The sequence below is a fragment of the Sciurus carolinensis genome, chromosome 11, assembly GCF_902686445.1.
Source record: "Sciurus carolinensis chromosome 11, mSciCar1.2, whole genome shotgun sequence".
Lineage (NCBI taxonomy): Eukaryota > Metazoa > Chordata > Mammalia > Rodentia > Sciuridae > Sciurus > Sciurus carolinensis.
The window spans coordinates 83230189-83374367 of record NC_062223.1 but is presented as its reverse complement, the minus strand read 5'-3'; the positions used below and the strand labels follow the sequence as shown (position 1 = coordinate 83374367).

Here is a 144179-nt window from a genome sequence, read left to right as displayed (position 1 = left end):
CCATTCCTTTTTTCTATCTGTCTATTTCTTTAAATGGAAGACTTCAAATGTTTACTGCATGCCTTTCTACGGTGTATGTAACTTGTTTTGGATTTTTACAAGGCTCACACTCAGAGTTTGCCTTCAGTCTCAGCGGAGACTTTGGATTTGGACTTTTGGGCAATCTTGGAACTGTTGAGACTCTGATGACTCTTGGAAATGGACTAAATGTATTTTGCATTGTGAAATGGTCATGAGTTTTTGAGGACCGGGGTGGAATATTGTGATTTAGATACGTGTCCCCAAAAGCTCATATGTAGGACAATGCAAGAAGGTTTGGAGGTGAAATTATTGGGTTATGAAACCCTTAACCCAATCAGTGTATTAACCCCCTGACAGGGACTAACTGAATGGTAACTGCAGGCTGGTAGGATGTGGCTGGAGGAGGTAGGTCCCTGAGAGTGTGCTTTTGGGGTAAATATTTAGTGATCTGAGCTTAGTCACTTTCTGCTTCCTCATGTGATGTCTTCCTCAAGTGTGTCTCCACCACACCTGATGATCTGCCTCACCTCAAACCCGGAGGAATGTAGCCAACTCTCTATAGGACCTTTGAAACCATGGGACCAAAACTAATTTTTTCCTTCTCTAAAACTGTTCTTGTCAGGTCTGGTCACAGCAGCAGAAAAAGCTAACACACACACACACACACACACACACACACACACACACACATACACAAATGTATATGTACCTTCCTTCTCTCATAAACTGAAAGAGTTTAGGATTAGCCGAAACAAGGGAATAAAAGCAAAAAAAACCTCTATGATGGAGGGTAAGAGTTAAGTGAATAAAAGTGTATACTACTTACTTTTAAAAGACAGTGAGAAAAGCACAGATTTTGGCAGTAAATACATTTGAATCTGGACACTGCAGTGTAGAGCTATAATAGCACCTACTTGGGATGCTGAGGCAGGTGAATCACAGGTTTGAGGCCAGCCTGGGAAAACTAGCAGTTTGTCTCAAAATTAAAAAAATAAAAAGTTCTGAGGATGTAGTTTAGTGGTAGAACACTTACCTACCATGGGCAAGGCCCTGGGTCCAGTCCTCAGCACAGCAAATAAACATGCATATCTGAGTCTTTCCCAGAGACACAAAACAACCTCCAGTGCAGGAGAGCTAAATTGTCTTTCCCTATTTTCAGATTTCCTAGGCTCCTATCTCTCTCTGGCTTGTATATCTGCCAGCTGTGTCCAAGTGATTTCTTCTGGAGAATGTGATGGGATTCTCAGCAGTATTTCAGTCCTATTGCTTGAGTATTTTGCTGTCAATTTCCTTTTATCTTTTTCCATGGCTTTGTTTCTATTTGTTTTGTTTTTGTTTTTGCTTTGCTTTTCATTTCTGGGATACTCCATTGAATCATTTTGTTATAAGTCTGCCACTTTTTCTTACACTAAAATTAGATGATTCTAAAAATATGGCAACCAATATATATCATGGAATAAAACACTTTTTTTTGTTTGTTTTCCTCATGAAATGGTCAAGAATGGTATTGTAGATATTTATGCATGGGCTAGATAATAGTTAAACTTAGACAATTTATACTTTAAAAATCTCATGCCTAGTGAGAACTAAGAACAATATTCTTTTAATGAATTATGAACAGGGCTATGACAGGGTTGGTGATGTTTAAAAAAGGAGTTAGGGAATGTCAGTTTCAATTTATAAGACAAAATGAATACCTCTAGGGACTATTGGGGCAAAGTTTAAACTCATAAAAGATGAGACAGAACTTTCTTTGGAATGACCATGTCTTCCCCATGTCAACAGAAAATAAGACCTTGGCATTAACTTGAGGAATATAGTCCAGATATCCGGGGATAGAAACTGGAATTAGTCAAGCTGGGTAGTAGGGATTCAGGGGATAATCTAGGAAAAGGAAATAGAAGAAAATTTACTGCATGTCAAGATCTTGGCAGGAGACAATATTAAAGAGGGGATATCTGAACAAACACCCAGAGGAAGAGAAGGAACCAAAATTCCCATAAAGTAAATCATAATAAATGCTTAAGAGAAAGAAAGGGCACAGTAAGAAACAGAGCAGCAAGGCTGATGAGTGAGTGAAGATGTTAAGAGGTATATTTGGAAATGTAATCATTTATGTTCATTCTTGTCTGCCTTAGAAGAAGTCTGAGTTTTAAATGATGAACAAAATTAAGTGATATGGCAGCTAGGCTGCTTCTGGGCTGCATCTGCTGATGAACTACAACTTATTTCCTGCCCCATGGCTTGATCAGTGGGTAGATGGGGGTGCATCTTTGCTTAGCAGGTATCACTGACAATAGCTTTAAATTAGTGACCTTAGGACAGTTTCTCAACCTTGAGTACACATTTGACTCACCTAATGGGGTTTCAAAACCAAATTTTCAAGTCTTACCCCAAACCAATTGAATCCTAATCCCTGGGATTGGGGCACAGGCATTTCAATTTTCAAATCTCTGCCCTCACCCCATTTAGACAAGGCTGGGAATCACTGTATTAAAAGTTGACCATTTTCACTAGGCTCTTATGGAGATTCCATTTAGTTAACTTGTGTGATATTTCTGAACTTCATTCTACTATCAAAACTGTTACAATACACATCATTCTAGTTCTCTATGGATTTTCTGCTCTTGTGCTAGACCAGGACCATCTACATAAAACATGATTAAGAAGCCCCACCTGGTGGATCCTCTATAGATCATGCTAGAAAGGCCCATTCTCTTAAAAAAGGGGAAAGAAATGATTTTCCACATTTTTACTACAAGGTGAAAAAGAAAGCAGAAACTCTTTTTCAAACAGAGTTAAGGAAATTTCCATCAATTTCATTGGATGTTTGAAAGTAAATGTCTGTGGAAATAAAATAGTAGCTTTCACCTGAAAAGAGACTGAGTCAGGATCACCAAGAATCAGGGCAATTATCAAGAGAGTTAATGCAAAATTCCTGAGAATTAGGTGTCATTCGGGTAATTGCATTTTTACTTACATTCAAACATCTTGTTCTTTTTCAAGAACTGAAGTGTGATTAAATGGCACTTTAATTGTAATTCAGAAACTTAAAATCACTTCATATAATCGTTTTTAAATCACCTTAAAATACCATTTGATGGCAAATTTGGTGATAACAATGCAACAAAAGGAAAAGTATATGCATGGGAAATGAAGGTAAAACCCTGAAATACCTTTCATTTATTTTTTATTACAAAGTTAGGGGAAAAATATTACTTAAAGAAGCCATAGAGTGTACATACAGATAAAGAACTCCTGCCGGAATTGACAGGGTAGTATATAGATCATTCTATAGAATTCATGTAAAGGTCACTAAACTAAAATTGCAGAAGGAGTCACACAGTAGCCAGAAATAGGACTATCACTCTTGTGAGGTTAAAGCATTAGAAATATTTTATAAACACTGTCCAATTTTCTCTTTCCTTCAGTAAGACAGGAAAGAGAATGACCGAGCTTTCCTTTGGGGACAGAGTAGAAACCATGGGGGAAATGGAAAGAACAGACAGGTAGCCCTGGGCTCTATTGGAACCTGAGATCCAAGGGGATGAAGACAGAAATTCTTCAATAAAGACTCAGGTTTCGGGAGAACCAACAATATGGCAGGCACCAGGGAGCAAAAGATGGATGAGACAAAGAATTAATCTAGTGGGGAATGGGTCTTACATGGTGGGCACGGTGAAGTGCAGGCAATGTGGAGTGCTGTGGTGGACACACTTAATCCAGGCGGTGGGAGGCTCCATGGAAAAGGAGCTCTGGTAGACCTGACAATCAAAGTATATCCAAAAGGGGACTGGGGCTGGGATTAGAGAGGCTTGTACCAAAGAGAAAAGAGTGCCTGTCTCAATGATGAGAGTGAGTCAGTGCGACTGAGGACTGAAAGGAGGTTAGAATACCTAGGATAGAGTCGAAAGAGGAAGCCAGGAAAGAAAACTGAAGAAACAAAATAGAGAAAATCCAAGCTATCTTGTTGAGGAGTTCACATTTAATCCTCAGGAAAGTGGGACCTAGTAAACAATTTTAAAGGAAGAAGTCAGGTAATCAGATTTTTATTTCAGAAAAAAATTATTCTGGCTTTGGTGTACAGAAAGGATTAGAAAGAGTGGGAAGTGAGCCAATCTTTAGAGGAGTCTTGAAGGGTGACAGTGGGGACTTGAATCTGAATGAAGAAAGAATAGATACGATGGATATTTTGGAGGTAGAATGGGTGATCTAATGACAAATTTGATATGAAAGCATAGAACTATGTCATAAATGACTCCAAATATCTGACAAGATCTACAAGAACAGATTGGTGATTGGATTTAGGAACTAAGATTAATTCCAGGATCCAACACTAATGAACTGAGTTTACAAAGAAATCTTCACAAGTTAGAAAATGTCTGAACTACAGAGTTCTTCCTTTGGCTAAGTTGTCTTCATCACTGAATTGTGTGAACTGTATGAAAAAATATATGTGAAAGAACTAATGGACTCTACAACACTCAATTATGCAAGGCACTACTTTTCGTAGGTGGTTGTATAGGGAGTGAGGGAGGATGTATCTCATTTGGATTGAACATCATTTAGGGAGCAGAAAATAAGGACTGAGTTTCCCATCCAAGAGGAAAGTACTAAAAACTGGCTCAGAGTTTGACTCTTGTTCTAGCAAGAACATGCCATAAATTTGAGAGAGCTGTAGCTTGGTTGCTTTGTGAGCAGAGGGATAATAATAATAATGTTTATATTGGTCCTAATAGGTATTGAGTTTTGAGCATCAAAATCAATTTTAGACAGCAATGACTAGTGAGACAGGGCATGCTCAGGAATAACTTACATGTCAGAGGAATCTAATCCTACAGACTAAACATTGTTTGTTTCTGCCAGGTATTAGATCCAAGAAAGACTGGACAATCAAATAAGTCAATTTATGGTCCCAGCAAAGGGAGATTGTGTAGAAAAGGCAAGGAATGAAATACTTCTGAAATGTGGTAATGATCATTAATGTGCCAGAGAAATCTAACAACTTTAGAATTGATTCTAGAAGCTTGTTAGCAAAATTATAATGTCAAGTTCAAACTTAATAAGAGGAAAGTATCCTATCACTTCTACCAGTGAAGAGTGGGTAAGAAACAAAGACCAGATTTCTGTCACAAATGTTTCAGGTGTTGATTTTGGAAGCTGCAAAGGTATATTTTCACTATTCAAAGTAAGTAGCTCTGTGTTTATAGAAAAAGCAATTTGGTGTCTCGGTTTGGCAAATGTGAAAAAGAAATGCAAGAATAAAAGGCATAGTACTGGGGAGGTATCCATTTTCCAAATGCAATCTACTTTTACATTCAAAGTTGTTTAGAACATTCACATGCAAAGTCAGATAATGTTTAAAGCTCCTTCTGAGCAGGCAGCCAAGTTAAGCAAGGGAAGGAAGAAACATTGTCTGACCTAAAGCAGCTCAGAATTCCTATGAGGAACAGTTACAATGAGAGAAATGACTAGGAAAAGGAGCCAAGAGCCACAGATTCCAAAGGTGACCACTTGCCTGCCTGAAGAAGTGGAAAAAAATGTCACTGAGATACTAAAGAGCAGGGTTGTGATGGATGTAAAGGTCACCAGAGGAAGACGTAAAAGAAAGGGTATCCCTGGTCCTTGTGAAGGTGGTGATGGTAGAAAAGATTGAGGAGTTTGATGTTTAGACAGAAAGGGTTTGAGGGCATATTGTAAAGGGCTGTTTATCCCTTGTTAAGGAGTTTCAGTTTTATACTACAGAGAATAAAGAATAAGGGTGTGGTAGTACCCGCCTGTGATCCCAGAGACCTGAGTGACTGAGACAGAGAGAAGGTAAATTCAAGGTCAGCCTTAGCAACTTTATGAGAACCTATCTCAAAAAAAAAATAAATAAATAAAATAAAGAGGCTGGGGATATAGCTCAGTGGTAAAACATCCCCGGGTTCAATTCCACAGTAATAATAATAAAAAAAAGTAAAAAGAAAAATAATAATTAGTGGGATAGGATAATATATTGACCAAGTTTTTGGTAAGATGCTAAGGTATTCAGAAGGTGTCATCACAGGGTAAAGAAAAATGGTAGTTGAGAAGGGATAGAAATTGTCAGAGAGCCACACTGAAAAAGGGTAAGGACAGAAATCCAGAAGCAGTGACACAGACTGAAGTCAGGGAAGAAGAGCTGTCATTTAAAAATATCTACTTGGCCCAGGATCACTCATGATCCATAACAATGGACTTGGCAATGTGATGGGAAGGCCAGAGTCACACCCTGCACTTGCACTGTACTGGGTTAGCTGGGGCTGGTGGTGGGTTTGGTACTCATTCAGGATTTCACACAGATTTTGGTGTCATTCCTATACTCACCCTTGACGTTTTTTTTGTCTGTGATGGTGTTAAAGAGGGAAATTTTGCATGTTAAAAACGAAGGGAATTATTTTATAAAAGAGTTGAACAATTCAGAACAACTAAAAGAAAGAGGCTTACAGACATAGACCAGCAGGAGTTTATAAATGAAAATTCATGGTAGACAAGCTGAGTTCCTTCCTTTGATAAATTCTCAAAATTAATGGATAGAAGGGAAAATGTGATATATTTAGGCATTAGCAAAACATCTGATACTATGTCTGATGATATTTTACTTGCAAATTTGTTTTAAATGAGCTTAGATGACAAGAAAATCAGTCAGATTAGAATTGAGGAAAGGCTTATAAACAAAAAGTAACAAATGCTAGGTCTGGTTTTATTTAACATTTTTATTAAAGATCTGGAATCGGGGAATAAATGGCATATTAATAGAAATGCCAAATGGCACTAAATTTATAGGATTACAAAGTGTGCAGATTGCAAACAGTGAAAAGAGGGAAAATTGACCCAGATATAATAAGGATTTAAATATGAGCAGAAGAGAAGATCAGAGTCAACTTTCAGTAAGCAGTCACAAAATCATTTAAAATGGAAGAATCGGCAAGGGCAGGAAAAGGAGTATCAGAAGAAATGAGGTCTAGTTCCAATTCAGATAATGCCTCTGTGGATGACCTTGGGCAAGTCACTCAACACCTCTGTGACACTTTTTTCCAAAGATTAGTGTTAAGAGATTGTACCAACATCTACAGTTCCTTGCATCCCTAAATTCTTTTTTCAGTTTCCCTCACCTCTTTTTCTCCTTTCTCACCTCATGCCAAGGGCTTGCTTAGTAAGTCTCCATGGCTTCTTTAACTGGGATCATTAACATTTTTAGGACAATGTAGTTTATCTCCATAGATCCATACGTACCCTGTCATACTTGATAACACAAGCTTGTGTAGCCACCCAAAGTCAGAAAGTGACTGACTTCCTGAAAGGCCAGCATTGGTCCATCACCCACTGATTTCACTGTGACAAACGCCATTAGGTGGGATGTGCAATATAAGTACCATGTACTATTCTAGAGGGACAGAGTAGATGCTACATAGTATCATCTCACACAAAGTGAAAATTTAGGGGTTGTTTATAATATCGCACTTTTTACAATTCACTGAACTGCTAATCATACAATAATGTGAATCAGGACGCCTTGATTTAAGTGAATTTTTGCTTGTTTTACTTACTTGTCTATGGCCGTTCATATATCTTGATCCACTGAAGTCTAAACCAATCCTGGGGGGAAAGACAACATAGTTAACATGATTCCCATTAGTATCAAAGGAAACACTGAGATATAGTAGTTAATGACATGACCATGGTTATAAAAATAGTTAGCATCAGAGTCTTAACTAATACTTTCACTTATCTGGTGGTATTTATATTCTATTGCAAAGAATACTCACACAATTTTATATAGTCATATTCCCAGGCCCTTGATAGCATGAAGGAGTACAAGAAGATAATTTATTCTAAGGATTGAGATGATAAGCAACTTGCAGATAAGTTACATGTAACATATTAAGGTTGGGAGTATTAAGAGAATACGTGACTTCTAATATTATATGAATATTAATGAAAAATTTCAGAGCAACTTCCATATGGACACAGAGTTTCTTCATGAAATGCAGAATAAATTATGAGATTCCATTAAAAAATACCATGTCCACATTTCTGCCTGACTTTCAAAATTCACTAACATACAGCTCCATTCTTATTCCATACAATTCTTTCCCCAAACATATATCCTCCATGCTACAGTCTGAGTGAACCAATATTTTTAAAATGCTATCAACTTGGAAGTTCATGAGACAGAGCATCAGGGACACTGTCAGAATCTTTGCTCTATCTCTAAAACTAAGGACAGTTCTAGGAAAAAAGTCACTTAAATATTTGTTGAATGAATAGATGTTTCTATGCTACCTCTCAAATGAAGTCTTCATTTTTGTTTTAATCATAGAATCTTTCTAGGATTTCAGTTAAAATTCAGACCAAATATTTCTTTGCATCCTGTAAATATGTCTTTGCCTTCAGCTTTCAATGTCACTGATTCATTTCTTTTATTTTTAATAACGACACTCCTCAGGGGCCTTTTGTGAATTATGTAAAATTAAAACAGTGACTGATACATAGTAGGTGGCTAATACATATTTATGTGTTCAAATAGTTTATTTTTCCAAAAACTACAGTGAATAATATATAATATTGTTGATGCAAAAAATGTGGTTCTAGAACAAAGGAGAATGTTCTTAACACTCATTATTCTACTCTCCTGTTATAAAAAGTCAGCATAAACAATTCTGAACTGCTATAGATTTTAAAGTTCATTGAAGATGATACATTAGTTTGAAGATGGCTATTAGACATTATTATTTTTTAAATCACATCCTTATCATATGCCTGAAGCCTTAAGAGGCAAAATGTTTGAAGAGTTGCATAATTTTGTTTTGAAGATACATCTCTTACTCAGTGTTTGCTTTACCCTCTGTGTTTGTCTTTCAACCATAGAGATCTCACAGTTCTATGCTGAGAGCTACATTTTTGCCTAGATGAGTGCTTAGAATGAGCTAGAATAGGTTTCTTTCTACTGCAAAAACCTCTACTGCTATGCTTCCCTGAGTTTTTAGAAATTTGTATTAGCACTACGTTTTTCCATTACTAGAATGACCACTGCTAACTTGGCATTAGTTTTTATAGAGGTCTCTCTTTGAAACCTTCAGTTGTAAGGTTTTCTCTCTGATTTTGGAAGCTTGAGAAAACTGCTGAGTGGATCTCACAATCTTGGACCCATTACTCTCTTCCATTAGTGGAACCTGGGACTCTTAGAACAAGACAGCAGAATTCAAAAGACTAAGAGAACAAACTGCAATACAATTCAGCGTTTGCTGGCCCTAGTGACAAAGGACAACTGATAATAATTTGATAATGAATAGAAAGCAACTAAAACCAGAGCAAGGACCAACTAACTAGGGGATGAAAAAGAGATAGGAAAATGATAGTAGTATACATATAGTTTTGAAATGATCACAAACAAAGGAAGAGATATATGCTTTGTTTTTGTCTTCAAAATATGGCTTTATTTTTGGGAATATTCTTTGGCACATATACAAACTTATTGTTTCTGAACTTGTCATTTCTTTTTCTTTTTTAAATTTTTAAAATTTTATTTCTACTAATTAGTTGTACATGAAAGTAGAATACATTTATACATTTTGATAGATCATACATAGAGTATAATCTCTCATTTTTCTGATTATACATATTCCAGGATCACATAGCTAATACAGTCATACAAGTACATGAGGTAATAAAGTCTGTTTCATTCTACTATCATTCCTTCCCCCATACCCTTTCCCCTCCCTTAATTTGCATTTCACTAATTGCTAGAGATGTTGAACTTTTTTTTATTAATTTGTTGATCGATTGTATATCTTCTGTGAAGTGTCTGTTCAGTTCCTTAGCTCATTTATTGATTGGATTATTTGTTTTTTTGGTTTAAGTTTTTTTGAGTTCTTTATAGAGATACATGGTCTTGATAAAATCATGAGTAGTCCATTTTGGTCCATTCTTACCTTATTCAGTAACACTTCCTCTTCTGCCCACATCTACCACCCATCCTTCACCTCCATAAGACTTATTATCTATGCCCCACAAAGTACCTGCCCCACCCATGTCTGCTCACTTTCTGAGTTAATTTTGACACATGACAGAATAAGAGATGGTTACAAAAGAATGAATGTAATTGAGAGTTAATAATCCTCCTTAGAACCTATTTTTTTTATTTGAATAATTGAGGTTTTCTTGTTTTTAAATAAATTAAACCCACCCTGGTGATAAACCCTTCCTGAGAGACTGCTGTTTCTAAACCTCAGAAGTGCTGAAGATAATCTTTAAGTCTTCATGTTTCTCTATTCATGGCAATAATGCAAGTTACTTGGTTTCATCATGCCTAAATTATAGTTTTCTTAGTATTTAACTTTTCACTGCCTTTTTAGCTCCTCGGATTGATTAACTTTTTGTTCATATGTGGATTTTTCTCTTTCAGCAAATGACTTCTGATAAGTGTCTCTTCTGTTCCTTTACCTATTTGAATCCCACCGTCATGCACATTCATAAGAATGGGGTCCTTATTAGAATAAGATATATTCCATGCTTGTATAATTATATTGAAATGAATTTTACTGTCATGTATAACTAAAAAGAACCAAAAAAAGAGAGAGAAAATGACTTCTAATGTTTGTCTCTGGCCATGTGATCTATTAATACTGCAAAATGGATCCTTGAGTTGTAATTCCATCTTAGTTAACACTTAGGAAGGAAGAGCTCAGAAAGCTCTCCACTTTGATTATGAAATCATATTTATTGTATCATTCTTATGGTGAACTTTTGTTTTCATCTTCTTTCTCTAATGATACATAAAAAGAAATTAAGGGTAATTTTTTAATAGGTAAGAGGGTATACAGTACATTAAGTTTTCTAGTCATTTACATATGATCTTATCCTAGTTATCCCTATTGTCAATACTTTAGTCCACTTACTATTTTTCATTCATTTAATTCTTCTACTCTGTTACATAACAGTATTAGATTTAATCAGTTTTGAAATGTCTAGAATGCAGCCAGAAAGCACAGAAGAAATACCAATTAATTGACTTTAGCTTTAGTATCTGCCAGAGGTATCATATGGGAAAATGCCCTTCCATTGCCCATCACCTTCAGAAAAGGTCTCTCATATCTATACTTAGATACGGTTCTGATTCTAATCAGCAGATTCTATTATAGGACTTTAAGTTAAAAAAAAAAAGTGGGAGAGAAAAGGAAAAAAAATGCTGATGAAGGCCATAAAAATAAATGAGGCTTCTTGCTTCTTGACATCTTTAGCACTTTCTGTGGCTTCTGAGTGAGCAGCAGTGGCAGACAATAGCTAAAAGATTGTGTGTAAGATAATGAGAAAAATAAATGCATCCTCAGATGCAGCCAACAGGAACTGCTGTTAACATTCATTATCCAGGGTCCTGAATGCTCCCAAGATGATGTTATTAATTTGCAGAATGAACTAAGAGGTGTGAAAGAAAGCTGATGTTTGCTTATAACTTTCTTGACCATCACTATGAATATTAACTAAGGGGGGGGTCAAATATATTATTACTTTGATACTGTATTTGTTTTTATGGAAGTGATGTCAGCAGGCAGTGTTGTGTCAGCATATAGCCTTATAACCATCGGAGAAAAGGGAATGAAAAATATGCAGGTGTATACTTGCATCCAGCTTTAGGCAGCAATTCTGGCCAATATTTAATATGCGATTTACAGGTCCTAGCACCCCTCTCCTTTTTCCAGTGTCCTAATTACATGAATATTCTTGTTTCAAGAGCCCAAGAAAAACATTTTGATTGTACTGATTCACCCACAGGATGGGCTATTTCAATCAAAGATTAAGACGAAAACAAAATCTAAAACAAAAAACAAAACACTTCTCACACCAGTTTCCCTAGGTTTTGACATAGCTTAAATCTGCAGTGACTACCCTTTTCATTTATCACCATACATCCTGCAACCCTTCAAAAAATAAGAACATATTTTCCTTCTTAAAACTTCTAACATAACATAATACAAAATAATTCATAGTTTAGACATCTCTAGCTATTCTTACTTTGCATTTTCTGAATAGTGTAAATCACATTTTAGACACCAGATATGGATACTGAAATCCTATCAGAAGGTAATTAAACCTGCTTATCTGGGAAATACATATTTCCTTTTGATTTAGGAAAACATTTCTCAAAGTGTACTGCTTTGGTAATATTGAGATAGTATATTTCTTTGCCACTCTCATTCCCTTCTGAGTATTCAGTAAAAGTTTTCAAAGATTCTATGATATGTGATATTCCAGTAAATGACATACAAAAGCAGAGAGAGAATTTGACTGTATTTTCAAGTCCACACATTAAAGAAATTTGAAAAAATATGAATGAGTGAAACTCATTCCACTAAATTTATATTTTTGAAACAATTATTTTCTTCATAAACATGTTATTTATGTAAGCACATACTTAGTTCATTACTGTATTTTAAGAATTTTTAAAATAATTATTTTTGCTGGATGTGGTAATCCCAACAACTTGGGAGACTGAGAGGATTTAAATTCAGCAACTTAGACCCCATCATAAAATTTTTAAAAACTTAGGAAAATAAATAGAAGACTGGGGATGTGACTCAGTTGTAAAGCACCCCTGAATTTAATCCCCAATACCAACAATAAATAAAAAAGATACATTTATATACATATATGTATATATAAATATACACATATACGTGTGTGTATACATGTATATACATAAACTAAAATACACATATGTATAACAAATATAACATATATGTGTTTTAGTTTATATGTTTTCTGTTATATAATATATATAATTATAATATATATAACATATATATAACATATATGTTATAATTCTATGAATTTTCAATTATATTATGGTAAATATCAATAAATTTAGCCAACTATAAACAAAAAGTCTTTGAAATCTTCAATAATTAAAAATTTGCAAAAGGATGCTGAGATGAGATCAAAATGGTTGAAAACCCTTGATTCAGATCCAAACAACAACAAAACTTGAGGCCATTCAACACTGAGGAAACATAGACCCTCAAACAGATTGTGGGATGAACATAGAAAAATGATGAATCATTTTATCATCCATACCAAATACCAAACTCTTCATTCTATTTTTAATTAAGTAGTTATCTTTTTATTTCTCATCAACAATTCCTTGATAGGTTACTTTTTGCTCAATCTTTGAATGTTCAGTCATTGTGTAAAAGTCATAGATTTATAATATAAGTTTCGACTCTGAGTGAACCTGCAATTTCAGTACAGACAATAATTTGTAATTTTTTTCATCCCACACTATGAGGAAGAGCAGAAAATCACAGTGCCTGGTTGATGAGGCAACCCAACCATCAGCTGAGCAACTGCACCTTCAGGTGTCTTAACTGGTTTCCTTTCCACATCATCCATTTGGAAGTCATAAAACATTTTGATTAAAAAACATCAGGTGAAATAAATCTTATCAGAAATTGATAGGATAATGAGTTTTAATATAACCAAATACTCTTTGCAAGGTAGTGATACAGAAGTTAAAATTGTAGCTTAGGAATCCATACACTTGTAAATTTTTACTTTATTTTGATGGACACATCAGCTAACAATTTGTGACAAAGAATTATCTGTATGCACACATTCTACCAACTATTGAAAACATGCATGTCTCTATTCTTTAACAGAATACCAATAATGCTTTCCCTCAGTAATTACTTATTGAACAGGATTTTAGCAATAGAGACTAAAAACAAAAATCCCAACAATTATTTGGTACTGTTTTTATGGGCTATTATAACAAACTGGAACTATGTAGAAGAGAAAATATTCCATCTTCTCCTACAGTTTTCTTCAGCACAGAAAAAGAGAAAAGAGAAAATGATTAATGCAATTGTTATTGAACACAAGATAGACAATTGAGTTTGTATTAGAATACCTTATTGAAGCTACACTGAAATCTAATTTTGAGACCTGGGACAAGTCCCTTGATATTTCTGAACTCAATTTGTATGTTGGTTTAATTATAATGAAAAGTTCCTGCCCTTCTTCTCTACCTACTTATGTATTGGCTACACGGTATAAGTGATTTATGTGAAGACTTCACACATATAAACACAATGTTGGTAGTGAGAAGAGCAATAATAGTGACATTCTAACAAATACAAGGTTATTTACCTTAGCATTTATCTAAGAAGGGTGAGAAGTGAGACCAAGTTCCAAAAACATTATTCCAATGGTGGAACTGGTACCTAGAAAAGGTACAAAGTGGGTTGAGCTGACATGAGGAGGTGGAAAAAGACCCTTCCAAGGTGCTTTCCAGGTTCTGTTTGCAAGTTAAATGGCACTCCTCCAATTACAAATACAGCATTATCTTTCTCAGTGAAAATGATTTGTGATCATCAAACAAAAGTAAACAATGTTCAACGTAATTGCTTACACTATTGGTTTCATTGACATAAATCAAGTAAATACATGACTGTGATCTCTGAGCAGAGTATACACAGAGTTATCCAGGAAAATTTATAAGAATGTAACTCAATATGGAAAAAAAGTATTTACTTTTAGGTGATCAGGATTGTATTGTCTGAAGAACTCACTAAAATTTCAAGGAGGGCTAGAATATAACACTTTATTCATCTTTTTTCTTTTATATCTATTTAAAAATACTTAATTTAAGTACAACCACTATGAAAATCAGCACCCTGAAAAGGATAGCAAAATAAGCCACATTCAGGTCAAAGTTTGTGTGTTTTCTCTCATATGGGGAAGTGAAAGTGGAAAAAGGAAAAGTACGGTGTTGGGGGCTGTTTCTTGAAAATCAAAAGGAGATTAGTAGAGGAGAGGAAAGGGACCAAGGGGAGGCAGGGAGAGAGAGAAAGGGGAAATAACTGAGGAATGATATTGACCAAATTATATTGTTATGTTGTGCACACTTAACAAATATGTAAAAACAAATATCACGGTTACGTACAACTGTAATGTACCAATAAAATAAGGAAGAAAAATCTGTTTAATTTATTGGCATGAGTGAAAAGTGCTTTTGAGGATTGCATGTTTTTTTTTTTTGTTTTTTTTTGTTTTTTTTTTTTTTTTTTTTTTTTTTTTTTTTTTTTTGCCTCCTCTCCTTCTTGAGTAGATAAATGATAAAAGTGTGGTTTATCTGCTTAAAGAAGAAGAGCAGATCCTAACTTCTGAAAGCATTTTTTGAATTTTTGTGTCATTCTAGGCACACTTTTCCCTTGATATCTTGATGGTAGTTTTTACATATATAACAGTAGAAAGAATGATCAGTCAGGAAAAAAAAAAAAAAAAGGACAGAAAAAGAAGGAAGGACGTCTCAGATATCAGTACAGGTCAAATTTTGTGGCATCAGAAACATAATCACATATGAAAACACTGGGTGGCTAATAATGGATTTATTTTGGTGGGGTACTAGGGACTGAACCCAGGGGCACTTGACCACTGAGCCACATCCCCAGCCCCGTTTTGTATTCTATTTAGAGACAGGATCTCACTGAGTTGCTTAGTGCCAAACTTTTGCTGAGACTGGCTTCAAGCCAGCAATCCTCCTGCCTCAACCTCCCTAGCTACTGGGATTACAGGTGTGTGCCATCGCACTATGCTTAATAATGGAATATTGAGCCAGAAAAATAGTTTGAGAATGTATTAAAAAACTGTGATCCTTACACTAATGGATGCGAATTCTGAAAGAAAGCATTTCTCACTTACTTTCTGTAAGTTAACATTATATATAAAAGGCCACAGCGAAGCAAAGATTTGACTTAAACTTCATACATTAGTGACAAATGAATTATAGAAGTTGCATAAGAAAGTAGGAGAAGAGAAGAAATGCACATTCGTTGAACTTACTATGACTTACTTGAGAAAGTAGAGTATATTGCCCTTGTTTTGCAATAGAAGTAACTAAAATATAGAGCTATAATATGCTTCCTATCAATGATGTATCTAGCAAATATGGTGGGGAACCCAGTTTGGATTTATTTGTTTTTCAATAACCCAAACTCAAATGTTAGTGAAATAGGATAATATAATTAATTATTTATAATAAAAATAAACATACATAGATTACTTTATACCACAAATACTGGTTGTAAGTGAATTTGCAGAAATTCTACATATTATTATGGAAAACTATAAAGTACTGGGGAAATAAGACCTATCTGAATAAAAATATAAAAAAGAACATATAAAAATTAGTGGTTTTTTTTTAATATCAACAATACTGGTTATAATTTAAAAACATAAAAAATTCTATATGCTATCTAAAAATTCCAGAAGATAATTAGAAGTGAATGCAGAGAGAAAAATGAAACTCCACATCAAGTGCAACAATAAGAATGAGGTCCTAATTAGAATAAGTTATAGTCCATTTTTGTATATATATCAAAATATACTCTATTGTCATCTATATCTAAAAAGAACAAATAAAAAATTTAAAAGAATAGTAACTGTATGAAGAAAACTATAAAATATGGGGAAAATAAAATATAATTGATTAATAGATAAATAGCCATAAGGAAGAATTGGAGTATTCAATCTCATATATTAATATTAATTATTCTATAATTCATTGTGATTCAAGAAGCCCCATATAATTAGTGCAGATGAATAAACATTTTAATTTTGTGTAGAAAACAATTGCTTGAGTATCATCAAAAATAACATAAAGATTCCTCAGATCCATTTTTACACTCCCTTCTGTGTTCTGAAGTCCCAGGTTTCTGTGACACACAGCTGCTGAAAGCAACATAGGGAGAACCCTGGGCATCCTGAAAATGAGGAAGTGACCTCTGCAATGATGCCTGGATATGGGAAACTGTGGAGAGCAATGACAACCAGATTTTTATTTTTTATAAGGTGGAATAGTATAGCTCTGAATTTAATATAGTACAGAGGATTCAGTGGCATCTCTCAAAGTGGTGCTGATATTGGGATCAGAAGAGGCCACACATCGAGTTAAAGTATCTATATCTGAATATTCACCCAACTCAGGGCTCTTAAGAGGAAGAAGCTCACAAAGTAGACCCTTGCTTAAAAGAAGATGTGATAATTATCCCAATAGATTGGTAGACATACAAACAATATGAAAAAGCAAGGGAACAAATTACCCTAAACAGCCCATAATGCTTCAACATTTCACTCCAGCAATATCACAGTGGAAGAAATGTCAGAGAAAGAATTTAGAAAGTTCATAAAATGTTCTATGAGACAAAAGAAGACATGAGGAGTAAAATTAGAGAGAAAATACAAAGTTAAAGATTGCTTCAATAAAGAGAGAGATTCTGAAAAAGAGCCAAATGAAAATCCTGGAAATGAGAGACTCAATAAACCAAATTAAAAATCCAATGGAAAGCATTACTAGTAGATTAGAACAATTTGAAGATAGATTTCCAGGCCTTGAATATGAAGTATATAATCTGGAAAATAGAGTGGGTCATAAAGAAAAAAGTGCTAAGAGACCGTGATCAGAATATTCAAGAAATCTGAGATAATATTAAGAGGTCAAACTTAAGAATCACTGGGGTAGATGAAGATTTTGAGGTGCAAGCCAAGTCAATGCACAATCTTTTCAATGAAATAATATCAGAAAATTTCCCAAACCTTGAGAATGAGATGAAAATTCAAATACAAGAGGAATATAGAAAATTATGGCATTTGCCTATAAATGGATGGAGCTGAAGAAAATAATGCTAAGTGAAATAAATCAATCCCAAGGAAAAAAAGACTGAACATTTTCTCTGATACACATATGTTAATTCACAACTGGGTTGCAGGGTAGGGAAGAATAGAGTTACTTTGTATTAGAAAGAGGGAGTGAAAAGAGGGGAGGGGATATGGGGATAGGAAGGATAATGGAATGAATCAGACATTATTACCCTATATCCATATATGATTATACTACTGGGGTAATTCTACAACATGTAAAACCTAAAGAATAAACAGTTATGTTCCATTTATGTATGATGTGTCAAAATGCATTCTACTCTCATGTATAACTAATTTGAACAAATAAAAAGAGGAATATAGGACTCCAAATACCCAAAATTGCAAATAGATCAACACATTGTAATGAAAATACTTAACATACAGAATAAGAATAGGATTTTTAAAACTGCAAGAGAAAAACAACTAGTCACAATTAGAGGTAAACCAATACAAATTTCAACTGATTTCTCAACATAGAAACTAGAAGCCAGGATAGCTGGAACACTATATACCAAAATCTAAAAGAAAATGGATGTCAAACAAGAATACTATGTGCAGTAAGATTAACCCTCAGAATTCACAATGAAATAAAAGCCTTCCATGATAAAAGAAGCTAAAACTATTTATAACCAGAAAGCCTATATTATAAAACATATTAATTTTTATTTTACTTCTTTTCAAGAAGAACAATAAAAAATAAAAATGAAAAACAGTAAATGACTGAATTACACTAGAAGAATAGACAATTAAAGGAGAATGAAGTCTGATTTAAGAATTAGGAATACATCAAAATGGTACAAAATAAAGAGAATCTCTCTATAATGTCACTAAATGTAAATGGTCTAAACTCTTCAATCAAAAGACCTAAGTTGACAAATTGAATTAAAAAAAAAAAAGACCCAACAATATGCTGTTTGCAAGAAACTCACCTCATAGTAAAAAACTACACAGTCTAAAGATGAAAGGATGGGAAAAGACATACCATCACATGGATCTCATAAATAAAAAGGGATAGTTATTCTGATAACAGATAATGTAGACCTCAAGTCAAGATTAATCAGAAGACGGAAGAGTTACTTCACACTGTTTAAGGGAATCATACATCAACAAGCTAGGATTGCAAATATTTATGCCCCAAACAACTGATCATCTATGTACATCAAACCAACCCTTCTCTATATTAAGAATCAGATAGACTGCAAGACAATAATACTGAGAGACTTCAAAACACCTCTCAGGACTAGATAAATTATCCATATGTAAACTAAAGATTCTACAAAACTAAAAGGTGCAATTAATAATATGGAGTTAACAGAGATCTATACAATATTTTAGCAATCAATGATTGCATTTGCTTTCTTCTCAGCATCACATGGCGTATTTTCTAAAATAGACCATATTTTAGGTTCCAAAGCAAATCATAGCAAGCACAAACAAAATAGAAGTAATACCTTGCATTTTATCAGTTCATCATGGAATAAAATTAGAAATCAATGATAATATTAAAAATAGTAACCACTTTAACCCTTGGAGATTGAATAATACACTTTTGACTAATCAATCAATAGTACAAGAAATAAGGGGAAAAGTAAATTAAAAAAAGGTCTTAGAATTAAAAGAGAATAGTGATACAATATATCAAAATTTCTGGGACAGTATGAAGGAAGTTCCAAGAGGAAAGTTTACAGCATTGAGTTCATATATAAAACGAATAGATATGTACCAAATAAATAATCTAATCCTACATCCAAAAGCCCTGGAAAAAGAACAAACTAATGCCAAATCAGGAAAAGTCAGAATATAGTTAAAATCAGTGCCCAAATCAATGAAATTGAGAATAAAGGAAACACTAAAGTTCAACAAAATACAGTTGGTGGTTTGAAAGGATTAACAAGATTAGTAAGCACATACCTTAACTAACCAAAAGAAAGAGAAAAAACATTCAAATGAACAAAATCAGATGTGAAAAAGGAAATACAACTCAGTTAGTGGTGAAATTCAGAGCATCATCAGAAAATATTCTGAAAATTTATACTGCAATAAGCTAGAAATGTTGAATATACTGACAAATTCCTAGAGACAGAGAAGCTACCCAAATTGAACCATGAGGATATAAAACTGTTAAACACACCAATGTCAAGTAATGAAATGTAACCAGCTAACAAAAGCCTTCCAACAAAGAAAAGCCCAGGACCACACAGATTTTCAGCCAAGTTCTACCAAACCTTTAAAGAAGAACCAATACTAATTCTCCTCAAATTATTTCATGAAATAGATAAGGTGGGAATACTGTCAAATTAATTCTATGAAATCAGCATCACTCTGATACAAAAACAAGACAAGGACATATCAAGGAAAGAAAACTTCAGGTCAATATTCTTGATGAATATAGATGCAAAAATTCTTAGTAATATATTGGCAGACTGCATACAAAATCATATTAAAAAGATAGTGCATCAAGATCAAGTATGTTTCATCCCAGGGATGCAAGGTTAGTTCAACATACAGAAATCAATAAATATAATTCACTACATAGATAGAGTTAAGGTAAAGAATCACATACATAATCATCTCAATAGATGCATAAAAAGCATTTGATGAAGTACAGCACCCATTCATATTTCAAACATTAGGGATAGAAGAAACCTACCTGAACATTTTAAAGGATGCACATGAAAAAACTCAAGGCCAAAATTATACTAAATGGAGAAAAACTGATAGCATTTACTTTAAAAACAGGAATAAGACAAGGATGTCCACTTTCACCACTCCAATTTGACATAGTCCTTGAAACTCTAGTCAGAGCAAACGGGCAAGAGAAGAAAATTAAAAAGATATGAATAGGAAATTATCTCTGTTTGGTGATGAAATGATTCTATATTCAGAAGACTCAAAATAACTATACCACAAAACTTCTAGAGATGATAAACAAATACAGAAAAGTAGCAAAATACAACATCAGCACGCATAAATAAATCACTTAAGTTCCTGTACTCCAATGATGAATCTGCTGAAAAAGAAACTGGGAAAGTTATCCCATTCATAAAAGCCTGAAAAATTAAATACTTGAGAATCTAACCAAGTAGATGAAGGATCTCTACAATGAAAACTATAGAACACTAAAGAAAGAAATTGAAGAAAGCCTTAGAAGATGGAAAGACCTATTGTGATCTTGGATACACAGAAATAATATTGTCAAAATGACCATATTACCCAAAGCACTATGCAGATTCAATATAATCCCAATCAAAATACCTATGATATTCTTTAGAGAAAAAAAAAGTGTGCTGAAATTTATTTGGAAAAATAAGAGACCCAGAATATCCAAATCAATTCTTAGAATAGCAAAGCTAGAGACATCACAATACTAGAACCCACACTACACTACAGAGCTATGGTAATAAAAAACAGCATGATAGAGAAACCAAACCAGACATGAAAATCAATGAACTAGAATAGAAGATACACAGACAAATCTACACAAATACAGTTAATCTCATACCAGACAAAGATGACAAAAACATTTTGGAGCAACAGTAGCCCCTTTAACAAATGATATGGTGCTAGGAATATACTGGATATTCATATGGAGAAAAATAAATTTTAACTGCTGTTTTTCACCCTGCACAAAATTCAAAGTGACTCAAAGACCTAAGAATTAGACCAGAAATGCTGAAATTTCTAGAAGAAAATGTAGGCCTAACGTTCTAACATGTTGGCACAGAAATCAACTTCCTTAAAAAGGCTCCTGAAGTTCAAAAAATAAAATTAAAAAAACAATAGGAAAGATTTCATCAAATTAAAAACTTCTGCACAACAAAAGAAACACTTAGGAGTGTGAGGAGAGAGCCCACAGAACAGGTCAAAAAAATCTTTGTCACTTGATGCTCAAATATGGTGTTAATATCCAGAATACATAAAAAACAAAAAACTTAACGCTTAAAAAGAATCCCAAATAATCCAATCAATAAATGGGTCAAAAACTAAACAGACACTTCTAAAATAATGAAATACAAATGGTCAACGAATGTTTGAAAAAAATGCCCCAAATCTCTAGTTATTAGGGAAATGCAAATAAAAATTACATCAAGATTTCATCTCACTCCAGTCAGAAGGGCAATTTTCAAAAATACAAATAATAATAAATATTGGTGAGGATGTGGGAAAAGAGGTATATCTACACTGTTGGTGAGACTGCAAATTGGTGCATTCACACTGGAAGACAGTAAGAAGACTCCTCAAAGAACTAGGAATGAAACCACCATATAATCAGCTATCATACTTCTTGGTATTTGTACAAAGGAGCAAAAATAAGCATACTATAGTGACACAGCCATATCAATGTTTATAGTAGCACAATTCACAATAGCCAAGCTATGGAACTGACCCAGGTGCTGTCCAACAGATGAATGTATAAAGCAAATATGGTATTTATATATAATGGAGTATCACTCAACCACAAAGAAGAATGAAATCATGGCATTTGCTGGTAAAAGGATGGTACTGGAGACTATAATGCTAAGTAAAATAAGCCAGACCCACCCAAAATGTCAAAGTTTAATTGTTTCCTCTGATCTGTGGAAGCTAATTCCGAATAAGGGTGGTGGGAGGGTGGGGTGAGAAGGAAAGAGATAAAAAGAAAGGGAAAAAGGGAGAGGGAATTACATAAAAATAGAGGAACTAATAGTAGAGTAGGTGAAGGGAATTGAGGGGGAGGGAAGAAGGAGGGATGGGAAAAGGGAAGAACAATGGATTGATTTCAACCCATGTTCATATGCACATACGTGAATATAGCACAGTGAATCCCAAAATCAAGTATAACCACAAGACTCCAATTAAAAAAGTACTATAAATAAATTGCAAAAAGATCAGTAAAGGGAAGATAGAAGGAGGTGGGAGGGTGGGAAGGAGAAGTACTGGGGACTGAATCAAAGCAAATTATAATCCATGCTTTTGTGATCATGTCAAAATGTATCCTAATGTTTGATATAACTAAAAAGAATCAATAATCAATTACTCAATCAATCAATCGAAGGAGGTAATGATTTAACTTTAAGAAATGTCCCTTCCTCAATCCAGTTTATTTTACTTCTCAGGAACATTAGTACAGCGGGCCTGTTCCTCTTTACTGAAGCACCTTCTTCACTAACACTCTGGGCAAAGTTTTCTCTTGGCCTCTTTCTACTGTTGACTGATCCACTACACTCTTCTGCTAGTTGCTCCTCATTGTTCATCCTTAAAATATCAGTATGCTAAACTCAGCCCCTAGACTTCTCCCCTTTTTGGCAATACTCATTGTCTGGGATCTCATCTGGTTTTAAGATTCCCTTGCTTTATTCACTGTCCATCAAAGCCTGCTGTCTACACAGCAACCAGAATGATCCTCCTAACTTCTGCACAAAATTCTCCTCTGATTTTCCTCCTCCCACACAGGAGTCAAGCCAGGTTCCAGGGTGACTTACAAAGTCTCCTTTATGTCATTTCTTACTTCCTCCCTTCAGCTCAAGGTGCTCCTTATCTCAGGGCATTTGTACTTATTTGTTCTGCATAAAATGTGCTTCACACAGATAACCAAATGACTCATGCTCTCACATTTTTTAAGCTTTAATAAAATACCATTTCCTCCAAAACTTCTCTGAGATTCTTATTTAAATTTTTGCCACCCACACACCTTCTATGCTTTTCATTTAATTTTTGTTTAGCGTCTTAGCTCTCCCACTAGAATGAGAGTTACATAAAAATTTAAGAATCTACATCTATTTTTCTTACAAATGCATCACCAGATTCTAAAATATAATATAGAGTAAATAAGGTACAATTCTGCCTGAAGAATGAATCTGAAACTTTCTAATACGATGATGATGATGATGATGATGATGATGATGATGATAGCAGACGCCATTTACTAAGTTTCAGGGAATGTGATAAGTGCTTAATATGCATTGCTTCATTTAAACATGAATCCTGTGATTTAAATCACAATTTTGCAGATTAAGAAACTGGAGCTTGGAAATATTAAATAGCCTGTTGAGTAGAAGGAGCAGGAAGAGTTTGAAAGCCAACAGGCTTGAGTTCAAAGCCTGGGATCCTCACAAGTCAGGTACAATTAATAAATTATCTACTGGCCTAGAATCATTGTGACGTATCCACCAGCAGTGCTGGCCTTGGAATTAGCATGACTTTGGATCTGAAGTTCAGCTCTGTCCCTGGTCAGATGCTGCAGAACACACACACACATTATTACCCTCCCAGAAACTATCAGGATTAGGTATAGTGCCTCCCTTTCATAGATGTAATGGTGAGATTTAGACATATCCAGCAACTCGTTCCAGGTTCTACAGTTAGTAAGTATGTAGTTTACCTGCATCAAGATGCAAATGCAAATGAAGTTTGTTTCTTTTTAAGGGTACTTCTTATTACTACAGAAAGTGTTAGGATTATAGGATTCAAACCATAAAACTGGGAAGAGAAATTTTGATCTACAGATGCCAGGATCTGTATTCACCTACACCAGGTATTTGGACTGTAAAGGAATTTGAATTTGGTGCCTTGGATCAGATGATCCTTAAGGAGTCTTCCAGTGCAAGAGTACCCCAATGTTCTATGGCAAGGTCATATACCTCAGCTCCTGTAGGAGAGCATTCTCAGAAGAGGGCAAAACAGGGCCAAACTCTAAGTCTTGGACATGTATCTCATTATCCTGGTCTGTTCTCAAAAAAATGGATTTCATGATGGAAAACTCCTAACTCTGTCTTCCCCATATAATTCTTCCTTCAATTAAAGCCTCCAAACATATGTCCAGTGCTTTTCTAATTCCCTCTTAAATTTTTCCAACCATTAATTCACTGGAAGATTGTCCTAAATTCTCACACTAAACTGCTTAGTTCACTATGTTTGATAAAGAATATGATTCATCCCCCTGGCTTTAAGAGCAATCACAAATGCCCCTTTGAAACATGGTATTCCAAAGGACAGCCTTAAGTATTTACAGCACATTACACAGAATTGCTACTTCCTGCAGTTTTTCTGGATGGAGAAATAGGCCAAAGATAATTTCCCCAGTTTGATCCTTCTACCCGATTTTATAGGTAGCAAGTTTCCTCTAGTCAAGAAAAGTGGAATCAACCCCCACATAAAAAGTAGTGGAATATCTGGACACAAATCATTCTGTGTTTGGATATAATTATTCACATATTCTGATGTGGATCAATGTCAGAATCAGGTTTACTTTTACTATTGATGTTTTCACTAGATTTAATTCTTGTAAGCAACTGAGTTCAGTACTATGAAATCCTATATGAAAAGAACCAAAATCCATACACTTTCTTTGCCCCCTCTTTCCCATTACAGATTAAGAGAAGATAGCATTTATTGCTTCATTTCAAATCAAGTATTGATCGATCCCTTTAAATGCTATTAATTGGGAATTTAAATAAAACTTTCAAGATTGCTATTTATTTTCAGAGAACAAGTCTTAAACAAAAACAGTGGCATGAATAAAAACAAAGAAAAAAGTATGGCACCTATTTTCTTAAACTCCAAGCAAATTGATCCCCATTATTGGAGCAATAATGAATTTTTCAACACTCCCGTATTTTTTTCCCCCATACTTTCATGGTCTCACTCCTGGTTTTGGGGGTCACTTCTAAAAATTAACACCTACATAAAAATCACAAATCTATAGGTTTCTAAGTTTTCTTCTTTTGACTTCAGCCTCATGTGGAATGTCCTGCTGAGAGTACAAAGAAGCTAAGATCATCTGAGAACTATAGACTACTTCTACAATAGTTCTAATTTAGTAAATGTTTAGAAGCAAAGTCCCAGCTTTTACCCAGTCAGTGACTTCTAGAGACTCCCAACCCAGGTTCTAGCCTTTAACTCCTGAAGTCCATTTCTCCCATGTTTAGAGAGTATTAGTTTTATCAAAATGGCTGGGCTATGATTTAGTCAGCACATCTTCTTGTACTCACCTTTTGATTTAGTATATTAGACCTCTTAATAGACAAAGGGGAAATATATTGCATTATGTTACAAATGTACTAACAGAGAAGCCAAAAAAATTATGGTTGAGATATATCATACTATTGATATGAAAACAGGCAGTGAAGAGCAGGTTAGTGAGGTATTAAATGCATTCTATGATGTTGCTAGCATCCCTAGGGATTCTTTGATTCCTCCGTGGTGACCAACTTATTTGTACAAAGGAGAAGGAAAATGGGTCAATGCATGCTAGACTAAATCCATTTAAAAAAAAAAAAAGAACTTCATGGGCTAGGTTTATATGTAAGATTTATTGCAGGGAGAATTTTCTACTATTTGAAATGTTGGGAAATTTCAGCGTGGTTGAAAATTCTCTGCCTTCAGAACCAAGCAGCAGTTCTGTATGATATTTGAGGAATAGCTTATTTTCACTGAGTATCAATTACCATTTTAAAAATGTGGTAAAATCTAATACTAAGTTTGTTTCTGAGATGCTGTGATGATAAGATTCAGTCTGCAAACCTATATTAACAGACGTTAAATACTATTCTAAGTGCTGAATAAAATCTTACACGCATGAATTTGGCACATTTGTGGTTCAATAAATAGAATATTAAAATCAATGCTGCTATATATACTTATTCATTTTCAAGATATGAAAACTTTAATTTTAATCATACATCAGTTACAAAGTTTATCTTCTTGTCTTTTGTTAATTCTGTTCATTCAGTTCATGTATTCATTATTCTCTCTATGCATTTTGTTTATACTTATTTAGTACATACTGTTAGCCAAGAAATGTATTAAGTACTGTAAATATATGAGTGAATAAGATGGTCATAGCCTTTAGCTGTACAGTATGCCCCTTAATGGAGGTGATGTAATCAAGAAGGCATTCAATTATAAAGCAATGGGATGAACAGAGGAGGGGGAGTAAGAAATGATTCCTGAAGGACTGAGTTCTAAAGATGAGAGGGTGAGGGAAATGAGTTGCAGACCGCAGAACACAGGGAAATCTAGAAGGGAGCATTATAGAGGTCCATATGGAGAGGATGCTGGAGAGGAAAAGGATCCTGTCATGCTCAGGAGTCTTATGGGATTTGGGAAACTATCAAAGTCTTTAAAAGCAGGGAAGCAATTTGGAAAGTTTATATTTTATAGCATTTACTGCTTGTGGTATAAAGAATTAGCAGAAAAACATGTCTACAGGAGGGACATTCATGGATTCAGTTAGAACACTAGGAAACTGATAAGTAATGAAGAAAAGTGAAAGAATTCAAGATATTCTATCTTACATGGAAGACATATTGAGACAAGGCAATTTAGAAGAGACTAGTTTTAATTGGAATTGCATTGAATCTGTATAGCACTTTACGTAGTATAGCCATTTTGACAATATTAATTCTGCCTATCCAGGAACATGGGAGATCTTTCCATCTTCTAAGGTTTTCTTTAATTTATTTCTTTAGTGTTCTGTAGTTCTCATTGTACAGGTCTTTCACCTCTTTTGTGAGATTGATTCCCAAGTATTTTATTTTTTTCGATGCTATTGTGAATGGGGTAGTTTTCCTAATTTCTCTTTCTGAAGATTCATCACTTATGTATAAAAATGCATTGGATTTATGTGCATTGATCTTGTAACCTGCTACTTTACTGAATTCACTTATGAGTTCTAAAAGTTTTCTGGTGGAATTTCCGGGTTCCTCTAAATATATAATCATGTCATCAGCGAACAGGGATAGTTTGAGTTCTTCTTTTCCTATTCGTATCCCTTTAATTTCTTTGGTTTGTCTGATTGCTCTGGCTAGAGTCTCAAGGACGATGTTGAATAGAAGCGGTGAAAGAGGGCATCCCTGTCTTGTTCCAGTTTTTAGGGGGAACGCTTTCAGTTTTTCACCATTTAGAATGATATTAGCCATGGGCTTAGCGTAGATTGCCTTTATAATGTTAAGGAATGTTCCCACTACCCCAATTTTTTCTATTGTTTTGAGCATGAAGGGATGCTGTATTTTATCGAATGCTTTTTCTGCATCTATTGAAATAATCATGTGATTCTTAACTTTAAGTCTGTTGATATGGTGAATGACATTTATTGATTTCCGAATGTTGAACCAACCTTGCATCCCTAGGATAAAACCCACTTGATCGTGGTGCACTATCTTTTTAATATATATTTGTATGCGATTTGCTAAAATTTTGTTGAGAATTTTTGCGTCGATGTTCATTAAGGATATTGGTCTGAAATTTTCTTTCCTCGATATGTCTCTGTCTGGTTTAGGTATCAGGGTGATATTGGCTTCATAGAATGAGTTTGGGAGGGTTCCCTCCTCTTCTATTTCATGGAATAGTTTGAGGAGTATTGGAATGAGCTCTTCTTTAAAGGTTTTGTAGAACTCGGCTGAGAACCCATCTGGTCCTGGACTTTTCTTTGTTGGTAGGCTTTTGATGACCTCTTCTATTTCATTGCTTGAAATTGGTTTATTTAAGTTGTGTATGTCCTCCTCGTTCAGTTTAGTCCAAATCCCAATGATGTACCTTGCAGAGCAAGCAATTATGAAATTCATCTGGAAGAATAAAAAACCTAGAATAGCTAAAGCAATCCTCAGTAGCAAGAGCAAAGCAGGGGGTATTGCAATACCAGATCTTCAACTCTGCTACAAAGCAATAGTAACAAAAATGGCATGGTATTGGTACCAAAATAGACAGGTAGATCAATGGTACAGAATAGAGGACATGGACACAAACCCAAATAAATACAATTTTCTCATACTAGACAAAGGGTCCAAAAATATGCAATGGAGAAAAGATAGCCTCTTCAACAAATGGTGCTGGGAAAATTGGAAAACCATATGCAATAGAATGAAATTAAACCCCTATCTCTCACCCTACACAAAACTCAACTCAAAATGGATCAAGGACCTCGGAATCAGACCAGAGACCCTGCATCTTATAGAAGAAAAAGTAGGTCCAAATCTTCAACTTGTTGGCTTAGGATCAGACTTCGTTAAGAGGACTCCCATAGCACAAGAAATAAAAGCAAGAATCAACAACTGGGATAGATTCAAACTAAAAAGCTTTCTCTCAGCAAAGGAAACTATCAGAAATGTGAAGAGAGAGCCTACAGAGTGGGATAATATCTTTGCCAACCATACCTCAGATAGAGCGCTAATTTCCAGAATCTATAAAGAACTCAAAAAACTCTACACGAAGAATACAAATAATCCAATCAACAAATGGGCTAAGGAAATGAACAGACACTTCACAGAAGTAGATGTACAAGCAATCAACAGATATATGAAAAAATGTTCAACATCCCTAGTAATAAGGGAAATGCAAATCAAAACTACCCTAAGGTTTCATCTCACCCCAATTAGAATGGTGATTATCAAAAATACAAGCAACAATAGGTGTTGGCGAGGATGTGGTGAAAAAGGAACACTCATACATTGCTGGTGGGGTTGCAAATTAGTGCAGCCACTCTGGAAAGCAGTGTGGAGATTCCTCAGAAAGCTTGGAATGGAAACACCATTTGACCCAGCTATCCCACTCCTTGGCCTATACCCAAAGGACTTCAAATCAGCATACTACAGAGATACAGCCACATCAATGTTCATTGCTGCTCAATTCACCATAGCCAGATTGTGGAACCAACCTAGATGCCCTTCACTTGATGAATGGATAAAGAAACTGTGGCATATATATACAATGGAATATTACTCCACAATGAAGAATGATAAAATTATGGCATTTGTAGGCAAATGGACGAAATTGGAGAATATCATGCTAAGTGAGATAAGCCAATCTCAAAAAACTAAAGGACGAATGATCTCGCTGATAAGCGGATGAGGACATATAATGGGGGGGTGGGAGGGGTTAGCATTAGGTTTAGGGTTAGGTTTAGGGTTAGGGATAAGGAGAATGAAGGAAAGAAGGACTGTATAGAGGGAAAAGAGGGGTGGGAGGGGTGGGGGGGAAGGGAAAAAAAAATAAACATCATTGCCCTATGTAAACGTATGATTACACAAATGGTATGCCTTGACTCTATGTACAAATAGAGAAACAACATGTATCCCATTTGTATACAATAAAAAAAAAAAGAAGAGACTAGTTGATGATGATAGGATGATAATATTGAAAAAAGCATTTAATTCTGCCAGTCCTCAGCTCATATTTTTAAGTTATTCTTTAAAATCAATCATGCAAACTGCAAAAAGTAGTCTTATTTTACTCATTCTATTTACCCAAACTTGACATTCAGTCTTTGTTCCATAATACAACCATATCACTTTCTCATGTCTGTATCCTAGAATTTAGCTGATCTGCCAGTTTGCCCTTAACTTCAAACTCCCCTCCACCTATCAAAATTCCTCCTGTTGGTTCAAGAAACATATAAAATATTACCTCGTGAGTGAATTATCTTTTATCTCTTCATGTTCTCATAGCAAATCTTATGTCTTTCATAGTAGAGGACTTTATTTTTTTCCTTCTGTACTCTTCCAAAATTTTTATACAAAATCTACCAGAACAAGTAAGTGTTCAGCACGTGTTTGCAAACTGAGGTAACTGACTTACATGGTGTTTTAGTCAGCTATGTCACTACTGTAACCAGAAGACCTGAGAGAACAAGTCGAAGAAGAAAAATTTACTTTGGGGCTAGAGGTTTCAGAGGTCTCAGTCCATAGAGACAGATTCCATTCCTTGAGACTGGAGGTGAGAGTCAACCTCATGGTGAAAGGCTGTGGCAGAGAGAGGTATTTGGGTACATGGCAGCAGAAAGCAGAGAAGGAGACTCCACTTACCAGGTACAAAATATAAACCCAAAGGCACACCCCCAATGACCCACCTCCTCCAGTCACACCCTACCACCCTACAGTTACCACTCAGTTAATACCTACCAGGGGATTAACTCACTGATTGGGTTAAAGCTCTTATAACCCAATAATTTCACCTCCAAATCTTCTTGCATTTTCTCACACAATAGCTTTTGGGGGACACCTAGTATCTAAGCCAAAATATAAGACACTGTGTTTCCTTGAAGATAATTAAGAAAGAAAACAAAAACATTAGCTAAGAACCCAAAAGGAAAGATAGAGCATCAGTCTAAGAAAAGATTTTGAAGGATGAAAAAGACATGAGACATCAACAAGAGCTCCAAAAGTAAAAATGACCACTTAAACAATAAAAATGCAATATGTTATTTTTCTGGACAGTTACTAATTGCTCCTCATCTTCCCTGCTATGGGCATTAAAATTATGCCTGCTTTCACATACTTACGTTCAGTCAAAAAACTTTTGTAGAAAGACAATCTTTAGGACACCTCACCTTTGAAGCTTCTGTTTTCACACTTTATTATTATATATACAGGGCTGATACAATCAAACACTGCTTTCAAAAAATGAAATACTTTGGTGTGAAAAGTAGTGCTATCAATTGGACTTCTTAAAAGACTTTTTAAACTTAAGTACAAAGCAGAAAATAAATGTTGCATATTCTTTGACTTTATCTTGAAGCTTTTTCAGGTATAAAGTTGAATAACTATAACCACAGTAAATGGGATCAGAACAATAAAAGTTTGTGATTTTTTTACTCCCAATAAATCACTTGCTTCATCTCTAACACACTTCTTTTCTGCTGATAACTGGAGAAAGAATTGGATTTGTGCATGTGGCCAATTAAGTAACTTGGAATAACCTTTAGAAATTGATAGTTAATTTGGCATATGTTGGTATTGCCTAATATATATTTAGAGTTAATACATAAAAAGTAGTACATTCATTGTGTTCCAGTTAATATTGATGCACCTTGCTCACTATTCGAGGAATAAATGGCCAATATAAGATCACTTCCACATTCATTGATTGCTAGGAAGTTAGGAGAGTGCAGAATTCTATACAGAGTTGCTGTACTCAGAGTGATGGACTCTCATCTGGCAGAACCTAGTTATCAACTCTGGGTTCTTAAAGCTGGAGTTGCAGCTCACATATGCAAGCTCTGGGTTCGATCCCCAATGCCACAAAAATAAATAAAAGCATTTAGGTTCTTTCTTCACCTTATTCTTATATGGCAAAGCTATATATCAAAAATATTATTCAGAATCTAAAAATACTAATAAATGATTAACTGCTGTAACTTTAGGTAAATAACATTGCCACAAACAAAAAGAATAGCATTTTGCTATTTTAAAAATACCACGGAGTAGTTAGTGCTTTGGCAATTTGACCATCATTTATGTTCATTTGCTTGTCAAATTGATAGTTACTGAACGTTTGCTCAGTACCACTTGCTGGTGTAGCAACTGCAGCCCACATTCATTACGGAAGCTAACTCCTTGCTATCCAAGTGGTTGCATTCTCAATGAAAGGAAATTTTTCAATAAGCAAAGAAACACATACTTGAATAAGAATTCATACTTAAAAGGGATTTTAAATAAATCAACCTTTAATTACAGTGAATATGATAGGCTTATGTCATATCTAGATAATTAGAAGGTGGGAAAATACATTAAAAGTGTCATATGTCAAATACATATTTTTAATCTTAAATTTTGTAGGGTTTCTTTTTGATGAGAAACATCAGAAAATCTTTGATGTGCTTAGTTATAAGAAAACAATTTGGACAGACCTGAGGGAATTAAAAAAAAAAGATTGCATTCAGATAATGATGAGTATCCTGAAAGACTGAAATGGTGTGTAAGATACAGAGACTTTGAATAGTAGGGGTGGGAAGGGAGAGAAATAATTAAGATCAATGGTTAGGAAGTCCTTCTGAAGAGGTGAAATTTTAATGTCTACAAAACTTTCCAGCAAAGAAATACTGGAAAAGATTCTGTCTTGGGAACTCATATGGCATCTCAAAGAAATCGAAGGAAGTGAAGGAGTTTACCATTCATAGTGGCACTTATTTTTAGAATAATGGTGTGCAAGAGAAATAGCAAGTGTATGAGTTAAGTGTTGAAAAGATAAGAAGTTAACTATGTGGGCCTTTTAAAAAATATTTAGCTTGCATATATTAATATACTCTATCACAAAATTAATTTATAAATGTTTTCTTCTTCAAAAATGATTATTATACTTGTAAAAGAGTATGTGGTTGGACAAAAGTGTGCATACTCTAACTCAATCATAATTTATATCTTTAAAATTTGTAACGTACACATACGTACCTTGATCTTATATATGATCAACTGACTGCTAAAATAGGTCGTATTCATTTTACTATGAATAACTACAACTTAAAATTGACCGTTTGGCTGAAATCATCAGTAAGCAGCCCTGACAGGACATTGATTTTTGTATCTAGACAAACTAGGTTGTAATTTAACTTTTTCTAATATAAATTGTGTGGTTTTGGGCAATGTTTTACCTTCACCATATTAATTCATTAAGGTTTCTGTAAAGGTTAAAAGAAATGACACTCAGAACATTTATTTTACTTATTTCTTGCAATAAAAATTTCATTTCCTCCAAGAAAATCTCTCTCTTATAGTAATAGCTAATATCGATAATATATATCAGGCTCAATTCTGTTCTAGGAATTTTATATTCTTCATGCCTATTATTTCATTTTTCTTTGTAACTCTGAGGTAAATATTATTCCCCCAAATGAAGTGAAATAATGAAATAAACATATTTTATAGTAATTTCAACCCCAATCCACTATGAGATGTGTGGGAATTTACACAACTTACTTCCTGCCACTGTAGCTCCATGCCTGTGAATTGTATTTCCCCTATCTCTGTGGTGTAGCTCTCAGCACAGCAGTTAGTAAAAGCTTCTTCTCTGCTTTGCAACTTTATCAATTTTGCTTCTCAGTCACTGTGCTTGTCTCCTGCCGTTGTATAGATCAGATTCAGACTCTGTGCCCTTGATATCAAAGTCATAACACAATATTCTTACATTTTTCTCTTGTGTTGTATTTGTTTTCCCTTATCGACAAAACCTGCTTAAAAATTGGTCTGATCTCTGACAAAATTAGTTACTCTTCTCTGCTTTTCCTTAGTAGAGAAGGAAACCTTTACTAAAGTGATGCTCCAGTGCTGTAATGGGCTACATTCTGAAGTCTGAATTTGAGTGAAGTTTAGCATCACATTATGTTTTGTGCACAAGCAACATTGGCATCACTTGAGAACTTATTAGAAATGCACGAATTCAGGCCCCACTGAGTTTAGTGAATCACAATCTGCATTTTAACAAGAACCCCCAAAGTGACTCCTATGTACTATAAAGATTGAGAAGTACCTGCCTAGAGGACAAGGAGGATAAAATTCTGGATTTGATCAGATAGACAGTGGGATGTTGTGAAAAGCCTTTGAAGGAGAGAGGTTCCCAGCATTGCAGGAGATGCCCATAAACCACATTTATTATGGACCTGGGCTGCTTCAGTACTGATATGCTTTTATTAAGTGTATTAATATATTTATCATGCCTGTAAGTCCACAAGGCATTTCATATTATTAACACCTTTTAATGATAATGAAGAAAAAGCTGAGAACATGGAGGTTAGAAGTGGCTTTCCTGAGGTCACACAATAGGTAGATGACATACCTGGATTCAAAACCAGGCAGATTGACTGGAAGCCCAAGTTCTTCATCATTATTTTGCATTTTCTCATTCTATTTTGCCTTCATTGCCTGGCAGTGTTCCTGCCCCTAAATAGTGATTTAGTAATGGCAAATAAATACAGCCCTAAATTTACTCAAATGCATATACAAATGATCTTTACTATCACAGCTAAATCTAGCACTATCCCTTATAGCCCATGGAGAGACATCCTGAAAGAAATATGCTTATTACTGGATCCAATCCCCAGAGTTTCTGAAATGGCAATTCTATCGTGAGACCCACTTATTTCATTTCTAACAAGTTTCAGTGAGTATTAATGTTGTTGGCCTGGGAACACACTTTGAGAACTGCTTCAGGAAATAAATGATCTTAGTTCTTTGTATTTCCCCAGATATTTCTGATTCCCACTCTGTTTGAAATATATTTCAGTACAGTGTCCAGAATTGACAGCTCTAGATGGCAGTGGATTTGGATTCAGTATTCACAGTGACCTAAAGTAGTAAAATAGAGATATAGGAAATGCTTTGGAGTAAAGAGCATAAAGGGACATGGGTCTTAAAGGAACCCCTCCTGTTAATGTTTTCTGTTTGAAGAAATAGCATTCAAGAATTATGTAACTGAATTCATGTGAATTCAGTTGAATTCTATTGAATTTCTATTGAAATTCTATTGAATTTCTGAATTCTATTGGGTTTCTAGGTCTTGTTATTTTCTCCCCTGGGATGTTTTAGAGGACATTGTTATTTGCATTTAGTTTTGAAAAACAACAGTCAAAAGCTGGATATTGCTCAGTGCTTGGATCACTAATAAGCAGGGCTTCTCCCTAAGAGTGTATGCAGGTGAGACAGGTAGGACTAGCATTGACTGGTATGGGAGTCTAGCTACTCAGGCAAGGCAGGGGTCTGTCTAGGCCTAGGGAAGCAGGGCAACCCCTCACTGCCATCATGCATTCACCAACATGCCCCCTGCTGGGAGGGAGGGAATGTGTAATTGTGGCATGTGCCCAATTCCAGGTACCAAGAAAATGTTTAGTAAAGTTTCAGAGAATGTTGACTAGCTGTAGAAAAGTAAAGGCCTCTCCAGTAAAAAGTAACACTTGCCATTCTTTATAAATTATCAAAACAGTGTGCAGTAGCATAAATAGATATCAGTCTATTCCTTCTGCTGTGAAAGACAAAAGGTCATTTCATGGATCCAGGCCAACAAGTTACATCCTCAGTTATCAGGTAAAAACAGTGGAAGTAAACATTACTGAGTAGAACAAAGTTCCTGTGCCTGGGTGACTTTTCTTGGTTGCTTTCTGTGTTTTATTCCATGCAATACTTTCACATACACTCTTTGAAAATGTCCTGTTTTTTTTTAAAGGAAACAATTGACATTCGGGACTCAAAAATATTATCTATCTTAATCAGGTTTCATAGTTAAGAGTTTGTCAAATTTAAGCTCACACATTTTTCATTTCAAACAACCTTTTCTTAATCAAGGATACCTCTGCTGCTTTTCAGGGAACAGTCTACAAAAGCGGGGTTTTATTGGATTCATGTGGGGGTAGAGACAGGGATTTTGGGAAATAGAACATTATTTTAGCATTTGGAATTTCACAGGCACATTAGGGTATTGAAGTATTTTTTCCTACCATGAGCATTCATTTAATAAGTACTGTGTCTAACTCCCTGTGTGTGTGTATGTGTGTGTAAAACCCAACACTAAGTAACTTTAAACACTGATAATCATTGATAACCTCTCCTGCCTGGTGTTGACTAGGCTTATCTGGGAAGTCATGCTTGACTTGGGGTTGGCTAGAGCTGCAGGTCTCTGGAAGGATCAGGGACTGAACCATTACAAGGTGGCTCCCTCACATGGAGAGCAGTTGTTGCTGGCTGTCAGGTAAGAGTTAGGTAGAGCACCTCAGTTCCCTCTAGGTCAAAACCCTGTATTGTGACCCAGCTTCTAATAGCAAGGGAGCTAGATTCTGAGAAAGGGAAAGAAATGGGGTGGAAAGGCAGAGTTTAAAAAACAGAGCTATAGTTTCTTAAACATATATTTAAATTCTACTCTCAGTAGTTACAGAGAGATAATTTTGCCTAATTCTATTAGTCATAAGCAGGTTACATACAGTTCATATTAAAGACAAGGAATGGTAAAAACTTTAGGTCAACTTCAGTACACCAGTCTGTGCTCTGGTAATGAGTTACATCTTGAGGAAGATGACACATACTAATCTTTCTTGAGAGCACCAAAAGTCTTATCTCCCTGTACCATCAAAGCATAAGCTATCCATATCTAAATCATACCCAAGTGTGAATAAGACTCCTTAGGGTTGACTTCATAGATGATTTTCTTCAAAGGTAGATATTTGTGGACTAAAAAACAAAATTATTTGCCATCAATAAACAAAAATCAATTGGGAAACAATGCTAGAACAATCTTAAGAGAAACCCCCATGTGAAACAGTATATCACAAGGCAAGTGCCAAGAAACTTGCAGTTATGAGGGCAGGGAGTGTATATTTATTAAGAGATTATTTGCTGGTAGGATAGTTCACAGTGGTGCACTGTGAGACATTCTTCCTTCTGTGTAAGAAATGCTCCATATTTGCAGTTGAGGAGGTTTCTTATTTTATGCACATAGGAATACGTATACCATATATTATGGTTTACCCAAATCTCACGTGTAAGACAATGCAAGAAAGTTCAGAGGAGATATGATTGAGTTGTAGTAGTCTTAACTCAATCATTGAATTAATCCCCTGATAGGAATTAACTGAGTGGTAACTAAAATGGTAGGGTGAGGCTGCAGGAGGTGGGAATTGGGGTGTGGCTTTGGGGTATATATTTGTATCTGGCCAGTGGAGACCCTCTCTCTCTCTCTCTCTCTCTGCTTCCTCATCACCATGTGAACTGCTTCCCTCTGCCACACTCTTCCCCATGATGTTCTGCCTCACACGGAGCCCTGAGGAATGTAGCCAGCCTTTTATGGACTAAGTACCTTTGAAACTGTGACCCCTCAAATAAACTTCCCTTCCTTTAAAATTGTTCTGGTCAGATCTTTTAGTCACAGTAGTGAAAAAAAACTGACTAAAACACCATATTTTTCTGTTTTGGGTCCATAGAAATTGATTAGAATCTTTTTCTTCATTGTGAATTGTTTCTGCCCTTTAAATTGAAAATTATTTTGCTTCTACTAGTGCATTGTCTTAACTTTATAGTTTTCTAGTGAATCTTGTTATTTGCCACGTTAAATCAAAGTCATAGTTACAAATTTTTTCAAGACAGCTGCCTGACTATTTTGAGTTGCATATCAGGACTCCATGGAACACTATGATACTCAGAAGCCATATGATCTGGGCGAGACCATCTATAAATGCACCCTTGCATTTGTAGAATCCATTTCTCCTGATACTAATATCTGTACCAATCAGAGTTTGATTGGAGAAGCAGAACTACTATTAGAATTAAAGAATAAAATATTTATTAAAGGAAATAAAACTTAACAATTCTAGGAAGATTTATAGAGAAATGTCCAGAAAAAATGAGAAAAATTGGAGAAAACTCCCTAGTCTACCCCCTTGAATTGATGACACAGGAGGATAATTTAGAGGCTTTTTTTTAAATCATTTTTTATTGGTTCTTTTTAGTTATGTATGACAGCAGGATTCATTCTGATATAATTATACAAGCATGGATTATATTTTCTTCCAATTAGTACCCCATTCTTATGGATGTACAGAATGGTGGGATTCACTATGGTGTATTCATATAAGTACAAGATTCATTCCACAGTCCTTTTTCTGTCTCCACTCCATTGCCTTCATTCCCCTTTGTCTAATCTACTGAATATCTATTCTTATATAAGGGCAACTTGGGAAGTCAGGTACGTTGTCTGTCACACCATAAAAGGGAGGTGGTAGGTAAATCTATGCTGCCTCTGTGGCTACAGTGGTTTTTGGCAGGCATGAAAATTGGGTTGAAGTACTAGATAATGGAGCAGGAGGAAGCGAAGACAAGGCAGAATCCACCTGCCCCTCTGTGTCCCTCACCACAGTGAAAAATCAAATGTTTGAACTTTTTAAGCTTCAAGCATTGGTCTTATAAATCTGACCACATTGCTATCATAGGATAATGGTTGATATTTTGCTTGCACTTTGCAAAAATGATTCAGGTGGAATCTACTACTGAAGCAGGTGATACATACTTTGATAAAAAAAAAAAAAAAACACTTTTATGTAACTTTTTGTTCCTATCATATAGTACCTTGACAATTTTTCTGGAAATATTTCATATAATATAGGAACTCAAGCCTAGCTCACATTACACTATTGCCATCTGATTCTTTCTTCTCCATAATGTAGTTAACTTCTTAATATTGAGACAAAAGCATAGAATTTGACTGAGCTGGTAAATTTTATGCTAATAATCTCCTAAAGGAAGGCTAGAAAAGAATTTGAATTGTTTATAGAATTTGATTTTTTTTTTTTTGGTACATGGTGGAATAATGTCAGGAATGTTAATTAATCTCAAAACCGAATGGATAACTGAGTACATAAGAATTTCTGAATCTTTATTTAACAAGCATTTTCCAAGAGATTGCTTCTTGTCTTTTATAAGCCTATAAAATGTGTTCATTAATCATTTCTATAACATCAAACTTAGGCTGTTGAACATCTATGGCCATATGTCTTTACATTGATTAGAGAGTCTTAGTGTTGTATAATTTATTATTTTCAAAATAAGTAACTCTTTAAGTATATAATTACATATGATTTGCATTTTATATTCAGTAGGATTTTTCATTAACATGAATTATAAATCACAGAGGAGAGTCTTTCCACAACTTTCTCTGTTTTCTCCCTAGGAAAATATGATTACACAATAAGAATCCTTCAGTCTCAGCAAAAGCAGACAGAAGCTCTTATGTCAAATGTGTATTAATTGCCTACAATGTTATAACCCTGTAATTAATGTAAGAGGGAGATGCAGGTAATGGAAAGTGAGGACTTTGAAGCAGGAGACAGGGTTTGCATTCTGAATGGGCCACTGGTGTAATTATTGGCCAAGATTTCCTTATTTATAAAATTTTGATACTCATAATTACTTCATAGGGTTGTAGATCTGATATAATAAATTTTGGCACTTTTAAGTTATCCTAAAATATTATTTTGGAATGTACTGACTTCCAAAATAAATTTTCCAAGATAATTTTTAAACGTGGGTAAAAAGGTCATTATTCTGACTTCAGGAAAGTGACACAATTTATGTAAACCAGATAGCATTTCACAATAAATTGTGATGTATGACTGCATGTATATTTTTTGACTTACAGAAACATAGTTAAGTGCAAGAACCTGAAAATCATCTAGTTTGGTTCAAGTCTCCACATTTCATTTTATAAAAGTTACAGAACTTTGAATAAAACTAGTTTGTGACTTATCTTCTTTATCTGTAAAATAAGCTTAGTATTATTTATTGCAATTATCACTGTGATCATAAAATTCTATGCATAAATCGTAGTACTATCATATCTAGAAAATAATTACTGATGGTTTGTTATCATTATAGTTAGTAGTGATATTTTAATTTCATTTCTAATACTAGCTTTCTAACTTATTGGGCCTAGCCAACTGACTTTTCGAAACCTAATAAAGAAATGAGCTGTAAGGGTGAATGCTTTCTTTACCTCGCTTTTATTTATCTCAGTACGTGCATATTTTATGTGTGTTGAAATGAGAAATATTCAAACAAACTGGGTAGGCTGAGGAGATATATTAGAATAAGTGAGCTATGAGGGACTTCTCCAGGGTTAGAGAGATGTAGGATAAATTAAGGCAGGCAAAGTACACAGAGTTCAAACAAGTGTTCAGTGGAGAACTTGAAGGAGCAAAACCAATGAAAACATGTTGGGGGTAAAAGAATATAGTGTTGGATTAAAAGCACTTACTGATTTCCAGGCAGAGAAGAATGGCTGAGAAAATCCACGTGAGTCCAGGCTTATGGCAATGGTAGGCAAGGAGAGAGTAATGTGCTTTCTGATGTGCTCAGAATGATCTCATGTGGTATGGAAATTAAAGTAAAAAGATAGTGGTCTTTGAATTGAAAATTTAGGGACCACATGTTTAGAGAAAAGCAAACTGAATTGTATATTGTTTTGTTTTAGGTACATGGAAAAATGATTAGTTGAAAACTGTCATTTTTCTCTGACTGATATTTTGTAGATATAATCTTAAAGTGTAAGATATCACAGGGACAGTGGGAGTTACAATAGAACTGGATAGAAAATGTTAAAAAATAATTTCCACAATTTATCTTCAATTTGTATTGGTGCTCATTGTCAAGAGTTACGATGTGGTTTGAGTATTGCAGTGGACCAGGAGACAAGTCCTAGTTCAGCCTCAGTTCTGCCAGTTATTAAATGTGAAAATTTAGTCAAATCACTGAAGTTCTCTAAACCACATGTTCCTCGTGTGTTATAATTAGGAGTTTTCAGAAAAAAAATGTATCTAAGGTTATTGACCCCCAAGGACATATGACATGTCTGACATTTGCAATTTTCTAAGCATTTTGTTTTAGGTAAACTCTTGTTCTCTCCAAGTCCCATTTTACTGACCTGAAAAAGGGTGATAATGTTGCTTGCTTCGATAGATGAGTTACTGAGCGTGGAGTTTAACTAAGTTAGTAAATATAAAAGTACTTCAGAAAATGACAATTACTACATAAATAGAAGGCACAATTATTATAAATTATCGTAGATTTATTGGCCATGGCTCAGCAGAGTAAATGGAAAGGACTGAGCTTGTAATTGAGAACAAAGAGGAGTGGCAACCTTTCTCATAGAGGATAGTCAAGAATTTATGTTGTGTAGTACTGTGGTTAATTGATTGGGGTTGGATATGGTGAGTAATTAAATTTAGTAACAGTCTGCCAATACAATTTTCTATGTCTTGTCACATTTGATGACTTACAATGAACTGAGATTTAGGGAGAATATGAACTGTTGTATGGTCTACAGTTATATGAAAAACAAATACCTTAAAGTTGTTGGGAATGACTGAGAGATACACATGTTGAAATCTGGCAAAAGAGGGAAAGTTTGGGACACTAATGATCTTCCTTGACTCATTGTGTTGAAGGTGACTATTTGAAATTTCCCTCATGCAAATGCAAATGACAGCCAGTTTATCTATCTATCTATCTATCTATCTATCTATCTATCTATCTCTCTTTCAATCTGTCTTTCTACCTATCATCTCTATATCTACTCTCTCTTTTTTCTCCTTGAAGTTACTGTAAATCTTTATAGTTATAGTTAGTTTTGAACACTTTTCATCAGGTCTGCTAGTTTGATAAGAAAAAATATAGTACTGTGAAAAGAATCTCAGATATACCAAGATACGAACTTTGTCCAAGTTATCCTTTCAAATATAATTAGGCAAGTAATATTTCTGAGCCTTCGTTTCATCCTCTGTAAAACTATAACACTAATGTCTACCTTAAAATATCTAGGCAAGGAAGTTTTCTAGCTCATCTAATTCTTTATATTAGATTAATAAATATAATTTTCTGCTTTTTTCACTTCTTCAAGGGATGGAAACAAAACACTCCTTCACTAAATATTTTATGCCCAATACTCATTCTCTCTTTGGTTCTTTTCTATAAACTGTTGCCACTCAAGTTTCTTCTCTGGCTTTTCACTTGTCTACAAAGAATCCTCTCTGATGCACTTTGGAACTTGCTTATAACCCATGAAATATAAAACATGTCTACAAATCAGTTCTCCTAGTGTGTCTACTGCAGAATGCATTTGATAATTTTGGATCAATAATTAGTAAAGTAGCATGGTTCTTTTTTAATTAACTAAGTAATTTATTAGCATGGTTTTTGATGAAGAAGGATGGTTACAGTTGTAATGAAATACAGAGTTTTAAGAAAAGGAGACTTGGCCACTTCTTTAATGAAATAAATGTCATGTAAAATAATAAGGAGACACCTTCAATTTTCTTGACACACTGACATATTAATGCATTTGAGAAAAGGCAATTGTGACAAGGTTGTAGGTAAATAAATACTCAAAATCATTATTGGCAGATGTGTCACTTGGCTTACTGCCTTTGGAGCAGGGGGAATGATGTGACCATCTGATTGGAAGCAGGGCTAGGGCTTATGTGTTGCAGTCATGCCTACCTGGCAGAAAGGAGTTTATTTATTTATTTATTTTTATTGTGATGCTGACAATTTAACCCAGGGTCTCATGCTCTGCAAGGTGCAAGGCAAGCTCTCTTCACTGAGATAATCCCCAGTCCCCAACCATATGTGATATTTTTACGTAGTTTTCAGCTCTAAAGAATACTGAAGAAAAAGGACAAAAGACTTGTCAACTGAAACTTTGAATATCAAATGTAAAAAAAATAAATTGTTATCCTTGTTTATCTAGAGTAAATAGGATAGTGTGGAAAGAAGTTTTGGATTTTGAAGGAACTACCTGCCGTTTATTTGTGTTTTGAAGCTGTCACTAATTTGGATAACAAATTGTCAGTTCCTATCAAATTGTAAAATACTCAAATATTGTACTCTGAACCTCCACTTTTGGCATTCTGTCTTACAGATGTATACACCCTCATGACCTCAAATGCATGTAACAGATGCTTGTAGCAGCATCATCTCCAGCAGTAAAATCAAGCTATCTTAGTGTCCACCAATTGGGTCTGATTAAACAGCAAATTAATTGCAAAATGCTTAGAGATTCTTACACACACACACACACACACACACATATTGGAATTATCTCTACTATTTAATGCATACCATTTCCCACAATCACAAAGCAATAACAAAAATAAGGCCAGAACAGATTATGTAATATCTGCTATCTTAAAATGATACATATTCTATATAAACAGTCCTATACACACATTATGTATGATGCAAATACTTTGTATACCAAGTAAGACTATATATAGAGAGAGTCATATATATTCATATATATGTCATATATATATATTTGCATATATTTATATAATTATATATGTCTTCAAATTTTAAGTTCCTACAATGTTTTACCAGTATGTTAGAAATGGGTAATAATGAAGAACATTAAAATCTCTCAAAAGAAAGCTGCAAGGGAGCTTTTCAATGTGCACCAACTGAAATTTATTTTGTATCCTGTACATTTTATTCTTTAATTTTTTTTTATTTTTACAGATTACATTTTGACTCATTGTACACAAATGGTGTACATCATTTCATTTCTACAGTTGTGCACATTGTAAATTCATACCATTTGTGTAATCACACATGTACATAAGGTAATGGTGTCTGTCACATTCCACCATTTTTCATACCCCCGTCTCATTTCCCTCTACATAATCTAAAGTTCCTCCATTCTTCTCTCACCCCCCCCACCCACCCCCATTATATATCATCATCCACTTATCAGAGAAAACATTCAGCTTTTGGTTTTGGGGGATTGGCTTATTTCACTTACCATGATATTCTCCAATTCCATCCATTTAACTGCAATTTTTGTAATATTCTTCTTCTTTATGGATGACTAATATTCCATTGTGTATATATACCACAGTTTCTTTATCCATTCATCTATTGAAGGGCATCTAGGTTGTTTCCACAATCTAGCTATTGTGAATTGAGCTGCTATAAACATTGATGTGGCTGTGTTACTGTAGTATGCTAATTTTAAGTCTTTTAGGTATAAACCGAGGAGTGGGGTAACAGGGTCAAAGTGGGTCCATTTAAAAGATCATTTAAAATATACTTTAAGAAAATTTCAGTTCAAAAACAAAGTGAATTAAGAAAATCAAAACAAGATGATCTGACAAGTAGAGACGTTTTCATTTTAGGCATCAGCACTTATTATTGATAAATTTAATATGAATATATTGAAATTTTACTGTGTAATGGTTACAATATTAATAACACTTTTAAAAAATAACAGGGCAATCTGTTTATAATCCACTTTTTTTTCAGAGATAGAAATTGAAGCTAGGTCTTTGACATGTTGGGGAACACTCTACCACTCAGCTACAAACCCAGGCTTGTTTTTTAGTTTTTAAGTAATGAGCCTACCAAGACAGATTTAAAGTATGTGAAACCAAAAAAGCAAATTTGGGTTTGGATGAAATTAAAATTAATAAATATTTAATGTTCTTTTTGATTCATCAAACTAACTCATAAATAAATTTGGGGTTCACTGGTTTTTTGGGGTTTTTTTTGCATTAACATATCAGTGCACTATATGTGTGCTGCAAGAATCCTGAGACCCTGGTGGTTCACAGGTTTAAAAATACAAATGGTGACTGCAACTAATTAGTTCTGAAATTGGGTTGCCCTTGAAGGAGAACAACATGTTCACAGGTGTTTTTCTATTCACAATTCAACATGTAGAGTTGTTTTCAGTCCAATGTATTTACTTCACCAGGAAATGCCCATAGTTGCTTAGTTATATCCCAATTCTTTCCCAGCAATTAGTTTTTCCAGGGCAGTTGTTGTTTTTATATAAACTGACTATAAATAGGAAACATGGTACACAGATTTTAAATGCAGATAATTAGGAAAGAGCAAATTGTTTTGAGTGTAAATCTATATTTATAGATGCATATGTGCATAGAAACAACTTTTACAATTATTTTCAAAGAATTGACATGAACTAAGTAAAAGGGTAAAGTATAAGGGATTCGAATGATATCTTTACATGTCAGATGCAAGACATATTTACTGATTTCCTGCTCTGTATGTGTGTCTGTATGTGCATGTGTTGCATGTGAAATTTTTGCTCCACATTAGTCTAAAAAGAAGCACAACTACCTTTTTCTGGGGAACTTAGAAACAAAATATTCTGTACTCCTTCTCTGATTTATCATAGCAAAATGAATGATCTGCAACATTGATTAGCCTTTCCTAAGTTGCACTTAGAGATATGTAAATTTGGGATTTAATTAGACTGCATGAGTTCAAAGCATGGGGAAACTTTCTAAAATCGAGATTATTAATGAAATTGAAGAATTATATTTTTATATTGTAAGCATGTATGCATATGTAACAATAACAATTATACTAATGTATAATTATGATGTAACAATACAAATGTGGAAAACAAGACTTAAATTTCCATGAACTAGCACACGGGAAAAAAGAATATTAAAATACAGGATGGTCTGTATGTAACAGTCAGTTCCATACCACTTAAATGTTTTAAAAGTACAACTATCACATGCCAGAAATGGTGTAGACATTTGTTCTGAATTAGGTAAAGATAAAAAAGAAGTTTTTGACTCAGGTATACCCATATATTTTCCAAATGGAGTTGAGCATGAGTTTGCATTATTCAAATAGGATTTCTTATGAGGTACACTGCAATCTTCTAATCACACGTTTTATAGTCATTTAATAGGTCATGTGTTTTAGCCAGCTTTTTCACTGCTGTGACCAAAAGACCTGACAAAAACAATTAGAGGTAAAATAACTCTTTTAGGGGGGCTCGTGGTTTTAGAGGTCTCAGTCTGATTCCATTTCTTAGGCCTTGAGATGAGGCAGAACATCATGGCAGAAGAGCTTGGCAGAGGAAAGCAGCTAGGACATGGTTCCTGGAAGCATGGAGAGAGCACTCTCCTCACCACAGCAAAATACAAACCCAAATAGCACAACCCCAACCACCCACCTCCTCTAGTCACACCCTACCTGTCTGTAGTTAAAACTTCCAAGTTTTAATCATGGGATTAATACGCTGATTACGGAAAATCTCTTGTAACCCAATCATTTCGTCTCTGAACTTTCTGGCTCGGTCTAACACAGGAACTTTGTGAGGGCACCTCTTATCTAAACCATAATAACACGATGGCCCCAAATTTTGATTTAGTGTGCCTAAAATTAGGTTCATTGAAGAACTTGCATTTCTTACATGTCCCAAGTTGATGCTGATACTCCAGGTCGGTTCACTATTCTCAGATATGGTATGGAAAGCTTAGTGTAAATATTTGGTGAACTATTTAATTATTTTTCTTCATTGTAATTATTGTGTTGTCATCTTTCTATACCAATGGCTGCAAATGAAAACATACTTCAATACTTTTGGATTGAGTGTGCTCCATTCCCTTTCAGCTCAGTATGTAATCTAGAATTTTACTCTTAAAAACACACTTTTTTATTTTACTTGACATTCCTGGGTGATCTCTGAGTTTGTGATTCTGACCCCGATCCCCTTTGGTAATTGTATTTGTGCCTGTTGTTTGAATTATTATGCATATTTAATAAGCTCCAAGTCTTCTCTAACCCAGAGGTATTTCAACATAAATATACTAAGTGATATCTATGTGATAGACATTGTGCCACATGTTAGGAATCTCCTAAATACTGTTAATTAAGGAAACTATTGAGGCCATTAACACTGATCACAACACATGCCCCACTATCCTTGGACACAGCTTAAGATGAATGTCTGTGGTCATCTATCCTCTTGTGAAGCTCACCTTTGTACTTCTCTAACTGCCATAGCATGTCAAACTTCCCTCTCTTCCCTTGCTTAACAGATTCCTCTATCCCTCCATTGTCCTATATGGGTATTCAGTTTCATCAGTTCCACAGTCCTCCACATCCTCAAATTCATCATTAAATACTTAACCTCAGCATAAACATTTTTTCTCCTGTGATTTTGATTTACTCTTCAACTCCTTCTAATGTAACTTGGTTGTGTTCTCATGTTTTATATAATTTAGTATTCAGAGGTGAGTGCAGCATACTTCATACCTCCCTTTGATATTCCGAATAACTACTCCTTCATCAGTCTATAAGGAATCTGTCTCCATTGAGACTTTGGCTACTCCACCATCTATCTGGACATACCCCAATCTATGAAGTCCTTGTTAATTCCTGGCATGCCTATTATTCACTGAAGAGGTTAAGACTTGGGATTCTTTTCTCAACTCCTACTACTACTTTATGTCTTCATTTTACTTTAAGCATGATTTAAAAAATATTTAGTTTTGAAATTATAATTTTTAATGACTTGTCAGTAAACTCAAAAGGGTCAAGATCCCTACTTTGAAACTATTTTTATCTCACAACCACTTATCAGGCATTCTTAATGGATGTCAAGCTTATTGAATAAATGACTAAATGAGTGAATAAATATTACCTTGGCAGTATGGCAGTGTGACAGAATAAAAGGTGTTTTGTGCATTGGTTTTAAACAGAGGAAAATTCAAAATGTTGGATGAGAGAAAAAAAATGGAGACAGAAAAATATCAAAGAAAGGAATTTCACTGAAGAAACCAATAGAATGGTCAATGAGATATTAGGGCCTCTACATCAGGAAGATTATTGGTGATGATAAAGGAATGAATGGAAAAAAATGTAGCATAATGAAGAATCTCTTCTGAAAGAGTCAAATGGGAAGGAAGGAAGTACAGAATTTGCCAGTAATGCTTGCTGGTCATAAAAGAGAGAAATGGAATTAAGCACATCATCATGAACAAAAGAGTTTATAAATCCATTGGTTATCTACTGCTATATAAAAAATAACCCCACCTAAATAACCTAAAGCAACATATTATGTATTCTTTAGTAATCAGTTTCTTTGAGGAAGAGATGTAAGAGCAAGTTACCTGAGAATTCTGCTTTAGGGTCTTTCATGAGGTTAAAGTTAAAATGTAGTCCATGTCTTTCATTTATTTATAAATTTGACAAGCTTTAGAAAATTTCTGTAGATGCAATAGCACACTGATAAGAGGAAGGACACACAAATGAATAGTTATAGTATAACAGAGTATGCAGAGAGTTCAAGAGCAGGCACAGAATATTATTATGGGAACACAGAACTTGAGAATCAGAAAGGTCTTCCTAGAAGAGCTAATACAAATGATTCTTAAAGGATGCTGATGAGTACTCATTGAATACAGATTCTGAGGAAAATATTCCAGGCAGGACATCAATATAGGGAAGTACTTGTCTTCAGAAAGTGAAAAGTAGCTTGGTGTGGCCGGAACACAAAGTAAAAAGACCAGCATGTTAAGAGATACAATCAGCAGAGCCAGGATTTCAAGGTTGTAAGGATGGGATTATAACCAGAGAAATCTAGAACACCTTTTGGATAGAATAGACTTGAACTGAAAAATGGACAGGAATTCTGTAACTGGAGCTATTCTGGTCAATAAAAACACTATGAAGAAAGAAAGCTCTATGGACTTTGTATTCTAGAATTTTCATAGATTTTATATATAAAATTGTGTGGATATTTTCAGAGTATAATGAGGTATCAGTGGTCATGATACTATCATTATCATCACAATTAGTATGAAAATATTAATGTATAAGCACTAGGTCAGCATTGGACTCAGAATGTTGGGATGAAATAGTGAGAAGTCTCATGCCTATAACACTCGGTACGTTACCTATACTCACTGCACCTCATACAATCTACTTACTCCTCTAACAGTGAAAATAACATATATTTTGCCATTAATAATTGAAACAATAGATTTTTCATGGAAAAATGCCAGTAAATACCTGACCCTTCACGTGTGTGTACATATTTACATTTGTTGTGGTTGTTGGTGGTTGCATTACCGTGCAGCAGATGACAACACAGAGGGACTGGAGGAGGGAAGATACTGGATTGAAAATGCCGGCCAGCATAAATATTATGCTGATGAAAGCAGGATCCCCTTTAGATACCACTAAAGAGAGACTCAGGGGCTCCCTGACTCAGTCTAGCTGTTAGAGGGGCACACCATGCATTTGGTTTTTTATAATGGTGCTAAGACCACAGAGAGAAATCCTCACTGATGAATCCTAATAGAGGCAGAGAAGCAGGAGACTCAATTCAATGTATTGTTCCACAGTCAAACAATGGCAGGGAAAAATAGTGTCACTGTTCTATCAACTTAAAATGTTTTCCATTCACTGCAGGTTTCACAGGTCCAAATTTCAGTGTTTAGAAAAAAATACAGCATGTGATTGATATTTAGGATAGTTTAGCAGTATACCCCGAAAACTCTCCTGTTTTATTTAGAGACATCAGAGTCGACAGCTTCCACTTTTCCTTTATACAGCTGCTGCTTCTTTTATTAGCATGTGATAATCTCTTTCTCTGAAACAAAAATAATAACAACATTAAGTCAATTCTTGGTTTTGTTTCATTTTTTGTTTTGTTCTTTTATTATTGAAAAAAAGAATGCTTCCATGAGAGTTGCTTACACTTTTGAGATAACAAGTCACTAATTTCTTCAAAAGCAAATTTTCTTGTTTACTGCAGCTTCCAAAGGAGAACAATAACTTCATGGTAAATTAATTGCTTTGAATTATTAAAACTTTCAACTTCTCCTTAGTGGATATTAAATGATTCATATCTTACAAAGAGGTTGATAATATTACTCTTGGTATTTTTCTATAGAAGGAAACACAATAGTACTGTCAAGAAACTAATTAGAACAGTAAAAATATGTTTAAAGAATTAAAAATATTCTGTTCTTCAGAAGCATGCAAAATGTCATCCCTTGCTTTATAAAAAGTGAAGAATTTAAGATTATTTAAATTTTTAAAAAGCTATTTATTAGCATCGATGTGTCAAAAGTCATTTGCTACCACAAATGTAAACATATTATACAAATTTATCTCATATTTTCCTATATCCAATGTACTACACTTACATATTGTCCTATTTAGTTCTCACAAAACCACATTGGTTTGCTTTTACATTATTCTTCTGTTATGTTTTAAAAAGCACTTTTCTCCTCAACTATGTTAGGTTTCTATGTGAAAAAAACAGTGTGAAAAGAGTAAGTCACTGTTCCAAGATCACACAGATAGATTGGATTGAACTCATGTTCTGGCTATAAGTCTTGTGGAATTCCCCATCCTCTATTGAAGCCTAAACCTGGAGCAATCAGAAGTGGGAAAAAGGATTTTCTGGATTACTGAACTCATTGCCTAATATTTGTGAAAATATCTTGAAAAAAGAAACAGTTTTTATACATTTCCAATCTGCCCTTCAATTGCATTATCCTTTTCACTTTGTTTTGGTTTAACATGTAATCATTCACTTTTAAAAATCAATCATATTACATTCAACTATTTCCAAAAGACCAATAGCAACTCCCTAAATTAAAAAAAGTCAATTAAAAATTATATCATTAATAATACTACTTTTCAATACCAAATATGTAATTTATTTGTGTACACACACAAGCACATTCACATACAGATAGCTAACTCACATCTACTGGCTGCTCTGAAGTTGTTTTACATTGAAGTTATTCACCTGACTGTACCCAATTGAATAATAAGGCAAACTAAATACAATTCAATTGTTTTTTACCTCTAAGGGATATATTCAAAGATCATTTTCATACCAGGGAAGGTTAATTCTACATTTCACATTGACATTCAATATTAGCTCTTCGATGAGCAAAAACTGAGGATAATGTCTTCAACACAAAGACTAAATAAGTGAAAAACCTGCTAGTTCTTCATGGAAAATAAAGGTGATTAAGATCGCGGGTGATGTACGAAGATACAACAGGTGATGTTTGAATAGATTGAAAAGCATAATATCAAAAAGAGGTATTTTGAGTAGTTCTGAAATATAAGTGGAAATGTTACTCATATTCTGTCAAAGAAAATAGAAGAAATAATGTGAGGTAGCTATTAAGAATGTGGAAATTCTAGACATGTAAACATATGAAAAGGGAAGACATAAACCCTTACCCACCAAAGAAAGCCACCAAGACAGGGATCTAAGAGATGCTAGAGGGAAAGGGCAAACAGACCTTGAAAAATTCACCAAGAGTGACCCATCAAAGTCATCTCTTCGACAGGGAGGACAAAATCTCAATATGGATTCTTTGCTTTTTGCCCTCAAAGAAATAAATTTGAATTCTCTACAATGTGAGAATGAATGTATATAAAGCCCAAGTACTTACTTAGAATGAGTTTACACCAGATAATACAAAATGGTAGCATTCATCCCACAGAAGTGCTTGATTTTAACTATCTGGGGTTGGTCATGGTATTAAACATTTCTGAGTGAGAAATACAAGATTTTTTCCCCACAAAAATCTAGAATGTTGTTTTTTTGTTTTTAAGAAGGAGAAAGAGTAGAGGAAGAGAGAAGAAAAGGAGAAATAATGACTTGTGAACCATAGGACTGATGGTCCTCAGTTAATGCTACCATTATAACTTGATGGAGCTGCTGTTCCGAGGTAGGGCAGGTATGTTTCAATTAGCCTTAAACACCACCTCAAACTCCCTGTTATCATTCATACTTTGTAATCTTCATCAGTCTGCTACCAGTAAGCTTTTGAGTTTTTATTTATTAAAGAAGTCTCACTTTCCAAAGATACTCCAATCTATCATATCTTGTTTACATAGAGATTAGAAAACAAAAATAATTACATTTCTTTTAAAACCACAAAACAGTCTAGAAAGAAATGGTAATTATCAAAACCACATGTGAAAGTTAAAAGGTCTAAGAAATCATTTGGTTATGGCCACCAAATGTTCTACATTCACAATAGCGGAGTTCTAAACATGCCACACTTGTTCAGATTTACAATATGAACCAGTTCACCATATGTCCTATATAGAAATAAGAACTATTATTTGAGATACTGTTTCAATATGTAACTTGATGGGCACTTGAACTGGTTCCTAAATTGCTATTGTGAACTGTGCTGCTATAAACATTGTTATATATGTATCACCATAGTGTGCTAATTTTAGTTCTTTTGGATAAACACCAAGGAGCAGAATAGCTTGGTCAAATGGTGTCTCCATTCCTGATCTTTTGAAGAATCTCCATAGTGGAGATTTCCATCTGCTTTCCAAAGCAGCTGTAGTTTAAGTTGCAGTCTCTCAAATAATGTATACATTTTTCCCTTTAAACTTGCTGGAATTTGTTATTATTTGTATTTTTGATGATTGCCATTCTAACGAATGATGATATAAAATCTCAGTGTAGTTTTGATTTGCATTTTCCTGATAACTGAGGATGTTGAACATTTTTTCATATATTTTTTGACATTTGTACTTCTTATTTTGAGAAATGTCTGTTTAGTTTATTTGCCAATTTATTTGATTTTGTTGTTGTTGGTGGTGGTGTTTTTTGATTTCTGTATGTATTCTGGATATAAATCTCCTGTTGAAAGAATAGATAGCAAAGCTCTCCCATTTGTAGGCTTTCTCTCTTCATGTTCTTGTTTCCTTTGCGGTACAGAACCTTTTAAATTGGAAGCTTTCCCACTTATCGATTCTTGGTTTTCCTTGAGATTTCTTGACAAAGTGCCTGTGTCATTATATTGTTGTGTTTCCTTCTAAAAGTTTCAGTGTTTCTGGTATAACTCCTAAGTCTTTGATCCACATTGGGTTAATTTTTGTAGAGTAAAAGACAGGTTCTAGTTTAAATGTTCTACGTATGGGTATCCAGTTTTCCCAGCATCATTTATTAAACATGCTGTATTTTCACATTTTTTTTTTCTTTTGGGATTGAATTTAGGGTGCTTAACTACATCCTCAGCCCTTGTTTTTTAAAGTTTAATTTTTTATTTTGAGATGGTCTCGCTAGGTTGCTTACAGTCTCACCAAGTTACTGAGGTTGACTTCAAACTTGTGATCCTCCTGCCTCAGTTTCCCAAGCCACTGAGTCACCAGGCCAGGCATAAGCCACCACTCCTGGTGGCACCAATATATGTTTTTGGCAACTTTGTCAGGGAACAAATGACTGTCTATGTGAATTTATCTCTGTGTCTTATATTCCATTCATCTTCATGTCTGTTTTGTAACTGTTTTTGTAACTGTAGCTCTCTAATGTAATTTGAGGTTAGATATTGCAATGCCTCCAGAAGCACTATTATTATTCAGTATTAATTTAGCTACTTTAGATCATTTATTATTCCATATGGAGTTTACAATTGTTTTCCTAGTTCCATCAAGAAAGCTATTGGTGTTTTCATGGTGATCACATCAAATATATGTATCATTTTTTGTAATATGGCCATTTTGACAATATTAATTTTGGCTCCCCAAAAGCATAGTAGGTTTTTCCATCTTCTGAGGTCTTTTTCAGAGTTCTTTAATTTTCACTATAGAGGTCTTTCACCTCCTTGGTTAGGTTGTTGGGTTTTTTTTTTTTTTCTTTTTTTGAAACTATGTGTAATGTGAATGGAATTGCTTTCATAATTACTTTCTCAGCAGATTCATTGTTGGATTATAAGAGAACCATTGATTTCTATATGTTGAGTTTTTATCCTGATATTTTGCTGAATGTGTTTATCAGCCCTAGTAGTCTTCTTGTGGAGATTTTTGAATCTTTCAGATATAGGATCATGCATCATCAAACAGATAATTTGATTTCCCCTTTTCCTATTTGCAATTCTTTAAATTTCTTCTCTTGCCAGGTTGCTCTGGCTATAGTTTGAGAAACTATATTTAATAGGAGTGATGAGAATGGAATACTTGTCTTGTTCCTGATTTTAAAATAAATGCTTTTGTTTTTTCTCCATTCAGTATGATGTTTCTAGATACATATGGCTTACCAAATTGAACCATTAGATTAAAGGAAACCTAAACAGACCAATTTCAAAGAACAACATCGATGAAGCAGTAATAAAAATCTCCCAATAAAGAAAAGCCTGGGACCAAGTGGATTCTTTCCTGAGTTCTACCAGATCTTTAAAGAAGAATTAATGGCAATCTTCTTCAAAGTATTCCATGAAATAGAAAAGGAAGGAACACTCCCAAATTCATTGTATGCAGACAGTATAACTCTGATCTCCAAACCTGATAAAAACACATTAAGAAAACTATAGACCAATATCCCTGATGAAAATGGATATGATAATTCTTAAAAATATTAGTAATCCTTTTCAAAAGCACTAAGAAGATCATACACCATGATCAAATTGGTTTCGATCCAGGAATGCAATCTCCTTTTACAGTGTATTGATCAAGCTGGGTGAGGTGGTTCACCTCCATAGGCTCACCTACTTGGGAGGCTGAGGAAGGATGATCACAAGTTCAAGGCCAGTCTCATCAACTTAGAGAGTACTGAAGCAACTTAGTAAGATCCTGTCTCAAAAAAAAAAAAAAAAAAAAAATCAGAATGGGTTGGTGATGTAGCTCAGTGTAGAAGCAACCCTGAGTTCTGATGGAACTCATAAACATAACTCAAAATCATAAAGGGCATTCTATTTTTATAACTATCTTCAAGGTGATTGTTTACTTCTTTCTTAGCAAGTTTATTATTGGTAAACAAAAATTCTACATACACATGTTGATTTTGTATCCTACAAATTCCCTGAATTTGATTATTAATTTTAAAATTATTTATGATGGAGTCCAGCATTTTCTAAATATAAAACTATATCATCTACAAATATGAATAATTTTACTTCTTTCATGATTGAATGCCCCCTTTTTTTTTTGCCTTATGACTCCAGCTGAGATTTTCAATATGAATGTTGAAAATGAGCATCTTTGTTTTTTCCTAAACCTAGAAGAAATAATATCAGAATTTCCCCATTCAGTATAATGGTGGCTGTGAGTTTATCATATGCACTTTTGTTGTGTTGTATGTACCTTATGTTGTGGTATGTACCTTCTATACCTAACTTGCTTGTGAATTTTTACCACAAATTTTATGCAATTCATTTTCTGCTTATATTAAGATGATCATAGTGTTTTGTCTTTTATTATGTTGGTGTAATATACTGTTTATTGATTTCCATATGTTGAAACTATATTTTTGTCCCTGAGATAAATTCCACTTGATCTTGATATATAATCTTTTGGTTATGCTGTTGGATTTGGTTTTCTAGTATTGAGAAGTTTTGAGTCTATGTTCACCAGGAATATTTCTTCATAGTTTTCTTTTTGTATGTCTTCATTTCTGACTTTGGTATCCCAGTAATTCTGGTATTAAGTGTGAAAAGTTCTCCTTCCTTTCACATCTTTGAAATAATTCAAGAATTAATGTCAGTTCATTTTATTTTTTATATTTAGAGACTGCATTTTGATTTGCTGTACACAAATGGGATACAACATTTTGTTTCTATGGTTGTACATGATATGGATTCACACCATTCATGTAATCTTACATGTACATAGGGTGATGATGTCTGTCTCATTTTACCATCTTTCATAAAAAAATTTACACCAAAATACAAAGAACCCAATCAATAAATGGGTCAAGGAACTGGACAGGCACTTTACCGAAGAAGATATACAGATGATATATGAAAAAGTGTTCAACATTCCTAGTAATTAGAGAAATGCAAATCAAAACAACTCTAAGATTTTATCTTACTCCAATTAGAATGGCTATTATTAAGAACACAAGCAATAATAGCTGTTGGCGTGGATGTGGGGAAAAAGGCACACTCACACATTGCTGGTGGAGTTGCAAATTGTGCAGCCACTCTGGAAAGCAGTGTGGAGATTCCTCAGAAAGCTTGGAATGGACACACCTTTTGACCCAGTTATCTCACTCCTCTGTTTATATCCAAAGGACTTAAAATTAGCACACTACAGTAACACAGCCACATCAATTGTTTATAGCAGCTCAGTTCAGTTCTTTTTAAAAGTTTGGTAGCATTAAGCAGTGAAGCCATCATCTTGAGCTTCTCTTTGCTGGGAGACATTTTATTACTAATTTAATCTCATTGTTCATCTTCTGTCTGTTCTGGTTTTCTATGCTCTCATGGTTCAACTTTTTTATTATTTTTTAATTGTAGATGGACACAATAACTTTATTTATTTATTTATTTTTATGTGTTGCTGAGGATTGAACCCAGTGCCTCACATGCTAGGCAAGTGCTCTACTAATGAGCCACCACCTCAGGCCCTTATAGTTCAATTTTGATAGGATATATGTGGCTAGAAGTTTAGCTATTCTTCTATGTTTTCAAATTGTTTACATAATTTTTTGTAACACTTTCTGATGATCATTTGTATTTCTAGTGTATTGGTTATAATATTTCTAATTTTATATTTGTGTCCTCTCCACTTTGATTCTTGGTTTATTTATCTAAAGGTTTGTCAACTTTATTTTTTTCTTATTTTATTTTATTTTAACTTTAAAAATACAATTTAGAATTCAGAATGTACAGTGATAATAATCACATGTCTGCATGGGTTAGCAAAAGTCAAAGGAGAGCCTTAAATCTCTGATGCATTTAGCAAAGAGTGTTAATCATCTGAAATTTTGCTAAGTTTCTTTGCTAAGTCATTGACCAGAGCAAACAGATATGACAGGTCTTCAAATGACAGTGTGGTCCTTCTATGTCAGATACAATGTATAAAAGAGAGCACTTAATGGATGTCTTACCAGTAAACTTACATAAACTTTCACTTTATAAACTTTTATATAACACCTAGATAAGTCTTAGAGATAGTTCTTACCCATGGTCGTTGGATCCATGTAGACTAAACAGTTCGCAGACTGCTCCAAGTTGGTTCCCTGGGTCTGCTGGTGGCCTCCCACGCTGCTGAACCATCTGCTCTTCCTCTCCATGCTGGCAGACCTCTGAAAGTAGAATGGGCCATTGAGCCTACAGGAGGTGGAGGAGCACCCACTGTGGGTCACCTACGCTGGGGCAGAGGTGAATGATCTAGTCAAAAGACCTGATGCCAACCCAGGTGAAGAACAAACCCACTACATTTCATGGGATGGTCTTGATCCAGATAAACTTTACAGTTGGTCTTGTCAGACCTGGATGCTCCTAGCAGGCAATCTTCAAATACTGGGAATGGCACCATTTTCTGGTGGTCACCATGAAGGGCAACTACATCAGCAGTGGTAAGGTCCTCTCCAATTATGTGGGCTCTGGGCCTCCCCGTGGCACAGGCCTTCACCGCCATGTCTGGCTGGTCTGTGAACAGGACAAGCTGCTGAAGTGGATGAACCCCTTCTCAGCAACCGATCTGGAGATAACTGTGGCAAATTCAAGGTGGCGACCTTCCTCGAGAAGTACAAGCTCGGGTCCCCCGTGGCTGGTACATGTTACCAGGCTGAATGGGACGACTGTGTGCCCAGACGTATGAACAGCTGTCTGGGATGCAGGGGAGATCTGAGCAGTGTTCTCTCGTTCAGTGATGCATCTCTCCTCTCGACCCAGGTGAGGTCTTAGCTTTCAGATGGCAGTTTAGGGTGGTTTTTCCTGTTGCTTGTTTTTTATGATTTTAGATAGTCACACATCCCAGTTTATGTTTTGAACTAATTTGAACTCCGTGTTGGGGGATATTTTGGTACTGCCATGGGGTCATTGCATTGTTAATAAAAGAATAGCAACCCAGAATTTAAAGTAGAAATCCAGGTAAAAATATTATAGGAACAGAGCAAAGTATTAATCTTTAAGGGAAGTTTAAAAAAGGAGAAGGATTTGCTGTCTTTACCTTTGTGATCCTGAGTTCAGAATTGTGCACAATGACGTCTTCTGAGATGTTTATTTGCAGTGCTGTCTCTGACTAAGACAGAGACTAGCATCTCAGCTGCCCTCCAGCGTGGGCTCAGATACTGTAGTAGGTGTGAGCATTCTGCTCTAGATGTTTCGAAGAACAAAGCCGGATAAACAAGAGGGAGGATGGTTTTGCTGCTGGTGAGGCCTGATCCTCTAGATGGGCAGCAGTGCTGAGCCATGGGCCGTTTGGGGTCCTTAAACCTGCTGAACCAATTACACATCATTGATGAAGAACAATCCAGAGTTGCTTAATGTTGTGTTAATTCTGCTGTTTGCTTATTGTTGAATTAAAACTAAAAACATTGGATAATCAAGAAAAAAAAAGAGAGTTCTCAGATGCATATATACATTTACCTAGTCACTTATATTTTGGGTGTCAATAATATTGTTATAATCTAAATAACAGTTTGTTAAACCAGTTACAAAGCAGTCATTTAAGACTTTAAAACAAGTACAAACCATAATTCTGATAAGACTTAGTTTCCCCAAATAATAAAACCTAACAAATACAAGAAAATTGTCTATAGATAAGAGCAGATCAATGTTTTAGACTTTTTTATATTAGTACATTAAAATCCAAATAACTTTTTGCCAATTATAGTCAACTTAATCACAAACACAAACTTTTTGAGATTTACCTTCCACAAACCTGTGACTTCCTTAGACATTCATAAACTTACATCCTTAGTTTTGTCCTCTTTCACCTTGGACGTTAGCCCAAGAATATTACTTCACAAGACAAAATACTTTCTCATCAAGAAACATTTCTTGGGGATCCAAGATGGCGGCCTAGAGGGAGACCGCACCCCCAGTCGCTCCAGAACCCTGGAGTTAAGAAGGGGAGGCATTGAGAGACTCGGACTGAAATAGAGCCACGGGTGAGTCTGCCCACTGGGTAAAGCTCGGCCCGGGTGGCAGGCCCAGATAGAGGTGGCTTATTGGAGCCGGACACGGCAGCTAGAGTCTTCCCAAGGTAGCCTTCCACACTCCGGCAGTGGGCTCCTCCCACACGGCCAGCTGCATGGCGCAGGCCCACAGTGAGAGCATTTCCGCACAGAGCCAGTTCCAAACCGTGGAACCAGTAGGCGGCTAGGGGCAGTTTTCTTCGGATGAGCTGCTTTATCAGATTCCTCCAAGACATCAGGCTACTGAAGGCTGGGAGGTGATACACTGGAAATCTACCGGGACACTATAAGCCAGTAGCGGAAAACTGCAATATCTCAGGGTCCCACTGACAACTGACCAATATGAGAAAACAAGGGAAGAAAATGTCCCAAACAAACCTAGATACTACATCAATAAAACCCAATGACAGCACAGCAGAAGAAATGTCAGAAAGGGAGTTCAGAATGTACGTAATTAAAACGATCAGGGAAGCTAATGAGGAGATGAAAGAGCAAATGCAGGCATTGAAGGAGGAGATGAAAGAGCAAATGCAGGCATTAAATGATCGCACCAATCAACAGTTAAAAGAGCAAATACGGGAAGCAAGAGATCATTTCAATAAAGAGTTAGAGATACTGAAAAAAAAACAAACTGAAATCCTTGAAATGAAGGAAACAATAAACCAAGTTAAAAACTCCATAGAAAGCATAACCAATAGGATAGAACACCTGGAAGACAGAACCTCAGACATTGAAGACAAATTATTTAATCTTGAAAGCAAAGTTGGCCAAACAGAAAAGATGGTAAGAAATCATGAACAAAATCTACAAGAATTATGGGATATCATGAAAAGGCCAAATTTAAGAATTATTGGGATTGAGGAAGGCTTAGAGAAACAAACCAAAGGAAAGAACAATCTATTCAATGAAATAATAACAGAAAATTTCCCAAATCTGAAGAATGAAATGGAAAACCAAGTACAAGAGGCTTATAGAACTCCAAACATACAAAATTACAATAGACCCACAGCAAGGCACATTATTATGAAAATACCTAACATACAAAATAAAGACAGAATTTTAAAGGCCGCGAGAGAAAAGAATCAAATTACATTCAGAGGGAAACCAATAAGAATATCAGCAGATTTTTCAATCCAGACCCTAAAAGCTAGAAGGGCCTGGAACAACATATACCAAGCCCTGAAAGAAAACGGATGCCAACCAAGAATCTTATACCCAGCAAAACTTACCTTCAAATTTGACGATGAAATAAGATCCTTCCATGATAAACAAAAGCTAAAGGAATTTACAAAAAGAAAGCCAGCATTACAGAACATTGTCAGCAAAATATTCCAGGAGGAAGAGATGAAAAACAACGATGCAAATCAGCAACAGGAGGCGCTAGCCTAAAGGAATAGCCAAATAAAGGAGAAACCAAATCATGTCAAAAACAAATATGAGTCAATTGACTGGGAATACAAATCATATCTCAATAATAACCCTGAATGTTAATGGCCTGAATTCATCAATCAAAAGACACAGAGTGGCAGATTGGATTCAAAAGAAAAATCCAACAATATGCTGCCTGCAAGAGACTCACCTCATAGAAAGAGACACCCATAGGCTAAAGGTGAAAGGATGGGGAAAAACATACCATGCACATGGACACAGCAAAAAAGCTGGAGTATCCATCCTCATCTCAGATAATGTGGACTTCAAACCAAAACTAATCAGAAGGGATAAAGAAGGACATTACATGCTGCTTAAGGGAAGCATAAATCAGCAAGACATAACAATCATAAATATCTATGCCCCGAACATTGGCTCATCCACGTACGTCAAACAAATCCTTCTCAATTCCAGAAATCAAATAGACCACAACACAATAATACTAGGTGATTTTAACACACCTCTCTCACCATTGGATAGATCGTCCAAACAAAAATTGAATAAAGAAACTATAGATCTCAACAACACAATCAGCAATTTAGACTTAACGGACATATATAGAATATACCATCCAACAAAGAATGAATACACTTTCTTCTCAGCAGCACATGGATCCTTCTCTAAGATAGACCATATTTTATGCCACAAAGCTACTGTTAGCAAATACAAGAAGATAGAGATACTACCTTGTACTCTATCAGATCATAATGGATTGAAATTAGAAATAAATGACAGAATAAAAAACAGAAACTTCTCCAATACCTGGAGACTAAATAATACAGTATTATATGATGAATGGATAACAGAAGACATCAGGAGGGAAATAAAAAAATTCTTAGAAGTAAACGAGAACAAAGACACATCATATCAAAATCTCTGGGACACTATGAAAGCAGTACTTAGAGGAAGATTTATTTCATGGGGTGCATTCAAAAAAAGAAGTAGAAATCAACAAATAAACGACTTAACACTACAGCTCAAAGCACTAGAAAAAGAAGAGCAGACCAATACCAAAAGTAGTAGAAGACAGGAAATAGTTAAAATCAGAGCCGAAATCAACGAAATTGAAACAAAAGAAACAATTGGAAAAATTAACAAAATAAATAGTTGGTTCTTTGAAAAAATAAATAAAATTGATAAACCCTTAGCCACACTAACAAAGAGAAAGAGGGAGAAAACTCAAATTACTAAAATTCGGAATGAACAAGGAAACATCACAACAGACACGAGTGAAATACAAAACATAATTAGAAGCTATTTCGAAAATCTATACTCCAACAAAACAGAAAACCTCGAAGACATCAACAAATTTCTAGAGACATATGAACTACCTAAACTGAACGAGGAGGACATACACAACTTAAATAAACCAATTTCAAGCAATGAAATAGAAGAGGTCATCAAAAGCCTACGAACAAAGAAAAGTCCAGGACCAGATGGGTTCTCAGCCGAGTTCTACAAAACATTTAAAGAAGAGCTCATTCCAATACTTCTCAAAGTATTCCATGAAATAGAAGAGGAGGGAACCCTACCAAACTCGTTCTATGAAGCCAATATCACCCTGATACCTAAATCAGACAGAGACACATCGAGGAAAGAAAATTTCAGACCAATATCCTTAATGAATATCGATGCAAAAATTCTCAACAAAATTTTAGCAAATCGCATACAAATATATATTAAAAAGATAGTGCACCACGATCAAGTGGGTTTTATCCCAGGGATGCAAGGTTGGTTCAACATCTGGAAATCAATAAATGTCATTCACCATATCAACAGACTTAAAGTTAAGAATCACATGATTATTTCAATAGATGCAGAAAAAGCATTCGATAAAATACAGCATCCCTTCATGCTCAAAACACTAGAAAAAATTGGGGTAGTGGGAACATTCCTAAACATTATAAAGGCAATCTACGCTAAGCCCATGGCTAATATCATTCTAAATGGTGAAAACTGAAAGCGTTCCCCCTAAAAACTGGAACAAGGAAGTGATGCCCTCTTTCACCGCTTCTATTCAACATCGTCCTTGAGACTCTAGCCAGAGCAATCAGACAAACCAAAGAAATTAAAGGGATACGAATAGGAAAAGAAGAACTCAAACTATCCCTGTTCGCTGATGACATGATTATATATTTAGAGGAACCTGGAAATTCCACCAGAAAACTTTTAGAACTCATAAGTGAATTCAGTAAAGTAGCAGGTTACAAGATCAATGCACATAAATCCAATGCATTTTTATACATAAGTGATGAATCTTCAGAAAGAGAAATTAGGAAAACTACCCCATTCACAATAGCATCGAAAAAAATAAAATACTTGGGAATCAATCTCACAAAAGAGGTGAAAGACCTGTACAATGAGAACTACAGAACACTAAAGAAAGAAATTCAAGAAAACCTTAGAAGATGGAAAGATCTCCCATGTTCCTGGATAGGCAGAATTAATATCGTCAAAATGACTATACTACCTAAAGTGCTATACAGAGTCAATGCAATTCCAATTAAAATCCCAATGATGTACCTTGCAGAAATAGAGCAAGCAATTATGAAATTCATCTGGAAGAATAAAAAACCTAGAATAGCTAAAGCAATCCTCAGTAGCAAGAGCGAAGCAGGGGGTATTGCAATACCAGATCTTCAACTCTACTACAAAGCAATAGTAACAAAAACGGCATGGTATTGGTACCAAAATAGACAGGTAGATCAATGGTACAGAATAGAGGACATGGACACAAACCCAAATAAATACAATTTTCTCATACTAGACAAAGGTTCCAACAATATGCAATGGAGAAAAGATAGCCTCTTCAACAAATGGTGCTGGGAAAACTGGAAAACCATATGCAATAGAATGAAATTAAACCCCTATCTCTCACCCTACACAAAACTCAACTCAAAATGAATCAAGGACCTCGGAATCAGACCAGAGACCCTGCATCTTATAGAAGAAAAAGTAGGTCCAAATCTTCAACTTGTTGGCTCAGGATCAGATTTCCTTAACAGGACTCCCATAGCACAAGAAATAAAAGCAAGAATCAACAACTGGGATAGATTCAAACTTAAAAGCTTTCTCTCAGCAAAGGAAACTATCAAATGTGAAGAGAGAGCCTACAGAGTGGGAGAATATCTTTGCCAGCCATACCTCAGATAGAGCGCTAATTTCCAGAATCTATAAAGAACTCAAAAAACTCTACACGAAGAATACAAATAATCCAATCAACAAATGGGCTAAGGAAATGAACAGACACTTCACAGAAGAAGATGTACAAGTAATCAACAGATATATGAAAAAATGTTCAACATCCCTAGTAATAAGGGAAATGCAAATCAAAACTACCCTAAGATTTCATTTCACCCCAATTAGAATGGCGATTATCAAGAATACAAGCAACAATAGGTGTTGGCGAGGATGTGGTGAAAAAGGAACACTCATACATTGCTGGTGGGGTTGCAAATTAGTGCAGCCACTCTGGAAAGCAGTGTGGAGATTCCTCAGAAAGCTTGGAATGGAAACACCATTTGACCCAGCTATCCCACTCCTTGGCCTATACCCAAAGGACTTCAAATCAGCATACTACAGAGATACAGCCACATCAATGTTCATTGCTGCTCAATTCAGCATAGACAGATTGTGGAACCAACCTAGATGCCCTTCAGTTGATGAATGGATAAAGAAACTGTGGCATATTTATACAATGGAATATTACTTCGCAATGAAGAATGATAAAATTATGGCATTTGTAGGCAAATGGTCGAAATTGGAGAATATCATGCTAAGTGAGATAAGCCAATCTCAAAAAACTAAAGGACGAATGATCTCGCTGATAAGCAGATGAGGACATATAATGGGGGGTGGGAGGGGCTAGCATTAGGTTTAGGGTTAGGTTTAGAGTTAGGCTAAGGAGAGCGGCAAGAATGAAGGAAAGAAGGACTGTGTAGAGGGAAAAGAGGGGTGGGAGGGGTGGGGGGAGGGGAAGAATAAAATAAACATCATTACCCTATGTAAATGTAAAAAAAAAAAAAAAAAAAAACAATGTTTTGGAAATTTATAAATTAAATTTTAATTTAACTAGTTAATTAAAATGCATATTCATAAGAAATTAAAAAAAAAAACATTTCTTTTACCTTCTAATTTTCCATACTAAAATATTTCCATACCCATAGCTTTCTTTCATCTATTTTAAATTCAGACCTTTTATTTTATTTTTTACTTTCCACAGCCATATATATTTTCACATATATATTCCTATATATGTTTACATACATTCATATATATACATATGTATATATATGAACATACCCTAATGGCAACCAAATTCTTCCTCATGCATTTTCATATATATTCAGTTACATAATCATAAACTCTAACTAAAACAAATTATAAACATCCATCTCAAAAGAAAAATAATAATATGCAAATTTATACCATTTAAATATTTCCATGTATGTTTTACATATATATTCATATTTGTAATTCTATATATGGTTAAAAACATTAAATCCCTAAATTAACCCTATTTTTCTACATTAGTCCTATACCTAAAAATACATTTCAGAGAAACCTCTATACATATGAACCATAACATTTTACATGAATATACCTATGTATTTGGGTATATAAATTCATCCATTCACACAAAAACCCATAGATATTTTTATATATACTTATATATAAGTATAACCCAGATTTTACACATTATATAACAATATTGTTTACCTTAAAAATATACATAGATAAAAGTATATATATAAATTTTGGTATATAATATTACCTCTATATTCATATTTATATTTAATTATATTGATATATATGCTCCAAAGGTAACCTGTTCCCTAAACCAAAGTTGTAACTCAGAATTAAATCTAACCTTACCCATAATCATGAGCCTTTTAAACAAAAATTATAAATATTTCTTTGAATATTCATATATATTTTCACATAAATGTTCTGTATATGTTTATAAACATATATATACATTCATATATATATACACACACACACACATGTACCCTATGGCAACCAAAATTCTACCCATAAATTTTCATTTATACTCAGTTACCTAATCATATCTATACCTTACCAATATTTTGGTATCTCAAAATAAAAATATGAACAACTGACTTTCTGGTTGAAAATTCTTTTGATTTTTGATTATCATAGAAGAATTTTATTTCATCTTCAATTCTGAAGCTTAATTTTGATGGATATAGGATTCTTGGTTGACATCCATTTTCTTTCAGAGTTTGGAATATGTTATTCCAGTACCTCCTAGCTTTGAGAGTCTGGGTTGAGAAATCAGCTGAGATCTGTATTGGTTTCCCACTATATGTAATCTGATAGTTCTCTCTCATAGCCTTTAAAATTCTATCCTTATTCTGTATGGTGGGCATTTTCATTATAATGTGACTTGATGAGGGTCTGTTGTACTTTTGCACATTTTGGGTCCTATTTAATTCTTTAGATTTGGGAAATTTTCTGATAATATTTTATTGAAAAGATTTATATTCTTTTGGTTTGTATCTCTACACCTTCATCTATCCCAATAAATTTTAAATATATTTTTTTCATGTTATCCCATAATTCTTGGAAGTTCTGTTCATGGTTTCTTAACAACTTCTCTCCATGGTCAACTCTATTTTCAAGATTCTATATTTTGTCTTCATTGCCTGAGTTTCTGTCTTCCAAATGGTCTAGTCTGTTGGTGATGCTTTCTAATGAATTTTTAATTTGGTTTATTATTTCCTGCATTTCAAGGATTTGTTTTTTTTCCCCAGAATCTCTCTTTATTGAAGTGCTTTTTTCTTGTATTTGCTGTCTTACATTCTCCTTTACTTAGAAGATCAGTTTAACTATGTACATTCTAAACTCCTTATCTGACATTTCTTCCACTGTGGTGATGATGGAGTCTGTTATTGGAGTTTCTTGGTTTGCTTGGAGTGATTTGTTCCCTTGCTTTTTCATGTTGCTTGTGTGTCTATCCATTTAACAGTCTGGATCTGAGGCAGTAGAGTTTCTACCCTGTGGAAACTTATTGAAGGTTTCCAGTATCTCACTGTTTAGGGGGAAGACAAACAGCCAATGCAAACAATATGCACTATTAAACCAAAAAGTTCCTATTATGACATTTGTAATACTAATTATCATAATAAACAGAAATGATATGATCAGTGATTGCCTATAATAAAAATAGCAAGTTTGCAAAAGGGTTTACATTTTCAGATGGTGGACAGGGAGAGAACAGAAGTGATATAGGATGCGATAATTATGAGGAAGGAGAAGAGTAAAGAAGTAAAAGATTAAAGGAAGAATAAAAGAAAGAATAATAGAGACTGGCTGTTAGCAGAAGAAAAGAAAGAATCAAGGGAAACATGTAGGAAAAAATATACATATATAAAGCAAAAATTTTTAAAAATTAAAAACAAAATGATATAAAACAGAACTAAGATATATTAATCAAGCATCCTAATTCACAACAAACTAATCTATGTAAAATAACTGTCTTCAGAAATGCTAGAGATGAGAAAAAAAAGGAAATTGTGTAAATGTTCATATACCATTAAGGTCACAATTAAACAGTGAAAAAATTGAAAACAAATCTTGAAGAAAGGTTAAAGTATTCTTTCTGTTGGAATTCAAAAGATTCTCAGTTTCTCCTCCCAGCAGTTTCAGGTGGGGACATCTGGACCCAGATGTTCTACCCTCTGGATTGGTGGAGTGAGAGAGGCAATCCTGTAGGTGGACTTCCTGGAGGCAGGGTTTAGGATTAGGTGGGCTCCAGGCTCTTTGCTGAGTACCACTCGGTCTGGAGATTTTAAATCACCATACCTCCAGCACCCAGTATTTGTTGGTCTACACTGGAAGATTTTACCCCGGGGATCTCCCATGGTTTCCACTTGTATGTTGGGGGAGCCAATCCTTAGTTCCCTAGATCACTTCGAGAGCCCACATTTCATGGTCTTGGGTTCAGTCTCCAATCTCTCCTGCCTCCTGATGTGTCTCTATCAGCCCTCCCTACTTGCAGTCAAATTGGAGGGAGAGGGGTAGAGCCTGTTGGGTTTCCATGACCCATTGTCCCCTGTGTAAACCTCTCTCCATTTTTTATTTTCTTCTGATTCCCTAAGTACATTCTATGTTATGCAGTGTGTGTTTACTGGACATGCATTATGGGTCAAATTCGGGTTTGCCAGCAATTGGCTTCCTCAGTTGCCAGACCCCAAGGCACAGCTACAAAAGTGTTCCTTCCTTTGTCCTCTGCACACTGCCTGGAAAGATGGTGACTTCTTTCCCCACACTCAGATATCATGCAGCACATCCTCCAGGTCTGTTGGGCAACAACCTTGGTCCTAAACCCTCCAGACACACCTTGGGCCTCCCAAAAATGTGGATTCCTTTAATTCCCTTATCCCTCCACTAAGCTCATGGAGGAACCTCTCTGACTGGGGCTTCCACCTGGCTGTGGCAGCAGCTGTGTCACTGGGAATATTTTCCTTATTTTATCATATTCAGTGTCCTGTGTCCTCAGTCTGCTTTGAAAGTTCAATTTTAGTTTCCAGTAAAGTCTCCCCCTCCTTTTTAAAATTTGTTCGCCCACCTTGTGGAGAAGCTGCCTTTTTGCTTTCTTGGTTTCATGCCACGGAGCAGCTAGGAATGTGACTTCCTCTATTCTGCCATCTTGGATCTCCCCAACTATATAGTTTTAGAACAATTAATTCTTTCCTTTTTTGTTTACTTTATTTGGTCTCCATTTATTTCTGCTCTGATCTTTGCTATTTCTTTCCTTCCATCTATTTTGTGTTTATTTATTTATTTTTTTACTTCCTTAAATTGCATAATGAGGTTATTTGAAATCTATCAGTGTATATCTATGATATATACATTATATATGTTAAATATATATAATAAATATATGATATATATTTTTTGGTGGTACTGGGTATCAAACTCAGGGCTCCACACACACTAGGCAAGCATTCTACCATTGTGTTTTATCTCAAGTTCCTTCTTTTACTTTTTGACATGCATTATTACTTTATCAACTTACTTATTATTACTGCTTTTGTTGTATCTCAGAGGTTTTTATATGATGTGATTGCATTTTTGTTTGTTTCAAGAACATTTTAAATTTTCATTTTTTATTTCTTCATTGACCCATTAGTCTTTTAAGAGCATGGCAGTTAATTTCCATGTATTTATACAACTTCTAGAGTTTGTCTTGTTGATTTCTAGTCAGTTTTCCATTGTGGGAAGAGAAGATTAAGTGCTATAATTTCAACTTTTCAGAATATGTTTCACTCATTTTGTGCCTTAATGTATGGTCTATACTGGAGAATGTTCCATGAGGTGTTAAAAAGAATGTACCTTTTGCAACTATTGGGTGAACTGCTCTGTAAACATTCGTTAGTTCCATTTGATATATATTATAATTTAGCTCTGCTCTCACTTGGTTGATTGGGGGGGGGGGCTGGATGATCTGTCCATCAATAAAAGAGTAATGTAGAAGTTCCCCCACTCCAAAATTTTATTGGAGTCCATATTTCCCTTTAAATCTAATAATGTTCATTTTATGTAGTTGTATGCTCCAGTTTTAGGTGCATATACATGTATAGTTATTGCTGTGTCTTGTTTAATTGAACACTTAATCATCATATAGCAACCTTCTTTGTCTCTTTGCACGGTTTTTGACTAAAAGTTCTTTTTATCTAGTATGATACTACTATGATCTGGTAAGTAATTCCTGCTTGCTTAGGGTTTCCATTTACATGTTATATCTTTCCCATCCTTTTTCTTTCAGTCTATGTATTTCTTTATGGGTGAATACATTCCTTGAAGATAGAACACCATTGGGTCTATCATTTAGCCAGTCTATTTTTTTGGTGGTACAAGGGATATAACCCAGGGGTTCTCTAGCCACACCCACAGTCCTTTATATTTTTACTTTGAGATAGTGTCTTGCTTAAATTGCCAAGACTGGTCTTGAACTTTTAACCCTCCTGCCACAGCCTCCCAAGTCACTGGGATTATGGATATGTACCACCATGCCCAGCTAGCCAGTCTAAATCTTTGAATTAGTGAATTTAGTACTTTTATATTCAGGATTGTTGTTGTTAAGTAAAGATGTACTTCTGTTATTTTGTTAACTTTATTTCTGGTTGTTTTATAATTCATTTATTCCTTTCTTCCTATTTTATTTGTCTTGGTGGTATTCTGTATTGATAAGGTTTGATTCTCCTCTTATTTTGTGTATCTGCTGCATTAGTGCATTTTGTACTTTTGTGTGTTTTCATAATGACAACTATCATACTATTACTTCTAATTCAGGACTCCTTAAGCATTTCCTCTACGGTTGGTTTGTTGGTAATGAATTCCCTGAGTTTTTTCTTGGTTTTGGAAGCAAAATGATTAAATTATGAGAGCTGTTATTTAATCAAGTAATCACTCATATGGAATAAGCATGTTGTAATTGTAGTCAAGTAGGGTGGGGTTGAGGAAACAGGTCACTTTGAGATAGTGTCTTGGGGGTTTATATTTTGTCCCTAGTGAGTGAAATGCACACACTCTCCCTCTCTTTCTCTCTCTCAACCTCTTTTCTGCTTGTCATTTTCTGAGCATTTTTCCTCTACCATGCTCTTCTGCCATGATATCCTGCCCATTTGGATCTGGAGCTCTGAGGTTGTCTAACCATGGACTGAACCTCTGAAACTGTGAGCCCATAAAAACTTTTCCTTCTCCCAGTTGTTCTTGTCAGGTCTTTTTGTCACAGTGACACAAAGGTGACTGAAACAGGCATGGTGGAAGAAAGAGGCTTATTTCATGACTTCCAGGAAACAGAGATATTGAGTACAAAGAGCCAGGAATAACATAATCCCAAAGGGCATGCCCTAAGTGACTGACTTCCTCCAATCACTCCCTACCTGCCTATAGTTAGCACCCATTAATCTATTAAAATCATTAATACAGCAAAGTGATTCATCCACTGATTAGGTTACAGGTCTTATGATCTAGATATTTCACCTCTGAACATTCCTCATTGTCTCACACATGAGCTAGTGGGGGACAACTCTTATCCAAGCCATACACCTGGTAATGTGTCTTAGACTTTCAGTTGATAAATTTTGTGGGCTTTGGTTCCAGGTGTGTGTGATGATATAGTGTTGATGTAGTTTCATGAGCTGACCAATGTTGGCAATACCTTTGAGCATCTCAATGGCCTAGTCTGCATGGGTTTATAGGATTGTTCTCCAATTAAAATGCAGTTCTCTTAGACAATGGACAATTTTTAAGTGTTTCTGGTTGTGGTGCAGTCCTCTATCACCTATCACTTTTTATGGGTCTTACAATACAGGTATAGTCTGGTAGAGCCATACAAATGTGGTATCATGTGCTTAGTAGCAAAAACAGAATACCTTTTAGGGATTGAGGTCTACAAAGATTCCTATATGAACTTTGAAGAGCGTGCCTACTCAAGGCAGTTTACTCAGGTGCGTCCTGGGACTAAAGATGGGTGGAATGAGTTGCCTGTCTTTTTCTTAGGTCATTTATATGCCAAGTTTTCAGGAAGGGCTTGATGGCAGTTTCTACAGGAGGATGGGTTGGGCTTTCAGGCTACTTTCCTGGGATGAAAAGAGGGCAGAACTTTCTCTTTGTTTTCTGGGAGATTGGTAGCTGGTCAGGGAAGGATGCCTAGTTGACTCCTAGGGGTAAAAGTGACAGGGCCACCTCCTGGTTTTCAGGGATGGATCAACTGAGCATCTTTCCTATTACTTCACAGGACACCAAGTTAGTAGCATCTCAATATGACAATATACTGCAAGAGTCTAGGTGATGGAAGATACAATAAAGCCTGGGTTCTTTCTCTGGGGCAATGGAGCAGTATGGTCACCGTTTAGCTCCCAAACCTAGACTTAGGATCTGTGTGAGCTGTAGACTTCTTCAGCATCAAATATTTGAGTTGTGCATGGAGTTAATGGAGACTGCTAGGGTGGCTTCCTTGTTACCATTTCTCTGCCATGCAAAGTGCTTTTTGGTTCAAGGTTGATCCCGAGAGACGGGGTGATAGATGCTGTGTGCTTAGTTCCCTTCCTTATAAGCCTACAGTGTGCTTTCTGCCACGTCCTCACTGCACTCTGAAATTCTGCTTCAAATACTCCAGTAAAGTAGCCATTTCTTTTTACTTTGTTTAAATCATTTTTTTCTAACAGCAAAAGAGTCAAACCCTTTTAATCAGTCCTCTCACTGATAGTCATGTTTTGTATATGAAAAAAAATGAATGAATCCAAGGAACCAAAATATTAGAAATAAATTTATCAAAAATAGAAAATTATTTGGTTTAAAAACATGTTATCTGTAATGTCATTACCACATACAGAAATAAATAAAATTAATGTTACATTATTATTACTTTATTATGAAGGAGCTAGACTTTTACCAGTAAATGATGCTTATTAGGTGAAGATTAGGTGCCTGCTGAAAAAAGTTACAAATAGGACTCAAAGAAATGTAGCATATATGCATATGCATACTTTATACATGGGTGTAAAAAGAATCTGAATTTTATGATAACCTTGTAAGTTTCAAAGCTGGAACTAATACATATAGAGAAAAAGAGGAATACATTCATTGTGCTTTTGGGGACAAAATAGTGCCTCAGAGTTTCAGTGCATGACAAATTATTCTATAGATGCAGCTCACTAATATCTTTTGGTATATATTTTCAGAATTAGTTCTAGAGTTCATTCTTATGTTCATCTGTGACAGTGCATCTAGAGACATATTAAAATGTGTTGGAATGAATGGCTTGAGACTGTGTTTGTATCAAAAAGTTTTATAATAGATTAAAAATAAACAGATAAAAATATTTCATGGTTTGGCCAATAAATATCAAGCAAGAATATTCAAAGATGTTTTCTCTTATGTTTCAAATTTTCCTTCATTACAATCTTTTACCAATTATGCTTTTGCATTCAAAAACATTTTGACCCTAGTGGAGTATACATATTTTATGCATGACTTGTAACACAAATTTCACTTACTTTATCTTTGCATTTTGGGGAAAAAAATCACATTTTTGCCTATGTGGAAATATGATACTATCATTTCCTTTTAAAAGATCAAACAATTCTACTGCTTTGACAAAAACATCAATTGTTGAATATATTCAGTAATATTTAGCATTTAGTAAATTAAAAGCAGCAACAATAATAAATGAGTTAGGACATTTGAAACTGGAGTCTATCACTTAAAATATATGTCCAAATCTTATACCAAGAGAGTAGGAGGATTTTAATAAATACAATGTGATTCATACTCATGCACACATGCATGCACACATAGACATCACACATATCTTTTTCCCCCTTAGGGGAGGATTCAATTGAGTAGATGAGTTTCTCTGGAAAATACTTTTGAGCTTTTGTTGACTACAGAAATATAGAAAATAAATCTCATCAGTAATATGCTGCAAAATTATGTCCTTGCCCTAAGGTCTGGACAAAAAGACTTATTTAGTGATTCTTTTGTCTCTAGCATGTAGTGGGTCCTAAAAAGTACTTGTTATGTGAATCAAAGAATATATAAAAACATGATAATTAGATGGACTCCGTATGCCATAGTGAATCTCAACTTTGTTTATTTCCAATGCACTAATTTAAAAAAAGAAACTGTAAGTAAATAGCAGAAAGAACAGTAGAGTAGAGGAAAGGAAACAGGGAAGGAAGAGGAGAGGGAAAGAGGAAGTACTGAGGACTGAATTGGAGGAAATTATATTCCATTATTTAATAATTACGTCAAAATGAATATTAATGTTATGTATATCTTAAAAAACTAATATAGGAAACAATAGAAATGAAAAATTATGTAGTGGCCCATGTATAAGATGAAAAGAAAAATATTTTTGAAAAGAAAATATGATATACTATTATACTGAATATTAGTAATAAAAGAATCTTCATAATAAATAAATTAAAAAATAAAACAAAATAGAAATACATATTTTATAATATCATAATATATATATATTTATATTTATTTATTTTTTTTAATTGTATACAAATGGGATACATGTTGTTTCTCTATTTGTACATAGAGTCAAGGCATACCATTTGTGTAATCATACGTTTACATAGGGCAATGATGTTTATTTTTTTTCCCTTCCCCCCCACCCCTCCCACCCCTCTTTTCCCTCTATACAGTCCTTCTTTCCTTCATTCTTACCGCTCTCCTTATCCCTAACCCTAAACCTAACCCTAAACCTAATGCTAACCCCTCCCACCCCCCATTATATGTCCTCATCCGCTTATCAGCGAGATCATTCGTCCTTTAGTTTTTTGAGATTGGCTTATCTCACTTAGCATGATATTCTCCAATTTCGTCCATTTCATAATATATTTTTAATAATTGCCAATATCGTGGTGTTTTGCTCTTTTAATTTCTATCACAATATAGAAATAGTATTTATATATATTTTTAAAATTGTATCAGTATATTCTGCAGAACTATAACTATTCTATACAGCAACATTTTGTGGAAATGCCTCAGGGTAACTAATTAAAAATTTTTTTGAAACATGTTTTCTATTTTTAAAACTATAAATAAAGACACCACTATATTCAAATGGATCAGAAAAGCTTTTGAGAAGACCTTGGAAATTTTTTTATATTTTCAATATACATTTGATATTCTTTTAAAAGCACAATTAATTGGAAATTTTGAAGATATGTGTATATATTTTAATTAAATAAAACCTATATATGTTCCTTTATATACTGTTGAAAAAACCAATGTTGTTATTATAGTAACTCTTCACTGCCTCCACAAGTAAGTTCAGATTTGGGACAAGGAGCTTACTTTCTTTAGAGTATAATATGTAGTTTTACAATGAGTAATGTACAATATCTGATATGATTTTATCATATTTTTTCAGTTTCAAGATATAAATTTTGGTTATTTTTTTCTAATTTTAGTATCTATAATTAAATAAAATAGTCATAGCATTTCCACTTTAAAGTCCCATTCAAGTTTTGAAATAATAATAATTCAATTACATGTAAAGTTTACAAGATTAATTATTTCATTAAATGTTTGTAACAATCACAATTCTGGTAAAAATTGGGATACATTTTAACCAAAATAAAAATCATGTTGATGCGTAAGTTAATGAAATCACATATGCCATCTATCATTCCTGAATTCATCAAAATATCTCATTAATATTATTGTATGGCTTTATGACAAAAAAATGTACAAATATTAACAGTAAATAGAGAACCAGAACAGCAAAAGCAATCCTTAACAAGAAAAGTGAAGGAGGCATCACAATACCAGACCTTAAATTATACTACAGAGCTATAGTAATAAAAATGGCATGGTATTGGCACCAAAACAAACATGAAGAGCAAAGGAACAAAATAGAAGTCACAGAGACAAACCCACACAAATACAGTTCCCTCATACCAGACAAAGACACAATAAATATACATTGAAGGAAAGATAGCCTCTTCAACAAATGTGCGGGAAAAACTGGAAATCCATATGCAGAAAAATGAAACTGAACCCCTAATCTCTCACTCTGCATAAAACTCAACTCAAAGTGGATGGAGGACCTAGGCATTAGACCAGAGACCCTGCACTTAGTAGAAGAAAATGTCGGCCCAACTTTCTGTCATGTCAGTTTAGGAACCAACTTCCTCAACAAGACTTCTAAAACTCAAGAGTTAAAATCAAGAATTAATAAAAGGGATGGTATCAATCTAAAAATCTTCTTCCCAGTGAAAGAAACGATCAAGAACATAAAGAGAGAACCTAAAGAATGGGGTGGAAAAGCTTTGCCACCTGTACCTCAGATAAAGCATTAATCTCCATGATATAATAAAAAACTCAAAAAACTTAGCACCAAAAAAGACAAAAACAAAACAAAACAACGAAAAACAAAAACAAAAACAAATAACCCAATCAATAAATGGGCTAAGGAACTGAACAAACACTTCACAGAAGATGTACAATCAATCAACAAATATATGAAAAAATGTTCAACATCTTAGCAATTAGAGAAATTCAAATCAAAACTACTCTAAGATTTAATCTTACTCCAGTCAGAATGGCACTTATTAAGAATATAAGAAACAATAAATGTTAGTGAGGATGTGGGAGAAAAGGTATACTGATACATTGCTGGTAGGACTGCAAATTGGCAAAACCACTCTGGAAAGCAGTATGATTGCCTCAGAAAACTTGGAATGGAACCACCATTTGATCCAGTAATCCCACTCCTTAGTATATACCCCAAATAGTTAAAATCAGCATACTGCAGGGACACAGCCACATCTTTGTTTACCGCAATTCAATTCACAATAGCTAAGTTATGGAACCAACCTAGATACCCTTCACCTGATGAATGGATAAATAAAATATGGTATATATACACAATGGAATATTGCTAAGCCATAAAAAAGAATGATTTTGCTGGTAATTGAATGGATCTTGAGGCTATCATGCTAAGTGAAATAAGACAATTCCAAAAAACCAAAGGTCGAATGTTCTCACTGATTTGCATATGCTAACACAAAACAAGGCAGTGGAGAGGGAAGAATAGAAGTTAATTGGATTACACAAAGGGGAATGAAGGGAAGGGAGGGGGGATGGAAATAAGAAAGACAGTAGAATGAATTGGACATAACTTTCCTGTGTTCATATATGAATATACTACCAGTGAAACACCACATTGTGTACAGCCAAAAGTATGGAAGTTATACTCCATGTATGTATAATATGTCAAAATATATTCTACTATCTATGTATATCTAAAAAGAACAAATAAAACATTTTAAAAATGAAATAACATGTGGACCATACATAAAATAGTGAAGTACAAAAAATAAAACACTACTAACACTGAACCAAAAAAAAAAAAAAAAAGAGCATACAACTGTTATTTGCTGCTGTGACTAAAGGATCCAAAAAGCACAACTGTAGAGGAGGAAGAGTTTATTTGAGAGCTCATGGTTTCAGAGGTCTTAGTCCATAGAAGGCCAACAACTTCATTCCTAGGGACTTGAGGTGAGGCAGAACATCATGGCGGAGGAGTGTGGCAGAAGGAAGTGGATCACATGATGATCAGAGAGCAGAGAGAGGTCTTCACTAACCATCCACAAATATATACCCCAAAGTCATGCCCCAATTCCCACCTCCTCCAGCCACACCCTACCACTCCAGTCATCACTCAGTTAATCCCTATCAGGAGATTAAATCACTGATTGGCTTAAGACCCTACAACCCAATTACTTCTCCTCTGAACCTGCTTGCATTGACTCACTCATGAACTTTCGGGGACACCTTGTATCCAAACCATAACCATTTTTATATTACATATTATGTTTCTATACAATGTCGCAGTGAAAAATGGTCTATTCCAAGGAACGTTGTAAGATAATGGCATAACATTTTTAGAAATTCCATGGTTATATAAGACTACCTAAAATATTTTATTGGCTATATAACATCTTTTTGATAAGACTATCATAAATGTGCATATATATATATATATATATATATAATAAATACATGGCCTTGTTCATATTGTCTTATTTCTAGTTTGGGCTCTATTTTTGCTATTGTGAAGAATGTTTTGGTTGGATATACAATGATTTCTAAATTTCAAAGGAATATTCCAAACTGCTCCAGACATTTAACAATTTTAAGACAACCTATAACCTAGGCAACCTATAATTCCTAAGAATTTATTTCACATTATTTCTCTAGCACTATTTGAACTATTTTTGTTCTGAAAATAAAATTATAATTACAGATAAGTGCTTATTTTATTTGCATTTTAGGGAATTTAAAGTTTTTCATATTTATACCATTGCATCTTGTGTGAATTGCTCATTTATGTTCTCTTCCATTGTTCAAACATTTCTTTGCATTTTATACATGTTTTTGTACAGGGACAAATCTATCTATGTTGTTACTCTTTTTAGTTATAGTGATACAATAATGGATGAGACATGGGTTTTCCATAGATTTTCCTACAGTGGTTTGTCATTTTTTAGGAAAATATTTTACTGAGTTTATTTGCATATAATGTTCTTGCAATATATTATACAATATAGTTCTTGTTTCAAGTATGTTGAACTGCTATCTATATCATTTTTACATTGATTTTATCCTTAACTGGATAGCCACATGCAAAAGAATGACGATTTTGTTACCCTACACTATCCACAAAATGAACTCAATGGAAGACCTGAAACTGTAAAATCCCTGGAAGAAAACATAAGAAATTTTTAAAAAGGGGAGCATCCCATGAAACCAGAAGGTAGATCAGTCAAGGAGTGAAAGGAAATCTAGAGGAGGCAAGGGGGAGGGGGAATGCGAAGCACTGCAGAAGGAAACTGACATTTATGCTGTGTACATGTATAAATATCTAGCAGACAATTTATTTTTATGTATATCTATAAAGCACCAATTTAAAACAAACAATAAATGAAGAGTACCAGGAGAGTTAGAAGAAAGGTTTCAGGGGAGAGAGGAGGGAAGGGGAAGTGGAAGTAATTGGAACTGAAATGCAGATAATTACATTCTATGCATGTATGATTATGCCTAAATGAACCCCACTATTATGTGTAACTATAACGCACTAATACAAATATACTTTTTGAGCCACTTAATAACATTTTGATCTTGGCAACAATTTTATGAATGGCACGGAAGTCCCAGGAAACAAAAGCAAAAACAGACAAGTGGCCTTATATAACCCTACTGCACAGCATGGGAGACGACAGAGTGAAAGGGCCTTTCACAGAATGGGAGAAAATAATTGTAGAACATGTACCTAATAAGTGGTTAATATCCAAAAAATGTAAGAAAGAACTACAATTTGATGGCAAACACACTCGGCAATAATTATTAACACAGTGGAAAAAAAATGGGCTAAGCAATACACATTTCTCAAAAGAAGATATATAAATGGCCAATATGTACATGAAAAATGCAGTTATTAATCATCAGGAAAATGAAAATGAAAACCAAAATGAGAAATCACTTTTCACTTTCTATGACTACTATTAAAATAACATATCATCTTTCACTTGCTAAGATGACCATTATGAAAATTTTCAAAAAAAGTAAGTGTTGTAAGAATGTAGAGAAATTGAAATCCTTTTACGTGGTGGGAATGCAAATGATGGACTCTATACCTTAATTTGGAGGTATCTCAAAAAAATTGAAAATAGAATTTCCACATGATCAAACAATCCCACTTCTGGGTGAATATTTCCCCAAAACTATTGAAATTAGGATCTCACAGAACTATTAGCTCTTCCATGTTCATTGCAGCACTGTTCACAATAGCCAAGATGTGGAAACAAACATCCATCAAGAAAGAATGAAATTTTAAAATGTGGTGTATATATAATTGAAATATTCAGTCTTAAAGAAGGAAATCCTACAAAAGGGAAAATCATCGATGTAAAACGTTCCTAAGGGAGAAGTGCTTTAGACATTCTGGGAGGAAAACACCCTAAACCACATTGCTCATAATAAGAAATTATAATTGACAATTCTTAATATTTACTAAACTGAGAAAATAATTATAAATTCGACAATATATTAAATTGACCTACATGTCAGGTACTAAGTTGCAGGGCTTCCCATCATCAAACTGTCATTGTATCCCAAGATGTGGGAGAATGGCCTCTTCGCCACTGTAGATAAGGGAAGGGAAACTTCCTAGAAGAAGCAAATCCATGGGACCAGTTAGCTTTTATGACATGGAGTTAGAATCAGTATCAGCTAGAACTGATCCCAACTAAAGCAAATGCCTTCTTCATGAAGTAATTTAGAACAATTGAAAGAAGAACAAATGCTCAAACAAGTCAAAAGAAGTAATTCAAACATCAGTGGGAAACTCGGTAGACTGAAGTCCCACACTCAAATATGGTAGCAGTGATTGCAATTAAGCATGTGTGTTCAATTAGAAGGGTTTTCCTTTAGTTCCTTTCCCTCCCTCTCTTCTTCACCAGGAGGTGCTGGATCTGTCCTGTTGACTCTTCATGGAACACACGTGTCCATTTCCTGCAATTATTCTTGCCCTGAGAGTTAGTGCGGGGATATGATATGAAGACAGCCTGTCCTTCATTGTGACTTCTCCCCCTGTAACTGCTACCAGAGAATTCCATGTCCACTGCTCCTGCATCCATCCCCAGGAGTCACAGAGATGCCAAGTCACCCAACCCTCTAGGTCTGTCATACTTTGCTCTACTGCTTAAGAGAAGACCTTTATATGACTTCAAGTTTGGAAGTTACTTTTCTAGCAAGGGCCACATTGACTTTTAGGCAGTACAAAGTTATTCTACTGGGGGTATGATTCTCTACCCAATTATAGTTAACTGACTTCATTGAGGTAGTATGTGTTTATCTTACTGTCTCAGCTACGGGAAAAAAGATTGAAAATGGCATGAGAAAAATGTTTTATGCACAATTTACCCTCTAGGCATTGCATCTAATTTCTTGGTGACTGCTGTCACTCATGTTGATGACTGAGGAATTTCTAAAATGGCAATGCTTGCTTAGGGATGACTGTTCAGTTTTACAGAGTACATAATGATTCTTAGACTCCGGCAATGTACCTTCATTTGTAGACAGAAGAGGGAGATGTGTGTGTGCTTTGATGCTGTAAAGCAAGACAACAATCTAAAGTGTTGTTTATTTTAATAATTAAAATAATAAAAATTGGCCACAGAATTGGCAGACGAATCTGAGATCTTGTTTCTGTCAATCCTAGTGTTACTTTCTACAGCTAGAGTGAAAAGTGTCTCAGTGCTAATAATCCATGTTGCATAATGTGTAGGAGCTCAGGCCCTAGAGACAGGCAGTCCCAGCTTTAAATCACAGCTCTGCCACGTGTGGTCTTTGGGGCTTCATGTCCTCATCCTTAGTATACTTCATTCTTTGTGCATGTTAGTGAGATACTCCTTGAAATAAACTTTGCTTCTCCCTCCAAACTTCACACTTAAATGAGAACAGTGCATTTGGATTTTGCAATGAAGTAAATTCTAAGGAAGCCATAGTAATTTAACACCCCAAAAGTCATTGAATTTATGACAGCTTAGGACAGACTGAAATGAGCAATAGGGTCCTAACTAAAAAAGAAAAGGGCTAAAGGAACTAGCTTATCTTCAGGGGCAATTAGCTAGGAACCAAAACTCTGGGAAGTGTCACTGTTGTAGAAAAAACAGAATTACTTTTAGTAGTATTTTAATCTAAATGCAAGTCTGAGAAGCAACTTTCCTACTGGGCTTCTCTGTCATTCCTATCTCCTTTTAGAGCTGGAAGTCAAAAGTGCTTCCCATGACACACAGGGTCACCCGGAATGAAATTATGCCTTATCTCTTCAAATGTATTTCCCAGCACTGCCATATCACACTTCGTATGCTATCGAAACAGAAAAACTGATAGTTCTTCTTTTTTTGCTCATTCAGTACTTTGTCCACCACCTGCCTCTCATCTGCTGCTTTCCATATCTCCTGTGTACTTCAGATTCAATTTCAAGGCCCACTTCACACACCCCTTCTCCAGGCATCCTCCCTGCCGTCTAGTCTGAGATTAAGTTAGGTGCATTCTCTTTTCTTCCTATAGTGCCCCCTTGTTCACTTCCTTTACTGGTTGATGATCATCTGCTTGAAGCCATATTCTTTCAGTAGACCATGATTATCTTAAGGGGTAGAGACATAGGCTCTCATCCCCCTTTCTCAATTAGATATCCCTTCTGGGAATCACCAAGTTCCACAGAGATACTCGTGGCTGCCGCCTTCTTAAACAGGAACAGCGGTTTCCAGCATAGCCTTTGGGGGTCCCTAGACACCAAATGCATGAGAACAACTGGAGTTGGAAAAAACACCCTCCTCTTCAAGGCCGTCAGGCTAAGAAAGAAGATGCTAGCTGAGTTAGGTGGGCATTTTGCCTAGAATTAGTTAGGAGGAATCAGAAAACAAGACAAAGAGACTACACTGTAGAAGTACCTAGAGCTAAAGGAGGTAGAATTTGTTTTATTTGCTACAAATGTGAATGTGGTTTTTGTAGTGCATTCCATCTCAGTCCTTCCACTGAGCAGCAGTATCTCTCAGTGACTTCATCCTTGTGTTCCCCAATTCATCATCTTGAAAGGCAAGATAAAGAACTTGTCTTCCAAAGATTTGTGAGGTTAAAATAAAAGACATTGGAAGAAAGGGCGTAATTGATATTCAATAATTCATATTTTGTTATCATTACTGAAAAACTGATTGCCAAAAAAGGGCAGGGAAGGGGTAAGAAGGATGGTTTCTGATTCCTTTTTCCCAGTTACCCAACTTCCAATATCAAATACCACCTTAAAATATTTTCCTGATGGAACTTGTATTTTAAAACACATGCAAGCTCATTTTTATAATCAATGCCATTTAAGACACAATTTTTTAATTAAATGAGCTTGTATTCAACATAAATGCATTTGCCAAGTGTTCATATTAAATTCATTTATTTCTCACAAGTATAAAAGCTTAGTATTAATACCCTACTTGCATTTTTATAGGTGGTTTGAACAATATTGAAACCTGAGTTTGAAAAAGTCCAGATGGTTTGAGTTTTATTGAAACCTGAATTTAAAACAGCCCAGATGCTTAAGGCAAAATTCTAGCTAAGCACTGAACACTTTTTTAGGAAGTGTTAGTATGCTACCCACTCTGAACACTCCCTGGAGTTCCATAACTCCTCATCACAGATATTTCTTTACCCAAGCCTTGTGCTCATCATCTCTGATAGTGTACTGAACAGATAAGTCAGTTTTGTGGCATGTGCTCCATAAAAATGACTGTATCTGGCCTCCAAAGTCCTAATGGCCCACACATTATCCTGGCAATGTCAATCAATGCTGGTTTTTTGCATTGCTCCTCGATGCAAGAGACTGGGCTGAGTTTGAAGGACCTGCACAGTCACCCTCCCACTAGTTCCTTCCTCTGGAGTCTGTGCCCTAGTCCACAGTGCAGGATTTCAACCACCAGCCCCTCCAGGGCTATACCAGCACCAGCAGCATCAGCATTATTGTTATACCTGCTGCACACTTTTCACATTTTAACTACCTTTTTGCACGTTATCCCCACTTTGCATTTTAGTTGCTTGAGCTCCCAAAGCTTTAGTTTCCTTATCTGAAAAAGAGATACAATAATATTATCTTACCTGTGAAAGTTGCTTTGAGTATCAAATGAGATAACTCAAGCTTCTAGGACCCGCTCCTAGGCCTTTATTCATAATCATGATGAATAAAGCATATGCATTATTTTAAAAATGAATAAACCAAGAATTGAAGAAATGAAATAATGTTGCCAGCATGGTTTAGATGATAAAAGATGAAGAGGAAAGTCCATATTGTCTGAAGTGAAAACATGTTCTCTCTCCTTTGACTCCCTTTAAGACTCAGACAAAGATTAGGATGCTGTTCTCTAGAATCTATAGTATTTTGCTTTGTCCTTCCTCCCAAATGGATAATTTATAAATATAACTTGTTATAATATGTTTTAATAACTGACAGTGGGAGCTTAGCCATGAACTAAAGAGAGGCTCTTCTGATTCCTCTCAAGACGTGGAAGCTAAGGATATCTCTACAGATCTGGGATAAAGAAAGAAACATGTTTTAAAATTACATTTATTTATTAATTTTGATGTTTCTAAAATGTCATTTTAATAAAGACAAAAAGTATGCATATTTTAGGGAACCGTGTAATATTTCAGTACATGTATATATCCTGTAATGTTAAATCAGGTTGAACACACACATACACACACACACATACACACACACACACACACGTACATATATACATATCTCCACAAATACTTTTCATTTCTTCATGGTAAAACTGTCCAAATCCTTTCTTGTTTTTTGAAATGTACAGTTTACTATAGTTATTCTTCCACGCAAGAGCATACCAGAACTTTTTGTCTCAATCTAACCCCTAACTTAGCACCCACTGATCAGCCATATTAAAAATACACTCAATCCTGATCTTATATTTCTCCTTGTGCTGCTTCTCCCAGCTGGGTATCATTTTCCTGTCCAATTATAAAGACCTTTAACCCTTTGTTACCTTTGATCTCAATTGGGAATTATTTTACTCAAACTCTGGAAACCTAAGAAGACTTTCAGCCCAAACACCAAATATTTTCCCCCTAAAGCAACAATGGGATTTTCAGAGATTTGGCAGGAAATCCACAAGTGCTGATTCTAAAATCCCCAGGTTCCCTGAGGTTTCTAAAAAAAAAAAAAAAAAAAAAAAAAACAACAGTAACAAACAAAAGCATACCTTTTTTATCAAGCACACAAAGTGCTTTCTTTGTTCATTCAATAGGAAATTCAGAGTCAACTCTGATAACAGAAAATTTGGCTTTGAAAATGTGAGTTCCTCCCTAAGTCCTGCCTTAATGAGAACAGGAGAGAAAGAAAGAAAAAGACAGAAAGAGGCCTATTTAAAGGAAACTGGCTTCTGAAAAGGGTTGGTGGCTTTTGTCAAAAATTCCTTTGTGTCACTGCTGTCTCCGCAGTGTGAGAATGATTCTAAAAATAGGAGCCCCAGCTTTTATTAACTGGACAGATACCGTATGTCCTGCTGGGGTGAGATTTGTTTTGATTATTGATTCTAAGGGCAGGCTATGTGCCTATCTACCCCAGGGAGGTGAAATAACTCTGTGTTCTCAATTACCTGCCTAATCTTAGAAATAGGTTGCTCCTTTTCCCCCTTTCTACAGCATGAAGACTTTCATCTAAAATCTCTCTCTCTCTCTCTCTCTCTCTCTCTCTCTCTCACACACACACACACACACACACACACACACACATGAATCTTCTCCCTAAGAAATGAAAGCCAGTCCATTGTGTTTTAAGATAAACCTCTCTTGTTCTCCTGTGTGCATTGGAAAGTCACTAGTGAGGGAGGATTCATCCTATGGGGTGAACTGTAGTAGTGTCCAAAATAGACTCAGGAGTACAGCTGTTCACACTGCATCATTTTCCAATGCATTCTGCTCTCCATGGCAGCCTGTGAGGCTGGGAAGAGATGCAGGCTAGAAAATTAAATATATGGATGCACATTCCCCCATATATATTCCCACATAGGTTCACACACATGAACAGCTGCATGTCTATTTACCAAGTTTTCTTCCTTTCCTTTGAGTGCAGATCATGACATGTTCAAGTCTTGCCTAATATATTAGGTGCCCAATAAATGCCTTGTGGACTGAATTAGTTCTTATGAGAATGCAGAAGCTGGCTCTGGATAAACAAACCCCAAATCTCAGTCAATTCCAATTCAGTCAATTACCTGGACACTTGTAAGCCAGACCTCAGAAATACCACACAAGGGATCAGACACCAAAGCAGAATCTAGTCTAGTGTTGCAGAATAGTATTGTATTTCCCATTGCCCTTTAACCTTTATGAAAGCATAACACTAAGAAGATTTCCAAACCATCTGCTGGACTGTAAAGTGTAAGGGAAATGGAACAAGTCTCGGGTGTGCTGAGGAGTAATCCAGCACATGGACATAGAATTACAAATTCACCCAAACCTACTCAATCACAATATCATTTCTTTCTTTGTGGGTTCAGATAAGTTTTCAATAAGCGTCCATTATTATAAGTATCTAATATTTGCTCGATTCAGAGATGAGTGACACAAAACCATCATTTTTCATAAGGGAAATACTGACTTAGAGTTCAAAAAATAAAATGTACAAATGTGATAGAAGTAATATTCAGAGGAGGGTCATTTCTCAATCTAGAGGCCTCAGAGATGGTTTTGGGGAAGAGATGTTGCTTAACTCTTGAAGGATAAATGCATATATGTAAGAAAAATCATAGGCAGTAAGGTATGAGCTAGTTTGTGGGAAAGACTAGATGATGTTATAATGGGATGCATCTGACATGGAATCAAAATATTTAGAGCAACAAATCAATGCAGAATAATATATTCTTTGTAGGAAAACTTATGAATCCAGAAAAGAAAAGCTCTCCAAAGACCAGCGTAAGCCTGTCAGATCATCATCCTACCAACTTTACCTGGAATCCAGAATGTTTTTCACTGACTATTGCATTTAATATAGTTGAAATCATTTTGCTAAGTTACATTTCATTAATTCATACTTAAAAAGCTGCAAGAATATTGAGAAATAATCATTTTCCCTAGCTAGGTCTCCTGATAATGGCTTCAATCACATATTTCCTTGCTGCTCATTCACTGTCAAGGTGATATACCCTTCAACACTGGAAAAATGTGGAGCATCAGTTTATCTACGGATCTGAAAGCCATTTCTTATGAAATGCGCTTGTATCAAAAAATGTATGAGAGTTGCTGAATGCCAGTGGACAACCCCAGGTAGATGAGTATTGTATTAGAGTTACAATAATGTTCTACCTGAGCTGGTTAACATCCCCAAATATGCACACTTCAACATGCCAATCTTTTTGGTTGAGTCATATAGAAAATTAATATTTAATCTATAAAAATATTATAAGGTAGGTGAAGGTTTTTAATGGTTAAAATACTTGGAAAAAATTATAAAAATGACAAGTAAAAAAACATAATTAGGACACTGTGTTTCTCAAAAATCCATGCTGTTTTTCTCTAGACTTTGTTAAAACTGTATTTTCATTTGGGAAAGGTGGCCTATCTAATTATTTCTAAAAATTTATGCATAAATGCAAGTACCTTAAATTGTTTTAAAAGAAGAATATACACTTGGCTTCCATATCACCACAGAAGTCCCAATGAAAGTCACACATTCCTTCCTTTAGTATATAGGTCTTCTACAAGACATGCATATGTTGGGTACTAAGCTTAAAGTTTATAAGCCCCAGAAGGAAGGAGAACCCAACCTTTGAGAAGTCCCACATTATGGGGGAAAGAGTAGTGTGAACAAGTATGACTTTATTTAAGATGGTAATAAAATAGCCACAGTGCTATCTTCATAAATGTATGTAGAATTATGCTGAGCAGAAGAAATTCTGCCTAAAAGTTTGAAAGTTTTATCACAGATAGAGGGACAGAATCAGGCCTTGAGGATATGTAGCACTTTGCCAAGAGAAAGCTTGATTGGTCTTTCTGGACAGATAAAACAGGAAATGCAAGAAGGTATGAGAATATTTTTTATTGGACAAAGATTCTAAAGGAATTTCATGATTAAGACTTACAGAAAACTTATTTTTGTATTTTACACAGAAAAACTAAGCTGCCTTCCACAAATCTCGACAGAATTTACTACTTATCATACAGAAATATAATGATTGATATATCTGTTTCTTTCCCGTTAGACTCTGATCTCTTTTAATGCATGAGCTCTTCTGCATCTGTCAATTGCACTACCTTAGCTACTTTTCCTAAGGTATGTCAAATGCTTGATAAATATTCATTACAGTCAACGAATGCTGTAGTTTCTTGCTTATATTGCTCCCTAGCCCCACCTCTGGACTATGAACATCTTGAGAAGAGAAATCATTTTGGTGTTGGTTAGGGGATTTTTCAGAAAAATAACATGTGTATGGATTTTGGAGGAATTCAAACAACAAGTCCTGTATTACTAAAAAAAAAAAAAAAAAAAAAAACCTGAAGTGCTAAATATTTTTGTAAATTCTTTGCTTTTCTCTTGAAAAACTGCCAATTTATGGAACTGCTTTGTCTTAGTCTGTTTATGTTGCTATAACAGAATATCTGAGATTGGGTAATAGATGAGGAACAAAGAAAGATTTTTTCTTACAGTGTGGAGATGGAGAACTCCAAAGTCCAGAGCTTTGAGTCTGATGAGGGCCTTCTTCCTGCATCATCCCAGGGCAGAAAGCAGATGGCAAGAGATCACTTATGCCTAAGAGAGGAGGGAGCTAAGCCCCTTTTATCAGGGGCTCACTCCCACAGCAACAGCACTAATCTATCCATGAGGACAGAGTCCTTAAAATCTACTTATGTCTTAAATGTCCCACCTCTCAGCACTGTTGTGGTGGGAATTAGGTTCTCAATGCAGAAACTTAGGGGAGACATTCCAATTGTAGCAGACCTCTACTCTCCACTGTTCACTTATTTAGAGAAAAATTATTGCTAGAAAAATTAGAGCTATTTTTAAAATAGCTTTAAAATAGCTCTAGGAAGCTGTAGTGTACACATTGAAGGTTTCAAGTAAAGTATGTCAAACAGGAACTGCTCAATTTGAAAACATAAGCTCACTACTTGTGCCACAAACAAAATCACATCAAAAAGGAGGAGTCGAGAAGAATAACATGACCAACAGAGACAGTTATTGATTCCAAAAATTCACTAGTTCCTACCTAGTTCCTGTCATTTGCTTTCTTGCAGAAGAGTGCAGATACCAAAATCGAGGTGAGGAAGCAGACATGTGTGGTTGAGAGAGGCAAAACACTTTGTTTTAGGTTGCGCATCTCCTGGTTGAGAGGGCTGTGATTCAGACCAGAAATACTTACTTAAAAAGCCTGTCCTCATTCCTATAGTTATGATCATGAGCTCTCACAAAGAGGGTGAATGCCTATAGAGGAAAACTTCATAGATATCAGTGTCCTCCTCTCCTTGCTCCACCATGAAGACTCATTGCTCTGAGGGGTTTGGGATAAAAAGATCTGCTCATACAAATGACCTGTGAGAAGACCATCTCTGAAATGCATGGTGTCTTTCAGTGGATTAGCAAAATGTGTGCCCTATGGTTTGATCCTATGGAGTACTGCCTGGCAAAATCACCATTCCTACATGCTTCCCTCTACTGGGACATGTTTAGAAAGAACACTGCTTGAGCATTCATGTGTGACAGTCATGGGGAGATCTTTACTAGAAATAATTCTCCAGCTTCTTTAGCTGTTTATAATCATGTGACATTTACCACCAATTGTTTGCAGTCAGATGACTAAGCGAAACATGATGTCACCTTCTATCTAGCCACCAATCATGGAAGTGTGGAATGCTGACTCCTTATAGAGCCATATTAAATTCCTGTGGCTATAACATGCAGTAGAAATATCTAACACTCTAAACTTGATGGTATTTATTCCTCCAAGGATGGAACCTGGTAAATTCTCTTGGCAGATAATTATATGGATACATAGTATCATTCTGTCATGAACAAGTTATAAAAATTAAAATGGCAGAGTCATCTTGATTACAGTGATGGTATAAGAAAGCATCTGAATGGAACAGAAAACAAAGGTTTTTGTTTTTATTTTTAACCACTCAACCTCTGCAATGTGCTTTATGTCACTCCAGGCACAACAGAGAGCACTAAAATTCTCAAAATTCTGTAGTCTCTGGTACACTCACAGTTAACAATCCTGAGTCCCATCGAGTCCAGGGATGTTCTATTGACAATGAAAAGTCAGATAAGAATCCAGTTCCTCTTCTCTTGCCTTCATGTTTTCCTTGAAGAATAGCCATTGTCCTTCCCATGTTTTTCAGTGATGATATCTAATTCTAGCCTCTGGCTTGAGGATAGGAACTTCTTCCCATCAGTTCATACCTTGTGTTCTATACCACTTCAGAACCTTAACTGGTTCTCTGCTTAACTGTCAGCTCTCTGGGCTATGCCTAATTACTAAGATGTTAAATGTAATTTGATGCTAACCACAATTTCTAGTTTAGTTAGATAATCTAATTGGGTTAAACCCAAGTTTCTAAATAGCCAATTACTTAAAAATGAAATAACACTGATTTGCTTTTATTCAGGGACTCCTTAGGTATCCAAGGTCCTTCATTTTCTGCCTGTCATGTTGTTTACACTGTTTGCTATTTTTGAGTGATCAGAGTATCGTACTCAGGAGCAGAACTACAGTGCGCATCCCCATCTGTGTTGGCTCACAAATGGTGTCAAGCAATCCATCCATGAAAAGTTAATTTGGAGAACCTTTGCTTTTTGGTTGAATGGGGATTTATTTAGCCTATGGAAATGGGAAATCATGCTTTTTTTCTTAATATAAGATCCTAGGAAGGTAAATTGTGGCTGATTTGTGAAAGGCTTCAAATTTCAATCTTGAAAGTTTATGTTTTCTGTGATTTTCTCAGCAAAACAGATAAAACACACTTCACAGAATCCTCCCCAAGCAATTAGCACCATTAGTGCCTTCAGCAAGCATATGGTCATAGAGGAGAGGAAATCAGTCCCATGCCACATTTCTATTACCGTTTGTATACTTTTCAACATAGTTCATTAGACTGCCTTTTCTTCAAATCCATCTTGTTTAAAGAGGTTGTATTGTATGTTATCTTAATCGTCAATTATTTATTATCCCTGGGTGACTACCTTTCCAAGGGCAATTGCCCTACTGTTTGTCTCCCCTCCAATACCTCCAAATTATAATTATCATTGACTGGATATTTCTCCCTGATGTGCCACTGGCCTCTCATCCTCAACCAATCTAATGGAAAACTCTTATTCTTCATAAAAAAATATAAAAATGTGTTTGAAATATGTTTTCAAAGGCAAATGTCCCATGAAGTTTATAAAATGTATATTTCCTTAGTTTCATGGGTCCTTTTCCAGGTATTTTAAGGTATGCACATGACTTTTTGTTATTGTTGTTGTTAGTAAAAATCACAAAAATAAGATTGTTTAAGTAAAATTTATTGGGTTGGTTTTCTCTTTCCACGCCAAGTTCCTTTCTGTCATAATTTTTCTCTTGGTTCTTGATGTTGGAATCACCAGGAGCAGTTGTGGGATCTATCTAAGATACAGTTAGGTTTCCATGTAGTTTGTGTTTGGTGACATATGTTTATACAGTCACAGCCATATCTGTACAGAGATAATATATTGAGATCCATTCAAGTGTCATAAAATCTCCCGGAAAATATCCTTCTGTTCACTGGGCTGACCAAAAGGCAAGGAGATCAAAGTCCTATGCTAAAATATCCCATGCAACCAGAGGCAAAAGATATGTGGGAAGTGGAGGAGACAGGAGGTTAGAAATTACAGAGCTAGAGTTAATCTTTGAAAAATTCTTTCAGCCCTTACAAATCATATATGAAAATAAAACTGATACTTTTCTAAATTTAATATAATATTTATATGACATTTTCAATAACAAGATGTAGATGAAAATTAAAATGACATGATTAGTACTAAGATGTAATAAATTGAGAACTCAATAATCTACTTTCTCTGGCAAATTTTAAAATTATTGTGAAGAATTATCAAAAAGTAAACTAAAAGCAATAAGAAAAGAGTATTATAGATGCCATTTTTCTGGATTAGTGATAGTCATGGTATTATTGACCACCAAGCAATTTATTATTATGAATTTCATTACTCAATTTTAAAATCTAAATAAATGTTAACTTTTAAGACTATTTAATATTTATTCTTTTCATATTTTTTCTTAAAGAGGGACAGCTTTCTAAAACTGAGTGTTTTAAGTTCTATAAACCTTCATGTACCCAGATTATAAAATTGTGGTTCTTTATATCTAATTTGCATCTGTTTTTATAGTCTTTATAACATTCCATTCTTCCTCTGAGTTTTTCCATTCTTTGGTACTTATCAGCTACATATCTGTCACTCAGTTGTTTCTATTTTTTGTACAAGTTCATGATATCCAAGCCATCTTTTTTTCCCCATTTCTTTTGCTTCTGTGCACAATACTGAGTGTAATAATAATTGTTCAACATACATCACTCTGTTGTTGTGCATTTAATATTTGAATCATTTCAAGTCTATAATTCTCCGTGCTCAGAAACATTTGTGTCCAATGTTTCTTACTGTCACTCTCACATCTGTCAATCATTGTGACTTCTTAATGGGACTCTCTGCCATAATTTTTTTGTTTTATTCTGATTTTATCATTTTTCTATTCAAAATCCTTCTGTGATTTCAAGTTGTCTGCTACATATGGTCAATATTCTTTAGAATGGCAGGCAAGACTTTAACTTAAATTTCCCTGTGCTCCCTAGTCCCCTGACCATGAACCCTCCCATTTAACCTTTCTAGGTGACTCCCCATTTTTCCACATAACAGAGCCCTCTTGGGTTCAAGTGCTTCATTTTCCATTCCGTTCTTCCTCATCTGTAGGCACCAATGCAAATTAAGATGGCTCTTATTTCCCAATCTCCTCTACATACCACCCCCTTGACCTCTTGGACCCTTTTTCAGAAGTGATTTGCCCTCCTTTCCAATCCTGTAATCTTTCCCCCGCTCCACTTTTCTTATTTGTCTAGCATATATTGTTGTTTATTATTCTTAGTTGCAGTCACAATTGGTTTCTCTTATGATTTTTAATTTATCATCAGGGTTTTAATCATCACATTGTCTAACTTTGTACTAATTGTAGATGTCCAGCTTTTGTTTTTGGAGGGAACATATATTACTCATTTATCAATCTCATATATTCTCTACAACAAATTAGTTGTAGAAATCATCAAATAGTATCTTACTTGGATTTCACAGCAAGCAGCTTTTGAATTAAAATATAAAAAATTGTTAGAAAACTGATTTTCTATCAATCCTCAGGTAATTATACAGTATGTTTCTATTTAAAGGACTTTCTATAAGAAAAATGATTTCGTTTATGTAGAATTTTCAAATCTATTATCTCTTTTGAACTTCTAAATGGCTTATGTGTTTGATGTAATTTTTTATTTTATACATGAGATATTTAGAGAATTATCTGAAATTAAACAAACAGTAAAACTCAGACATGGATCACAATTTCTGTTTCTGGCACTACATTCAGGATTTGTTCATCTCACCCTGGTTGCACTTGTCCCCATAATTCTCTCCTTGTGCCATTTTTATGTGAACCCTTTACCTGGTCTATTTTTACCCTCTTTCCTTTCCTCCCTCTTTCTTTTCCTTTCTTCCTCTAAATATATTTATAGTTCTTAAATGTTTACAAAGTGCTGCCATTTATCTTATTTAAATGCTATGATGACCCAGTGTGATGAAGTTTTATGCTGAGGGAACTGTCTCTGTGACTTTGAGCCCTTGATCAGGATCACACTGAGAACAGTTATAATCTCTTCTTTGATCTGGATCTCCTAAGTATATATAGCATATTGCTTTTATCAAATTCTTTGTCACTTCCAAGACCTCATTAAGGTGGGAGAAATAACTGCGAGCCATTCTTCCAGCAATTATTTATGGTCTACTATAAACATGACATTGTGATGAATGTGCTGTTTACATGAATGTACATGTAGCTTCACAAACCCAAAGGCTTTGTGTGGAAATAAAAGTGAGGTCAAAAGAATGCAATGCTCAAATAAAAGGAATGTAAAATAAAAATGGAAAATTGGTTACAAATGAAATAAAAAACGTAAATTAATTCCATAATAATGGCAACAAATATATAATAAATTTGAAAGCCTAGAAAAAAATTGTGAAATATATATAAAATACTAAAAATCCCTTAACTAGAAAAACAAAGCCTGAATAGACCAGTAACCTTTAAAATTTTTGAAAATCTCATCAAGTATCCTAATAACTCCACTGAAATGGAAAATAAAAGCTTTAGATTTAGAAACATCCCATGAGAGTCATGAGAGTTTAAACAAAATATTAAAATGAGATATTTTTATATCACATGTTTTGTAATATGCATATTAAAGAGAACTCATTAATTTTTTTCATGAGGCTAATCTAACTTTGATTCTGTAATAAAAGGCATATTAAAAATAAAAGTATAGTTTATTTTCATTTAATATTATACTGATATATCTAGATATTTTAAAATGATAGATTTTCCCCATGAATGCAAATATATTTTAATATCACAAACTCTATTAACAGGAATAACTGTTTTAACTGAGTGAAAAGAGAAAAATCACAAGAGTATACTAATAAATGTAGCAAAAATATTTAAGTTTATTATCTGTTTTTACTGAAAGTGCTCTTACTACTAGAAATAGCATGTAGCTTCCTGAACACAGTCAGTTAAGGCTATATACTAAATACTCTATCAATTGACAGACTTGGACTCATTCCCTTTAGATTATGAAAGAAAGAAGTATGCCATGATTGCTACCAATAGTTCCTATCATTATAATAAAATAAAAAATTGTAAAAGGGTTAAGTCTAAGAAATCAGGAGACGAAGACCTTAATGCAGGTAATATAATCTATTAAAAAAACAAATACTCTACTTAAGCCATTAAAACTAATAAGATGTTTAAGCAAGAAGTTAAAAAAACAAAATAGCCAAAAACTGATGCGTTTCTTCCTACCAGATGAAAACAATTTTAAAAATTATGGAGGGTAAATAAAGAAAGCCACTCACAATACCAATGAAATTATAAGTTACCTAAGAATTTTTCCAGCAACGACTGCATGGGTGGGTGATAGATGGAAGAAATCTAGGTGTCTTCCTCTCATAGAATGAATAAGTATGTAAACATTTAACTGTGGAATACTGTGTGGGAGAGAAAATAACTACAGAATGTGTGATAACATTGTGTTCAGACAAAAGTATTAGAATAAGATGTATTGCAAAAACAATATATAATGAGAAAAAAGAATGCTAGATGAAATCATTCAAGGACAAACATTAAGTTGATTAGGGCAGATAAGTATGGTGGAAAAGACAGAAATAGGTGTGAGGTGAGGGCCAGGAATGACAGGAAAAGAGTAAAACAAAAAATGACTGTATAAACATAAACAAACTCTAGAGAAGTAATGATAGAGGGTTATAGAGTTTTATGTTTAACTTAATTCACCACATATGAATTGCACTAAAAGAAAAAACAGAAATTCTTAGAAAATCTCCTGAACAAAGAACATCACAGATCATCAACTACAGCATCTTCTTCTTCTTTTGGCCTTGTGCTTATGAGGCAAGCACTCTACCAACTGAGCTATATCCCCAGCCCTGCATCTTCTTATTTAACAGATGAAAGGGTTTAATCCCAGAGAGATTCAGTCAGTGTTCATGGTCATGTGACATCAATGATTGGTCTTCCACTTCCCAGTTCAGTGATCTCTTCGCTGCAGTGTGTTCCTTTAGGCTTGAGAAAGTCATGCTTTCCAGTGGACTTCTCATGGAAGTTCCACCCCATCATGCCCTCAATGAACTCCACATTTACATTTTTACCTTCCTTACATGAAATACCATTCACCAGAGATGGATAACCAAGATAGCTGATTATTTCACTATAATGGAGAAGATTCAATTGGGAAAGTATTTGTGTTAAAAATGTCTGAGGCAAAAAGGAACATAATCATTTCAAAAGTAATTTATCCAATGAAAATAATGGTTAATTACTTCAAATGAAAAATAAAGTGTTCATGTTCTTTTTCTGAATTTTATCTCATGATGAAGTTGATTTAGTCTGTGCCAGCTCTTGAGCTCTTGTCTGTCAAAGCTCACTAACCTTTGAGTTGGTTAACTTTTTAGATTCTCCATGTGTCTTCAGGTGAGTGGCAGGTGTGCCAGATCTACTTACTACCCACTATAGCTTCCCTAATGTTTACCTTTATTAGTCAAATTAACTAGGTCATAGTATATGAAGATTTGATTAAAGATTACTCTGGGCATTTCTGGATAAGTTTAACATTTAAATCAATAGTCTGAATAAAATAGATTGTCTTCTTTAATATGGGTGGATTTTCTCTGATAGTTGAGGGCTTGAATTTATAAAAAAGAAGAAGAAGATGAAAAAGAAACCTGGCCCTCCCCTAAAAAAGAGAAAGTTCCTTTTCCCTGATTGTCTTTGAGCTGGAATATTGTTAACTTCTGCCTTCAGAATCTAACTGAATCATTAGTTCTTCCCAGTCTTGAACCTCAGCATTTGAACTGGAACTTCATTGGATCTGCTTGATCACAAGTTTCCTGAGCACAGATCTTGGGACTTATCAGTCTCTATAATCATGTGAGCTAATTCATTAAAATATATAGTTATTTAGATATAAATATATATTTGTATGCATATTATATTTGTGTGTGTCCAGGCACCTTAGTGGTCATTTTTCTAGGGAACCCTAACAAATACAGCTTCTAAGTCATTATAGTCTACATTTCTTAAATAAAGCAAACAAAACAAATTATTAACTACTTGCTGACTTAATGAAAATTTTTATTATTCATTTTAAGGACAGCTCCTATATATTCAGTATTTGAGCTATATCAAGTATTTTTAAAAATAGGACTTTTTATCGTAATAATTACTAAACGTAAGACTTAACCTTGGGATAGTTTAGTAGCCTGCCCATCATCAGATAGTGACAAAGTCAGAACTTCAACCCAAACCCATGTATTCTATACCACAGTATAGCACACATTTTATTCTGAGACTTATTGAAGATGGATATAAAAGCACATGTCTAGTATTTTCAGATCAGCACTGGAGAAGTAGTGTTCAGATTGGAAGAATGGAAGTGCAACTGAATTCATCTGAGAGGACATAAGTCCTATGCCTATTCTTCCACAATTGCAAAGTAGCATAAATTGGCGTACATAGAATTGCTGATCTGGGTAAAATGAGGCTCTGATATTTCCAGCATCAGCAGAATAATGCAAGATGTTCAGAAGGTGATACTAATGATTAAAAAGGTAACAGACAACTCTTTATGTGTCCCCAGGAATGACATTTAGCTAAGAGAATGTGAAAAGACATAAATTTAAGGTCAAAACCGAATTATTCAAATCAGAGGAATATGCTGTCAAAAAAAAAAGAGCTAATTCAATTGAAAACAGAGATCCATGATGTATAAAAATAAATGGGCACTTTATGAGAGGGACTGTTGGATGATGATTGGCATTCACATTTGGTGTTTTACCCATCTTTCAAGTCTCTATCTTTGGTGTTGATGAAGGCTACTGAAAAAAATATGCTGCAATGAAAAGCCATTTGTCATGTTTGAAGGACACAAAAGCAGCTCCAAAAGATACAGTGTTCCTATTATGGTTCAGTCACATTTTAGTTGTTAGAATCTGGGAAATTTTCTTCAACTCTCAGAACCTCAATTTTCTCAGCAGTAAAATGGGAATAAAATACTTCTCGATTTCATATAATTGTGCATTGCAACTGAAGAGCGAAGCATGTGAATTTTTACAACTATGTTTTAAACTTACCTTCTATTACCAATTATTAATATTGCCTACAAAATGATGTGAATGAGAAAGGGCACGAAGACACAGAAGGTAATTCTAACAAAATATTCAAATAAACAAAGCTTCTAAAGTTCTCCTTTGAGACTGACACCATCAAATCTTTCTTGAAACACAATGAATGAACTAGTGAGAAATTCATTACGAATTACATTGTGAATTGTAGCCATCCATACATGCATATATACAATATCAGGCAATCTTGGCTGAACTGTAGGCAAAGTCCCTGTAAGTTGAATTTACACACAAATGCCCTCAAGGAATACTTCTTGAGCACTTGATTGTCCACTCTCCTAACAGTCAAAGAATATTCTAGAAACTGAATTCTTATTCTTACCAGATTTTAGGGAGTACTTGAAATGATTCTAGGTGACCAATGGGAAAGTACTTGAACCATACCTAAAGGTGCAATTCAAACATGAACTGCTATGTCTGACATACTGAGGAGTTAGTGGAAAGAGGCAGGCACCTGACTGCACAGTCACTGAAGAAAATCACCTTCAGAAGTTCCTGCTGAATTTCAATGCCCAGTAGTAGTAGTAGTAGGGGATTGTGGAACCAACCTAGATGCCCTTCAACAGATGAATGAATAAAGAAACTGTGGTATATATACACAATGAAATATTATTCAGCCATAAAGAAGAATAATATTATGGCATTTGCAAATAAATGGATGGAATTGGAGAATTTCATCGTAAGTGAAATAAGCCAATCCCCCAAAATCAAAGATGAATGTTTTCCCTGATAAGTGGATGATGATATATAATGGGGGTTGGGGGAGTGAGAGAAGAATGGAGGAACTTTAGATTATGTAGAGGGAAATGGGAGGGTATGAAAAATGGTAAATTGAGACAGATATCATTACTCTATGTACGTGAATGATTACACGAATGTTATGAATCTACATTATGCACAACCATAGAAACGAAAAGATGTACCCATTTGTGTACAATGAATCAAAATGCAGCCTGTAAAAAAACAATAATTAGAAAATGGCAAAAAAAAAAAGAAGTAGAAGGTAAAATTGAACACTTTCTCCACCTCAGCACTGGTCTGCCACCCACCAGCTCCAATGAGGAACAGTGTGCTGTCCAGGACTGAGGGGCTACAGTTTCAAAAAAACAAGCAGAAAACACTGAGGGACCTTGAAGAATTGTGGGTTGGGGACTGTGGAGTGCAGGGTAGATATACTACTGGTTCTCTCTAGGGGACACCTGAAGGTGTATGACACTGATGCTTCTAGTGTTGGGGTGACCATATGCATGAGCTAATCAGGGCAGTCATTTTTTACCTGGCAAATCCCTTTTCCATTCTCAAAAGCATCCAAGCTTGGGTAATATATTATGGAGTGATTATACCAAAAGAAAAAAATGTTCTTACAAAGAACCCATAAACAGAAAGGATTTAGAGAACATTTGAAATATAAGTAATTTTAGGGTTGAAAATCTCAGGCATAGTTAAGATACAGGGTCTCTTGAAAACACAGGTCTTTTGGAGAATCAAAAGATGGTTTTGGTGCATGAGATTAGGACAGTTCCTATACATGTAATTCCTAAACAGATGGGACTCTAGTTACAAAGACTGCAGGTGTTCAGAGAGAGAAAAATGCAGAGTGGAAACTGATCTTCAAAGAAAACTTAATTCAGGAGGGCAAAGCCTGAATTGATTTGGCAGACTCAAGAGAGGAGTACTGGGAAGAAATGGGCAAGGAAGGGAACTCTGGATGCAAAAAGGAAGGTGAGCTCCGTTCTGAACTCTAGGACCTTAAAGGTGAGGAAAGTCCAGAGTTGATATGCCTCCTGTATCTCCACTTGCCCCTAACCACTGAGTAAAGAGCTGTTCACTGAAGTTGCCTCTTGTCATCTGAAGTTAACACTGCTCCCTAAATTATTGATTCCTAAGTCCTGGACTTCTTGGATTCTGAAAGTGTAGAAATACACATTTATTAAGTTTTGCCATTTTTAGAGAATCATAACAACTTAACTCTGATGGCAGAATAAATGAATTAATGTGAAAATAAAGATTTTTGAAAATTATTAGGCCAAATCATTGTGGAAGAGCTGGTTGTTTTGGGCCGATTAGAAATCTTGATTTGCATTATTACATTTGGATTTATCTACAGCTGAGACAAGTAAATCATTACTTAATAAGCATGGTTTCTCTGGATGACAAAATAGTTCTTAGTCTATAGTCAATGATGGTAAGGGGATTAAGAAAAGGTATTGTTAGTTGAGTCAGGTAGACCTAGGTTTTCATCATTACTACACTCTCCATTCTCTGTGTGATCTATGACAATCATTTAATATCTCTGTGCCTTTATTTCTGTGTTGGTACCTTCTGAGGAAATTATTTGTAAGAAATAAGACACATATTATATTTGTAATAACCAACACTGTATTAGCATATAGTAACTGCTTAGTTAGTGGATTATAACAGTTTTCCTTTACGCCTATTATTGTGAGCATAGATGGATGCATTTAGGTCTTATATCTTGTTATTCTACATTCATTCAACAGAAAAATGACATGATGTACTGCCCATTTACAATTCAGTATTAACTGTTGAACATCGTCTTTCAAATATCAGTCTAGCCTGTTGGGTTATACTAAAGAATTACTAGAATCTAATGCTGTAAGTATTAATATTGAAGATTTCTATTCAAAGTGAAATATGAGTCACTAATACTAAGGAACTATTAAGGCAGAATCAATTTATTTATTTATCTATTTATTTATTTATTTATTTATACCAGGGAGTGAACCCAGGACCATTTAACCTCCGAGCTATATATCCAGCACTTTTATATATTTTATTTAGAGACAGGGTCTCGCTAAGTTGCTTAGAACCTTACTGAGTTGCTGAGGTTGACTTTGAACTCACAATCCTCCTACCTCAGCCTCCTGAGCTGCTGTAATTACAGGCCTGTACCACCATACCCGGTGCAATGATTCTTATATTTATAAGAACTAAAATGTTTAACATTTTTAGCATTAGCAAGTTTTTTTAATTAATTTTTAATGTTGCAAATGATGTGCACACGGGAAGAAAAAGTGCATATTGTATTGATAAAGACAATACAAAAGAAATGTTGCAATGCCAAATACTTGGTCTTTAAAATGCAGTCAGACTGAGGACTTAGATGAAAGTGACTTTCCATCTTAGATGTGATTGTTGTAGAAGACTCCACAATTTGAACAGGCCCGTTTGCCATCAGAATCAACTGAATTTAAAAACAAATTTCACATTCAATTGTATAGCAGTTTAATCTTTACAGAGCTCATTACCCAACCCCTACCACACACACACACACACACACACACACACACAAACACACACACAAGCACACATCCACTGCACAATCCCTGTTGGTAGGAAAACTCACAATTGTGGCCCCTTTTATTAATAAGCAGTACTATCCAACATTCATAAGTTAAATTACAGTTACTCCATGTACAATTTACATAACCTTGAAATCCTGAGTCACATTTAATAATATATAATTTTACTGTTTTAAATATCTTTAAATTTGTTAGGATATGTACTTTTGTATGATGAATATTTTTCTCAGAAAAATGAAGTGATGAATTTCAAGCATTAAAGACAGGCATAAAGGAGTCACAGTATGAATGACAGACTAACCTGGAACTCTTCAAATAGATGTTGTAGTGACTGTTTATGCCTGTATTAGGACAACTCTGGGAATTATGTAGAACAACTGGTAATTTTCTGTATAAATGCGATCTTTCTATGACAAAAGTCCTCTAAATGTCTATTGCATGGGTGACCATACTGTCTTCTCATTGAGTGGAAATGGCTTCATGTACAGCTAAAAGTGTGTTGAGTTTAGAAAGAGTGCTCCATTGTCTAATATCAAATATAGCAGCAGCTTAATTTGTGCTTTCAGTAGCAAGCTCCAACTCCAAAACATTATGCTTGTACCTCTAGGTACTCACCTTTGTAACAGCAAAAAACTGATTAGACTATTTTGTTCAGTATAGTGAGGAATATGTAGAATAAAAACAGCCTAGAATGACCGAAAGACTTTATCCAGAAGTTCTGAGAGAAAAAATGGATTAAAGAGAATAAACAATGAGATTGAAGTAGTGAGCAAAAACATTCAATTTTTGTAACTTTTACATTTATTTACTTAGTTTTTTATCACACTTTTTAGGTAAAATTAATATTTTCATTGACCTGTTTGGGAGTTAGTATCTTTCCCTTCATTTTAATAATTTTAGGTGGTTGGGTATGCCAATTCACTATGGATTCAAATTGTCAATATGACCTAATAATAATAGTGCCCCAAACCGATAAATGTTACATATTTGTATCTAAAAGCCCTTAGAGCTTTGCCTAACACATCCCAACCCCGTAGGAAATTTCTATGTGAATACATGATTCAACATATGAATAATTTAATTAAGAATAAATGAAAAGATGAATGAATGAATATTTCCCTTTCTTCTGTTTTGTCAAGATTATACACTTTTATAAGACAACACTTGATAAAGATGTACCCTAAATTAGAAGGTTTTTGGATTCATGCAAGATATTTCAAAACTTGAATGGCTTTCAATTCTTGAAACAGGTATATAACAACTTGAGGTATATGTATGATAAGACAGCATTGAGCCTGCCCATAGACATAATACGACTTCCTTATCTGTCTAATTTTCAGTCATGTTTGAGGTTTTTGAGATGCAACTAGTACACAAGATTCTATGTTTTCTCCTAGCTTTTACTGCAGTATTTCTGACCAATTCCATTAGTGTTGAATTTTCCTTTGTTTCAAGTTTGTACCTTCCTCCTTGTAAAACTCCATAAATGGATAATTGAACTAGCTTCTAACTACTACCAGCTATACACTTGTGGATGACTATACTGATAATGTTTTAGACCTATGCTGTTATGGTTTTCCTCCTCTAACACAGGATAGAAAAAGTTCACTGTAAAGATTTAGTAAAGTAGACAAGTCAGTCTCAGAGTAAAGGTACCCTAGCTGAATCTTGGCTTAGCTGCTTCCTACCTAAATGATATTGAGTTAAGTATGTCTTCCTTTAATTGCTTTTGTTCTCATTTCTGGGTGGTCAAGGAAACTCCAATACTCAGGGAATTCAGAACATTAAATGCCAAGACAGTGAGTGGCATTTAGTGTAAATCAGACTCTAAACATATGTGCACCCTCTTCTTATCTCCTTGTTTGACTTCTTCTCTTTCTAGAAATCTCATTTATGTCCATGGTGCAAAATCTGTTAAGAACATATTATGTAATTGGTAGTATTTTATGTTCTATTTAATATTCAGTGATGAAATGGAGAAGAGTCTCTTGATGGATCTCAGAGTTACATGGGAGGTGATAAATATATGAATAAAGTAGTATAAAATAAAGTACAAAATAATGATAAGAAGAATTATTGGGGAGTAAAATGGAGTAAATTATATTCCATGCATGTATGATTATGTCAAAATGAACCCCACAGTTATGTGTAACTATGATGCACTAATAAAAGCATTTAAGAAAATAAGAATTATAAGATCATGGCCATCAAATGCAGACAAAAGGAGATATTATTTTAGCTTGGGGTAATTAGGATATTTTTGTGGAAGGGGTCACATTTAAATTAGACCCCAGAGATGTTGAGCATAATTTTGCTAGAATGAGTGTAAAGAAACAGTTGAGATAAAAATAATAGCAAGAAAAAGCATGTAAAATTTTCAAGTATTTTCACAAAATACTGAGTGGCTTAGTGTTATTGGGATAAAGAACACTAAAAATATTTTAGGAGGTGGAAATGATTTGTAGTCTGGGGAAACTATGGAAAGACTGAAATGCATTTAAAATTTCAAATTGAATCCTTGACATCTTTCCATGGAATTTTTAAAACTACAAAATTATCTTCAGACAATAGATTACTTTAAAATAAATATCTTTCTACCTGACAGCATATGACAAAATAATTCTATGAATTAGAATATCTAGTATATACAAAAAGAAAATATAGATGAGACTGTACATAAATTACAAATGGCCAGAGTGTTCACCTAGAATTAGAAGGCAAGCAGGTTCTATGTGGATTATAAAGTGTTTCAGTCTATAATATATAAACAATTTTATAAATTAAAGAAGATAACAGCCATTCAAAAAGTAAAACAGCAGCATAACAGTATTTTCCTTCAAATTAGAGACTATTCTTAAGCGATGATGTCTAATGTTGTTTGTAATGTAGACAACAGGAAACTTCATTTGCTACTAGCAAGAGTAGAACTTATACCAATTAGAAGGATTATGAATCATAAAACCATATGTATCAGAACACTTTGTCATTTACACCTTTTTTAAAATTTCTAATTGGCATATAATTACATAATTATTATCTGTGCATTACCGAGTGATGTTTCAGTGTGTATACTTTACATGATAAGCAAATCAGGGTACTTATCATACATATTACATCCTGCAAGTGTCATTTCTTTGTGATGATAATATTCAAAAACCTCTCTTGCAGTTATTTGGAAATTTATGCACAATATTGTTAACCTTAGCCACCCTACTGTGAATAAACAGCAGGACTTATGCCTCCTAACTGTAACCATTTGTACATTGATCAATCTCTTTTTCATATCCTTTTAGCTAGCAATTCATACCTACAATCATGTTTAATTTAATATTTCCCACAATTCTTTGGGAAATCTTTTCTCCATATATTTTGATGATAGCTTTTATATATAAAGAATTTTGAATATTATATCTATGAATATTAAAAAAATAAATTCTCAAAGTTTAACATAAAAAATCATCTAGAAAAACATGCAAATTTCCAAAAAAAATCTGTATTTTATATTTACTAAATTATTTTTCACTTAATAAAATGAATTTCATATTTACATTATTATGCATCAGTTGGAAAATGGCATATTTAATACACCAATTTTAGGTAACTTGCTTGTTCTCATTGTAACAGGATGATGTCTCAATACTCTGGGGTCCTAGGTAATGAGGACTGCAAATGTTGTCCTTCCAGGTTATGAGAGTTGAGCTTTTGAGTCTTATACATGAGATACTCTTGGATAATATTGTAATTTTCAGTGTTTCTATGGGACAATAGAGTTATATTTCCAAGCTGGATAAATTGAGGAGAGGGTGGGATTAACTATTGTGTAAATGATACAGGAGCTGTTTTCTCTTCTCATGAGGAATGGGCATATTCCCAATAGTACAGAAAGGAAATAACTGCATCCTATTACAAGGTTTATGCCTTTTTTACAATGTGGCTATGGGAACCCTTATTTATACATATACACTGTTAGTCAGAATATCATACTGAATGATAGTATACAAAAAGTCTGGAATGGTCAGGACTATCATTTTCAAAGTGAAATAAAACAAGAATGAATTCATTATATGGGGATAATTTGCCTCACTGAATAGACTTTATATCCTCAGTTTACAATGAGACTGTATGCCTCAACAAGGATAATTTAACTCTGCAGCAACAAAGAACCCAAAATACCTGTCTGAATCCCTTTTCTAATATTAGAGGTGAAGCAGGCATTCTGGGCCAATTAGGAATCTACATGTACAGAGAGATACTGCAATCCAACCAGAAAACTCATGGAAAGTTTTAGTTTGAAAGAATTTGAAGTGGAATTGAGGTAGGAGGACAAAAGGACTTTCCTGGTTCTCACATAAGAACAAGAAGTTCAGAGTAAGAAAACCTGAGTGTACAAGATCAGAGTATTGACACATATTCTTCACATGGGACAATGTAACTACAGCCAAGACAGAGACATAGATACAAGGTATCCCAAGATATTCATTCTTATAAGATGTACCTTATAGGAGACAGGGCAGTCAACAATAATTATCAGAAGAGATAGTATTTCTTTCTTTGTTTTTTAATTTAATTTTTTATTTGTTCTTTTTAGTTATACATGACAGCAGAATCTATTCCGATATACAGACATGGAATTTATTCTTTTCTAATTAGGATCCCAGTCTTGTGGAAGTACATGATATTGAGATTACTGTGGTGTATTCATATATGTATGTAGGAAAATTATGTCAGATTCATTCCACTGCCTTTCCTACTCAAGTTTGATTACTTGAGTTAGCAAATATAAAGTATATACATATTTACTTGGGACAGATTTGTTATTATTCACTGAGTTAGAGAATATTGGGATAAAAGTTTCCATAATGATAATTCAGGACTTGTACCAATGAAGTGAAAGGAAGGCAATTATAACACATTGTCTGAAAACTTTCCAACAGATAGACATTGCACCAGGGCCAGGCCTCCAGATTCCTGGCCGTTGGGGAACATGGGGTTGAACATGAAAGGCTACATGGGAAAGGGAAAAAAGCTGATTTTGTGATGGGGTGGCATATAATAAATATTGCCTAGGTAGTACACGGGGTGATGCATTAGGTCATGTCTATCATTGAGTCACCATCATTATCAGGGTACTGATAGAGAAAATCAGAAGGATCAGAGTGATGGTATTTTGAGGGTGTTGGTTTTTGAGAATGAGCCAATGCTACTTTCTAGAACAAAATCAAGAGGTGTGCAGTTAAACAGTGCCAGCAATGAACAAAGATCAAAACTCACAGGCTAAAGAGACAGGTCCCCATCCTGCCTTTCATGATGTGTAGTATAGATTAATAGAACATGTATCAATTCATTAATTAATTCATTCTATGTGCGACAGATAGAAAAGGGAAAGGAAAGTTAAAAATAGGAAGGGGTAAATTTCAGTCCTCATGTTCTGTTTTTATATGTGCTAGAGAGAAACACCATCTAGTCAAAGTGTACAGGGTGAGTGGAAGTCGAGGTGAGTCTCTTGTTCCCACTACTTTGGGATGGGATGGCTTTGAATGTTTACTGAATGGATGGTGTTTGGTTAAAAATTTTGAGGTGAGGAAACAGCACAGACAATGGGGGGAACCACATTTTAGTGAGAGAAAACCAAAAGATAAATTATGTAAGCAGAAGGAGGCCTGCTGTGTTTGAGCTACAGCAAGCAGGAGGCAGTAGGGAAGAAGGTCTGAGTGGTTTTCTGAGTTACTCTTAGGAATCCGACTGCAGAGGCTGGAACAGATGACTGGGGGCAGGGTTAGGAGCAAAGGCAGAGGCAAGGAGCTAACAGAGGTATAACAGCAATCAAGTAACAGAAAGAGTTGCTTTAATCTGGAAGTTAGGAACAAACTGGAAAATGGCAAAATACATAATACTACATGTTCTAGCAGGATTCTAGAACAGACACTTCACAGAAGAAATATGATCCATCAACAAATATATGAAAAAATGTTCAACATCTCTAGCAATTAGAGAAATGTAAATTAAAACTATTCTCAGATTTCATCTCACTCCAATCAGAATGGCAATGATCAAGAATACAAGCCACAATAAATGTTGGCAAGGATGTGGGGAAAATGTATACTCATACATTGCTGGTGGGAGTGCAAATTGGTGCAACCACTCTGGAAAGCAGTACGGAGATTCCTCAGAAAACTTGGAATGGAACCACCATTGACCCAGTTATCTCCCTCCTCGGTTTATATCCAAAGGACTTAAAATCAGCGTACTACAGTGATACAGCCACATCAATGTTTATAGCAGCTCAATTCACAATAGCTAAACTATGGAACCAACCTAGGTGCCCTTCAACAGATGAATGGATAAAGAAAATGTGGTACATATACACAATGAAATATCACTCAGTCATAAAGAACAAAATTATGGCATTTCCCAGGAAATAGATAGAGTTGGAGAATATTATGCTGAGTGAAATAAACCAATCCCAAAACACAAAAGGCCAAATGTTTCCTATGATGTGCAGATGCTAGTTCACAATAAGGATTAAGGGATGAAAAGAAGTACTTTGGATTAGACAAAGAGGAATGAAGGGAAGAGAGAGGAACGGAATTAGAAAAGATAGCAGAACAAATTGGACGTTACTATCCTATGTGTACATATGATTACATGACCAATGTAATTCTACATCATGTACAACCAGAAGAACGAGAATTTATACTTCATATATGTATAATATGTCAAAATACTTTCTACCATCATGTATAACTAATTAGAACAAATAAAAAATAAATACTAATTTAATACAACTCTATAAAACAATTGAAATATTTGTTTTCAAATACTTTGTTGGGATAAATGATCACATTCATTTTTATTTTTATTTATTCTGCTTTAAATATTTAAAATATAATAGAAAAGACGGTGCAATGACTGACATAACTTTCTAATGTACATATATGAATACATCACAGTGAAAGACTGGGATTCTAATTAGAATAAGATATATTCTGTGTTTATAGAAATATGTGAAAATAGACTCTACTGTCATTTATAACTAAAAATAGCCAGTAAAAATTTAAAAATACAAAAAAAGTATATAACCATAATTTTAAACAATGAGGATGATTTCATGATTTTTAACCTGGATTAATAACAATAGTTCTTTACTCCAATGGCAAAATAAGAATGTGGAGAAAAATAAGGAAGTGAATAGAATCATGCCTTGGCCATGTTAATATGTCTGTTAGATATCTAAGACTAGAGACGTTGCATAGGTAGTTGGCTGAACTGACTCCAACAATTTATGCCTAGAAAGTTCAAGGGAATCTGAAAGTCTGGTTAATTTTAGTTCCTGGTTTTGTGTGTACATGTGTGTGTGCACGCGCGTGTGCTTTGCAGGGTAGAATTTGGAGCTGAAATACACATAAAATTAACCATTTTAAAGCTCACAATTGAAAGGTATTTAATACATTTGCTTTATTATGCAATGGTTTTCTCTTATCTCATTTCGAAACCTTTTCATCGCCCCCAAAAGACACTTTGCACCCATTTAACAGTCATTCCTCCCCTTGTCCCCAGTCTCTGGCAACCTTATCAATTAACTTTCTGACTCTAATGACCTATTCTAGATATTTGATTTCTTTTAGATAAATGGAATAACAAATTTTTAGTCCTTTATGTCTAGTTTCTTGTACTTTGCATAATATTTTTTGAGGTTCCTTCACACTGTGGCATGTATCAGTATCACATCCCTTTTTTATTATTTTGAATATAAATTTAAAATTCTATATAGAATTTTCACAAATCATGATCGATGAATACATTTTAAGGACTGTCTTTTATTCAGGTAAACTCCAAGAAGTAAGAAAATCAAGAGTTTGATGACTGTTTTATTTTATATTAATTTATATTTCACTTTTAAAGTCAAATTTAATATTTAAATTTTAAGCATACACACAATTCTAAGATGTATTTCTAAATTAAAAACACAATAAACCAAATTATAAAATCATCAGAATGATACTGGCAATAGTTTAATATTCAAATGAATACAAGTGAAATTCTCTACTTTTGTGACTTATTTAGTTAGTATATTCTCAATGGAAAAGTGTGGTCCTCATGAGTAATGTGGCATATCACATTCTAAACCAGCATGAATGGTAACATTGTTTTACTGTTTGAGGACCCTGTAGTATTAGTTGCTTCTTTTAAAATTCTTCTTTAGAATGTGTTAGATCAAAACTGAGAATTAATTTGTTTGTTCTTTTTATACACGACAGTAGAATGTATTTTGACATATTATGCAAATATTAAATACAATTTCCCATTCTTTTGATTTTACATGATGTGGAATTACACTGGTCATGTATTCATATATGAACACAGGAAAAGTTACGTCTGATTCATTCTACTACTGTTCCTACTCCCAATCCCCCTCCCTTCCTTTCATTCCCCTTTGTCTAATCCAAAGTACTCCTATTTTTCCCTGCCCCCCCACCCTTATTGTGAGTTAGCATCCACATATCAGAGAGAAAATTTGGCCTTTATGTTGTGGGGAATGGTTTATTACACTTAGTATGATAGTCTCCAGTTCCATCCATTTATGGGTAAATGCCATAATTTCATTCCTCTTTATGGCTGAGTAATATTCCATCATGTATATATACCATTGTGTACATATTTTCTTTACCATTGATCTGTTGTAGGGCATCTAGGTTGGTTACATAGTTTAGCTATTATGATTCAGCTGATATAAACATTAATGTGGCAGCATCACAATAGTATGCTGATTAAGATCTTTTTAAGGTCAAAGAACATTGCATTGCATGGGCATAACACATTGCATTTATCCAGACTCCTCTGCTGGGCATCTCTATTGTTTCTAAAATCTTTTGGCTGTTGTGAATTTTTTTTTGTTATGAATATTTGTGTACAAGTATGGATATCTGTTTTCAATTATTTTTGAATGTATACCACCTAATTTAAGTTTGAGTATTTCCCTAAAAAGGGATTTAAGATCCTGTCTAATGTATCTCTACTCTGGTGCTAAGATGAACGACTCTGGATAATCTATCATGCTAACTGTGTTATCACAACAGAAGGGAGTGCGATCCTTCCTAATGGTGTAACACAGAATTAATTAATAAAGATGTAGTTAATGGCTCCTGGGAGTAAGAGTATATTGCGAACAGCAAGAAGATTGCAAATTTCTCTGGTCTTTTGATTTGTCTCATAAATTATACTGTAATTGTCCTGATTGAAAAGCATAGTAGAACCCAGTAAAAAGATCAATTTGGAAACAATTATCAAGCAAGATTTTATATTTGAACATAATTATGTTTCCTTTAATATAAGAAGTAAACAATTGTTGAATCATATTAATATGATATTTTAGCTATGTATAATTAACTCAGGAAGATTCCTCTCCAGACTTATCACATTTCTTTATTCTAAATGGGTAAATGAAAAGAGCTCTCAAAATAATTTTTAGTTTTTTAAAATTTATAGAATGCCAACAAAACACTATGTTCCCATCGCCATTTGCTTTAGGTAAATCTTTGTGTTAACAAAAATAATTTAGACATCTTTTAATGTCTAAATATTTTATTACTGAATTTGAGGCTCGAGCAGGAATTGGTCAAAGGAGGTAAGGTATGAGAATATCGATCTTGTCTAAAGGCAAGATTGATTTTTAAAGTAAGGATTAAGTAAAACTGAGTAAATAAAACCCAACACACTGTTATATTATATTTCTGCCATTTAATCCCTGATTATGTCAAAAAATATCTAATTTTACTCTATTTGAGTATAATCCATGTAACAATTTATAGGAGAGCACAGACACAAATGTTAACACGCACGTATCTAGATTGCTATGTACTTAAATTATATGTAGAAACCCTGACCCCTACTGTCCTGTATTTGGAGTAAGGAAGTAATTAACTATAAATTAGGTCATAAAGGTGGGGCCCTAATCCTGCAGGATTAGTGTCCTCATAAGAAGAGAGTGCTCTCACTTTCAGTTCCTTTTTTTTAAAATAAGGATTGCTATAAACAGAATTGTACAACCCCAATTTATATGTTGAAACCTTCTAACTCCCATTGTGATGGTATTTTCAAATATGCCTTTTAGAAGATAGAAAGCATTGGATGAGGTCATGAGGGTGGAGTCCTCATTAGGAGATTAGTGCCCTTACAAAAAGAGTTATCACCATCTCTGTGTGTCATGTGAGGACACAGTGAGAAGCTGGCTGTCACTACAAACTAAATCCTGCTAGAATCTTGACCTTGTATCTCCAGTCTTCAGAACTGGATGAACATAAATTTTTGTTGCTTAAGCCACCTTGGTATTTTGTTATGGCAGCCTGAGCACACTCATGCATATACCCACACATAACACAACTATGCACTCAAACACATATAGGTACACTGCAGATATATGCACATATACATAAATAGATGGCATTTCTAAGACTTTTAACTAAAATAAGAACATAGTGAACTTTATCAGCAAACCAAATAAAATATTACATGTGTTATATTGAATTACTGTTTTAAAATAACATATTTCCCTTGAAAATATGTCATATTTGTGAACTTGCATTTTTAGTACATAGTCTATAGAGTTTTTATTTAACTATATCAATTGTCACCTTTTATTCATGAAGAATTCAAGTCATGCACTAAAATATTCTGCTAACCCAATTTTATGTGTTGGCTTATAAACTAAATTAAATCATCCCAATTGATTCACAGATTAAATTATCAGAAAATTAACAGGGAGAGTTTGAATATAATTTATAAATTTCTATACTCATAAGCCAAATATTTTTAAAATTTTGAATTAATATGCAATCTCTAAGTATCTAGCTTTTCTTCTTATACAGTAACTAGAGTAAATGTCATTATGCAAACTCATAGTTAAATTTTTTCCCAAGTCACTATTTTATGGTAAAAAATATAACTTTTAAGTATTAATTAACTTCCTTTCTCAGGGAAAGGAAGATCTAAATGTAGAAAAACACATATTATCCCTGACACCCAAAGGGGAGAGAACTGTTAGAGCTGTTTAAATAATAACTCGGTCCCCTGACTATTCCACCAAGTCATACAATTAAAAAAAAAAAAAAAAAACAGGTACTTATTAACCTCTGATAAATGAAATTGAAAGAAGGTGGTCTCAAAAATAAATACAGTCATTGAGTGCAGCAATGCATACCTGTAATCCCATGACTCAGGAGGCTGAGGCAGGAGAATCTTGAGTTCAAAGTCAGCCTCAGCAAAAGAAAGGTGCAAAGCAACTCAGTGATACCCTGTCTCTAAATAAGATACAAAATAGGACTGAGGATGTGGCTCAGTGGTCAGATGCCCCTGAGTTCAATCCCTGGTACCCTGAAAAGTAAAATAAATAAATAAAGTCACTTACTTTTTTGAGAAGGTAGAATAGTAAATCTCTTTGTAATTTTTTTTTCTTTTTCAGCTTCCATGGTATTTATCAAATAATCTCATTCATGTAAATTTTTTTCAGTCTGCCTAACATAATTCGAAATTTTTGTTGGCAAAATTATACCGGTTAGGGAAATCGGTGCACATTGAACTTTGGAAGGATCAGTTATTTAACTAAAGAGGATGCAGATGATGGCACCTGAAAAGTCCCTAAAGAACTGAACCTGTTTCTGCAGAGCCCTGCAAAAAAACCCAGTTGAAACAAAATGTCAGGCAAAGGAACCCCAGTTCCAGGCACATAAGAGTTTGTAAAGCAGTTCTCAGAGGTCCAGAAACTTGACAAGAGTCATTACGAAAAGATAACTGAAGACAGAATTTGTTCTCTGAGGATGGCAGCATGAAAAGACCCTTCTGTGACTTTCTTCTGCGTTTCACAGTGGGAAGGAAAGGGGAAGGACAGAAACACCTTGGTGTTGCTAGCAAGATGGCAGGCTTCTGATGAGAGTGGGACTTTCCAAATTTGGTAAAATAGTAACAGGATTCTTAAATAAGTTTCCTGAGAAAAATCACAGAACTTTCTGTCAATTATTTCTTAATCCTTCTTCCACAAAGCAGCATACTCTCTTGATCTATCAATAGTCCATGAAACAGAGGCATGAGATGAAGCAAACAGGTTCCAGAATGGGTTTGGTATCAGTGCATGAACACCTATGTTTCATATGCATTTTTCTAGTCCTCTTTTTAAAGCGGTAGAATTTTAACAGAATTATCCATTGTTTGGCAGAGTGCCTTCTCACAATTAACTAGAATTAAAGATCTCCATTTATAAAATCTGCTAAAGCACACCTGTCAGATTACTGTCAAATTACTGATAAAATTGGAATACATTCATTTGGTAAACATGTAGCCCCTAGATTATATTCATACTTAAATATCTAAAAGCAGTGAATGAATATGAAGACAATGTTTCACTTGAATAAGCTTTAGGAATAAATAAAACCGAGTGATTAGGTTGTCCTCTGTTATGTCTAATAAATAACTTCAATACTTTTAATGTCCTAGACCAGAAATCATCTGTGCAACAACGTTTTATCTTGCTGACATATACTATGCTTAGCACTATAAACTTGACCTCTGTCTTACTGTTGTGAAGTAGGTATTATTACCCTCAGGTTACATTCAAAGAAACAACAGAAAGAAAAAAAATTAAGTTATTTTGCAAAACCCATAAAACTAGTAAGTGGCAGATTGGGAATGCAAACCCAGGCCTGTTAGGCTTCAAATACTGTATTCTTTTCTTACGAAAACTCCTGTCAGATTGAAGATGATTCATAGTGTAATCTTCCTGTTTCCTTTTTCAGTAGAGTGCAGGTTCTTTTATGAATCAGGACTTTATTCTTCCTACTTTTTATAAATCATAGAAAAAAATAAGGTCTTGCCTTTGCCTGCTCTCTAAATGTTCTCCACTAAGTGCTTATGTTTACCCAATACAGTTGGTTCTGTTGCCATCACTGCCATAGTTGGTTGCCTCAACCTTTATGCCTCTGTTTTGAAATGCTTGTTATAATCTGTCTCTCCTAGTCTTTGAGCTGGTATTTCAAGACTACCTGAAAAAAACTGACCAAAAGATATTCTTGAAAAAATTATTCAACAGGTGTGGAAGAGAAATAAAAGAACAAGTTAATTGGTTTTTCATAGAGTCACATCCATCACAACAGTCTCAAGGACTTCTGGTAGAGCTCAGTATCCTCTTTTGATACTACAGAATGTTGTACAAATTTCTATTGTATTTCACACTCATGATTTTCATTCTATTGATCTTTGTCTAGATTATGAAAGCTTTCTTATAGATTATAGAATTTGCAATTTTCATCTTATTAACCTATATATATTAACCTATATATATATATTAACCTATATATATATTAACCTATATATATATATATTAACCTATATATATTAACCTATATATATATAAACCTATATATATATATTTATTATATATATTTATTCTCTGCCCTCTTTACCATGTAGCTTTTAATGTATAGATAAGAGAAGAAAAAGAGAAGGCACACATATAGTTGTTCATCACCTTGGACCAGAACTAATTTATATACCACTTTTGCTTATAGACAATTAATCAGAAGTACTTTGATACAAAGGTCTAACGTAAAACACAGTTCTGGACTGGATAGAGGCTTCTCAGAAAAAAAAAATTGTGTATTCCACTAAGGGAGACATAGAATTTTGGAGAGTGGATTATAATCTCTACCAATTATAATTCTAATTCTAGATTATATAATATAATTATATAATATAATTATAATATAATTATAATTATATATTATAATATATAATTATATATATTATATATATAGATATAAATATATATTATATAATATAATTATAATTATATATAATTATAATTCTAGCCATCCAATGCCCTCATACACATTTCTCCCAAAGTGTAGAACATAATCACTGCCCCCTCAAAAAGAAGAAAATATTGAATCCCCTCCATGTCCTCTATTGATCTCAAATATCATCCCTCTAAATGACCATGGCTCTCTCTATCAGGGAAGATACAACTGTATCATCAACCACTGTGAACTTAAAAGTCACCTGTACATTAATGACCCAATATTCCACGTCCAAATAGTGACAGAATTCTTAAACTGAAAACTCCCATTTGAAAACAAAAGAATAAGAAATCCACAGCAGCCACTAGACTATAGAAATAATGAGATCATCCAAGATGGGCATCAAAAGAAACTCCTCTTCCATGATGGGGAAAAGTTCTTTTATCAGATAGTGATACAGCCCTGAGGAGGAACACCTTCAACTATTTTTCTTAATGATTTCTGGATTAAGTGTTCCAGTTAGAATGGCATTCATCAAGAATACATACAATGCAGCACACCCAGGGAGGCAAGAGGCGTGGCCCTGAGTTGACAGATAAACTGCGTTGCAGGATTGCTGAGCGAGTGGATGGGCGAGTAAGGGTTGCAACCATGATCATCACCTCAGCCACTGGAATTATTTCTTTTCTGAATGAAGAAGAATCACAGCTGAAGGAATTTGCACTACACAAGTTAAATGCAGTTGTCAATGACTTCTAGGAAGAAATTTCTGAGTCTGTGGACAAAATAGAAGTTTTGTACGAAGATGAAGTTTTCCAGAGCTGGCAGTTTGCAACCTTAGTGGCATCTAAAGAGTCTTATCACCTGGGGACTTTTGAGGAGTCTCTGAATTATGCTCTTGGAGCAGGTGACCTCTTCAATGTCAACAATAACTCTGAATATGTGGAGACTATTATAGCAAAATGCATTGATCCCTATACCAAACAAAGTGTGGAAAATGAAGATTTGTCTGAAGGAGAAAAAAAAAAAAAAACAATTGACCAGAGTCTGGAGGGCATTGTGAATAAAATGTTCCAGCGATGTCTAGAAGATCACAAGTATAAGCAGGCTCTCGGCATCGCTCTGGAGACTCGGAGATTAGATGTCTGTGAGAAGACCATACCGGAGTCGAATGATGTCCCAGGAATGCTAGCTTATAGCCTCAAGCTCTGCTTGTCTTTAATGCAAAATAAAGAGTTTCAGAATAAAGTACTAAGAGTTCTAGTTAAAATCTACATGAAATTGGAGAAACCTGATTTCATCAATGTTTGTCAGTGCTTAATTTTCTTAGATGACCCTCAGGCCGTGAGTGATATCTTAGAAAAACTGGTAAAGAAAGACAACTTCCTGATGGCTTATCAGATTTGTTTTGATTTGTATGAAAGTGCTAGCCAGCAGTTTTTGTCATCTGTAATCCAGAATCTTCAAACTGTTGGCAACCCTATTGCTTCTGTGCCTGGATCCACCAATACAGGTACTGTTGCAGGATCAGAGATAGACAGTGACTCGATGGAAACAGAGGAAAAGACAGATAGTGCACTTTCAGGAAGGACACCAGATGCCAGTCCAGAGCCCAAGGACAAGACTTTGAAAATGATTAAAATTTTAAGTGGTGAAATGGCTATTGAGTTACATCTGTAGTCCCTAATATGAAATAACAACACAGACCTCATGATTCTAAAAAACACAAAGGATGCAGTACGGAATTCTGTATGTCACATGGCAACTGTTAGCACAAACTCTTTTATACACTGTAGGATGGCCAGTGACCAGTTTTTGAGAGAAAATTTGGAATGGTTGGCCAGAACCACTAATTGGGCAAAATTTACTGCCATAGCCAGTTTGGGTGTGATTCATAAGGGTCATGAGAAGGAAGCATTACAGTTAATGCCAACGTACCTTCCCAAAGACACTTCTCCAGGATCAGCCTATCAGGAAGGTGGAGGTCTCTATGCATTGAACCTCATTCATGTCAATCATGGTGATGACATAATTGGTTATTTGCTTAATCAGCTAAAGAATGCTAGCAATGCTATCATTAGACATGGAGGCAGTCTGCGTCTTGGTTTGGCTGCCATGGGAACTGCACGCCAGGATGTGTATGATTTGCTAAAAACAAACCTTTATCAGGATGATGCTGTGATAGGAGAAGCAGCTGGCCTGGCACTAGGTTTGGTTATGTTGGGCTCTAAAAATGCCCAGGCTATTGAGGACATGGTTGGATATGCACAAGAAACTCAGCATGAGAAGATTCTACATGGTCTTGCAGCCGGCATTGCTTCAGTGATGTATGAAAGGATGGAAGAGGCCAATGTGCTCAATGAATCTCTGTGTTGTGGTAAGGAGGACCCAATTCTTGAAAGGTCTGAAATGCACACCGTCGCCCTGGCTATTGTGGCTCTGGTAACAACAAAGCTATTCGACCCCTACTGCCTGTCGCTGTAAGCGATGTTGATGATGATGTCAGGAGGGCAGCAGTGGAAGCACTTGGGTTCATTCTATTCAGGTCCCCTGAACAGTGTCCGAGTGTTGTTTCTTTATTGTCAGAGAGTTACAACCCTCATGTGCGCTACGGAGCTGCAATGGCCCTGGGGATCTGCTGTGCTGGTACAGGAAACAAGGAAGCAATTAATTTGCTAGAACAAATGACAAATGATCTTGTAAACTACATAAGACAAGGGACTCTCATAGCTTCTGCTCTCATCATGATCCAGCAGACTGAAATCATTCCAAAGTCATCAGTGATAAGCATGATGATGTCATGGCCAAGTTTGACGCTATTCTGGCCCAGGGCATGCTAGATGAAGGTGGTCATAATGTCACAATCTCTTTATAGTCCAGGACTGGGCACACTCATATGCCTTCTGTGGTTGGTGTCCTTGTCTTTACCCAGTTCTGGTTCTGCTTTCTTCTGTCATACTTTCTGTCATTGGCTTATATCCTTACCTGTGTCATTGGTGTTAACAAGGACTTAAAGATGCCAAAAATTCAATCAATATAAATCCAACTGTAAACCATTCACATTTGTATACCCTGCCCCTCTGGAAGCACCAAAAGAAAAAGAAAAAGAAAAGTTTTCCACTGCTGTATTATCTATCACTGCCAAAGCTAAAAAGAAGGAAAAAGAAAAGAAAAAAAAGGAGGAGGAGAAAATGGAAGTGGATGAGGCAGAGAAAAAAGAAGAAAAAGAAGAAAAAAGAACCTGAGCCAAACTTCCAGTTATTGGATAACCCAACTTGAGTGATGCCTGCCCAACTGAAAGTCCTAACCAGGCAGAGACCTGTAGAGACCATCCTTTCAAACCACTCTCTATTGGAGGCTTCATCATTCTGAAGGACACCAGTGAGGACATTGAAGAGCTAGTGGAACCTGTGGCAGCACATGGCCCAAAAGTTGAGGAAGGGGAGCAAGAGCCAGAACTCCCAGAGCCATTTGAATATATTGATGATTAAGAACCAGAGGATCTCATTTGCTCATCTGAGGATGACTCTCCAGGCTCATATTGGAAATGCCTAAATGAAAGTTCTTCTGAGGTCTGCGACTCAATGCATATATCATTGCCTCTGTGCTGACCTGAAGAACCTTGACTCCAAGTCTTTGGTTGAAAAGAGGATGTATGCCTATTTAGTGTGCTGTTTCACAAATCTTGGTTTTCAAATAAATATATTAAAATCTCCGAAAAAAAAAAAAAGAATACATACAATTATAAATGTTGGTGAAAATGGGGGTGGGGGAGGAACGAACACTCAAGAATTGTTGGTGGGACTGCAAATTATTACAACCACGTTGGAAATCAGTTTTTAGGTTTCTCAAAAGACCATGAATTGAACCATTATATGACCCAGCTACCCCACTCTTTGGTATTAATGCAAAAGAACTTAGATCAGCATACTATAGTGATATATACATACCAATGTTTGGTGCAATGAACAATAGCCAAGTTATGGAGCCAATTCAAATGCACATCAACAGACAAATGAATAAAGGAAATGTGGCATATATACACAATGGAGTTTTACTCAACCATAAAAAAGAATCATATTCTCTCATTTGCTAGTAAAATGGGTGAAATTGGAAAATATCATGCTAAGTGAAATAAGCCAGACCCAGAAATTCAGGGTTGAATGCTTTCTCTCAAAATAGGAAGCTAGAGAAAAATAAAAAATTAAAAACTTGGGGGAATCTCATGAAGATAGAAGGGAGGATAGTAGAGTAGAGGAAAAGGATTAAGGGGGAGGGAGGAGGAATGGGAAAAGGGAGGAAATGCAGAATGAAATTGACCTAATTACACTATGTGCTAATATGAATATATCACAATGAAATTCACTTTTATGTGTATCTGTAATGCAGCAGTTTAAAAAGAACAATAAAGTATTAGAAGGAAAACTGATCGAGTAGAGGAAGGGTATGGGGGAGAGAAGGGGAAATACTGGGGTTTCAAATGGAGCAATATTATATGCATATTAATATGTCAAAATGACCCCCACTATTATGTTTAACTACAATACACTAATAAAAAGTATTAAAACTGCAAAAGAAAAATGTTTCCTTGACACGTTTCTCAGATATGTTTTATTTCTTGCCTTTCTTATTTACATAAATGTATCTTTAAACTTAGTAGTGCCTATTGTGAAGTCATCTGAAACAATGAACTTACATGGAATGTACCCATCATAATATGATTTTTTTTCAACACAGTTGAAGCAATTTTGTTCATGGAGACTTGGTTGTTGTTAGCCAGTCTTTTACAATATTATACCTTGCTATTTGAGGGCCCAGAAACAGTAAACTATTCCAATCTCTAATATTTTTTATCCCTAGATTTCCACAATTTTCTTTGACCTAGGGCTCTAAAATCTTTCAATTCTTGCTTATCTATTTTTTAGAATATTCTAGGTAACCAATAACAGTTAATACTCAAATATTCTGGCTTAATTTAACCATTTACCCTAAAGTTATAAGATGAACAGGCATATGATTTTACCAATTATTTTGCTATAGTAAACCAGATCTTCACAGCTTTCTAAACTTGTCTTGTATCTATCCTAACTTAACCAATAAACTAATTTCATATATTTTATCTCAACATAGAGAGGTTAGTAGGGGTAATGAGAACTGATGTAATAATCTCTAAAATTCAAAGGTTGAACATAATAATTTTTTTTGTTTGTTTAACTGAGTTCTCAGCCACGGCTATAAGACTCTGCTCTATGGATCCGGAGTGATGGTAACTTTGAAGAGAGGCACTTTTAAGGTTGATGATGACATTGATATTAGACTGGTATAAACAGAAAGACAAGAAGGAGAGAAAATTGTATCTGCTTCTTAAACACCTAACCTTGGAAGTAACACATATCATTTCCACCTGTATCCTGCTGCCAAGAAATCACAATGTTCATTTGATCCCACTTGATGTATGAGGACAATAATCTGCAGCTTCTGTTTGGACATTGATGTGCCAGAACACATCTATCCTACAGAAAGGAGCACGAATCTTTAGGCTCAGTAAGTTATCTCTGTTCCAAATGTTAATTTAACAATTAGGTTTATTGTTAGCTTAAGGTGCTAATTTATCTAATTTAATTCATGTAATAAATTTTACTATGGGGATAATAAGTTTTACTTCTCCTGTTTAATCAAATGGAGGCTTAGAAGTATTAACTATGACAACATGGAAAATACTGGGGTCAGAACACCTAACAATGGTTTTCTAATTTGTATTTTTTCCTTTGTCTTGGTATCCTATAGAGAGCAGTTGTTTCAATTGTTTAATATAGCGGGGTTCTTAGGAACTTTTGTTAGTTACTGAATGATTAGGAAAATTCTCCAGGATTTCTCAACCAAAATAATTATTCAAATATACTGACAAATTCCTATGTTGTTCTAAACACTGTGTCTTAAGAGATAAAACTTCTTTTAAGATCTACAATCCAGATATAGGGTTCTGTGGTCAAGTCTTACTAATGTTTGGTTCAGAATAACTGAGGCATTGCTGAAAGATGGATTACTTAATATCTGTAACTCACTAACAAGCTTAAATATGATGTTTCAACATTGAAGAAGGTCAGTTAGACCAGTATACCTAGTTTGTTCTCAGAATACCTTTTCAGTTCTTGGGATCTTATTTATCACTTGAGCTTTCCCTTTTATAAATGTATAGGTCACAATTCCATTTTAGGCAAAGTTAAGATAGTTCATACCTTTCAAAAAGTTATTACTGAAAACCTAGGTATAAAAAGGAATATAAGCAACAAATTAATGGACAATGGTAGTCTATCACAAAGTGTATATTTGTATTTCCTATCACGTGTCAGATTGTTTCCAATGTCCAGAAGACCTTCATATTCTACAGAAATTCCAAGGAGGAAAACTCCATTTCCAGGTTCTTCATTTCCTTGCATGAGATTATCTTCCAGGACAACTGATGTCAACATTTATCAGCACAGATGACTTCCCTAAGAGCTATGATGATTTTGACTCTTTCATAGTCCTGTCTAGGAGAAATAAAGAGAGTGACAGAGATTGACCAGTTTTACTCTATTTGAGATCATCCTTTCTGTTCTATTCATAGAAAGCATCACTTGCTCCAAGACCTGACTCTAGGCATGACCTCATCCTACAGCTTACAGAGAACTTCCTATACATCTTGTATTGACTTCATTTTGACAGGCCCTCAAGGCAATCAAGTTTAAAGTAATATAGACAAGAACACAGATATTATTTTTATTTAAAGAAAATGATTCATTCATGATGTATACATTGATTTTTTTCAGTAATTTACTACTTCATTTACTCCTTCATTCATTTATTTACTCTTTCACCAACTTAAAGCTCACCCTATGCAAGTTTTTTTGTGTGGTATTTAGTATCAAGACATGATCTAAACAAAATCTTGTCCATAAGAATGTTATAGTCTACTGGAGAAATATACCAATAAAGAGTAATAATGGGGGCTGGGGAGACAGCTCAGTCGGTAGAGTGCTTGCCTTGCAAGCACAAGGCCCTGGGTTTGATCCCCAGCTCCGCCAAAAAAAAAAAAAAAAAAAAAAAAAAAAAAAGTAATAATGACACAAGAATGGAAGCACATAAAAGATGCATGAGAGCAAAAGAGAAAGAGCACACTGACTACCAGAGTAATCAGCATACCTGTGAGAGCACATCTAGGAGAGACAGATTGTGAACTGAGTTACTCTAGCATGCAAGTAGCAGGAGAATATTTCAGGGTAACAGGGTGCCGTTTTAAAGAGACAGGAATGTGTAACTGAATAACATATTCACTAAACAGAACAAGATTTCATTATCTAGAGTGTTATATAAAGGAAAGGACATGAGGGTGGTAAAGTAGGCAGAAGGCAGAAAACAAGCCATTTTAAGGAATTTTTATTTTTATTTTAAAGTCAATTTGAGACCATGAAATTAAGGTCAGACTTCTCTGTCTGATACCTCTTGAGGCATGTGAGGTAGGAGCATTTAGGTTTCCCTGCATTCAGGTTTAACTCACAGATTAGACGCACCCAGACTTATAATGAAACAGCTATCTACTAGGGGTAAATGGCTTAATGGAATCTCTCATACATTCATGACCAAGACTCATGAGTGTAGTATTTCCTAATAGAAAATCATTAATTCTACTGGCACCAGACCATTAATCATAATACATTCTTTTGTTAAATTCTGGTGTTCTTCAACATGTAATTTATAGGTCAAGTCTCACAATGCTTGGTTCAGAATAACTGAGGCATTGCTGAAAGATATATTGCTTATATCTGTAGCTCACTAATAAGCTTAAATATGATGACTAGACATTTGTCATAATTCAAATGGATTTCAAACCTGGCTGACTCTCACATTAACAAATAGCTTCACAGTGGTTTCAGGGTAAATAAAAAGATTTTCACTTTCTATGCACCTAGTGACTAAACTTTGGGAATGTATTAGTGGCTATACTTGTGATAACATTAAATATTCTGGGGTCAAGGTAGGAGAAGGTCGAGAGAGAAAGAAAATAAGTGTAACAAAATAACAGTGTAAAAAATAACAAACACAAAGTTCCCCCAAGGAAATATGATGTTAAAATAGGCCAAAGCTCCACTGTTCTCTCTAATACACAGTTGCGACCACAGGATAAGTGGGAGCTGAGATTGAATTAGACAAAGGGGAATGTATGCAATGGAGGGGGCATGGAAATAAGAAAGGCAGTAGAATGACTTGGACATAACTTTCCTATGTTCATATATGAATCCACGACCAATGTAACTCCACATCATGTACAACCACAAGAATGGGAAGTTGTATTTCCAAATATGTATAATATGTCAACATGCATTCTACTTCATGTATATCTGAAAAGAACAAATTTAAAAATTTCAAAAAATGGAAAAAATAGGTCCATGCTCTCAAATAGTGTGTATTAATATTTTATAAGAAGATCTGGATACTAGCCATATATCCTAAGTTCCCTGGCCCCTCTCACCTCAATCTTAACTTTGTAGTATGGTATATAAGAGTCTAAACAATCTTACCTAAGATGCATTTGGAAAGAAAAAAAAATCACATTTTCTGCAGACAGGACAAAAGAATGACATTTGAGAGAGAAGTAAGAATAGGTAGAGAGAAAATAATACAATATTATACTAGTTCACTTGGGCAGCTATAACATATTACCTAAAAACTAGATAAGTTGGAAAAGCAACTCATTGTCTCCCAGGTCTAGAGGTCAAGATTCAAGTTAGGCAGTCCACAGAGTTGATCTCTTTGGAGAGCTGCAAGGAAGACTATCCCATGTGTCTGTTCTGGCTTCTCCTGGTTTTCTGGCAGACTTTGCAAGCCCTTGACTTCTAAGCGGCCTCACCCCATTTCCACATTTTTTTTTCTCTTTGTACATGTCAGCATCCAAATTATACCATTCACATTTAATTAGTGACTGCCTTAATGATTTTATTTTAACCTAATTACTATGTAAAGGCTTTATCTACAGATAAGGTAACTTCTGAGATACTAGGGGTTAAACTTCAATATATGAATTTTGGGGAGAATGAATTCAACATATAATAAATATGTTTGGGTGATCTCATACATCTATTCAATATGGCTAGCATGTAGGGCATGTTCTGTATAGGAGCCAGACAATAGAGGGACTTTGTACACAATACAAAGAGTAGATGTTCCTGTCAAAGTAGAATGACATTTCTACTGATCTGAGACTTTGCTCTGCTCTAATTTTGGTTCCTATTGCTTATTAAGTGCTGATTCTGTGTTCAGTAATAGTGCTAAATCTTTCATAAGTTAAATACTCATGATAACCCCATGAAGCAAACAATTTTATCCTCAGTTTACAGATTAATTAGTAGAAGTAGTACAGGCAACTGAAGTTTTCATAAATACCAAAGTAACTAGACTAGTAAGAGGTGGAGTCAGGGTCTGAATATGGACTATTCTCTTTTTTGTTGTTGTTGTGTTTTATTTAAAGATAGGGTCTCACTGAGTTGCTTAGTGCCTCACTTTTGCTGTGACTGGCTTTGAACTTGTGATCCTCCTGCCTCAGCCTCCTGAGCTGCTGGGATTACAGGCATGGGACACCCCACTCAGCCCTGAACATAGCCTATTCTAAAACCCATGCTCTCCCTTTAATTTTTATAGATCCCTAAATATGCACTATTACCCCCATATCTTCTAGTCAGTTTTTAAATTATCTATGTCAAACCTAGGAGCTTTGAGGTTTAAATGAGTTTAAGGCAGGCGAAGGGCTCAGTCTGGTTTTAATATATTGCTTATATCATAGTTATAATGAAGAAGAAAGATGGAAAGAAAATGGGAGCCAGGATACATGAGGCTCAGAGGGATAAGCCTTGGTAAAATGGGTCCATGTTTCAAGAAAACAGAACTTGGTAAAAGGAACACATCAATGTCCTAGGACACACAAGGTGATTCCTCAGTGGATGAGTACAACCTGGAAAGCTAAATACTACAGAGCATATATAGGAAATTCTCACGTACTTAGAATGAATAACGATATATTTTATCAAGTCTCATATCTCACCCTGTAAAAGTATATCTGCAGTGTGGGTAGAATCATCAACAGGGTTGAATAAGTATTAAATGAATTAAAAGGAATATTTTTATAATACACCAATGTATTAAAATATCAGGTGAGACATAGTGGTGAAGAAAAATTTTTCATTTTACCCCAAACCTGACTGGATAAATGGGTCTTATCTGTACTAACAATAATAGAAGTAGGAGCAAAGTTACACCCACCGTAGTTCATGATTCTAGAATTTCACCAAGTATTAACTTTTTAAGTCTCTCCTAATTTCTCCTACTGTATCTGGGATAGAAAACAGGCTCCAATATGTCAAAAGATAACCTGATAATGTAACTCTAATATTGTGAAGTTTCAAAGGGTGTCTCACAAACTGCTGACACCTATGCCCATCATTTCCAAAGGCTTATTAAAGAAGCACAAAAATGGAAGGAAGGAAAGAAAAGGAGGGAAGGAAAGAAGGAGGGAAGGAAGGAAGGAAGGAAGGAAGGAAGGAAGGAAGGAAGGAAGGAAGGAGGGAGGGAGGGAGAGAAGGAGGAACCCGGAACCCAGAAGCCTTCACCTGCTCAGGTTCTGCCACTGAGTATCTTCTGTATTCTTTCTCTCAAAACATGACTTCTAGTTCCTTCACCTTCCCACCGCTCAGGGGTGAGCAGCAGTGGCAGTAGTCCCTTTGGGACCCAAAAGCAAATCTCTTTTGTGTTGACCTGCCTGGATGATTGTTACTAAACTGAATACAGTCTTATTGGTGGTCAGGAAAAACAGAAGATAAGGAAAAAATGTGTCTTTCTACCTCCCATGTCTCTTTTCTCTTGGCTTTGTGTGGGGAGAGAGGCTGGTGCTTTCTTATTCTTCCCACAGTGTTTATCCATTCAGTAAAGTGCTTCCCTTGGTATTCCCTGTATCCTATGGGCTGTTTCCCTTTCCAGAGAGAAGCATCTATGGATCAATGCCACCTCTTATTTACATGGTGCTAATTATATTTCTATTACAAGAGATAATATAATGGTTGAATAATAAGCATGGAATGGCCTGTAATCCCTTAATCTTTGATATATACAAAGTCCCCAAGAGACATTTTCTCAAACATAGCCCAATCTGACTTTCTCAGGCAGTGCTTTAGCAAAAGCTTAACCCTAATTTTATAGGGAGAACTCTCCTCTGTTTCCTAACCCTGTCAACCTTCACTCTGACTAGCAACCAGATTAATAGTTATTTAACTGCAGAACAATTATGACAGGTGATTAATTAATCTCAAGGAGCAGCCACTTGTGCTGCTATTAATCAGCCCATCACCAGACAGAAGGAGAAGGAAAGCAATCTGTATTTGTTACAAAATGGGCTAGGCAGGCATTACTCAGGCAATAAGAAAAGGTCATTGTAGAGCTGAAAGCAAGACGAGCAGGTTTTGTGAGATTGATGAGAGAGGATTATTTTCTGTATATATTATGAGGGGAAAAATCTGTTCAACACAGTGTGCCGAAAAAACTTAATGCATAGACAATGAATTCCTCCAGATGTGCAAAGTATTTAAATCTTACACCACAGGTATAAACTGATATTTCTGAGTTGCAGTGTAAAAGTGAGGTGTTGACTGATGCCCATCAATTCTGAATATATAATGACTGAAATTGTTATATTGAAAATACATAAAAAAAATTTATGCTTAGTGGCTCATACCAAAGATTCACAGACCTCCTTCCATTTCTCATTTACCCTTATGCTCTGCAACATACCCTCAAATCACCCCTTCATCCACACTCAGATTTGTCCATTACTGCCTCCATTGTAATTGTAGATCTCACCAGCACCTGGGTGGACACCTGAAATAATAAAGAATATTGTTCCAAAATCAGACTGCTTGGCATGAATTTAAGTTGTGTTTCTTACTAGACATATGATCTTGAGTAAGTAACAATCTTCGGTTTACTCATCTATAAATGTGTGAATAACGTCTACTTTATAAAGAGCATATGAATAAAGTTTGACTTGATTAATACATACAAGTGCTTAGAATGGTGTCTGGAACAGAGTATGTCTTATTGTTAACTCTTATTATTTCTAACCAGGTACCCAGTCCTGTTTCTCTAATACACCAAGTGAATTCTCACCTTCACACCTCTCATCCTAGGAAGAGCTCTCACATGCACTCTGACTTCTCACACATTTATATCATGAACAGACTGTCATATTCAACATCAGCTTTGGTGACTTAGTCACCTTCTCTAGAAGCCTTTTCTGACTTTCATCCTGGCCCTCTGAAAATGAATATCCCTACCACCCTTCCTCCTTCTTGTGTCCCCTGCTAGAATTCTCTCAATTACTGGAGACATTTGATTTCATGTAACACCACTGCTACCATAACAGGAACTTAGAGAGGCTGCCTTTGATAAAAAGCAATGACTCTTTACCTAGGCCTGCAGATGCCCAATGGGTAGCTAAATGTAGGATAAAGTTTGACTTCTCTGTCCTTACTTTGTATCTGTTTCCTTAATTGGCTTAAACTTTGTGACCTGCTCAGCTCTACAAATAGACATGCTCATCATTTAAGGAATGTTCTAAAAACTAGCAGTACAAGATTTATTAGCCCCAAATTCACCTAACCTATCTCATCCCCTTTCAAGACTGAGACAAGATTTGCAGTGACATTTACAGCATCCTTTTTCAGACCCCTAGATTGACAGTGGAAATCTCCATTGTCCAACCCTTTCCAGGAACAGCAGACTTTTCAGGCACATCACCATAGTATGAGTTTGGCCCTGCCTAAGGAAGAGCAATCATTTCATGGAAACTGAATTGTGCCCTTCCAGGATCACAGGTCTGATAAACATCCTGAGCAATAAATGGAAATTGTCCACTCAAGTGATAAGGGTTTCTCCAGAGCTGCCTCCAGAACCAAAACTGAGATAATGATCAGTCAGTCCACAGTGTGACCAGTAATACATTAATCATATATTATTAATGCATAATTAGCCTTGCCCCCTGCCCCAGTTTCTCCTCTTTAAACTTAAAGCCCATATCAGTACTGTGAAGTCAGGGCAGGGATGATCTCATGTTGCCTTCCCAATATAACATGGATGAAAGTTCCTTTAATGAGTTCCACCATTACCTTTTATGTTTGATTTTTTGGAGGTGGTAGCTTGATCTGGTTTGTTGGAACCCCTTGAGTCAGTTCTCTGACCTAGGACTGTGGTTACACTACTAGGAATTCAATTCTTTGTGATCAGGAACATTTTTCCCCCATCCGTATTGTCATGTAAAAATGGGTCATATGCAGTAGTATCTAATCAATACTTTCAATTGAATAAATGAATGGTATAGGAAAAATTGGCCTGGCAAGTGAAAATAATGACTTCAACAGGTAAAATATCTGGCAAAATACTCATACCTTCATAAACTAAAGAAGAAGCAGGGAGTTGAAACAATGACTGCAACAGAAGCTTAAATGGGTATTAGCTCTCTGGGGCATTACTATAATTGGACCTTAGAGGGAGCAGTCTAGATAGGAATAATTAGCAACTGGAGGCTAATAGTTTGAATCACACTGTCTATTAAAATTACCATCATGTGGGGAAGTGCTAAAAAAACTAAATAAATGAGGTTTCCTTATAGCAAATTGTTAGACGATGCCTTGGATTACCTCTTTATGAGGCTCTTCTGGGACATCAGGGAATTGCCAATGATATACAGCAGGAGTGTCTTACTTTTTTTTTTTCTCTCGCTGTAGTTAATTTTTAAAAATTTTATTGGTTCTTTTTACTTATACATGACAGTAGAATTCATTTTGTGTAATTATACAAGCATGAATGTATCTTATTCTAATTAGGACCCCATTCTGATAGATATACATGTATTCACTGACATGTGGACTCCAGTCCTCAATAAGGAGGGAGAGGGAAAGAATAGATATTCAGTAGATTAAGGTTTTAACTTAATCTTACTGAGGTATGAAGCCTGCTCTGCTGAAATATGACTTTTAAAATATCTGAGTTCCATCATTAATCTCTTTTTAGAAGCCCCTTCCCAATTGATAAGTAACAACTGTGTGAAAAAAAAATTCCTTATTTCCCATAATAATCATAATTTATACAGCAAACACTTGGGGTGTCACAAGAATAAGCTTATGACTTCAGGTGGGTAATAAACAGCAGGGCCAGAAGAACTTTATATAAAAAAAAGGATGCTATTTTCACATTGTTCAATTTACCCCACCCTGTGTGGATGGGTTTAACTACACCAGAATGGGTTTTTGCAAAGCACCTGAGGAGGTACTTAAACTTAATTGTACTATGGGCTTGTTTACTGGAGTAGTTAATCAGGAGCAAACTAGGGCAAAGGCCTTTTGAGTTTACTTCCTCTGGGAATTCTGTCCTGGGATTACAATACCAAAATTAGTCCTATTTCTTTTTATTATGTAAGTAGGAATTAATGGTAAAAATATGTATCTCTTGTTAATAGTGATGGTTACACAGAAGCAACATTACATCAATTAATTCCTTATGTAAAGACTACAGGGGATCTCATTGTAAACCACTAAACCAAAAAAAAAAAAAAAAAAAAAAAAAAAAAAAAAAAGAACCAATCCAAACCAAACAAATAAAATGGAAGAAGAAAAATGAGACAATATTCTGTCTGCAAAATAAATATAAGAAATTGTTCATGAGTCTTTTACATGGTAACATGTCTTTCCTGTCCAGATCATCACTACAAAGTAGGGAAAGAAGATTGGTTTGGGAGTTTGCAAATACAATTTGAGTTTAGTTTTACTAGTTTTGTAACATTGGGTTAATAACTTAGCCTCTCTGAACCTCAGTTATCTTTCTATAAAACAAGTAAAAAAAAAAGTTCATCCCACATGGGTCATCACAAATCTCAAGTGAGATCATGTGAAATGTTGTTTTATAAAATTCTGAATAATCTCCTTTCCTGTTCAGATTCAGCAGAACTGATTTGGACTTCGTTGCTTTAATTACATTAAAAATGGAGTTCAACTTTTTCATGGTTTGTTTCAGAAGGATTCAGAAATAGGTGAATAAATACCAGTGTCACACTTCCAATATGCTTGAGCCCAAAGGTTTGGGGGAACTGTTCTTTCATAGTTTCATAATTTGGGACATTAGCAAATACTCTTATTGTCCTCCAATAGCAATGATAATCAACAACTTGTAGTTATGTGTCACTATCTGTTTCCAATTTCTCCCCCTAACATATCTATAATTGGCCCCTGAGTAATGATGCTCTAATGCCAGAAAATTAGTCTTCAAAAACCACTGTTGTATCAGGTACTTTCATATATGTTATTTAACCCTCAAGTCAACCATGTGGCTTTAGTACTATTAAAGCAATTTTACGTCTAAGGAAACAGAAAATTAAAGACAATAAATGACGGTTCAAAACTACAAAGCTAGTTCATAGCAGTTCTGGAATTTAAATGTTGAGCTTACTAATCTCAAAATGCATTAGCTTTTCACAACACTGTTTGCAGGGAAAAAATAATTAGACATTAATTCATGGGTGATCAGAAGATGAAGCCTAGTATGGAGACCAGATCTTGTGGGGACTCCTTACTTAACCTCACCTAATCCTTGTCTTCCACAACCATCAGATTATGCATGTTTTCTTTCATTCTTGTGAGAGTGGTGATCAGCAAGGGGGCACCTGAGCAGCTATCCCTTCTCACCTGTCCATTGTGTAGTGTGTCAGGCACTGCACATGGGCAAGTTAATCAGGCACAAGAATATCTCTAGGAAGTAGTGATCTCTGTTCTTAAGATTTGCACAAAAGAAATCTCATAACTAGATGGTTAGGATCAGCTGTGCATCATTTGGCCATAAACTCTACCTGTGAGAAGGTGCCAGCCGGTCCTTCATCACCCAGCTCTATATAAACCCCCTTAAAGCAGCTTCCTCATGCTTTCGATAAGAGTCCACCATCTTCTTCGTCAGCATTTTCAAACAAAGTCACCTCCTTCAACACCTTTTCTCTTAATAAGAAATTCAGGGGACAACAAAGGTAAGAACTACAGAAAAGAATACAAGCCTAAGAAGAAACAATTAAATTATCCAGATACTAAAAAATTGGGTTTTGAAGTAAGTTGGCTTTACTAGAGAGTGCCCAATCTGAAGGGAACTGATAATTGTTCATTCAATCTTTAACATACCCCATAAAGTGGTTATTGATATTCCCATTTTATAGATGAGAGTAATGAAGCCCAGAGGGCTACGCAACTCCCTTTGACACTCATTCAGTAAATGATGGAACACAGGGATATATTCAGAGTTGCCAAATATTGGAGATCATGTGCTGTTTACTGTGATAAGTTGCATCTTGTTAGAATAAGAGGGGGCGCTGAAATGATTTCCAAGCCTCTTGATTTAATTAAGGTGTTTCACAATGCATTTGAATGGGAGATAAGACAAATATTATATGATAAATGATCTGTGACCCTACTTTAAATCAAGGGAAGATGGCAAGGTACAAGAAAAGATTCATGGTAATGAATTGTGAATGCATGGATTTAGCACCTGAACTCAGTTGAGAATTCAATACCTTAATATAGGGAAAAACTGTTTGTTTGACAATTGGCAGGTTTTTCTGATTTTTGGCTCTAAAATAATATGAACAGGTGTGAAGTAAACAACTCTAACTTCATCTTAAATTTTAAATCTCAAACATTTAGAGCTTCCCTAGTGCTAGATCTCTCTGCTTCTCTTCCACTTCTACTCCCAAGCCAGGTTCCTATGGTCTCTAATGATCATCTGCTAGGAACTAAGATTGCTAAGTACTTAACCAGGAAAATGCAACAGGAACTTGAGTTCTTGAACATTTTCAGATGTGAAACCTTTTGTTAATCTGTGATGTTCATGGTCCCACTCTCAGAAGTATATAAATACCTTTCAAATATATAAAATGCACAATTCAATTACATTCTAACATATTTGTCAAATACTTTCTAGGTAGTCACTAGTAGAGTAATATGCATTACTCTTTAATAGTAAGATATGCTCAGTGTATATAATTTCAAAATATTTATTGCAAATAAATATTGCAAACAAATATCTGCAACATTCAAGTGGTATGAAAACACCTTTAATGAATTCTGTTCATAATAAAGTCACAGGTATGGTGAAGATACTTCTAGTGTATTACCTATGATATATATATTTATAATTGCTAAATTTTATTAGTACTAGGGAAAATAAAGATCTAATTTTTCTTTCTATGCAAGTTTTCAAACACTAAATTTTACCCATAGACCCTTCCAAAATCCTCTGAAGTCTTTGCTAGTTGCTCTGGGAGGCAGTTCATCTTATCTCTAATCCATATTACATTATGTGTGATAAGATTAAGTAAAATTCCTGTTATAGTGGATAGTGTTGGATTTCAGAATTAAAGTGATTAAATTATGTGAATGATTAGGCTGACCCTTCAAATATCTTCTTGACTTGGTCTACTTTGCACTCCAACACACTTAGTCCTGTAATTGCTTCCTATGAAAGTCATTCCATGTTATGTGTATCCTTCTGTATCGAAGATGCTAATGTCATAACAATGCACTCCAACATTTTACTTAGAAATCAGTCTGATAAGACTCATGCAGACCTTATTGTACTGGGAGTTCTGTCAAAAGATTTGAGTCAATGTGTCATGAACAGAAAAGGTGAACCCTCTACAGGAAGTTTGAGTAGGGGATCATAATGGCTACTTAATACCCACAGAAGTAATAGAATGAGTTTGCAACATAAAATAGAACCCCATTCAGGAGCAGTCAGATAAAATCTATAGAAGTCGTACTGAGGAAAAAAAGCACTCTACCGTATATCATGTGAATTCTGAGAGATACTAATAAGGATACCTCATCACTTGAAATAGGTTTAAAAATTATGGCAGTCCTAGAGCTTGTGTGCAAATACTCCTGAAAGGTGCTGGAACAACACCGAATATTTGACTGAATTGAAGTCATAGCTTTAGATGACCCTGGAATTCCAGGTTTGTCACTTACTAGTTATGTTACCTTGGCCAGATTGTCTAATTCTCCCTGTGTTACAACTTTCTTCTCTGAAAAATGAGACAAAAAGAATTCTTTTTATCGATGGGAGTATGTGTATGCAAATTAAATATGTAATTGTATGCAAATTTTCTATGCCTCAATTCTCTCATCTTTGAAATGAAGATCATTAATGTGTATCTGATAGAATTATTATATGGTTTATGTATTAAAGCCCTAGGACAGTGCCTGACACACACAGCAATGAATGTCTTGTTAAGTTTGTTTAGTGGATATTTAAATCAGCTGTGTGATCTTGACCCTGCGTATACTAGTGGAATTCTCTGGGCCTCAGTCTTCTCAGTTGCAAAGTGGGGATGATCCTTTCTACTTTATCTTGATGCCACACCTTGATGACTACATTAAGAACAGTAAAATTAACTGTATTTAAACTGATATTTCCTACTCAAAAACTTGAGCCTTTGATATGACATCATTCTGAAAACAGTCTTTTACTCAATTAACCATATACCACTATTTTTGGCCACATGCTTTATATCATAGTTTCACTGTCATTGATTATTCTGATTTTGGCATTCATTAAAACATCTAATCTGTCTTGCTATTTCAAACCCTATATTTTTAAGTTATTCCATTTTCTGGGGATGTTTACTTTTTTTTGTTTGCTTAAAAGCTTTCCCATGATATTTTTGATGCCATCCCATAAGTGCATTTTTGACCATTATTATATGTCTGTGTTTTATGTTATTACAAGAGAATACCTGAAGAAACTATCTTTATTAAACACAAAAGGTTTATTTAGCACAGTTTTGGAAGTTTTAAGTCTAAATTTCTTAGTTCAGGTGTACAAGAGCCATCTCTTAATGGCATCACCTCTTGATAAATAACAGATGTCAGTGAGCAAGGGTGGGAGAATCTGTGGGGGAGAAAGCCAGTGCTCAGGACTTTAACAAGAATATAGTCAGGGCCAAGGGAGGCTTTGATAACAACCCTGTCACAGCAACTACAAAGCAGTCAGTGAATTACCTCCTGAGAGCACATTTCACCCTAAGTCCTCCCTTCCCCTGCTTTTATAGCTAAGGACCTCTCACTAGGTCCCAGCTTCTAGTAGCCCCACCCTGCAGACCAAGGCTTTAACACACAGGCCTTTGGGAGACATAACTAAGTAGATAAACCACCCCCAAACCACAGCATAATTCTTAGCAATGAAAGGGAAAGTAAGAAAACACAAAGGTCTCAAATGACAGGCACCTTGTTAAGGAAATTCATTTTGTTACATCTCAAAACATACTTCAATGAGTAGAAAATTGGGTATATTTAATACTTGTACAGACAGTGAATGCCTATCTAATCAGTACATCATTTGCAATTTGCTTCTTACATTTCTGAAAACACTTCCCCTTCTTACACTATATATTCCCATTAAAGTCTTATTTACATTAAATGTTTTTTGCTAAATTTGCCAGTTTTATAATTTTGATTCAAACCTACTTTAAGCGATTAGTTCTCATGAGGTAGGGTTGGGTAATAGCATGACACATTCGAAGGATAGACAGTAGTCTATCCCAACTACATGGAAGGCTGACAGGAGGATAGCAAGTATGAGCCCAGCTAGGGAATCTTGGTGAGTTTCTGTCTCAAAGTAAAAGGGGCATGGGATATAGTTCAGAGGTAGGGTTTATCTGGCCCTCAGTTTGATCCCCAGTACCATCACCAAAAAGCAAAACAAAACAGATTTTAATTGGACCACTTCTGGGTAGATGAAAAAGCTTCCTATAAGTTCCTTCTTGCCATCAATTCTATTCATCCTTCAGAATTCCATCATGCCTGCCTAGAAAGCAAGCAAAACAGAAAACAAACAAGAAACCCACTTCTTATACAATTCATTCCAGTTTCAAGTCCTTGACATAGTATTTATAAGAAGAAAGTAATTTGGTTCAGGTCAAAGCTCCTTTCCCTCATCTTTCACTTTGCCTTACGGCACCCGAGTATCCTACCCAGTTACTCCTCAGATATCTTTCCTAACCATGTCTTGTTACCAAGAACATCCACTCCGATCTATCCCAGCACCTTGGATATAGTACACACTCACTTTGCCACTAGCCAAAGGCTACTTTTTGTTTGGAAACTCATGTTCCTCCCTTCATGATGGCCTATATACTTCCTGTGTGTCATTATAGCACTTGTTTGGTGTTTGAATTTTTTTATTTCTCAGCTCCAGCAGAATCAAGAGTGCTTTATTAAGTTGGGTAACAATTGAATTTTGCACATGTCTATTAAGCTCACTCTGCTATGAATTTCTCTGAAGTGACCATGACTTATTTAGCTATTCAATTCCAAGTCTGCCCAATTCTGGCCCAGAGTAGACACCCAGTATGTTTTCTAATAAATGAATAAACTGTGTCCTAAATTTTTGTGTCAATTTGAATGGTTTATGGGACCATGAAATTGCTCCAAAGAGAATAATTGATCCTTTCAGATTGAATGCTATCAAGTGGGTCACAGTCCAGTTCAATATTTGCTCTTCTGAAATTGAGAGTGCTGATTCTTACCAGCTGTGTACACTCTCACAAACACTTGCTAGCCACATAGATTCCTGTATATAACATGAATGGTGAGTTGAACAGTCATTAAATTATATATGGGAAGAAAAATCAACAGGTGACCAATTAGCACCACAAGGAAATTGTGTTTATCCTTGGACCTCCAGTAGAGAAGGTTCTCACACCTCAGCAGGAGATAGATCTGTACTTAAGTGTTGCTTCAGCGCAATTTGGAGAGACCCAGAGTATTGTTGTTCACACTACATGTAACATTCTTAAGAGACCCAAAATAGGACAGTGAGAACCTTTTGGATATGTATGTCAGGTAAAAGATAGAATGATCTTCAAGTCCACCCATCTGTTTGGATCTCTTGAGCATCTTGTTTTGGATGATCCAGCTCCTGGATAATTTCCTATGGGACTGTAGAACTATAGCATAGGGCAGCTGTTTCATTATCACAGATCTGAGCATGAAAAGCCCTTTCTTAGAGTAAATTTAAATTTGGTTCCATTGTTCTATAATCTTTTCACACTTACATGATGTACCAGTTCATATACATAGGGACTAATCCTCATCATGGCTAAATAACCATAGTCCTGTCTGCTTGCTTATTTTTAATAGCATGGGTCAAATCTCTTCAAATATTTATCTAAGTTATTCTCTCTTCATTTTTATAGCTGTTAATCAAGACTTGAATGTTTTCCCTGAAGTGCTTGTTACATCAGTTCCCTCTGACACTTCCCACTGCTATATCTTGCTTAGCAGACTCATGCATGATTTATTTGATTCAGAACTCAGTACTTCCTGTCAAATTGCAGTTACTGATAATAGTTTTAATGCTAATGAAAATTATCATTTGTCTACTAACACAATGGTCAAAAATAAACACATATATTACCTGCACCCTTAGTTCTATGGTAGTATTTTCTAAATATAAAAATAACATAGCTATAGATTCTCATTAGTTTGAATATTTAATAGGATTTTATTAGTATCTATGGGAATGGAGAGATGGAAACAAATATGAGATAGGAGAAATAACTATCAGGACATGAGTTATGAAAAATAATCATCAGGACATGATATTAATTGGATATAAGGTGCGCAAAAAGCAAAGATTGTGAAGAATATTGTGGTATTGTGGATTGAACTCAGGGATGCTCTACCACTGAGCAATATCCACAGTTTTTTTATTTATTTTAAATTTGAGGTAGGGTTTTTGCTAAATTTCCCAGGCTGGTTTTGAACATGGGATCCTCCTGCCTCAGCCTTCTGAGTAGCTGGGATTACAACCATGTGCACCACTGTGCCCAAATGGAATTTTTTCATATTATTTGGTTAGACCTTTTGGGAATGGCAGCACAATTTATAAACTTGTGGAAGATAAGATGGTTGTACAATTGACATAGAAGTAGAGCATCTATGTAGAGATAAGTCGTTCAGACTCTGGATCGGATCATCATAAAGAAGTCTATTCTTGCATGAATTTTGAAATAAAAAGGATAAATCTGAAAGTTGAAATTGATAAGGTAGATAAGACCCTGAAGGATATATAGATTGAGAAATGAAACTTCAAAATAAATTATCAGAAACCAAGTTATTTATACAGGCAAAGGAATTTCTGAAAGAGTTTGCAAATATTTGTTAGGAACCGTCTCAAATCATTTTCCTTAGTAACCCCACATGGGCCCACACAAAACAAAGTGCTCTGGTCCACTAAGACTGATTCACCATTATCTGTATATGACTGAAATTTCATTTCTACTTCCCTCTGCCTACTAAAATCATAAGACTTACCTTAGGTTCCATGAAGATCATCACCACTTCCTAGAGCCTTTCTTGAGTACTTGCTTCCCTGAGCAGATTCCCCAGCACACTTTGGGTCTTGATTGTTTTATTAGAGGCTTAAGGTTAATTATTGTAATCTTGAGTATGAGTCCAACTGTGACCCAGGCACATCCTCCTTGCTTCATATACAAAGGACTGAGGAGGGCAGGAGAAAGGGGAAGGGGGAAATAAGGTAGGCAGTCATTGATTGATGCTCTACACACACACACACACACACATCAGGGTAGCACCTGAATTAGCAAAGATAATTGAGTGTTGGGTTCAATATTTTATAATGACTAAACTGAATAATCATAAAATCGATTTATTTTCTGTGCAACCCCTCTAATGCAATATGACAGGGTAATATATTGATCTATAGATTAAAGGTACTCAAAATGTTTGTGTAATATCAGTTTTTTCAGCAACTAAAATATTATGCCTGAGATATTACAAATTTCATTCAATTCCTTTGGTCTGAGACATTGGTGCATGGATAGCAATGAAATGCTCATTTTCTAATAAAATTCCCTGATTGTAATACCATAATCATTTACTAGGACAAGATCATGACTTAACTATGTCACTATATCTCTTGGTGTGCTAAGGATGTATTTTAAAAAAACAACCAAGAAAAGCCAAAAAAAAATTTCTTTACAGTTTCCAAGTTAGAAATGTTTTCCTGCTTCATTCTTCCTGCTACGAATTGCTTTAGCTATTCTGGGTTTCTTATTCTTCCAGATGAATTTCATGATTGCCTGCTCTATTTCTGTGAGGTACATCATTAGGATTTTAATTGGAATTGCATTGAATCTGTATAGCACTTTTAGTATTATGGCCATTTTGACAATATTAATTCTGCCTATCCAAGAACATGGGAGATCTTTCCATCTTCTCAGGTTTTTTTTAAGATTTCTTTCTTTAGTGTTCTGTAGTTCTCGTTGTAGAGGTCTTTCACCTCTTTTGTTAGATTGATTCCCAAGTATTTTATTTTTTTCAAGGCTATTGTGAATGGGGTAGTTTTCCTCCCTCCTCTTCCTGAAGATTCATAACTTATGTATAAAAATGCATTAGATTTATGAGCATTGATCTTGTAACCTGCTACTTTACTGAATTCATTTGAGTTCTAAAAGTTTTCTGGTGAAATTTTCTGGTTCCTCTAAATATAGAATTATGTCATCAGCAAATAGGGATAGTTTGAGTTCTTCTTTTCCTATTCATATCCCTTTAATTTCTTTGGTCTGTCTAATTGCTCTGGCTAGAGTTTCGAGGATGATGTTGGATAGAAGAGGTGAAAGAGGTCATACCTGCCTTGTTCCAGTTTTCCGGGGGAATGCTTTCAGTTTTTCACCATTTAGAATGATATTGGCCATGGGCTTAGCATAGATGGCCTTTACAATGTTAAGGAATGTTCCCACTATCCCTATTTTTTCTGGTGTTTTGAGCATGAAGCGATGCTGTATTTTATCAAATGCTTTTTCTGCATCTCTCAAAATAATCATGTGATTCTTGACTTTAAGTCTGTTGATAAGGTGAATTACATTTATTGATTTCTGGATGTTGAACCAACCACCCTAGATGCCCTTCAATTGATGAATGGATAAAGAAACTGTGGTATATATATATACCACATTCTTTATTCAGCCATAAAGAATAATAAAATTTTGGCATTTGCCAGCAAATGGATGAAATTGGAGAATATCATGCTAAGTGAGATAAGCCAATCTCAAAAAAACAAAGGACGAATGATCTCACTGATAAGCGGATGATGACACATAATGGGGGTGGGAGGAAGGCAAGAATGGAGGAAGGAGGGACTGTATAGAGGGAAAAGAGGGGTGGGAGGGGTGGGGGGAAGGAAAAAAATAAGAATGAATCAAACACCATTACCCTATGTAAATGTATGATTACACAAATGGTATGCCTCTACTTCATGTACAGAGAAACAAGATGTATCCCATTTGTTTACAATAAAATAAATTTAAAAAAATGTTTTCCTTAGTAATGTTTGAAAACACAGCATATAGAAAGTTTTAATTAATCTAAAGTCAAAAGTCATATTTTCCTTATTGTCTTGTCTTATTCTTCTAACACATGCCAGGGAAGGGTTTTGGGCAATATCATGACAGCCACCTACATAATTCCAGATCCTTGAATTACTATTCACATTAGTATGAGTTCAAATCTTTAAAAGAAATCCAGTATTTTATTTGCCACTTTCTCTTTTTCTCATCAACAAATAACATGTTCCCTTTTGCTGATAGGAAATAAATTCTCCTTTTCTGTAGCTCTATTCATCAAAGTTATAAATATGTTTGCAAACAGGGTTCTAGATCCTGAGATTATAGATTTTCAAACCAGCTTAACTACTGGGCATTTTTTTTTTGTACCAGGAATTGAACTCAGGGCTATCGACCACTGAGCCACATCCCCAGTCATATTTTGTATTTTATTTAGAGACAGGATCTCACTGAATTGCTTAGCACCTTGCTTTTGCTGAGGCTGGCTTTGAACTTGTGATCCTCCTGCCTTAACCTCCTGAGCCTCTGGAAGTCTGCTGGGCATTTTTTTCAGGGTGTGATTAACTATATCAAACAGAAGCCCTGACCTCAGGAGGCCTTTCCTCTTTCTCATTCTCTTCCTTTCTCCCATATTTTATTTGTTTTCAAGGTCCTGCTGGGTTTACCCTATAAAAGTCACTTGATTTCCTTCCATGATCTCCATGCCAATTATCTAGAACCGTAGCTAGGTCTCCTCTCCTCTTCCCTTTTTCTTAGCTATTTTCTCAGCTAAATAGACCTCTAGAGGTCTAAGGAGGGTGTCTTGAGTCCAGATTGACTACCCCAAAACTCCGGTGTCATCTCTTCTATGAATCCTTTCCCTCCCTGAAATAAGGCCTCTCATCCAAAGTACTTTGGTTCATTCTGCATATATCTAACATATATTGCTTTGCAATGATCTGCTGATAGTTGATCCTCTAATGAAATTGAAGGCAACAGATGCACTGCCAAACTTAAGAATTAAAATTAAAATGCAAGATAAATTTCCTCAGATGAATTACTAGCAGAAGGGTGCTCTTGACCCAACAAGAAATTTCCTTGACCTATGCAGGAAAGAATAAGATGCAAACACCAGAGCAATATCATAACTTCAACATTCCAGTCCACAGATGAAGTGAGATGGAACTAATAATTCTGAGCATTCACTGGTTTCAGGTATTGTGCTGGGCTCTTGTTGTTGCTATTTCTCAAAAATTAGCATTCTCTTGGAGAATTGTGAAATGATTACTGAACTGGCCTCGGTTGTCCTGAAATTAAATGAATAAGGTCTTTAGAAAATTATAAAATTTTCAGCTTCAAAGTCCTGATACATATTTTTCCAGCTGTGCAACAAATGATAGAACATGACTCTTACAACAGTTATGAGAAGGCTTTTTTATTTGCATAGCATCCAGGAGTACTCAAAGTATGGTAGGTATTGGTAGTTATTGGTGAATTAAGGATAAATATCCAGGTCATCTGAATTATGTAAACTATTGTCAAAGTGTTAAAATGGACAAAGTTATTTTCTCAGAGCAAAAGGGATGTTTAGAAAATTTACACTAAAAAATTTCATGTGAAATATCAACTTGTTTTCAAATTTGAAATTAATCTCTAATTCTCACAAAACATAGACTGTTTTAAAAATTTATAATTCTCAGTGTTGAATTTATAGAAAATGGAAATTCATACTCTGGAGATTGCAGTGATTACACTCTCCAAAATATACTTTTGATGTAGATATCCTCAATTTTTATTACTATAAGTAATTGGCATGCACATTTAAATGTGAATGTTCACAGACACCAGAGAAAAATTAAATATATCCAAATGATCAATAATGAGGAACATATGCAATGTATTATAATACTTTCACATTAAGTAGTATGCAAAAATTAGTTATATTTTAGTGGAATAATTAAGTTTAGGGAAATTACTCCTTATTATAGGGAAAGAGTAGATTATAACATCAATTGTGGTTTTGTAAAGTTTCTATGAATTGAAAAAAGACTGGAGGACATTTATCAGCATCTGTCATCATGGGTGTTGTGAACTTGTTTCAGATGTTACCAGGGGTGACATGGCCCTGGCTCAGTTGACTTTTGAAGTTATAGGTGTTCTCCATGCAGAAAGTCAGTTGTCAGATCACTGATTCTCAAGTCAGCTTGTGCAACTGAGTCCCACTGTGGAAGTTTTAAAAATAACCCTCAAACTCCTATCTTAGACTTCCAAATCTAAACTCTAGAATTGGAAGATGAAATGCATATGCCTTATTTCCATAGGAGACATTCTCAGAGATAAAATGGAAATACAAAGCCACTTGCCTTCTGTCACTGTCCTTACCCCATCAGTCCATCTTTCCCTTACAGATATTGCTCTTGAACTGTTTAGTGTGCAAATTAAATTATATCTATTTTTAATGTTGTTTAAATCATACTATATATATGGTTTTCTGATTTAATAATGTGGGGATATTCCTATAGATTGCCATGTATCATTTTTAAACTATAACACCATATATAATTTTGTATATTTACTGAAGATAGCTAGTTGCTTTGTTTTAATTTAGAGGGAAAGGGTTGCACATGGAACAAAATCTTTAAAACAATGAAATAGATATGTGAAATATTCTTGTCCAGTTTTTTAAATTTCATGATCAACATATAACAGCTTAGTCTCATTTTAGATTAATTTTTTTACATTGACATTCTTTCCTACATTTTCTCTTCTGGTTCAATGAATTTTATGGTCATGTTTATGTTCAATTCCATATTTGGGTTTTTTTTGCATTATTGTCAGTTAATTCTGAGGATTTCTAAAATGGTAAGTTTTTATTTTCTTATTTTGTTTCTTTTTTTTTTTTTTGGCCTGTTAGGATTTTATTTTTTGTTTTCGTTGAATCATTTTTTGGCAGTTGTAGGATACAATCATAGATGTAAGATGAAGAGTGCCCTTATCTGTCATTTCAAACCAGAAGCCCCATAAATACTTTAACATTCAGGCAGAAGAGAACAACCCACTCATTTCTACTAAATTGATGATATTAATAATAAATTTGAAAAGCCAATCCCACTTTCCAAATGAGGTCATTAGCTCTTTTAAGTAAATGAGAATAAAAATATTTAAAATAGAAAAATTTATGCTTTACCTTTTTAAAAACAATTTTCAAGTGCATCTGGCCAGATTGTTTCAAAAGTGTTTTAAATGCCAGTTGCTTTTTATTTGCCTACAATCTTGTCCTCCTGTTCCCTTGAAATGACCTGAAACATAGTCCTTTCAGAAAAATATGGCTTTTTCCCCTGTAGAAACCTCTGCTCTTGCCTGCACTTTTCAAAGAATAATGACGTTTAGCTAACATGCTGTAAATGGACTGTGGCCGGCAAGCATCCCCAGCTTGTATTCATCATTTGGCTGGTGTGCGTGAATATTCAAGGCATGGCCAGCAAAGGCAAAACTTCTGGGATGGTGGCAGGGGCTTCTCATAATTTAAAATGGGATGGAGATAAGCAAACCCATTTCTCCAGGACCTTTATAGCTTAAGAGTGAATTATTTGTGTCCATAAAACAGAGAACCTGCTGTGTGGTATTTGTAAACAGCAATTTTGTTCGTAAAAACAACATAAACCTTTTATGTGCCTGATGCCCATTTCCTAACAGCTTTTTGTTGAATGTGTCTCACATACAAATGGATGCAGGGACAGAAAATATATGCTCTATGCAAATAGTGTTTCCTACTAGTTGCTGTGATTAATCAAATAGGGCCATCTATCTAATAAAATTACATCTCATGCAAATTCATGGTGCCTGTGCCACAGCTGTCTAGGGCTGCTGCTGCTGCTTCCGCTGCACAGCATGGATCAACCTCTTGTGTATGGAATTCCTGTGTGTTTCACATAATAGATATGGTTAGCCTAGGGACTTGCTAACACTTCCTTTTGCGTTTTAGCATCTTCTAGTCAGTGGTTTCTGTAGGGGTCCATCTAGAGAGAAAGTAGCCTTTACTTTCTGTTCTGGAGATTCAACTGCAGCTCTGTCACATTCAGTGGCATTAAAGGGGGAAAAGGAGGCTTTGAGCTTCAGATCTTACCAACATGAGATTACAATCACTATAATGAGAATTATTGAACCAGCAAGGTAGCTAACTGACTGTGTACATCTGGTCCGTTCATCTGTTTCTGGAGATTAGGCATTGGATGGGGCCTCAACACTTTTCTATGTTGGTCATGGTAGCTGAAGTGTGCTTTTCTTTGTATTTTGTTTGATTGATTCATTCCTACTTTATTACACAGGCCTTCACCTAACAGTATACATTATTGGAAACAGTAGACTTTGAATTACAACTCTGCCATTTTCTAGATGTACAAGATGATAATCCTGAGTCTACACTTCTCAATCATTTTTGACATACCCAACCTTTCCTTTTCCTTTGGCTTTCTACTTTGCTGTTTTGTTTTTGTTTTCTTTCAGGAAGTCTTTCCTGACCATGAAGATCTAATCAGCAGTCTCTCCTGTCTGATCCTTTAAAGTTGGTTACTTATAATTATTTTATTGACTGTTACATTGTTTAACAGTTGCCTTTTTTCTTGCCAGTATCAGAATCTTGAAAATCAGAACCTATAACTTCATCATTATTTCCACACTGTGCCTTGCAAAGTACCCAGAAGATACTGATAATTACTGAAATGTTGTTAAATAATAGTATAATCAATATGAATATGTACCAAGACACTAAAATTGCAAGAAATGACTCATTTACTTTTCTCCTATACCCAATTATACATGGATTCATTTTCACAATCTAGAGTCATCTGGAAATCTAACCTCAGTTATTGAAGTATAAGGGAGGAAGTCAACCATGGTGGTACATGAGAGTAATCTTGGCTATTCAGACAAAGGTAGGAGGATCACAAGTTCAAGACCACACTGGGCAACTTAGCAAGTCCCTGTGTCAAAATAAAAAGGAATGAAGAGTTTTACTAAGTCACCAGGAAGAATGAAATTATGTAGGGCATGGTGGCACATATCTGTAACCAGTGGCTTGGGAGGCTGAGGTAGGAAGATGGCAAGTTCAAAGATTGCCTCAGCAAGTTAGTGAGGCCCTAAGCAACTTAGTGAGACCATGTCTCAACAAATAAAAAGGGCTAGGGTCTGGTTCAGGGGTTGAGTGTCTCTGGGTTCAATCCCTGATAACAACAACAACAAAAAATCATATATAAAAAATGGCATTTGTTAGTAAATAAATAGAATTGGAGAACATCATTGCTAAATGAAATAAGTCATTCTCAAAACCAAAGTCAAATATTTTATGTGAAAGGTAGAACAAAATAAATGGAAGGTTATCCCATTAAAACAGAAGAGAGATCAGTGAAACAGAGGAAAGGGGATATAAGAAGAGGGACAAGGGACAGGAAAAGGGAGGAACTGCTTCCTTAACAGGACTCCCATAGCACAAGAAATGAAAGCAAGAATCAACAACTGGGATAGATTCAAACTAAAAAGCTTTCTCTCAGCAAAGGAAACTATCAGAAATGTGAAGAGAGAGCCTACAGAGTGGGAGAATATTTTTGCCAACCATACCTCAGATAGAGCGCTAATTTCCAGAATCTATAAAGAACTCAAAAAACTGTACACCAAGAATACAAATAATCCAATCAACAAATGGGCTAAGGAAATGAACAGACACTTCACAGAAGAAGATGTACAAGTAATCACCAGATATATGAAAAAATGTTCAACATCCCTAGTAATAAGGGAAATGCAAATCAAAACTACCCTAAGATTTCATCTCACCCCAATTAGAATGGCGATTATCAAGAACACAAGCAACAATAGGTGTTGGAGAGGATGTGGTGAAAAAGGGACACTCATACATTGCTGGTGGGGTTGCAAATTAGTGCAGCCACTCTGGAAAGCAGTGTGGAGATTCCTCAGAAAGCTTGGAATGGAAACACCATTTGACCCAGCTATCCCATTCCTTGGCCTATACCCAAAGGACTTAAAATCAGCATACTACAGAGATACAGCCACATCAATGTTCATTGCTGCTCAATTCACCATAGCCAGATTGTGGAACCAACCTAGATGCCCTTCGGTTGATGAATGGATAAGGAAACTGTGGCATATTTATACAATGGAATATTACTCCACAATGAAGAATGATAAAATTATGGCATTTGTAGGCAAATGGACGAAATTGGAGAATATCATGCTAAGTGAGATAAGCCAATCTCAAAAAACTAAAGGACAAATGATCTCGCTGATAAGTGGATGAGGACATATAATGGGGGTTGGGAGGGGTTAGCATTAGGTTTAGGGTTAGGTTTAGAGTTAGGCTAAGGAGAGCGGTAAGAATGAAGGAAAGAAGGACTGTATAGAGGGAAAAGAGGGGTGGG

General features: G+C 35.1%; 2 pseudogenes; both read left to right on the top strand.

Moving 5' to 3' along the window:
- The first annotated feature begins 50786 nt into the window (after positions 1-50786).
- On the top strand, positions 50787-80905 carry LOC124959609 (phosphatidylethanolamine-binding protein 1-like; annotated as a pseudogene).
- A 32932-nt stretch (positions 80906-113837) lies between these two features.
- On the top strand, positions 113838-116867 carry LOC124959608 (26S proteasome non-ATPase regulatory subunit 1-like; annotated as a pseudogene).
- The last annotated feature ends 27312 nt before the right edge of the window (positions 116868-144179 follow it).